General features: G+C 43.0%; 1 protein-coding gene across 2 annotated transcripts; it reads right to left on the bottom strand.

Moving 5' to 3' along the window:
• Positions 1–24,522: 24,522 nt before the first annotated feature.
• On the bottom strand, positions 24,523–83,742 carry mpp2a (MAGUK p55 scaffold protein 2a). Of its 2 annotated transcripts, XM_083930805.1 has the most exons (15): positions 83,643–83,742; positions 76,314–76,362; positions 75,638–75,738; positions 58,735–58,890; positions 56,735–56,902; positions 56,356–56,463; positions 47,504–47,650; positions 44,990–45,109; positions 43,322–43,453; positions 42,951–43,053; positions 42,226–42,294; positions 40,236–40,397; positions 39,808–40,010; positions 25,516–25,644; positions 24,523–25,263 (listed from the first exon to the last, which is right to left on the bottom strand). In XM_083930805.1, exons 2-15 carry the CDS (start codon positions 76,342–76,344, stop codon positions 25,087–25,089), a joined length of 1,806 nt encoding a protein of 601 aa, XP_083786931.1. In that variant the 5' UTR covers positions 76,345–76,362; positions 83,643–83,742; the 3' UTR covers positions 24,523–25,086. The 2 variants fall into 2 exon arrangements, with proteins under 2 accessions (XP_083786931.1, XP_083786932.1); XM_083930806.1 differs by lacking the exon at positions 76,314–76,362 and having other exon boundaries at positions 83,643–83,665.
• Positions 83,743–144,179: the final 60,437 nt, after the last annotated feature.

Genomic DNA, 144,179 nt, shown 5'->3' with positions numbered 1-144,179 from the left:
TATTCTGCTATATTAACTGCCATAACATATAAGTCGTATTCACATTACTATAGATATTATTATACTTACTGTTACTCTTTGGTTGCTTGCATCTCTGGAAGTGTGTCTGTCTCTCTGTCTTTGTGTCTGTCCTTGTCTCTCTCTGTCCATCTGTCCGTCTTTTCTCTCTTTCTCTCTCCCTTTCTTCCTCCCCAACCGGTCAAGACAGATGGCCATCCTCCACAGAGCTGGGTCTGTCCGACGTTCCTGCCTATTATAGGGAAGGTTTTCGTTGCCACCGTACTCTACGGGGGAATTGTTGGGTCTATGTAAATCATAAATAAGTCATAGAGTGTGGTCTTTACCTACTCTGATTTGGCACTATAAATAAAATTGAACTGAAATTGAATTGAAGTTTAAACCGTTCTCTGTGTACTTGTCTGCATTTGGGTCCGAATCACTGTGTTACTCCTTGTAATGGTCTGGCCATAACATGGACCCCGCAGACATGGAAGTTGACCCTCCGGCTTTTTCCGTTCATCAAGCGGTATCCTTTCAGGGTATTCTGCCCGGTCAGCATTCGCAGACGCTGCAAGGAATCCTTGGGAGTCTGAACCAGCTGTCCACCTGTATTTCTCGCATAAAGGGACAGGGGCCTCTCCTTGCTTCCTCTGCGAATGCTGAGTCACTCGCTACCACAGTGAGTACCCCTCTGCCCCGTGAGACTTATTTCCCTGCACCTGAGCGTTATAATGGGAAGTTGGTGGACTGCTTGCTAGTGTTCGGTCAGCAGCCCCTCACCTACGCTAGCGATAGCTCCAAGATAGCATATGTGCTAGATTTGTTCACCGGTAGGTGCCGAGTCTGGGGAGCAGCTTTTTGGAACAACCCTCTCACACAACATGCTTCCTTTCAGCAATTCTCTAACGAGATCCTTTCCCTGTTTGACCACCTGGTCTCTAATTGTGATACTAGTAACCGGTTACTCGACCTGCGTCAGGGCTCCGCCTGTGCGACGGATTATTCAGTTGAATTCCGTACCTTAGCAGCTGAATTAAGATGGGATGATAGGGCTCTACAGATCATATTTTTCAATGGGTGGAACGAGGAGGTAAAGGACTGCTTATTGGGGAGATCTGAGACCAGTAACCTACAGGAGCTCATCCGCCTTGCTATCAAAATTGACAACCGTCTCCGTGAAAGATGCCGTGAGAGGCGGTCATCACCCTCAGTAACGCCAGGCCCACTCACTGTTCCTCTCGACCCTGTTACTAGCGTTCCTGCTTAAAACCGTGGAAACCAGTCTTCCATTCCTGTCCAGGAAGAACCCATGCAGTTGGGCCGCAGCCTTCTGACTCCCGCCGAATGACAACGCCGTTTTCGAGAGACTTTGTATCTACTGTAGAGTTCCTAACCATGAGCTGGCTACCTGCCCGCATCGGTTAAACTCCCAGGCTCACCAGTCGCAGATGGGGTTCTGGTGAGTCGATCTGTTGTTCCTGCTATTCCCCGTAAGCACATACATTTGGACATTGTTTTGAGCTGTGAAGGCAGAGAATTCCCCCTTCAAGCTTTAATCGACTCAGGGGCGGATACTAACATTATCGACTCCAATAATGGTTTGTACTAGTCAGTTCCCGACTGTTCCTCTAGTTACTCCATTGGTGGTTAATTGTCTCAGTGGTGAGAAGCTAGCTCAGATCTCTGCCGAGACAATTCCCATGACCCTGTCGCTAGTAGGTAATCATACTGAGACCATAGCCTTTCACATTATGCTGTCCGCTAATGCTCCTGTTGTTCTTGGTCTCCCCTGGCTTATCACTCACAACCCTGTTATTAACCTGTCAGGAGTCCATGGAGACGTACATTAACGACTCACTTAAGTCCGGGATCATTTGTCCTTCTTCCTCCCCCCTGGGAGCTGTTTTTTTCTTCGTGGCTAAGAAAGACAAGTCATTACTACCCTGTATTGATTACCGCGGCCTTAACAACATTACTGTGAAGAATAAGTACCCTCTGCCATTGATTAATTCCATGTTTGAACTGCTGCATGGTGCCACTGTCTTCTCCAAACTAGATCTCTGCAACGCTTATCATCTGTCAGAATTAAGGAGGGGGACGAGTAAGTGAATGACGTTCTCCGCGATATGCTGAACCGCTCTGTGTTCGTCTACCTGGATGACATTTTTATTTTTTCTAAGGACTTTTCAAAGCACGTAAATCATCATCCATCATCATCTCCAGCGCCTACAGGAGAATCGGTTGTTTGTCAAGGCAGACAAATGTAAAATTCCACGTTTCATCAGTGACTTTTCTGGGATACATTGTGGAGAGCAGGCAGGTGAGGCCAGATCCAGCAAAAGTTAAAGCTGTGACGGAGAGGCCGACACCATCTTCCAGGAAGCACCTACAGCGTTTTCTGTGTTTTGCTAACTTCTACCGTCGGTTCATCCGTAACTACAGTCAAGTAGTGTCTCCTATGACCAAGCTAACCTCTCCCACTACTCCCTTTGTGTGGTCTTCTTCAGGTGAAAGTGCTTTCCAGGTCCTGAAGAAGCGCTGCTCATTCTTCCCTGTGATGGTTCAGCCGAATCCTTCTTGTCAGCTCAATGTGGAGATGGACACCTCGGATCTGGGAGTGGGTGTGGTTCTGTCACAACGTATCGCTACAGACAACAAGGTTCATCCGTGCGTGTTCTTTTCCAAGAAACTGTCCCCCGCGGAGAGGAACTATGACTTTGGGAACCACGAGTTACTGGCGGTCAAATAACAGTGGGGACACTGGTTGGAGGGGCAGAGACTCCATTTGTGGTTTGATCTGACCACAAGAACCTGTCGTACATCCAGACGGCTAAGAGACTGAATTCCCTGAAAGCCCGATGGGCATTGTTCTTTGGACGTTTCAATTTTTCTTTGCCTAATTCCAGGAAGCAAGAATGTGAAACCGGATGCCCTTTCTCGCCAGTTCAGACCTGCTGAGGAGGAGGAGACCATGTCGGACCACATCATTCCCGCATCTTGCGTTGTGGCCACTCTCACCTGGGAGATTGAGATGACGGTGAGACAAGCGCAACGTACTGACCCACACCGCGGTGGTGCTCGAGTGGGGACATTCCTCTCGTCTCGCCTGTCATCCCAGGATTACCAGGACTCTATCACTCCTGCACTGTCAGTTCTGGTGGAAAACCATGACCAAGGATACCCAGGAGTTTGTCCTGGCCTGCACCGCAAGTCCTCTCATCGTCCTCCAGCTTGTCTTCTCCGTCCTCTTCCTGTGCCCGGCCCGATTGACTGACCAGGCTGGGACAGTCCCAGGTAGCCTGTGACCACAAGCCCTCTTTGCCCGCTACCGTCACCCCACCACCCCCCCATGATCATGGATGGCCATCCGGCGTTCACGGTCAGCTCTATCGTGGACGTGCGACGCAGAGGGCGTGGCTTCCAGTACATGGTCGATTGGGAAGGATATGGCCCTGAGGAGAGAAGCTGGGTCTCTCGATCCCTGATCCTCGACCCTTCTCTCATCAGGTACCATGTTGTGCTCCCTTCCACTTGGACCGCCGTTGGTGTCCCTCGAACCACGGTGTCCCTCGAACCACGGTGTAAGGACCCTCTCTCCTCGGCTCGTGCCACTTTTCCAGAAGATCTCAGTGTACATCTGGTCCAACTGGTCTCAGGATCTCTGAGCTGGAGCCTGGTACCCTGTTCTCTCACAAATAGACTACACTATATACACCGTTAATGGCTCCATTCATCATGTGTAAGTTCACATGTTTTCCAAACTTCATTTGCAAGGGTTGAGAGGTTAAGGCTCAGCCTGTTAACATTCAGTGTTAAATATATGCTTCTATTAGGTTTCATGCACTAGCTTATTAGTATAGAAAGCAAAACAAAACAGATCCTGTTATTTTAACTTTGATCCATGAACTTATTCACCTTACCTCTGCATGTCTAAACACTCTTTTTTTATGCCTGTTGTATGATCTCCCTAGTTACTTTTGTGTACATGCTAATCTATTATCTAAACATATTTCATAAGATATCTTAATGCATACTAGATTTTTGAACCATTGGCATTAGAATTGACTTTTTAATTTACTAATTTTCCATTGTTTAAGGCCCCAATTCACATTATTTTGTTTTACTGTTATCATTCTCTCCCCCCTCGCTGATTTATCCTGTGCGAATCAGGAAGAATCATGGCTAACAATTACAATTCTTTCTCATTTACCTTCATCCCCCTCAGCTGCTAAGTGCTAGTGCTAAGTGATGCTAATGATGTCAAAAAAGCCAATTTTTCTTTCTTTTTTAAACATCATTTACTGTCATTACATGTGTCCTTTAATAACTGTAGGTGTAGGTAAACTGTGTACGTCTTTACATGTAAAACAAATAGGTATCCTGGATTCTTCAGCCGCAGAAATGCTTGATCAATTAAACACAAATCACTATTAAAATTAACTTTATTTACACTTGCAAACTTGAATCAGTTAAAATTTCAAATGTATCTGCCCGTGACACTGGCGATATTGAAGTATTACAGGGACTATTTATGTCAACCAATATTAGTGGTTCAAAAAAATTAAACTGCAGTGTAGTTTTGTAGCTTTTGGGATTTTGATTTTCTGGTTACCTTTCGATTTAAACATTCTGTTCCCAAACTGTTAACTTAAACATTTTCATCTCATCTCATCTCATCTTCAACCGCTTATCCCGGGTCGGGTCGCGGGGGCAGCAGCTTTAGCAGGGGACCCCAAACTTCCCTTTCCCGGGCTACATTAACCAGCTCTAACCTGGGGATCCCGAGGCGTTCCCAGGCCAGTGTGGAGATAAAATCTCTCCACCTAGTCCTGGGTCTTCCCCGAGGCCTCTTCCCAGCTGGACGTGCCTGGAACACCTCCCTAGGGAGGCGCCCAGGGGGCATCCTTACTAGATGCCCGAACCACCTCAACTGGACTCTTTCAACGCAAAGGAGCAGCAGCTCTACTCCGAGTTCCTCGCAGATGGCTGAACTTCTCCCCCTATCTCTAAGGGAGACTCCAGCCACCCTCCTGAGAAAACCCATTTCAGCCACTTGTACCCGCGACCTCCTTCTTTCGGTCATGACCCAGCTTTCATGACCATAGGTGAGGGTGGGAACGAAGATTGACCGGTAGATCGAGAGCTTTGCCTTCCCGCTCAGCTCTCTTTTCGTCACAACAGTGCGTTAGAGCGACTGCAACACCGCCCCCGCTGCTCCGATTCTCCGGCCAAACTCACACTCCATCATCCCCTCACTCTTGAACATGATCCCGAGGTACTTGAACTCCTTCACTTGGGGTAAGGACTCATTCCCTACCTGGAGTTAGCAATCCAGCGGTTTCCTGCTGAGAGCCATGGCCTCAGATTTAGAGGTGCTGATCCTCATCCCAGCCATTTCACACTCTGCTGCGAACCGATCCAGTGAGTGCTGAAGGCTATGACCAACGATGCCATCAGGACCATGTCATCTGCAAAAACCAGAGACGAGATCCTCAGCCCACCAAACTGCAACCCCTCCCCACCACGACTATGCCTCAATATCCTGTCCGTGAAAATCACAAACAGGATTGGTGACAAAGTGCACCCCTGGCAGAGGCCAACCACAACCGGGAAATAATCTGACTTACTGCAGAGCTCTCGCTTTGGGTGTACAGAGATTGGATGGCCCACAGAAGTGACCCCCTCACCCCATACTCCCGCAGCACCTCCTACAGTATCTCCAGAGGGACCTGGTCATATGCCTTCTCCAGATCCACAAAGCACATGTAGACTGCATTGGCCCCTTCCAGGATCCTTGCGAAAGTGAAGAGCTGGTCCGTTGTTCCACGTCCAGGACAGAAATCGCATTGTTCCTCTTCAATCTGAGGTTCGACTATAGGACGAAACCTCCTTTCCAGCACCTTGGAGTAGACTTTACCAGGGAGGCTGAGTAGTGTGATACCCCTGTAATTGGCACACACCCTCTGGTCCCCCTTTTCAAAAAGGGGAACCAGCACCCCGGTCTGCCACTCCCTTGGCAGTGTCCCAGAATTCAAAGCAATGTTGAAGAGACGTGTCAACCAAGACCGCCCCTCCAAACCCAAAGCTTTTAGCATTTCTGGATGAATCTCATCAATCCCTGGGGTTTGCCACCGTGGAGTTGTTTGACTACCTCAGGGACTTTCGCCAGAGATATTGACAATGATTCCACATCAGCCTCCAGCTCTGCCTCTACAAAAGAGGGCGTGTTAGTCGGATTAAGGAGTTCCTCAAAGTGCTCCTTCCACCGCCCGATTACCTCATGAGCTGAGGTCACCAGCGTCCCATCCTTACTATAAACAGCTTGGACGGTTCCCTGTTACCCCCCTGTTGAGATGTCAACAGATGTCAAGAGATGTTTTCCAGAAGCCCCTTTGGGCTTACCTGGTCCGTCCAGAATCTTCCCCCATCCTCTGAACCAACTCATCACCAGAGGGTGATCAGTTGACAGCTCTGCCCCTCTCTTCACTCGAGTGTCCAAAACCTCATCCGGCCTCAGATCAGATGATAGGATCACAAAATCGATCATCGACCTTTGGCCTAAGGTGCTGTAGTACCACGTACCCTTATGAGCATCCTTATGTTCAAACATGGTGTTAGTTTAGACAATCCTTAACTAGCACAGAAGTCTAATAACAGACGACCGCTCAGATTTAGGTCAGGGAGGCCGTTCCTCCCAATCACGCCTCTCCAGGTGTCTCCATCATTGCCCACTTGGGCGTTGAAGTCTCCCAGCAAAACTATGGAGTCCCCTACTGGAGCCCCATGCAGGGCTCCATTCAGGGTCTCCAAAAAGGCTGAATACTGAAACTGCTTTTCGGTGCATATGCACAAACAACAGTCAGAGTTTTCCCCCCTACCACCCGCAGGCGTAAGGAGGCGACCCTCTCGTCCATCGGGGTGAACTCCAACACCGCGGCACTCAGCCGGGGGTTTGTGAGTATCCCCACACCCACCTGGCCCCTCACACCCTGGGCAACTCCAGAGAAGAATAGGGTCGAACCCCTATCCAGGAGTACGGTTCCAGAACCGAGACTGTGTGTGGAGGTAAACCCCACCTGATTTAACTGGTAGCGCTCAACCTCCCGCACAAGCTCCTGCTCCTTCCCCGACAGAGAGGTGACATTCCACGTCCCCAGAGCCAGCCTCTGCTGCCCGTGTCTGGTCGATCAAGGCCCCTCCAGCAGTTCCTCCTGCGAGTGGTGGGCCCACTGGATGGAGAGGAGGGAGGTGCCACGTCACAGTTTTAGTGATTCTGTCCTGGTGTCTCACCTCCCCACTCCTGCTGTGGGGGTGAATGGGGGACCTTTTTCTCATGTTTTATCAGTCAGTTCTCTGAGCTGAAGTTGAGCAAGTTTCATTTGAATGTTTCATCCAGTCTGTTTTGTACTGAACCTGGCCATGCATCCACAATTGAGGTTCTGAACAAATTTATCAACAGTTAGCTATTTTCAGCTTCCTCTTCAGTTTCTTGTTTCACCATTTTCAGCTGACAGCTGATGTATAAGGCTGGATTTTCTGTGTCAATGAGGATTTCATCCTTCAATGTTTTAGGGTCAATTTTGACAGGGTACTCTTTTCTCAGGACTGCCCACAGGTTTCTTCTGTATGCATTGAATTCAGTTCCATTGGCCCTTGGATCTGCCATCCATGCACATCCATTGTCTCACAGAAGATTTTCCATTGCAGTTATGCCCAATTTCCTGCCAACACTGATTTAATGTTGCCTAGTGCAAGTAACTTTCCCACTCTTTCTTCCTCAAAGTGTTTTACCCAGCGGCTCGCTCCCTTGTGGATTTCAGGTAATCTGGGGATCAACGCCTCAAGGTTTTCCAAGGGGAGTAATGCCCCTGTGATCCCCATATCAGTGATGGATATTGACCAGGGTCAGTGCATCTCTCTGGGGGTGTGAATGTAATTGCATGTCATATCAACTGTCGCTGTTCTCCCACCTATCAGGGCATTTGCTAATCTATGCATTTCCTTTTCCATGCCCTTTTATTTGTTAGAATTCTCTTTATGTTTTCCCTGTAATTAATGCCTTCATATCTGAATAGTTTTAATGTTTCTAGTTCTTTCTGTCTTTTTCGCTGTCGTTTATTATTATGGCCAGGCTAAATCTAAACCCTTTGTTAGGTTTTCCATTTCTCAGATAGTTCCTTAATCTCCTTCTTGTTGTTGGGATGTTTAATTCTCATAATGATTGCTGGTGTTACATTCATTTTTATTGTGTCTTTCTTTTAAAACAAAACGAAGAGAAGATATTTCTCCTGTATTAGCCTCTTTGCACTGGCTACCTCTAAAATCTAGAATAGAATTTAAAATCCTTCTCCTTACCTACAAAGCTCTTATTGGTCAGGCTCCGTCGTATCTTTAAGAGCTCATAGTACCGTATTACCCGACTAGATCGCTGCGCTCTGAGAATGCAGGGCTACTTTTCGTTCCTAGAGTCTCCAAAAGTAGAATGGGAGGCAGAGCCTTCAGCTACCAAGCTCCTCTCCTGTGGAACCAACTCCCAAGTGTTATTCGGAATGCAGACACTGTCCACATATTTAGACTTAAAACTTAAAACATATTTAGACTTAAAACTTAAAACTTAAAACTTTCCTTTTTGATAAAGCTTACAGCTAGGGCTTACGAGCCCTTAGCAATGTTGTTATTTTTAAGCTGATTTTGTTCTGCTTAGTTATGCTGCTATAGGCCTAGTCTGCTGGGGAATAATCATTTTTCAGATACTCTAAACCCTCTCCTCTCTGTCTCATCAACGCATGTTACTAATCCACTTTTTCACTGGAGTTGTTGGTGCTTTGTATAAAAATAAAAAAGCTGAGTACAAACAAACGGCTGAAGAAGAAGTCAGCAGTTGGCACTATGGACACTGTGTCATGAATATTGGCCCAAGAGTGCACAAACCATTTGAAAAAAAAAAGATGACACAATGAAGGCCCAGTTGTCTTAACCTTGTTTTGAATATTGAACACAGTGGCTTTAAATAACACCATGTTGATTAAAATAAGCTTTAATAGACAACATTTAAAACTGTTACATGTCTAATGCGTTGGCCCAATTTATTAAATAACTATGAAATTAATCCCCTCATCAAGTATTATCAGAATTAAAATATTGAACTATAAAAACTAAGTGTCCCAGTCTTATCTTACAATGAAATATATGATAATGTGCATACTTTGGTTTTAATTTACCTGGCTCACCCCAGAAGCTATTGTTTCAATTGATTCAGCTGTGGTTTTTTTTTTGCTTTAGGGGCAATTCTTCTCTTGTACAACAACTTCGACACACCTCATGGATCCAATAGCAGTTCTGTGTGAAGATTTCTTTGCACTTATTAGTGAATGAGGCCCATGATGTAGCTCAGTCCATAGGTGACTTGGCTGGGAACCGGAGGGTCGTCGGTTTGAGTTCCTGTGTGGACCATGAATGGAGCTTGGACTGGTTGCTGCAGAGGTGCCAGTTCATCTCCTGGGCACTGCTGAGGTGCTGTTAAGCAAGGCACCGAACCCCCACCTGCTCGGGGCGCTGGTCACTGGCAGCCCCCTCGCTCTAACATCTCTCAATTAATTGCATGTATATAGGTCCTGTTTGTGCATGTATGTGTATTTCGGGCCTGTATTTGTGTAACATGAATAACAATAATAGAGTGAAAAGAAATCAAATTTCCCCACACCTAACTCCTAAATTTCAACTGCGCCACGGGTTCAAAATGGCAAATGATAGCACAACCACACCCACTTCTGATTCTCTTATGTGTCACTGTTTCAAAATGACGATTAGGTTTTATAGCCACACCCAACTCCTGAATTTCAACTGCGCCACAACTTCAAAATGACAACGCCCGCAAAACCCCAGTTGTTTGATTCACAGTATGTCTTTGCACTATCTTTACTCTGCTGTTTGTCCTCTGAAATTGGTCCACCCGAGCGACATGAACTTTTCTACTTTGGAAACATGTAAGCTGCTCAACATGCAGATAGCAGTTTGCCAAAGCACATATCTCAAAACTCTAGACCCTCTATGCCTGTCAAAACACACGTCTTACATACTCACACAGGCCTTCAACACTCACACTCCCACGCACTGTCAGTCAGTGAGAGACTGGGTCAATCAGTGATTAACCCGTTCAGTCAAAGATTTTCAAGACTTCAGTCTATAGACTTATATAGGTAGATTATAGACAGATTTTTACAGATTTATGTATAGATGACATTATTCTGTTATTATTTTGATACTCTTTCCTGTTTAGAAAATACTAAAACAATAACTTTCCTTTATTAATTGGTGCTTTACATATCATGCATGCAGTGGTTATATGAGTTTATATGTTTTTTGTGTGCGAGTTTTCATAAGCAGTGTGTTCCCCTTACCGGCTGAATTACTTTATTTGTGAGCCTTCCAATAGACCTTTTGAGACACTTTTTCTTTTTTCTGTGTGTGTGTGTTTGACTATCTGCTCAATTGCTAGTGAATTTCCTTTCACGTATGTACGTGTAAGTGATTTAGTTGACTCTGTAGCCTCACAGTGATCAGCCCGTGGCGGTAGCTGGTCACCATGTGCGTGTGACCTACATAGACAGACCCACCATATTTTAATTCCCAAACTCTTTGGAATTATTTTCTGAGGCCAATTCCACAATTCAGTCTGTTTTTTTTCTTGAACACTCATCCACTCCCTCTATTCCTCAATGACCGGATACACACAGACACAATTTCACACTCTTTCTCTCTGGCCAGTGTTCTTTTTTCCTTTTGTATCACAGCTGCTGACACAGTCCATTGTTTCAAATTCTTGTTATATATAGAAAATATTAAAGATTTACAGTAGCTTTCCTGCATGCAGGAACACAAGAATACTGTGCTGGATAAGGAAAAGAAATTTGCACCTTTTTTGGCGCCTTCTGCACAGCTCCGATGATGAAAACCAGGCGACCGCCCAAGCGAGCAGGTCCAAACCGATCATGTCAGGGGCACCCTGACATAATCAAACCACCTTTTGTTTTTACTACTTCACCTTTGTCTAACATGTAGGAAGCAAGCCAACAAGCAAGCACGCTTCTCTGATGCTCAACTGCTAAGTGGAGACATGGGACTTCTGCGGGACGATGAGCTCTTAAAGCATTAACAGACTTTGGCAGAACATTTAATTTTTTCAGTGTACGTTTTCTTATATTGCAGAACGATATATTATAAAAATGGAAAGATCTACAAATGAGTCAGCAGAGACCGTCTCAACCATCAAGGGGGAGTTTTATTAACACAAATTGACAGAAGCTCTCACTACACCTTCGTCAGACAAATCCCCAATTGTCTCCTTCCAGTCTCTCATTTTATACTGATGTTCGTGTGTTGACAAAGTTTACACGCCCCATGATTTCATATATACACTCCTATTACTGGCCATCACTTTCCAGGCTCTCCCAGTGTGTTTGTGTGTCCAGAACATTATCAAAACATCATAATTCACTTGGTAGGATGTGATCTTATTGGCCTCTATTTCCTGTTATCCATTGTTCTTGTTGCACACAACCTTTTTAATGATAAAACCTTACTTTCTACCACAGATGTCATCAGGATTATCTTGGTTTGAGTTTAGAGGAAAAAATGTATTGTGAGAAACTGAGGACGAGGAGTTTGAAAGAAATTTGCATTTATCAGGCAGGAGTTTTTTTTAATCATCTTTTTATTTCAGAAGAGTATACCAACATCAGCAATCAATGCTGCTGAGTTAAAATGTAGATTTCTGGGTTTTTGGAGCTTCACACATAATTAAAGTTGAGATATTTCTGCCTCAGCTGCTTCAATTCTGACCTTTCCTTTTTTAATTTTTTTTTAATCTGTCTCTACTGAGTTACCCAATTTTGTGGAAGTGCAATAATAAACCACTGGAGTGTTCCTTTAAGGTAACTTTAAAAAAAAAGTATTGAATGCTCTTGTCACACAACAGGGTAACATAGCAAGCTGCATATTTAGCACATGTATATATTTCATTATTCAACATAATTGTCGGTGAGAAGCTGAATAAAAATTGGCAGGGCTTAATGTTCTCAGGCACAATGCCTGACTTCAGCCATAGAGCAGGTTCAAATTCATACAATGCTTAATTCAATACAGTATACACATTTCCTGCTGGACAACTTTTCAGGCTCATAAATAGTTTTTTTAATTACTTTAGAGTTACGGTTGTACATTTAATGATGATGTCATAGAAAAGGACACAGTGAGGTTTTGGAATGTCCTAAAGAGAGCAACAAATGTTGTGTAGCTCAACACCAAACAGTCCATAGATCCCAATACGTCTGCTAGACAAACATCTGTTATTTTCAAGCCACTTTCTATTACTAGTGCATGCATATCAATGTAATTTTACAAAGGATGAGAGAACAGCTGTTTTCAGACATTTTTAGTCTGAGGGTCACTTTGTCAGTATTTGTATTAAACAAACACATATTTTTCTCATTTAGCACTAAACAACTATAAAAACTATTCGGTAGCTGCCACAATAAAAAAGCTGAGTATAAACAAGCTGCTGAAGAAGAAGTCAGCACCATGGACACTGTGTCAAGTATAGTGGCCCAAGAGTGCACAAACCATTTGAAAATGTAAAGAAAAAAAAATATGGCATAATGAAGGCCCGGTTGTCTTAACCTTGTTTTGAATATCGAGTACAGTGGCTTTAAATAACACCATGTTGATTAAAATAAGCTTTAACAGACAACATTTAAAACTGTTACATTTCTAATGCATTGGCCCAATTTATTAAATAACTATGAAATGAATCCACTCATCAAGTATTATCAGAATTAAAATATTGAACTATAAAAACTAAGTGTCCCAGTATTATCTTACAATGAAATATATGATAATGTGCATACTTTGGTTTTAATTTACCCGGCTCTCCCCAGAAGCTATTGTTTCAATTGATTCAGCTGCGAAATTCTTTTTTTTTTTTTTTTTTTGCTTTAGGGGCAATTCCTCTCTTGTACAACAACTTCGACACACCTCATGGATCCAATGGCAGTTTTGTGTGAAGATTTCTACGCACTTATTAGTGAACGAGGACCATGATGTTTCTACATGCTATCTAAAGCTGTTTACAACAGAGTTTACAACTGGAGTTCTGGGGCGCCTGGAGGCTCAGTGGCTGCCCCATAGACAGATTCTAAAAATCCTTGCTGCAGCGGCTAGGCTTCGACTCTGACCTGGAACCCTTTGCTGCCTGTTGCCCCCTCTCTCTCACTCCAGCTGTCCTATACAAATAAAGGCATTGAAGGCCCCCTGTGGGCCTCAGTGTTCATGATACATATGTGACTGGGACCCAATCTTTCATCTGACTGCTTTTGTGTTTAGGTATTCTGAGCCATGTAAGTTGCTAGCATCATGCTAACATCAGCATCAACTGTTCCACATCTGATGATAACCAAATGTGACTGACTGTTAAGGTGCGTTTACACGACAAAACACTTGAAACGCGAGTAATGTGTCGCATGATCATATTTATCATTATATGATCAAGCTACACGTTTGGAGCGACATGCAGTTAGCGAGTAGCCACCTTAAGCTCGGCCATGTTGTCCTAAATAAGTAGATATGCTAGTGCTAACCAGGTCTGAGTGCTAAAAGAACAGGAATGAGCTCTCATATGAAATGTGTGGCTCTTAAAAGAGCTGTTTTGTTTTAGTGAGAACAGACCGTCAATGATTTAACCTCTGAAGCCGTACAGGGTTCCGACCTGTCTCTTCAGGCGGAAGATCAGACCGGGATACGCTTCACTCTGTAGTGACGGCTCTCTTCTTCTGTATTTCTGGGAGACTAGATGCCTAAAGGCACGTTGCTGCCATCCACATTCAACAATGGCTGCTATGGTGATCCCCTGGATGTAACGGAGAACTTGATGATGCTTACCGCAATCTCAACACTGATTGGCTGTTGCGCTATAATGTCGTTTGACACGCCTGAAAAGTTCAATATTTTCAACTCGCCCGTTGAACGCGTTTGAAGCGACATCCCATCCATCTTGTGGCGAAAACGCGCCTAACTTGTTGTGCGTCTTGAAGTTGCGCCTGTAGGATTGACTTTGTATGTAATCCTGTCGTGTTTGTCGCGTCTGTCGCCTCCGGTGTTAACGCACCTTTACAGAACCAATAGAATAATAAGGTCATCGTTATCCCCAGAGGCTTCCTCAGTTAATATACGCATCTGACGAGGCTGGGACTGGTCCAACTATCTGGTGTGGAGATTCAGGTATTTAACCTTTCACAAGGCCGATGATGTCACTGGAACCCTTTGTGCTCCAAGTGCCAACGACCTCCGTTAGAGTGACAGTCGTTGGTGGGAGGCCTGAGGAGTTAGCTCTCCTGTGTTGGGCCATGTGATTATGCAGTGGTTGTTTTGTTTCTCCAATGTAGAGATCTTTGCATTCCTCGTTGCATTGGACAGCATAAACAAGATTGCTTTTGTGGGTGCTTGCATTCTTCCCCTTGGGCCTGTGAGCTGGTGTGTACGTTATCAGCAGGGTTCTGATAACTCAAAGCTTGTGTTCCAGGGGGTAAGAGGAGTAAAATAAGCTGTCTATGTAAAAGTAGAGAAACCATCACATATCAGAGGAAGAGGTCAAAGACACCACTTATCTCCAATTTACAATGCTTCCCTTTTATCCCTTCCCAGGAGATTCAAAAATCTAACCTCAAAGAACAACAGTTCACAAATGGCCCTGTGTCATTGTGACCCAATAGAGCACTAACAAAGTCGAAACCAACTTCTCACCAATGAAGTTCAAGCTAGAGCTGTTTATGGCTGAAAAGATTACCGTAAATTCCGGACTACAGAGCGCACCCGATTAAAAGCTGCATGCTCAAATTTTAGAAAGAAAATCAATTTTGTAATTATACAAGCAGCAACGGATTTTAAGCCGCAGGTTTAAACAGCCAAAAAAATGAACTACCGATAATTCACGTCCATTTCTTACACTTAAATAAATAAAGCACTGTGTTATTCTTCTTAAGCATTGTTCAGATATTTACATAGAAAGATATTACAGTGAAGATTTTTTAAAAACTTTTTTTATTTAATCTTCTTAGTAACATAAACAAATATATTACATACGGTACCTAAAACATGCTTCATAACTTAATAACTTAACTTCTTATAACTACCGTAATAACATATACCACAAACCCCATCCTACCAGAAAAAGTCACTCATCGCCTTCATTTTCCTCCTGCGCACTAAAGCCATCAAAGTCCTCTAACTCATCATCACTCGTTACAGTCTCCTCGTTTTCAATGTCAGATGAGTGCACGCCGTCTTCTTCATCGCGCAGCAGCCCAGCCTTTCGGAACCCGTTGGTGATGGTTGATGTTTTGACACGGCTCCACGCATTTAGGATCCACTGGCAGACTTGAGTTAAAGATGCTCTTCGCATGCGTCCTGTTTTGGTAAAAGATTTCTCACCGCTTGTCATCCAAGTCTCCCACTCTTCGTGCAGTGCCACTTTAAATGCCCGGTTCACGCTGATGTCCAGTGGCTGTAGATACTTAGTGGTACCCCCAGGAATCACAGCTGAAGTTGAGTTTGTGCACTTGATTGCAGCTTTCACTGAATCTGTTATATGCGCCCTCATGCTGTCCATAACGAGCAATGATTTTTTTCTGTGAAAAAAGCCCCCCGGTCCTTTGAGTAGCACTCTCTGAGCCAATCCTTCATTAGGCTCTCCGTCATCCAACCTTTCTCATTGACTTTCACCACGATTTCCTTTGGGAATTTTTCCTTTGGCATTGTCAGCAGCATAAAAATCACCATCGGTGGAAGCTTAATTCCCGATGCTGCACAGCTCAGTACACAGGTAAAATGTGTTCTCTCGTGGCCGCTTGTTTTCAGTGTGACGGAGGAGTCACCTTTTTTATTTACAGTCCGAGTGAGAGGCAGGTCAAACGTCAGAGGTACTTCATCCATATTTATGATTTCATCTGGCCCGATGGAATTCTCTGCTATCTTTGTTTGAGTGAATGTGCGGAATGAAGTAGTTGGGAGGGAGCTGCTGACACAAAGTTGTGCGTGCCCTAACAAACACCACGATGGCCCACCTTTAAAATCTTCTATTTTCATCTCGGTCGCGATTGCTTTAGCTTTCAGTCTGATTTGTACAGTGGAAACACCGCGGCCGCCTGCTCTCTGTGTGTTAACCCAGTCCTCCATAAAGTTTTCAAGCTCGGGCCATCTGCTATGGTTACCTCTGAAAGCTTTGGTCGTCTTTTTGCACTGGCTCAGTTCTTCTTGCTGGTGCCTCCACCTTCTCACCATTGATTCATTTATGCCAAGATTACGAGCGGCAGCTCGATTGCCTTCTTCAACTGCTAGAGTGATCGCTTTTAACTTAAAAGCCGCATCATATGCTTTTCTTCTAGTATTTTCAATGTTGCTGAGGGTTAGCACAAATGACTGATTTACAATCACGGAAGTTGTGATTACCGGTAATCATACAATTTCATTGGACCTCTGTGAACTACCGGTACTCATTCATTCTATTGGTCTACTTTTGCTGAGCAAAATGTTTTTCCCGCCACGAAAAAAAAATGAATAAGCCGCACCGTAGTATAAACCGCAGTGTTTAAAGTGTAGGAAAAAAGTAGCGGCTTGTAGTCTGGAATTTAGTCAAATAATCTTTGATATAATTCGTATTGAAATGGGTTCTTGGAGGCAAAACAATAGAGAAGGTTCTGGCTGCAGGCGCCGCTATCAAGACAGTTTGGATTGCATTCTGAAGAGAGCACTAATTTCGAAAGGAAATGCACACAAAAAATACAAAATAAAATCGTACTGATACTTACAGTGAAGCAATCCTTTTGCCAACGTTTCACATAATGTGGGTATACACACACTGACCCAGCCAAACAAGAATTGTTCATAAACTTAGGCCAGCTGATTCGTCCATTGTCCAATTGAATGGGCATCATCAGTTATCACTATGACAAATCACCTCAGTAGGCCGTCGCCATCTATTGTAATGGTAAACTGGATTAGCCATCAACATAGAATAGAATAGAATAGAATAGAATAGAATAGCCTTTATTGTCATTGCATTTGCATACAACGAAATTTGAGTGCTACTCCCCCTTGGTACATTTTTTGAAAAATAATATATGATAAAACAATAAGCAAAGTATAATATAAGCAATAAACACACAATATAGTATAAACAATATAATAATGTGAACGGTATAAACAGGTGGGAACAGTATAGACAGGTGGGGAATAGTATAAACAGAAACTATACTAAAATAAAATATGTATATTTAGGGTGGAACATGTTATTATTGCACAAGAGTTTTAAAGTGGCTTTTTTAGGTTTAAAGTGGCTTTGTTAAGTTATTTAGATTCTAAATTTTAATCTGATCAATGTGATCAATATATGTAACATTGAGGTAGTTTGTTTCGTTGTTTTATTTAGTTATTGACTGCAGTGATAGCTCTAGAGAAGAAGCTATCTCTGAGTCTGTTTGTCCGTGATTTTTGTGACCTGTAGCGTCGGCCTGAGGGTAACAGGTCAAACAGGTGGTTGCTGGGGTGAAAGGAGTCCTTAATAATGTTTTCAGCTCTGCTGAGGTAGCGAGAGCTGGCAATGTCCTCCAGGCTGGGCAGAGGGCACCCGGTGATTCTGTAGAACATCACCAGCAGCTTCTCCTCCAGGTTATTTCTCCTGAGCACCCTCAGGAAGTGGAGACGCTGCTGGGCTTTCTTAACCACCGCCGTGGTGTTTGCAGTCCAGGAGAGGTCATCGGCCATCTGCACACCCAGGAACCTGATGGAGTGGACCCTTTCCACACAGTCCCTGTGGATGTAAAGGGGGGCAGGGTCCACTCTGCCCTTCCTGAAGTCCAGTACCAGTTCTTTTGTTTTTGTGGTGTTCAGTTGGAGGTTGTTTACTGAACACCACGTCGTCAGTCTGTTTACTTCGTCCCTGTAGTCGGACTCGTCTCCCCCTGAGATGAGCCCAACCACTGTGGTGTCGTCGGCAAACTTGATGAAGGTGTTTGAGAGATGGGTCGGGGAGCAGTCGTGTGTGTATAGGGTGAATAGAAGGGGACTCAATACGCATCCCTGTGGAGAGCCTGTGCTGAGGGTGATCGCGGTGGAGATGTGAGGGCCAAGTCTGACAGACTGTGGTCGGTTTGTCAGGAAGTCTTTAATCCAGTGGCAGATGGAGGTGGAGAGGCCCAGGTGAGAGAGTTTCTGCACCAGGATCTCTGGAATGATGTGGTTGAATGCTGAGCTGAAGTCCAGGAAGAGCATCCTCACGTAGCTCCCCCTGTGCTCCAGGTGGCTCAGCGCGGTGTGGAGTGCTGTGGTGATGGCGTCCTCGGTGGATCTGTTTGCCCTGTAGGCAAACTGATGGGGATCCAGAGTGGGAGGCAGACAGGCCCTGATGTGCTGAGAGACCAGCCTTTCAAAGCACTTCATGACTACAGGCGTGAGTGCAATGGGTCTGTAGTCATTGGGGCTGTCCACTGCTGTCTTCTTGGGGACAGGGATGATTGTGGAGGCTTTGAGGCAGGGTGGTATGGTGGCCTGTGCCAGGGACTGGTTAAAAATCCTTGTGAAAACTCCAGTCAGTTGGTCAGCGCACGCTCTGAGCACCTTGCCAGGTACTCCGTCGGGGCCGGCCGCCTTCCTGGAATTCACTGTCCTCAGCACTCGTCCCACTTCATGTTCCTGAAATGACAGTGTGGCGGTGCTGGAGGGAGGTGGGAGTGGTGTGGCTGCTGAGGACCTGTCTGTCTTGAAGCGGGAAAAGAACAGATTGAGCTCCTCTGCCAGCGAGGCGTCAGTCCTAGCAGTCCCCTGGTTGTTGCTTCTGTAATTGGTTACGTGATTTATTCCCTGCCACATCTTTCTGGGGTCATTCACAGCGAAGTGATCTTCAATCTTCCTCTTAAAAGCCGCCTTGGCCTCCCTGATGCCTCTTTTCAGGTCTGACCTGGCCGCACTGTACAGGGCCCTGTCCCCTGACTTGAAGGCGGTGTTGCGGTTTTTTAGGAGGGACTGGACTTCACTGTTCATCCAGGGCTTCTGGTTCGGAAAGACCCTGACCCTTTTTTCGACGGCGACGTTGTCGACACAGTTTTTGATGTAGGAGAGCACAGTGTCAGTGTGCTCCTGGAGGTTATGGCTAAAGAATAAATCCCATACTGTCCTTGAGAAGCAGTCCTGCAGCTGAGAGAGGGCTCCCTCAGGCCACGTTTTTATTGTCTTTGTTAGTGGCTTTGTATTCCTCAGCAGGGTGGTGTAGGTGGGGGTGAGGGACAAGGTGGGGGAGGGGTGTCGCTCTGTAGGCATGTTTGATGTTGGAGTAAACATGGTCCAAAGTATTTTCCCCTCTGGTGGCAAAATTCACGTATTGTACGAATTTTGGGAGCACAGTCCTTTAACACGCTTGATTGAAGTCACCGGCAACGGTAAAGACCCCATACGGGTGGGCGAGCTGCTGTTTGTTTATGGTAGCAAGCAGGAGGCTGAGGGCCGTGCTAACGTTAGCATCCGGTGGGATGTAAACAGCTATCACAATGGCTACAGTGAACGCCCTCGGTAGATAAAAAGGTCTGCACGAGACTGACAGAACCTTTAGATCAGGAGAACAGTGTGTGTCAATGATTCTGCTGTCACAGCACCACTCGTTATGTACGTAAACGCAAAGCCCCCCTCCTCTGCTCTTACCCGAGTCTCCGTTTCTGTCCTGCCGGTGTAGCGCGCGGTCCGCTAGCTCAACTGCAGCGTCGGGAATCAGCGGGTGAAGCCACGTCTCCGTGATGACAATAACGCTGCAGTTTCGCACAAAACTGGTTGTTGCCAGCTGTAGCTCCAGTTCGTCCATTTTAATGGGTTATGGATCTGGCGTTTGAGATGAAGAGGCTTGGTAATGCTGGCCTGTGCGGTTGTTTACGTAGCCTAGCATCTGGGCCCGACCGGCATCCTCGCTTCTGCTTCCTCTCTCTCCGCCGCCTCCTGCGCTTCCTGGGCGGGATGAACATCCACGGAGATCCCGGTGGTCTCACGATGTCCTCCGGGAAGTTGTGTTTTTGCTGATAGTCGCCAGTTACAGACAGTGTGCCTTAGGCCCAGGTCGATTAGGTTCTGGCGACTATATGTGATGGCTGCAGTGCAAAAGAACAGTCCAACAGAACATACAAAAAAAGTAATAAAACAAAACACCAAGTTGGAGAGCTAAGAGCCGCTGCACCCGTGCGCGCCGCCATGCTTTACAAGCTGTTCCTTGTAAACCGCTTACAGTTTTTGCCGAATAATTATACACAATGCTGACTTTGGCTCACTGTGTCATAACTTAACACACAGGCCAAGTAAGACATAGCACATGGAGTTACACTCCGAACTTATACAGAAAAATGAAACTCTTGAAACAAAACCTAAAACTTCTATTTCAAAACTGTTGTTAGCAACAAAACGTTAAACACATGCGCCTTGGAATTACTCTTTCCTAGCTGCAACAACACACAGAAGTGCTTTATGCAATATAGAAAAGGTTTATCTTTGGTAACTGGACAGAGTCAGGTCAGAATCCAACCCGGACACTGCAGCACTCAAGTTCGTGCACGGATCATTTTGTGTGCTGCGTTCTACTACACCACTGGACAAAAGTGTCTGCTCTACTTGACTGTGTTGTTGTGGCGTCTGTACAACCACATGAGAAATACATTCAATCAACAACCTGGCTTCTCTCAGGGGGTTGAGCTTTATGAGGTTGAGTTTTATGGCCGTGCTCTCCCACAGGTCCAAAAAAATGGCGGCTCAAGCGACTCACATGGAAATTAGGGTGGTTTTGGTGAGATAGACAAGCTAACTTCCAGGTATTCGACCATAGTGGAAAAGCACCTACGGTGTGAGTGGGGGTCGATATGGGAACTTGTGACTTGCAGACCACTGTCATTATGTGAGTGGTTGGCGTCATGTGGGCATTGAGGTTGCCATGGTGGTTGGATCAGACACAGAACTTTCACATGGGAGACCAGCCAAGGGGTCCTACTGGTGACCATTATCATATGAATAGACCACGCCCCCACCACAGTGACTTCCTGGTTGATCCAATAAGGAAGGGCTGAGTGTCCACTAGGGGCAGGTTGCATAATAAAGCAGTTTCTCATTGACCCCCATGTTAAACAGACTGGTTTCACAGTATAATTAAACCTATTTATGGTCTGGTACAAAAAACATTCCAGTCTGTATGTTTGGGTCATATCTCCATGACAACACTGAGGTGGGTGACATTTTTTGTACCAGGCTAGTTCTCATTTTATGGAGGGTAAAGTTTATGAATAGACCAGAACTACGCCCAGGAGTGAAGAAGGTCTCCCTGGACATTTCGGCTCAGGGCCGGAATTAAACTCAACTCCCTGTGGTGGTTCTGTGTCCCGGGGTGACGGATCTCTAGCACAGGCTGCAGATATGATGTCTGTGTGCGAGTCCTGTCTCCTCACCCTCTCAAAACTGAGGCAGAGCGTCTCTGGCCTGAAGGCTGACCTCAAGGAGAGGGATAAAATCCTCCTGGATCTCTCCACCGTCGCCACAACCCAGGCGAAGCTTGTCGCCCATCTCAGTGCTTCAAGCACTGGTAACCAGACCTTGATGGCTGCCATGTCTCGGACTGGCTCCATCACCACCGGATCTCTGGAATCACCAGGGAGCCAAGCCCAAGTCATTGGCACCCTCCACCTCCTGCCTTTACCCCGGAGAGAGGCAGAGCTCCATCATGGAGGTCGGAGCAGTGGCTCCAGTTCTGGTGAGCTCAACTCCAATCAAGCCGAGTGAACCCTGGTCAGTGGTGACAAGGGGAACTGGGGCTCGCCCATCTCTCCCTCCACTGCTTCCGGATCTACCGCTGGATAAAAGGTAAGACATCCTAAGTAAGGTAAGCCTGCAGACTTTCCCTCCGCTGGGTGTGTGCTCCAGCTCGCCCCCGGGATCCGTCCATCCAGCTGGTCGTGGCTCTCGCCGGTCCAAGAGCCGGGGTCCGCTTGTCCAACAAGACGCACCTCCAGGCAGTCTGTGGAACAGCGCATTCCCTCCGTGCTGGTTGTCGGGACCTCGATAGCCAGGCAAGTGAGGGTACGCGGCGGCCAGACATTCTGCCACCCTAGAGCCCACGTCAGGGAGGTTGAGTCCTCCGCCCTCCAGCTGTTCACAGCCCAGCTCGGCCTCAAAGCTGGCCCTGCAGGCCAGTACCAACTACTTAAAGATTCGCCAGCTTCTCAAGCAGGACTTAAGGTCCATGGTGGACCGCCTGCTAGACACGGGGAAGAAACAAATTATTTCCGGCCTGCTTCCCCTGCCGCATTTGGGTGATGACCAGCCGCCTTCGCCAGCTGCACCTGTGGCTCAAAGGATACTGCCTGGGGAAAGGACAATATCCACACAATCAAAACCATCATTACACACAGACAAATGAAACCCATCACTGATTTTAGATCTGTGTTTTTAAAATACCACTTTGCTTTTGCTTTGCTGAATGTGCACTCTCTTTTAAACAAATATTTTATTATAAATTACATAATTTTAGATAATATCCTAGACAGAATTCTCCTTAAAGAGACATGGCTTGGCACTGATGCACCTGTTGTTCTCACTGAGGCTTTATTTTCAACAAGGGGGTGCTGACGAGGGGATGGAACTGCTTCAATTATAAAGAATACTATAAACATAAACAAAGTATTTTTAACAGCTACTCAGCATTTGAGTACCTTGCCTTTGTTTTTAGCAGCCTATCTATTCTTTGTATAACAGTCTACAGGCCGCCTGAGTATTCTACTTCTTTTATCAGTGAATTTTCATAAATTATTCATTCCACTATTAATAGAATTTTAATGACCGGTGATTTAAATCTACACGTGGACATCTCCTCAGACTCAATGCCCAGAGACTTTTTAAACCTTTTAAACTGCCTTGATTTTAAGCAACATGTCATGCAGCCGACCCACAGCAGAGGGTGCACCTTGGCCTGGTTATATCTTTTGGCCTGTCCATTGGTGTACCCTTTGTTGTGGACTTGGCTGTATCTGACCACTTTTGTGTGTTCTGTACAGTCACCAGTTTTAATCAGCGGGAGGCCCCTGTGAGAACAATGAGGAAATGCTACCTAACTTCTGAAGTGGCTGCAAATTTTATCCATATCTTACAGAGCACTCCTGCCGAAATTTGACCAGCAACCTGCGATTTTATCACTGACAACCTGAACAATAAAATAAAGACAACACTGGACTTTTATTAAAACAATTAAAACTATACCTACATGGGGAACTGAGGAAGTTAAAAAAACTCAAAAGGGAATGCAGGAGTGCTGAGGGGATGGAGGAAATCAAAGTTAACAGTACAGTATGAAATCTTACGTCAAAACCTCAAAATTTACAATAACACAGTCAAACAAGCAAGAATCTCCCACTTCCAAAAATATGAATGAAAATTACCATAAACATAACCCCAGATTCCTATTTTCCACAATTGCTCTTTTAACTAACACAAATTTAAAAAAAAATCCTCCAAAGGACCAGATAATACCCTTTGTGAGGACTTTGCAGACTACTTCAGAAGAAAAATCAATGACAACAGATCCACTTTTTTATCCAGCTTTTAACACCTGGATCATTGCTTTTACCGGAGGAAATACTGGAGAGTTTTGCCCTGGTTGATGGGAGGAGTTTGCTCCCCAGTAAAGCCCACAGCCTGCCTTTTAGATCCAATTCGTCATCAGGAGACACGGCATTAGCTTTCATAGTTATGCTGACGATACGCAACCATACATCTCCGTGTCTCCTGATGACACAGGGCCAATTGATGCTTTATTTTATGTAATGCACTTTGTGCTACTGTCATTATTGACCAAGATTTCAGTCTCTGCTCTCCTGGTTCTTGTTTGCCTGTTTCTGACTGCTCACCTGGTTATATGGTTCCTGCTACCTGCTCCTCATCGGATTGTCTGCCTGTGCTGCCATCTCCCTGGTACCGAACCAATGCCGGCCTTGACCAAGCCACCTGATGCTGAGTTGTTGTACTGTTTGCATGTCTGCCTGAGCTTCAATAAACTGTTGAACTTAGCTCCATTTATTGTGTGTTTTGTGCTACAATTGGGTCCATACATCACCTGTTACAAATGCGCCTTCTGAAGCAAACTATAAGGTGTAGCAGGAATATTTTAATCATTAACTATGGGGCTATGATAACTAGAGTGATAATACCCGAAGTGGGTGCTATGGACGAGATTCATGTGACTCTGTGTGATTTGACAGAATGAATAAAGAGCTATGAAATCTATATGTAGTACATGACTTAAGTGAATATACATATGTCTGCGTACGGAAAATCACTTCACCGGAAGTGGCAGTGCGATTTTTATTTTTTGTGTATTTCCTGTCTGAGACTGGCGCTGCCGTTAGAGGTGCCTGTAGCAAGACCGTTCTGAAACAAGGTGATTGGTCTCCTTAAAGTCATGATGGGCGTTTGTCATTATTTTTCAATATTTTAGGTCAAATATTTGGACAGTTAATCAAGTTAATTTTTAATATCCCTCAAAGCTTGGAGATTTAGTGTAACCATCAGTATCGCTCTCTCTGATCATGAAATATTAATGCTGCTGATGATCATCGGTAATGGCACAACTCATTTAAAAACATACAAAAGTATTTGCTCCAAAATCCATCCACACTTCATGTGTCCAGGTAAAATCTATAAAATTTCTGACATTCACAACTTTTTTTCACCTATTTTCTTCTCATTCTTAATTTCTCTCTCCTCCCTGCACAGAAAAACAATCTTGAAATGATGCAAGTCTTATTCCAAGTCATGTACACATCCTGTGATTTATCTGCAAAGCAACTATTTTAGCAAGAAAACAGGTTTCTGATGCAAAGCTACTGCTATTGTCTTTTTTTTTTTTTATTGCTGTTAACTTTAACGAATCTAAAAAAGAACTTAAATTATTTACACAGTGGCAGATTATCAGTGTCAGTTTTCCTCCTTAATGTTCCTTCCTCCTCTGCCCTGCACGGCCTCTTTCTAGAAAACCCAGGTGACAGGAACCCACTGGGGGTTTTTAGAAACTGTTTCCAGGGCGGCCTTGACAGCGCGGTAGGTCTCATCCAAGTTGTCATTGATGATGTTGAGGTCAAAGAAGTGACCGTAGGCTGCGTGGATTTTAGTGCTCTCATCACATGTCCTCTGTAGCTCTTCATCCTGAAACATAAAAACGTGACTTTGGTTGTTGTTTTGGACGTTTTGCATGTTGTTAATGGCTTATTGCAATCTTAAGTATAGTCATTTTTTCCATGTAATATCTCTTCTTTGAACCCTCTGACCATCTCTCTCTGTATCATTCATGTCTCACAGGTTTCTGCTATAACTACTTTTATTTGTTCTAATATTCAGTGCCATTTACAAAAAAAATACTATTCTTACGTGTATGTGCATACCACAAGTGGTTCTTACCGTAACTGTCTTAGTTACCACCCCTGCCTCGACAGCTGAGTGGTTCATCGCCTTGATCACCTCAAAGTCCGGGGACTGAAGGAACACCACATAGGGCAAGAATTCCGAGGTCCTTAGCACTTTGAGAGACTAGAGCACAACATGAACACACAAATTATTAGGAAGGGTGTCTAAGAGTTATGACAACCGGAGATTTGCATCTGGTGACACTGAATGACTAACTTTGTACTCTACTACAATGTATGTTGATGTAACATGTTCTTGAGCAGGCACATGACACGCTGACTGAATGGAGCCCCTCAGTGGTCATCAGGGCCTCTTATGTATTGGACTGACAGCACAAGGTGTTTTCTCTACCTTATTAACACAGCATGTCTTCTGTATCTACAACAATTCAAAATGATAATTTTCACAAAGTTTGCATATATTGCTTGTTACATTGGATTACAGGGGTTTCCATACTTTCTGGGACTCTTTTCTTAGTGTGGGAGAATTTAGTTTATAGAAAGTGCCATGTTAAATAGAAAAAAAACACCATTGATTTAAGTGATGAACCCACAACTGTCCAGTTCCTCTCAGCCATACCATGGTTTGTTTCTTGATTCAGTAATAGACGATAACTGACATTTGTACAGTAACAGACTTTATTGGACATAAACTATGCGTAAGTTAAATGAGATGACCCCCTCCAAAATCTATCATAAGAAAACAAACACAAACATATCAGACATAGTGTGACAATGATTTGTTGTCCTGTATGACTGTAAAGCATGCAACGCCATCCTATTAATTTATTTGGAAAGTATCTCAGTGGCTGACATTTGTTTGTCGTAAAAAATATTACTGCATTTATTGTTGATATAGCAGGGATTATTGTGTGCTTCCAGAAAAACAGGGAGACAGAATCGGCTCATGACAAAGTGTAACTGGTTGTTTGTTTTGACAGGATAGTGAGCACTGATTGTAACTGATAATGCAGTAATCTTTTAGTAATAACTGAAATCCGGGTTGATCATTGTTCAGAGATCTGCTAGTAATGCCTCGGGGCTCCAGTGGAGGAAACCACGCTCTGCTTCCTCAGACAAGTGAGTGCAAGAGATGGATCTCCTCATTCCTCTCTCACCACTATTTCTCAGTTTTAAGGTAATTGCTGTACATGAAGCATGATAAACTTGACAAAATATGTTAGGAATACCTTTCGCCATGTTACTGTCACGTTCTAAGAGTATGTTTTGTGCTGGTTTGTTGTATGAGTTTTTACTAACACAGACAGTGCATTTGCTGGCTCCAGGAGACTGCGTGGCTATATTGACTGTTCTCAGACTTGTCATTTAAACTAGTTATGTTATTAATGTCTGTGCGGTAAGATAAAATAATTACTCTGTTGTTGAAGAGAAACTAAAGAGAAATACTGTTTAGAAAATACTTCACAAGTCATTTCTCATGTTATTAACTATACGAATATGATTATATTCAGTACTTTTTAGAAGTGCACATAGTACCTGGCATTACTAAACCTTATATCTCATAACAGCTTATTTTGCCTCTGTCTTAAAGCTTGAAGGGGAATCCACACTGTCAGAGTGTGTGTGTGTGTGTGTGTGTGTGTGTGTGTGTGTGTGTGTGTACGTGTGTGTGTGTGTGTGTGTGTGTGTGTGTGTGTGGCAGGAAGGAGAAATCAGATAGCGTGACTGCTGATGAGTCATCAAAGAGCTATCTGTGCAAAAACAGAAACTGCTCATCGGTTTAAAGACAGAACATGCTGTTTCAAGGACGAGCAACATGTGCCCTTGAAGATAATGAGTTGTGTAAACGTGAAGAGTTGCAGCTGTGTGCTCCCTCACCCTTAGAGCTGTAACTCATATTGTAAGTAGGGACCACCTTAAGGAAATAAAGAGAGGGCTCGGCAGAGTGCGCTTCAGAGCGGTAGGAGATTGTAACTGAACGCATCTCTGTCCGTTCTCCTTGCAAGTAATACATCTAACCTTGTCTTTCTCCCCTTTGTATCATGTTTTGGATGTTGTAGGTTGTTTAAACTTAAATTTACTTGGTCCTTCGAGGCGGATACCAACACACCTTAAGGATTCCGGCGGGTGTGGGGGACTCAAGGAAAGACCGTGGCCACAGCAGACTCCATAGAGTGAGTCTTTTAAGATCCTTTTCCAGGACTGGAAATCAGCCCACCCGCTGGGATCCGACGGCTGACGGTAATCCGTAAAGGGCAAAGACAACAGTGGTGAGTGAAGTCTCACTTAAAGATGACGAATGCAAAGACAACGGGGCTCTGTGTAAAAGGACAAGTGGGGTAAAAGACGTCGTAAAAATTCAGAAGTAAAAAACGGTAAAATTGTGTGAATAAGTATGAGTGTGATTGGAGATCAAAATACCACTAGGTATTTTACCTCATGCAAAACAGTAGGACTACGAGTAGCGGACCTATTGTCGATGCAAAGGCAAGCATTCTCCCCTCGAAAGAGTTGAAGTGAGAGTTACCACAAAAGGTAGTTTAATCCCTACCCTACTGATTAAAACCAGTTTTTAGAACAACCTAGGTGTTAACAGGACTGGACGAAAATCTCAAAAATGGGAAAAGGGGGAAGCAAAATCGAACCAAAAGATGAACTGTTAAGTATAGATTGGAAGTTTATAGAAAAACAGGATCCTGATGAAATTAAACATCTCAATGAATGGATAAAAAAGTACAAATTTGAAGGCCGGCTGAACACACAAAAAAATAACTGCACTACAAGATGCAATAAAAACAAAGACCAAAAAGATGAAACGAGAAAGGTACCAGGATGCGGAGTATTGGATGAAGGTGGCGGAAAAAAAGAGAAGAGGGAGACAGAAAAAGTAAAAGAGAAATACGAGAAAGTGTAGAGAAAGCCAAAGCTAGAGAGGTGCTGTTTCATAGGAAGGAGGATGATGAGACAGGGCCAGTGACAAGAAGGCAGGAAATTTACTACCAAGGAGGTAGGGGGAGTGGAAAGTTCATGAGGGCATGGTCGAAACCGTATAGGACAGAGAAGAGGAGGTTTCAGACAAAACTCCTCGGGCTGTCGGTCATGTGGAAAGGAGGGGCACATAGCCAGAGACTGCCCAGAAAATAAACATTTTTCAGCATGACTAACACAGACACCAGCTGAGGCAGCTCCCCACAAAGCAAGCAAACCAGAGAGCAAAACAGACTGGTACGCAGGGGAAGTCCTGTTAAAATATCAGGACCTGCTCTCTGGATAGTATAAAATCAGAGTTCATTTTGTACGTGAACGGTAAACCCATTACCTTTTTATGTGACATAAATGCTACCTGCAGAGAACAAATACCAGGGTTTAAACCAAATCAAACAAGTGTCACTGTGAGATTTGCCAGTGGAAAGCTGACTCAGGTGCCAGAGACAGAACCCGTGTGGATAAGAGACAGAACCCGTGTGGATAAGAGACCCAGATCCATTTGGACTGTCTTGTCAGCTGTCCATTATAATGTTTCCAGAATGTCCAGTCAACCTTTTGGGCAGAGACGGCTTGGTGTTGTTAGGACTAGCACTAATACCTACACCTGAGGGACAGATTGTGGTAAAAAGAAAAGCAGAACTAAAGAATGGAGACTATTTTTTTTCTCCAAGGGACAGGACAGCCGCACTATTACACCCTCAAAGTGCCTAACAAACTTCCCCACCAAACAGCATCCACCTTGATGGCTAAAGGCAGAAATACAATTCCGAAACCACAAGATCAAATGACAGAAAGTGGTCTACACGTTACTCTCTGGTACAAATCCACACCTGGACCAGATAGAGAATACGAAGCTAAGCCAAAGAAAGCCACTCCTGCTAAAATCACTGTAACTTATTTGTATGGAGATACAGAAAGTACAGCGCTAGCGTGTGTAACCTTGTCTGATGAAACCTCCAAGCTGTATCGGATGTGGACCCCACCTCACATCCCTCTTTATAAAAGTAAAAATCAACAATGGAAAGATCTGGGTAAAATAGTGCAAATGGGGGAGAGGACTTGGTTGCCAGATCAGTGAACACGTGGTACAGCTCATGGAGCTCAGTGAAACATTATGTTAAAGGAAAATGAGGAAGAACTGCAAAGAAGTGTTCCAGATAAATTATGGTCTAAAGGACCAACTGATGTGGGATTAGTAAAAGGAGCATTACCAGTAAAAATAAGACCTAAAACTGAGTACAGACCATGTGTGAGACAATATCCATTAAAACAGCATGCACAAGAGGGGATAAAACCTGTAATTGAGGATTTAATTGCTGCAGGACTAATAATTAAATGCGAAGACTCCCCCTGCAACACCTATTTTTCCAGTAAAAAAGCAAGCACCATCGGAAGGATGGCGCATGGTGCAAGATTTACAAGCAGTAAATAATGCTGTAGTAAAAAGAGCTCCGTGTGTTCCTGACCCTCATATGCTACTTTAAGACTAGATGCAAAAGTGTTCACTGTAGTAGATATCAGTAACGCATTGTTTTCGGGGCAGTAGACAAAAATAGTCAGTTCTGGTTCGCCTTCACCTTTAGGGGGGGAAAGATACACATATACCAGACTGCCCCAAGGCTATTGTGAGAGTCCAACTATTTACTCTCAAGTGATGAGTGCAAGCATGGCTAAATTCCAACCTCCAGGGGGAAGCCAAGTGCTCCTGTATGTAGATGCTATTTTACTAGCATCCCCTGATATGGAGACATGTAAAAAAAGACACAATAGGACTTCTAAAATATTTAGCTGAAGATGGTCACAAAGCAAGTAAGAATAAACTTCAAATGTGCAAAGAACAGATAAAATATTTGGGGCACAATCTTAGTGCAGGAGGACGAACAATACTGGAAGATGGGAAAACTGCAATCCTCCAAGCTCCTAAACCAGTGACTAAAAAACAGATGATGAAGAACTCGGGTGCCTAACTATGCAGAAATAACAGCACCTTTGAGTAAATTAATGCATGAAGAAGATCTAATGACATCCCCATAATGCTGGAATGCAGAGGCTGAAGAAGCATTCTGTAACATAAAAAGTTTTGGTATCTAGTACAGCACTAGCATTACCAGCTTATAGTAAACCTTTTGTTCAAATAATAGATTGCAAAGGATATTTTATGACCTCTGTATTAGCAAAACAACATGGAGACAAATTGAAAACTATAGCATAGGTTTCATCTAGACAGTGTAGCATGTGCACTGCCTCACTGTGTAGGAGCAGTCATAGCAGCCTCTGCGGCTGTAGAAACAAGCGCTACAATAGTTTTGTTTCATCCACTGGTTTTGAAAGTACCACATGCTGTGTCTGTGCTACTACTACAAACAAATATGACATTCCTGTCACCAGCTAGACATCTGTCATGCATGTCTACTTTGCTGTCGCAACCCCATCTGACCATTGAAAGATGTACAACTCTGAATCCTGCTACGTTGTTACTCCTCCCAGAGAATGGTATACAACATGATTGCTAGGAACTAGCAGAACAGACAGCTAAAAGCAGAGCCGATCTGAGAGACCAAGCATTAAAAAAAGGAGAAGTGCTATTTGTAGATGGACTAGGTAAAACCCTGACAGGATATGCAGTTGTAACTCACACGACGGTGCTAAAAGCAGAACAACTGCCATCACATTATTCAGCACAGGCTGCTGAATTAATAGCACTAACTGAAGCATGTAAATTAATGAAAAACAAAGAAGTACCTATCTATACTGATAGTCAATATGCATATGCTAGAGTTCATACTTTTGCACAATATTGGAAGAACAGAGGCATGATAACCTCAACAGGGAAGCTAGTAACACATGTTGAACTTTAACAGATCTATTGCAAGCAGTGAAACTTCCAAAAGCATTAGTAATATGTAAATGTGCAGCACATACATCCGGAACAGATACTGTTTCTCTAGGAAATGCATTTGCAGACGAAACAGCAAAAGCAGCAGCAACAGGTCACACAACTGTGTTGACAGTGCAAGAGTGCACAACTCTAGATTAAACTAGCTTAAAAGAAATGCAAGAACAAAGTCCACAAACTGAAAGAGAAGTTTGGATAAAAAACAGAGCAAAATTACAAGACAACATATTCATATGACTAGACAACAAACCTATCCTACCAAGAAACCTGTATAAATGGGCGGCAATATTGAGCCATGGGTAAACACATGTCTCAGCAGGAGGGTTGATAGGACAGATACACCAATTTTATACTACCTATGGATTCAACTCTTCTTCAAAAAAATTCTGTAGAGCATGTCTGACATAAGCCAGGCACAATCCACAAGGTAATCTAAGACCGCGTAGAGAAAAGTTTCCTACACCTAAATATCCATTCTAAATAATCCACATGGATTTTATAGAAGAGTCATTTTCAAAATGGATTGAACTTTTTCCAATCAAACATCCAGATGCTTTGACGGTGGCAAAGGCACTCTGTAAAGACATTATTCCCAGGTACGGGATACCTGAGAAAACTATAGTGATAATGGAACTCATTTTGTGAATCAGATAGTAAAAGGAGTGGGATAATGTTTTATATTGATCTGAAGAATCATTGTGCTTACCACCCACAAAGTTCTGACCTAGTAGAAAGAATGAACGAAACTATTAAAAACAGACTTAAAAAGTGCATTGAAGAAACAGGAAGACCATGGATACAATGTAGAGATTTAGTAAAATTATACATAAACATTACCTGTACTTCTGGATTGACACCTTATGAAACGTTGTTTGGAAGACCATATAGACTGCCTCAATTAAAAAAATTATTGGGAAACAGATGATGAGGCTAATTTAGCTGATTATATGAGGTCCATGTTGGAAAAACAGAAACAAACTAACGAGAACCCTTCTGTCTCCCAGCAGGAACTCCAACTAGTGGAACCGAGAGACTGGGTGCTAATAAGAAGCCTAAAAAAGAAACATTGGTATTCACCTAAGTGGGAAGGGCCGTATCAGGTATTGCTGACAACTCCCACAGTAGTAAAGATAGCAGAAAGATCAATGTTGATCCATTTAACACACTGCAAAAGGGTCACTTCGGTTGAAGACTCCGCTAGGGGAGGTGGGCCAAAATCTGATAATAGGGTGGATTCAGACGTTTAGAGGCTGGATAGACCTGAAAGTCAGTGAAGTGTTTATAAGACACCAAACCAAGTAGAGGAGATACGTTTAGCCAAAATGACCCAAAGATGGTTAGGAGATGCCATCCATTGATGGGAGGCATCTATCTGCCTAATAATAATGATCCTGTTCATGTGGTACCTATGGGAACCTCTCATCTCATCTTCAACCACTTATACGGCGTCGGGTCGCGGGGGCAGCACCTTTAGCAGGGGACCCCAAACTTCCCTTTCCCGGGCCACATTAACCAGCTCTAACTGGGGGATCCCGAGCGACCCAGGCCAGTATGGAGATATAATCTCTCCACCTGGTCCTGGGTCTTGACTGAGGCCTCCTCCCAGCTGGACGTGCCTGGAATACCTTCCTAGGGAGGCGGCCAGGGGGCGCAAAGGAGCAGCGGCTCTAGAATAGAATGGAATAGAATTACTTTTGTACATAACATACATAGAATCCAATATATACATAGTGTATATAAACAGTGCACAGTGTGCTATAAACAATAAACAATAATAATATATACAACAAAATAAAATATGCAAAATATACTATAACAATAATAATATATACAACAAAACAGTAGAGAGACCAGAGTTCTCTGTCAGGCAGAGGTGAGAGAGTTATTATAAAAAGTGATTGATTGTGGCAGGAAAGATTTCCTGTATCTATTACTACGACAGCGAAGCTGAAGCTGCCTTTTGGAGAAGGTGCTCCGTTGCCTGACCAGTGTGAGTTGGAGAGGGTGGAGAGGATTATCCATGATGGATAACAGATATTTCAGTGGCCTCCAGAGTGTCCTGTTTGTAGCTAATCACAGAGCTAGCCTTCCTGATCAGTTTGTTGAGTCTGTTGGTGTCGCTGGCTCCAATGCTGCTTCCCTAACAAACCACAGCAAAGAAAAGTACACTGGCCACCACAGACTGATAAAAGATCTCCAACATCTTGCTCACCCAACAACAGCCAAGTCGTCAGAAAACTTTTGCAGGTGACTCGACCCGGTGTTGTACTGAAAGTCAGTGGTGTATAAGGTGAACAGGAAAGGAGACAGTACTGTCCCCTGTGGAGCTCCTGTATCACTAACCACCACATCAGACAGAACACTGCCCATACGGACAAACTGTGGCCTGCCTGTCAGTAATCCAGGACATCATTGTGTCGTACTCCCATCACCTGCAGCTTCTCCCCCAGTAGCAGCGGCTGAATGGTGTTAAAAGCACCAGAGAAATCAAAGAAATCACAATATCTCCTTCACCATCCAGGTGCAAATGGGCTTGTTGCATCAGGTAGATGACAGCGTCATCAATTCCCAAGTCGGGCTGGTGAGCAAATTGCAGAGGGTCTGGCAGGGCTCTCACCTGCGGCCTTAGGTTTGCCAAAACCAGTCTCTCGAGCGCTTTAATGACGTAAGATGTGAGGGCCACTGATCGATAGTCATTGAGGTCTGATGGTGTCGACTTCTTTGGAACAGGAACCAGGCAGGAAGTATTCAAAAGCACTGGTATTCCTTCCTGACCAAGGCTCAGGTTGTAGAGGTGTTGTAGGACAGGAGACAGCTGGCTGGCATATGTTTTCAGAATCCTGGGGCTGATACCGTCGGGGCCTGCAGCCTTCTGTTGGTGGAGTCTCTCCAGCTGTCTCCTAACCTAGCCTGCAGTCACAGTCATGCGGGGAAGGCTGCTGGTGTCTTAAGTGGAGGACAAGGAGGTGGAGGAGGAGGAAGAGGAGGAGGCAGAGGAGGAGATGGAGGAGGAAGAGGTGGAGGAGGAGGAGAGGTGCTGCACAGGAGAGCTCACAGCAGGGGATTGAGGGGGGAGGAGAGGAAGCATTTTGGGCAGTGAGGGTGTGTGTGGGTCTGAAGGTGTCATGGAGACGACAGAAGGCTGTGAGCTGAACCTATTGAAGAATCTGTTCAGCTCGTTTGCCCTCTCCAGGCTGCCTGATGACTGTCTGCCACTAACCTTACACCCAGTGATCTGCTTCATACCAGTCCACATGTCCCTCACATTGTTCTGCTGGAGTTTGGCCTCCAGCTTCCTCCTGTAGGCGTCTTTACAGGTCCTCAGCAGATTCATGCTGCACTCTCCTAAGTTCTTCCCTGTCTCCAGACCTGAACGACCTCTTCTTCTTGTTAAGAGGGGCTTTTAGGTCATTGGTGATCCACTGCTTATTATTAGGGAAGCAGCGTACAGTCCGGGTTGGCATGGTGGTGTATTCACAGAACCTGATGTATTCTGTGATGCAGTCGGTCATGCTGTCCAGATCCTCTCCATGTGGCTCATCAAGTGCATCACAGTCTGTCGACTCAAAGCAGTCCTGTAGTGCGTCAGGGGTCAGCAGAACCAGGTTGTGGTCAGATCTTTCAAGAAGAGGGAGGGCTGTGGGACTGTATGTATCCTTAGCATTTGCATACAACAGATCCAGTGTGTTACAGTCAACAAACAGGCGAAATGTTGGAAGGGTTTTTATCTGGTGAGACATGATTAAAATCCCCAGTGATGACAATAAATGCATTAGGATGCAGTGTCTGTATCTGAGTGAGTGAATGACGGCCAGCGCTGCATCAGCTGAAGTAGGAACGTACACACCGATAATGATGGCGTATGTGAATTCATGGGCAAATAATAAGGCCTCATCCCTTCAGTCAACAGTTCAATGTCCGAGGTACAGAGACGTTTCTTCACGTGAACATGTCCGGGATTACACCACCTCTAACTCACGTACAGTGCAATCCCTCCTCCTTTTTTCTTACTGCTGCCTGTCACTTCCCTGTCTGCCTGAACAGTCCTGACGCCAGGAATCGGCATGCTGTTGTCCGGGATGTGTGAGTGAAGCCATGTCTCCGTGAAACACAACACACTGCACTCACGATATTCCCTTTATCAGCGCTGCAAGCTCGTCCGTCTTGTTCACCAGAGACCTCACGTTTCCCATGACGATCGCCGGTACAGCCGGTCTGTGTCTCATCCTCTTCTTCACCCTCCGTTTCACTCCAGCTCTGCAGCCACGGCGTCTCCTCCGCAGCTCCTTCAGGACCTCAGGTCTGGCTCCGGACAGCAGTACAGGTTCAAACAGTGCAATCAGCTGGAAAAGCATGCGCTCAGTGATGCGCTCAGTGATGCGCTCCTGACCCTCCGTTGCTAGGGTAAGCAAAAACAGCGCAAAACATCACAAAAGTGCCGTAAAAGTAAAAAAAAAAGAAAAAAAAGAAAGGTGTTCGTCCTCTCCCAGTCTCCGGAGAAGAGCCCCCAAAAGTTCAGCGAAAACCAGAACACAACAAAAATTACGAAAAAAACTTAAAAACCCACGGGAGCTGCTTTTACAGGCTGCAACCTAGAACGGCGCCATAGCAACCTCAAGAGTGGCTGAACTCCTCACCCTATCTCTAAGGGAGACTCCAGCCACCCTCCTGAGAAAACCCATTTCTGCCGCTTGTACCAGCTACATCGTTCTTTCGGTCATGACACAGCTTTCATGACCATAGGTGAGGGTAGGAACGAAGATTGACCGGTAGATCGAGAGCTTTGCCTTCCGGCTCGGCTCTCTTTTCGTCACAACGGTGCGGTAGAGCGACTGCAACACCGTCCCCGCTGCTCAGATTCTCCAGCCAAACTCACGCTCCATCGTCCCCTCACTCGTGAACATGATACCGAGGTACTTGAACTCCTTCACTTGGGGTAAGGACTCATTCCCTACCTGGAGTAAGCAATCAACCGGTTTCCTGCTGAGAGCCATGGCCTCAGATTTAGAGGTGCTGATCCTCATCCCAGCCATTTCACACTCGGCTGCGAACCGATCCAGAGAGTGCTGAAGGTCACTGACCGACGATGCCAACAGGACCACATCATCTGCAAAAAGCAGAGACGAGATCCTCAGCCCACCGAACTGCAACCCCTCCCCACCACGACTACGCCTCGATATCCTGTCCATGAAAATCACGAACAGTATTGGTGACAAAGCGCACCCCTGGCAGAGGCCAACCCCCACCGGGAACGAATCTGACTTACTGCGGAGGATCCTGGCACAGCTCTCGCTTGGGGTGTACAGAGATTGGATGGCCCACAGAAGGGACCCCCTCACCCCATACTCCCGCAGCACCTCCCACAGTATCTCCTGAAGGACCCGGTCATTCTCCTCCAGATCCACAAAGCACATGTAGACCAGATGGGCATACTCCCAGGCCCCCTCCAGGATCCTTGTCAGAGTGAAGAGCTGGTCCGTTGTTCCACGTCCCGGACGGAATCCACATTGTTCCTTTTCAATCTGAGGTTCGACTTTAGGAAGAACCCTCCTTTCCAGCACCTTGGAGTAGACTTTACCAGGAAGGCTGAGTAGTGTGATACTCCTGTAATTGGCACACACCCTCTGGTCCCCCTTTTTAAATAGGGGAACCACCACCCCGGTCTGCCACTCCCTTGGCACTGTCCCAGACTTCCACGCAATGTTGAGGAGACGTGTCAACCAAGACAGCCCCACCAATCCCAAAGCTTTCGGCGTTTCTGGACGAATGTCATCAATCCCTGGGGCTTTGCCACTGTGGAGTTCTTTGACTACCTCAGTGACTTCTGCCAGAGATATTTACAATGATTCCCCATCAGCCTCTAGCTCTGCCTCTACAAAAGAGGACGTGTTAGTCGGATTAAGGAGTTCCTCAAAGTGCTCCTTCAACAGCCGGATTACCTCATCAGCTGAGGTCACCAGCATCCTGTCCTTACTGTAAACAGCTTGGACGGTTTCCCCCTCCTGAGATGTTAAATTGTTTCCAGATGCACTTTGGTGCCGCCCTTCTCCATGAATTCTCTGAACTCCTCCCAAACCCGCTGCTTTGCCTTTGACACAGCAGAGGCTGAGGCCCTTCTGGCCCGTCTGTGCCTTGCAACTGTCTCCGGAGTCTTCTGGGATAACATATCCCGGAAGGCCTCCTTCTTAAGTCAGACAGCTTCCCTGACCACCAGTGTCCACCCTGGTGTTCGAGGTTACCGCCCCTTGAGGCACCTAAGACCTTGAGGGCACAGCTCACCGCTGCAGCTTAAGCAATGGAAGCTTTGAACATTGCCCACTCCGGTTCAATGCCCCCAACCTCTACAGGGATGCCAGAAAAGCTCCGCTTCCTGGAGGTGTGAGTTGAAGATCTCTCGGACAACCACCTAGACTAGATAAAAAAATAAAAACCTCAGCTTTAGAGTGTCCTAAATGTGGAGTTCCAGATGAATATAAATTAGCTGACCAAATAACTGCGGGTTTTGAATCTATAGTTTGCTGGTGGTATACGATAAACAAAAACGTAGATTGAATCAATTACATCCACTACAACGTGCAAAAGTTAAGAAATTGGACACAAAGTGGTTTCGAAGCAGTTCACGATCAATTAACTGCAACGTGTGACGACCCTCCTTGCTCTCTCTCCCTCTGAGAGCCATCAGCAGGGTCAGCAGCAGCATTGGCATCACCTGGGCTGTGAGATTCTGGGTGCTCTTAACTCTCTCCTGGAGCTCAGTCAGTGTGGCTCTCCTCCCAGAGTCACCTTGTTCAGCTTTAGTTTGGCGTTTGTTTATGTACATCCTTCTTACATTACACGCACTCGCGCACGCACGCACGCACGCACACACACACCTTTACTTATGCTTCACCTACACTACTGATTCCACTGACTACACACACCATGATTAGTTTAGGTTACTTTTTAAGTTACTTTTTCTTAAATAAATAATTAGGTAATTGTCTCATATGTGCATCTCCTTGTTTTGTGTGGCCCTGTTTGTGTCTCATGGCATTCCAAAACCGCATAGCCCTGGACATGCTATTGGCCGAGAAAGGAGGGGTATGTGCAATGTTCATCCCTAACAACACTGCTGCTGATGGCAACCTCACTAAGGCCATAGAAGGGCTCCGTACTCTCAACGGTAAGACGAAAGAACACTCTGGAGTCGATACCACTATGTGGGACTCCTGGATGGATGCTTTTGGGAAGTATAGAACTTTGGTGTCCTCTGTCCTAGTCTCCAAAGAAGTTTTTGCTACAATTTTAACCTTGTGTGGATGCTGTTGTGTGCCCTGTTTGCGTGCTTTACTGAACAGTCTCAATACAGCTATTTCACCCATGGAGAACAAAATGGTGCAAATGTGTCCTTTGCTTTGCAGCAATCCCCAAAGTGATGATGAAAGCAATGACGACTACAAGGAAACTCCTTTTGATTTGCCGGAACTGTATCCTGATCCAACAGACTATGACTCTGACAAGTATTAAAAATTTTCAGTGTAAATGTATTTGTTCTCATGAAAATGATCTTACAGCGTTGATGTTGCTGACAAAGAGATATGAGAATTTGAGCAAATATGTGATAAACAGGAGGGAAATGTTTGAATAATTGTACATAAAGTAATCTCATATTTACTCCAATTGCCTTTACATATAAAGTAACCCTATTTGTGTGAGTACAGCTTATTTGTGCAGATTGTATTGCAGAAAGGAGAAATCAGATAGCTTGACTGCTGATGAGTCACCAAAGAGCTATCTGTGCAAAAACAGAAACTGCTCAACCGTTTAAAGACAGAACATGCTGTTTCAAGGACGAGCAACATGTGCCCTTGAAGATAATGAATTGTGTAAATGTGAAAGGTTGCAGCTGTGTGCTCCCTCTCCCTAAGATGTATAACTCATATTGTAACTAGGGACCACCTTAAGGAAATAAAAAGAAAGGGCTCGGCAGAGTGCACTTGAGAGCGGTAGGAGATTGTAACTGAACGCATCTCCTTGCAAGTACTACATATAACTCTTGTCTTTCTCTCCTTTGTTATGTCTTGGATGTTTTAGGTTGCTTAAACCTGACAACATGTAAGCCACAACTAGTTCAGTTTGCAGTTCCCCAGGGCAACATAAACTAATGTACAACATGCAAATGAAGTAGGCAGGATAAGGACAAAATCCTGAGTCCTGATTGGTTTATATATTTTTACTTTGAACTGAATAGTCAATAGGAAGCCTCAAATCCCTCTGTCCCCTCATTAGCGTTGCATCCACTCTGCTTTTACTAATTAACTAATACACATTTCAGGCCACACTAGTTAACTAGTAAAGTCCAGAAACAGCTCAATTAGTGAACTTGTGAGTTTTACTAAATAACTCATGGAAGGACCTGACATCTGATATCAAGGGAAAAAGCTAAAACGGCTTCCCATATACCTGAGGGTTGGCATCCAGTATGCAGACGCGTCCTGCATCCACCACCTCATGTATGGAGTCCATCTTGATTCCATACAGGTTGCCGTCATACTCTCCATGTTCAAGATACCGCCCGTTCTTGATCTCGGTCTCCATCTTGCTGCGGCTGGTGAAGGCGTACATTCGACTCTCGCGATCTTCCTTTTTGGGCTTTCTGGAGGTGTCTGGACAGGGGTCAGACACAAAAACCCACTCATGTATGCACAAACATGCATTTCCCCTCCCTTTTTGGTTCCCCTTAAGTAGCTTTTAGTTCGTTAAAATTATTTTCTGGCAGAATCACACATCTGTATCAGCTTGTTCCTGCTCTTAATTAAAGATATATGACATTTACACCGGAATCCTAATGTGCCTAGCAATAGCCGACTGTATTTTATCAAATTTTATACATGGAATGGTTGTGCCAAAGAGTAGTGGATCCCTGAGAAGAAGCTTGTTCTTCAGTCTCCGCCTTCCCACTCCCTGGGCACCAATCAAAATCAGAGTTTTCCTCTTGAAAGGCGGGACCTTGGCCACCTCCTCGTAGAGCAATATCTCATGTCTGTCAAACTCTGAGAGGGAAAGGAGAGGAAGAATTAGGTAGTGTCACTCACACACACACACACTAACACACAAAATGTTATTAGTAATGGCTATATGACAGCTATAAGGACATTTTTTGCAATTTATAATCAGGCATGAAAATGGGTCAGGGGTGAAAAAGGTTGTGAGGGGGAGGATGTTCCCCCTGAATATTGTTTAAAAGCATCAATCTGATGCATTTACTGCATGCATTAACTACATTATTTCTCCTGCTGTGTTAGCTAACGTGTCAATGACACGATGACTCTTTCAGCAAGCTTTAATTCTTCTAGTGATATACAGTGGTGATCAAAATTAGAGAACAACCCATAAATATTTGATTCATTCTGAAATATTACTATTTTTTTATTGTCCAGAGTTTGATACAATATATGCTGTGGCTATACCACTGCTGTACTAGCATGATTTTTTAAATAACCAAGACACTTCAACAAAAACCTTTATTTTGTGAAAAAAACTGATCTAAATTAGAGAACAGTAACCACTCTTCCAGAAGAGAAGATTTCAACAATGTTTTCTTCGGGCTATAGGATAAAAAAATGAACAGGAAGTGTAGAGGCCACTTTGAATGACTTCAGCACATCTGAAGACATCACTAGTTTCTCACACTGCTCTGGTTTGATCTTGGTCCATTCTTCTTCAGTCTCTTCCACAGTTCAGTAACTGTAGTGGGTTTCTCTCTGGACCAGTTCTACCAAGTCTAGCCTTTATATTCTTTCTGCTGATAAGAGGTTTGGTCATTGCAGAGTGGGTGGGCTTTTAGTCCAAAAAGTCTTAAACAATGAGACTCTGTGTGCAGAGACAGATCATTGCCCTGTTCACTTAACTGGCGGGCAACTCCAGCTGCAGTGTTGAACTGATTCCCCATTGAGAGTCTTCTCATAATCCTGTCCTCTCGTGCACTTGTTTTACGTGGACGACCAGCCTTTTGAGGGACTTAAATTAATCTGTGTCCCTCACAGACTGAACGCCCAACCTCTCTCTGATGGCTGAGAGGGTCATCCCTTCGGCCTTCATCTGGATAACCTGCTGTCTCAGGGTTTCAGTCACCTTAGAGCAGCTCTCATCTTGCAAAGTAACCAGGAGAGCTGCCAGATAAATAGGGTGTGTCCAACAATCAAGTCAATTGTCACCAGGTGTCCGATTAACAACAACAACTGGAAGGGATCTGAAAGTGTTTTTTTTTCTCATAAAAATAAAGGTTTTTGTTGAAGTGCCTTGGTTCTTTAAAAAATCATGCTAGTACAGCAGTGCTAGTCACAGCTGATATATCAAATTATGAACAATAAAAAAATACCAGTATTTCAGAATTAATCAAGTATTTTTGAGCTGTTCTCTAATTTTGATATACACTGTATTACCTGTGGCTTACATTAAGCCTGTCAACAGTTATTATTAAAATTATTGAAACCATCACTCACCAAATTCAGCCAGGTAACTAACATTAGCTATTCCCCTTTACAAATCAGCGAGGCATCTTCAGTTCAGCTTCTACTTTGGTCTGCATGAGCAAACTGCTTGTATAGTATTCCCTGACCTTCTCAGAGATAAAACTGGTGATTCAAGGCACTTAACACTAATATTTCCATGTTCTCACGCTTGCAGTGAATGTTTTTATTGAATTCAAGGCTCGTAGTTCACTGATAATCCCTGGTATACCCCCCCGATAAATATCTTCTCGGATCTACGCGATTCATGTAGGTCATCTATTTTGGTTACAAAACTGCAAATTTTGTAGAAAGGTGAGTGATTTTCATGCCTGCATTATACAACACTTTACAGCACAGACATTGTTACCTGCATTTTTGGTGGTTACATACATCATTTTCTTCTTCTTTTTCCCTCCAACACCAGTACAAAGATTCCCTGTCAGAGAGTTAGTTAACTGAAGTCAGACATTGTCGTCATTTCTACCACCCAATCACCAGCTCATTCATCTGGGATATGTGCTAAACTATTTATCTGTCAGTACAATTTGCACCCTACCAAGAAATAGTGTTATCAATCTTCACATCATCTAATTTCCTTTCAGGGATGATGGTTATTACTAGCAAGATGAATTGGAAAAACATGCCACTGGGCTTTGCTGACATCCCCGACAACCCTCTACCATCTTGATATTATTATAATAAGTCTACAGCTTCTTTGGACGTCTTATTACTTGTTTACAGTTCTCAGACTACACTCACTGTAGAGCAGGAGCATTTGGAGATTGGGAAATTTAGACATTTCTATAACTCTTCAGTTTATTAAAGCTCCTGTGATTGTTGTTACTTGAAATGTACATGACATTTGTATGTAGATATAGCATCTCACCACCAGATGGCACTGTAAAATTGCTAAGGACTGGAGATGGGAACAATTGCAAACGATGTACAGTAAAGAAGGTGTTACAGTGATAGAACGTACAGTTTCTAAATACACAGGCTATCCCATCGTTATATTCATTTTCATTTGAGTATTTTTCTTCATTCTTCATAGCTCTCTTTGATTTCTTCTCATTATTTTTTCTCTACAGTTACCTGCTGGAGCCAGTTCCACATCTCTCTTAACAAATGCTTTTCTCTTCTCCTCCAGCATCTGACTGGGGATCAGCCCCGCACTACCACCCTCCACATGACGGGCCTGTAGAACACACACACACACACACACACACACACACACACACACACACACACACACACACACACACACACACACACACACACACACACACACACACACACACACACACACACACACACACACACACACACACACACACACACACACACACACACACACACACACACACACACACACATATAGATATTTGAATCAGATTTGTTCTGCTGTAGAAGCAGAAATACACAATACAAGGTGAACATTTGTGCATGTCGTTTTTGTACTCCACCTGCCACCAGTTGACATCATCCTGATTGACTATCTGCAGGATGTCTCCTGTCTCAAAGCGTAAGCCCGCCTCCTTACAGGGAATCAGGTTGTCGTTGGCTGGGTCATAGTCATAGTGACACTTAAAGAACACCTAGAGAAACAGACACAGACCTATATGTCCTCACATGTGAATTTAACAATGCATGCTATTTCTATTCAATTCAATTCAATTTTATTTACAGCGCCAAATAATAACAAAAGTTATCTCAGGACACTTTACAGAGTAGGTATAGACCACACTATGACTTATTTATGATTTACATAGACCCAACAATTCCCCCGTTGAGTACGGTGGCAACGAAAAACCTTCCCTATAACAGGCAGGAACGTGTAACAGACCCAGCTCTAAGGAGGACAGCCATCTGTCCTGACCGGTTGTGGAGGAAGAAAAGAAGACAGAAAGAGAGATAAGACAGACAGATGGACAGAGAGAGAGACAAAGACAGACAGAGACACACTTCCAGAGATCCAAGAAACCATAAAAGTAACAGTAACTATAGTGATAGCTAAAATAATGTGAATATGACTTTTATATTATGGCATTTAATATAACAGAGTAGTACAGCCAAGGTGACAGAATATGGCAATGATAATAACAATTATGGTGGTAAATATGATTATTGATGAGTATAGGTAATAACAGCTGCGATACAATCAGACAAAGCACAAACAACTCCGGGGAAGAAGTTGAATTAGTAATATGCATTGATGAGACATGAATGATACAGACAGAGAGGAGAGAAGCTCAGAGTATCAAGAACAGGATTATCCCCTAGCAGACTAGGTCTATAGCAGCATAATTAAGCAGAACAAAATCACCTTAGGCCCTGTACATGCAGGCTGTAAGAGAAATTGAATGCCAATAACAACATAGCTAAGGGCTCATAAGCCATAGCTGAAAGCTTGTCAAAGTGGAACGTTTTAAGTTTACTCTGCCTCCTGAACAATACTCGGGAGTCGGTTCCAGAGGACAGGAGCGTGGTAGCTGAAGGCTCTGCCTCCCATTCTACTTTTGGAGACTCTAGGAACGACAAGTAGGCCTGCATTCTCAGAGCGCAGCGATCTAGTCTGGTAATAGGGTACTATGAGCTCTTTAAGATATGATGGAGCCTAACCAATAAGAGCTTTGTAGGTAAGGAGATGGATTTTAGCTGTAGCATTTTGGACCAACTGGAGACTCTTACAGGCTAATTGGAGCAGCCAATAAGGACTTGCAATAGTCCAGCCTAGAAGTAACAAATGCATGAACTAGATTTTCTGCATCTTTCTGAGACACAATGTTCCTAATTTTCGCAATATTATGCAGGTGAAAATATGCAGTCCTTGTTGTTAGTTTTATGTGAGAATCAAAGGACATATCATGATCAAAAATAACACTCAGATTCCTTACAGGGGGGCTGGAGGACAACACAACATCATACAGAGTAACAATATCTTTAGCTATTGAGTTTCGGAGGCCTTCTCGTCCAAGTACAATAACTTCAGTTTAACATCAGAAAATTGCAGGTTATCCAGCTTTTTTTCCCCTTTTTACGTGATGTTGTTTCTGGCCATTTCATAATTCACAGTCACCAGCAATAATAGTTATAGTAACATGAGCCGTGTGTGTAGTGTTTGTTTCCGTCACCTGTCTTGGCGGTATGGCTTCATGATAGCTAGGCAATATCTTGAGAACTACACTTCCACTAGCAGCTTGCAGCTCCTCCTGCAGCACCTTGGCATCCCGGCCCACCTCTCGTCCATTCACCTGTCAACACATTGGATAAAAGAACGTTTCTGAACTAACACATTTCTTTTTTTATATTTTATGTGTTGTAAGATTTTTAAGCCTGTTATGTCTTCATTTTTTAGTACAACAAGATTAACAGGAAATAGGGGAGAGAGAGAGAGAGCAAGAGAGAGAGAGCTGGGGGGGGGGGGTGGACGGACGACATGCACAACAGGTTGGAGTCAAACCTGGGCCGCTGCGGCTAGACTTCAGTCTCAGTATGTGGGGCTATTGGACGCCCCTAACTGACACATTTCTAACCACATTTGCAACACCTGTAATTGAAAATAAAGGTTACCAAGGAGTTCACAGTATCATAAGGTCTTGAGCCAAAAACTTCAGAATAGAGGACCCAGGACAAAGCTTTAAGTACTCCACCATTAAGCTCAGACAAGGACAAGCATCTATGTATTGTTTTATCTTTACATAAATGCAGAACCCTGTTTTCCCCAGTTTTACCCTGTTTACAGTGGTTTTACATCACGTTAGCTAAACCAGCTGCTGACGGTAGCTTCACAGTTTCTAGCCATTATACATTTCCAGATTTAAAGAATGGGAAAAGTGAATAAGCCACAGGGCTTGACATTAAACGTTTAATATGGAGAATGAGCAGAACATCGCCATCTAGTGTCTCAAGATCATAGTCACAACAAAAAAAAAAAAGTCAGGTTTCCATGTTAGTTGCCCAGTATCCTACAGGAGACCGGAGTCTGTTTGAGCCTGTTTGAACCCATCCCCTCCAGCAAATCGCACCATAAAAACAAGGATTAGAGGAGTTGACTGACGGTTAGCATTAGCCATTCCAGCTAAATAAAGATGAAAGTGATCTAAGCGTGTGTTTAATGCTGTTTAACTCCTTTATCTCAGTCCATGGAGTGAATGCTTGGCCTATATTTACTCTGGTTTTTGCCCGTCCCCAGTCACTCAGTTGAAGTAAAAAGAAAGAGAAAGAAAATCTAAATAAATTATGGACATCCCTCTACATGATGTGCGCTACTCTTTTAATCGAGGCCATGTCCACTTATGAGACAGGAAGTGTATATCATTTCATTCCATTGGTGCTGCCTGAAGTGTGGTACCTTTTGTATAGAGAATCTTTGACTTTATTACACTTGACTTAAACCTAGGCAGTGCATACTGATCCACGTCTGTGCTAACCTTTCACAATAAAAGCAAGAAACAGACTATGTATCTAACTGTTTTTTAGAGGAAACTTATTCAGAGCATTTCGTTGAAAGGAAATTCAATATAATAACTCACAGTAGCTAAGTGTTAGCTTTTCCTGCTTCAGCTTCCCCAACAGGAGGAGACCAATTTTTTCTGATTGGATCTCTAGAGCTAATTCAGATCACTCCACTCAGCAGCTGGGGAAACAAGACATGGGAGACCTCTGCTGGTCTTGAAGAGCTGCTACATTTATTTGTACTTATTGTGACAGCAAACTCTACTGTACATTCACTTGATATCTTAATAGACTTTATCTTTCCCCTGCTCTGATTTCTCTCTCTCTCTCACTCTCTCTATCTCTCTCTCTCTCGTCAACTCACAGCGCATTCCCAAACACTCTCCTTAAATATTCCATCGTATTGTTGAACAATTGTCGCAAATATGCATCACTGGTATGAATAACGTTAGTTTTGACTTAAAATCAATTTTTATTTTATAATAATTTTTTCACTCGGCCCCAACAATAACCGTTTTCAACGCGTCAAAATGTGGAGAAGTATTATTTTTCACATGCCCGGTCAGAAAACTGTGTGAGGCATTTTGCTTGCCTGAATATTTACTTGTTTACTTGTTCCAGGAAATCATCAATTTCTCCATCCTCCATCGTGCAGGGTCTGTTTAGACATGACTGTTAAAGGGCAGGTTTTCTTCGGCGCTGTGTGCTCAAGAGTGCTGAATTGATACTGTATATAATCACTATTATTATTATTATTAAAGATAGTATGACTTGTTGCTACTCATGGAGGAATTGTTGGTTTTCTGTAAGATAACTTTTCTCTGTGAGATAACTTTTGTTATGATTTGACACTATAAATAAAATTGAATTGAATTGAATGTATGTCATAAAGAAGTAATAGAGTCTGGTATTTCCCTACTCTATATATCAAGTGACTTGAGATGATGATTTGGCACTGTAAATAAAATTGAATTGAACTGAATTGACGCTATTGTTCTTGCCAATATTATTTCTCTTCCTACTAAGAAATCTATGTTCCCATGCATGAATGTGCCAAAATTTGCAAATAAGTCAAAACCTGTCCCGAATTTCTAGTGATGTCCAAATTAAGTTTCCTGAATCATTTTCATGGTCCTGTCCTTGGACCCAGGGGCGGATTGGGGCAAAAAAGTGGCCCGAGAATTTAGTACCTGACGGGGGGCGGATGATGGCGGCGGATCCTGGAGGTGAATGATGGAAGTGGATGATTGAGGTGGATGATGGAGGTGGATGATGGAGGTGGATGCTGGAGGCGGATGCTGGAAGCTGATGATGGAGGTGGATGATGGAGGTGGATGCTGGAGGTGGATGCTGGAGGTGGATGATGGGATGATAAATAAAATTGAATTGAATTAATTGCAGATCTCTCTACTTACAGTACTGGATGGAGGAAACTATCTGGTCAGTAACCCATTACATTAATAACCAGGGATGCTGGCTAGCTTATCCCTTTGTCAATTAACAGGTTATACCAAAACATAGAAACACATTCGGTTATGTTAAAACTACACACACACTTCAAATTAATTAGTATTCATCATAGTATACTCTTCCCAATACAATCAAACAGAAACTCCATACTCCAGCTGTTCTCTGAATTGACTTTAAGAAATTTGGACCTTTTAAGTATCCTGAAAGCCCCAAGACAAAAGGAGTCCATTTTAAAATTATGAGTGAGTAGTTATGATTTATCCATTTAACGAGCTGCTAAGAAAGAGGTTCAAGGTTATCTGAAGTATTCTTGTTCTCTGTTTGGTCAAAGGGCTTAACTGAAGCCTGATACTTATCATAGACGTCATCATGATGTAGAGAGGTGACCTGCATCAATACAGCATGTGTATTCTAACCCAGGGTGGACGGTGGGGTTTCAAACAGGCATTCTATTTATCTTATCTGATGTAGAAAAATACCCTCATGGCCTGCCTGACCTAAGGCGTCTTGGCGTCCTCTGCTGGCTGATTTAATTTAATTTATTTCACATGGTTTTTTTTATCTGTCTGGTCTGGAAGAATTTTTTTTTTAAAATTATACTATTCTCCCTCTTCTCTTGTGACTTAAAGGGCCAAACACTGTTAGTTCAGGGAGGAGACCACGGAAGGTCAGTTTAGCTGTTAGTTGCAAGCTGGAGAGCTCAGAAGGTGTTTTTTTCTATGGGAGTAGCCTTCAGATTGGTCACTATGTTATTGTCTCATTTTATGTTGTTTTGTTCTGTTTTATGTGTGTTTGGGCCTTTTTTTCGGTTTTGTTTTGTTTGTTCTGTTATACCTTCCTCCCCACTCTCTTCCTCCACTACTACAGAATGGCTAAAGACTCTTGGTCATCTTCAACGTTTTTCTGCCTTACATACTTTTTCATATATTCAACTTTTTTCCATATTTTTTTATAATGGAGATCAGCTAAAAACTATCTAAAACACGCCTCTATTTGAAATTCATCTAGTTTCAAATACTTCCACGTACAGACTTCATTCCAACTTAAGACGGTTCGCAAGACTTTGTCCCATACATAAAGTTTTTAAATGATCACTGTTTAAATTTGATGCTGTTTTCAGACTTTTTTTGAGTTTTCAATGGGTGTGTATTGGACGGAATGTTCAGAAAGAAAATCTCTCTTTAATTGCTATGATGTCAACATTTTTTACTCTTCCTACATCCTTTCAACCTGGGTGAAAAGAGCACTGACCATTGCTGTGGCAACATCTCACTGCTGACATGACATCATCACTGCAGTCTGACACTCCCTATTCCCTATCATTCACTGATGGGGTCTGTGTTTCTGTCTGTCTGTCTATCTCACTGTCTGTCTGTCTGCTGGACTGCCTGTCTGTCTTACTCTCTATGTCTGTCTATCTCACTGTCTGTCTGTCTGCCTGCCTGCCTGTCTTACTCTCTGTCTGTCTATCTGCCTGTCTGTCTGTCTTACTCTCTCTGTCTGTCTGTCTGTCTGTCTGACTAACTGCCAGTCCGTCTGTCTTACTGTTTGTCTTACTCTCCCTGTCTTTCTGTCTGTCTATCTCACTTTGCCAAATCAATTACATAAAATAATAAAACCTCACAAAACCATTCAATCTTAAAATATTAAGCTCGTAATGGACATTTCAGCTAATCTTGAGCTTTTATATTATTTTTAAATATTACGTTTTTTTCACATTTGGTTTCTTTCTTACTTTACAATAATAAACTATTTTTATTATAAAATTAATAAACAAGTTTATGTTATATTTATGTATATAAGTAATAAATATATATGTAGAGTTCTATTATTTTGCCAATGATAAACTTTTTTCATAAACTTATGTTAACACAGCTTTCAACTGTTTTTACGTACATATTTATCTAGTGATTTGTACTCAATTCAATCCTAAAAATATTCCACACATTTCCTACATTAGTGGTATTATTCATCTTTTAAATCCCATTCATACTAATTAGACCCTTTTCAACATTTCCACCATATTCATTCTCCATCAACTGCTTCTACATACACACCAGCAATGCAGTTTAGTGTCAACTTTTCAACAACACTTCAAATATTCAAAGGTTTATTTTAATATATTACAGGTATTATTCATTCTCTAAATGCTTAGCATACCAATTAAACCTGTTCTCACTCAACTGTTCCTACTTCACCTTTTCCTGAAACACTCAAGCCTGCAAAACTGTGTAGCTTTTTTAATATTCTTGTCCAATATAAGCTTTTGTAAAATTTGGCACATATTCAGCTTTTTTAACATTATTTTCAAATATTCAAGCCTGCAAAATGGTTTAGTGGCAGCAAACTTATTCCACAAATTTCAAAATTCTTTTCAAATATTCATCTTTTTTATACTTTTGCATATATTCAGCTTTTGAAATATTATTTTCAAATGTTCAGCTTTTTAATACTTTTGCACATATTCAGCTTTTTAAACTTTTGCACATATTCAGCTTTGTTAATATTCTTCTCAAATATTCAGCCTTTTCATACTTTTGCACATATTCACCTTATTGAATATTATTTTCAAATATTAAGATTTTTTATACTTTTGCAAACATTAAGCTTTTTTCAGTGTAGCTTCAGCATTAAAGCATTTCCACGCATTTTCCGCAGGAATTGCATTTTCTAGTTCTGCTTATTCTCCTTCTTCCGCCTAAAACTTTGATTCGATTCAAGTCCGAAAGCATTGCCAACACATGCGCAAAACATACACCAAAACCTGTGGAATGATCTGAAATGGTGTGCTATTATTTTTGTCAAAAATTTGCCAAGCCTTTTTCTCAAAAATCGCAAAAAACAGCGCCAAATTTCCACATACACAACAATGGGAAATCGTTGTGGACCAAGCTCAGAAACACCCCTCTTTGGGGCAACACCAATTTACCATACTTTAACACAGAAAACCGATTAAAAGTTTAAACTGGTTAGGAGATTTGCAACTTCTTTGGGATGGATGGGCATTTTGATATCAACCACGGTTTTCACATATGGTTTTTTGTGTATGTGGTGGAATGTTCAGTACTACAGTGCCTGACATTACAGATAGAGTGTGGAGGAGCTGTAAAATCTCATCTCATCTTATCTCAGCTTCAACCGCTTATCCGGGGTCCGGTCTCGGGGGCAGCAGCTTTAGCAGGGGACCCCAAACTTTCCTTTCCCGGGCCACATTAACCAGCTCTAACTTAGGGATCCTGAGGCGTTCCCAGGCCAATGTGGAGATATACCCTCTCAACCTGGTCCTTGGTCTTCCCTGAGGCCTCCTCCCAGCTGTAAAATATTCTGAAAAAAAATCTCAACAACCTGCTATATTCTCCCACAACTTTCACTCGTCTTACATCAATTTAAGTCAAAACATGGGAAAAGGTGTGCTGTTCGCAGATATGTTACTATGGGATTAAACAGGAGTACACATCGGACCCTATGAGCCTCCAAGGAACAGGAGTGCCAATCAGCTGTGCATTGTGCTGCAATACAAACTGACACAAGAAATGGTCTGGCTTACAGCAGAAACCTTTAACCTGCTCTGGTTCTCAAATATTTGACCACAGAATTTGACTGAACTCGAACAGTTCTGCAAGAAAGGATGGGGAAATATTTCCCAATCTAGGTGCACAAAGCTGGTAGAGATGTATCCAAACAAACTGATGGCTGTAATAAAAGCTGGACATGCCTGGAACACCTCCCTAGGGAGGCGCCCCGGGGGCATCCTTACTAGGTGCCTGAACCACCTCAACTGGCTCCTTTCAATGCACAGGAGGAGCGGCTCTACTCCGAGTTCCTCGCGGATGGCTGAACTTCTCACCCTATCTCTAAGGGAGACTCCAGCCACCCTCCTGAGAAAACCCATTTCTGCCGTTCTTTCGGTCTTTCATGACCATAGGTGAGGGTAGGAACGAAGATTGACCGGTAGATCGAGAGCTTTGCCTTCCGGCTCAGCTCTCTTTTTCACAACGGTGCGGTAGAGCTCTTGCAACACCACTCCCGCTGCTCCGATTCTCCTGCCAAACTCACGCTCCATCGTCCCCTCACTCGTGAACATGATGGCCATGGCTGAGAGCCATAGCCTCAGATTTAGAGGTGCTGATCCTCATCCCGGCCATTTCATACTCGGCTGCGAACCGATCCAGTGAGTGCTGAAGGTCACTGACCGACGATGCCATCAGGACAACATCATCTGCAAAAAGCAGAGACGAGATCCTCAGCCCACCGAACTGCAACCCCTCCCCACCACGACTACGCCTCGATATCCTGTCCATGAAAATCACGAACAGGATTGGTGACAAAGCGCAACCCTGGCAGAGTCCAAACTCTACCGGGAACGAATCCGACTTACTGCCGAGGATCCGGACACAGCTCTCGCTTTGGGTGTAGAGAGATTGGATGGCCCACAGAAGTGATCCCCTCACCCCAATACCCCTGCAGCACCTCCCACAGTATTTCCCGAGGGACCCGGTCATTTGCCTTCTCCAGATCCACAAACCATATTATTTTCACTATTATTTTTTTTCTATTTGCTTTTATCTTTTGTCTGACCTGAAATGAAGATGAAACTCAATATGTATAGGTCATGTTTTGGAGTTTAAGTTAAGTTAGCAACAGAAGTATTTTAGGCGTTAGATGTTGGTATCTTTGAGATGAGTTAGTGTGAGGAGTGAATTGTGTTCAATATAGGTTCATGTTGAGGGACAGGCAGTCATGTCCAGCAGCTGCTAGTGCCCAATCAACCATGAAAAGTGCCATCATATGGCGGCAATGCTCATTTGGGTAGAGAAAAATGCGTCCCCCACTGGAGTGTGAAGAGGGCGAAGAGACTGTGCACGGACCAGATAGCAGAAAAGACAGTATCTGGGTTGGCACCATTCACAACTCAAGGTTAGGCATTCCTTTTCAATCGTGTTTGCTGATGTCTTTGCTTGGTTTAAAATATTGCCTAACATTATGTGGTATAATGAATGGAATTAATTAACTTCATTTGTGTAGCACCTTTCATAACAGAGAGAAGAAGAGAGAGGAGAAATAAATTGCTAAAAGCAGCTAATAAAAAAAGAGAAGATATATGTCAGTAAATCAAGGTAATGATAAAATTATACCTGCAGCTGAAATCAAAAGACAAACACAGGGTACAAGCATCCCTGTCCTGGAAGACTTATGTGTCATGTGCTTTGATAAAGGATGTAACGAAACAATGAACTCACGATTTGATTTGATTTGATTTGATTTGATTCACAATACTCAGTTCACAATATGATTTTCCACCTTTTTAAAAAGAAAAAACACAAAATAAGATTGAAGACATAATATTGAAAGTGAAAAAGATCCCTTTATTATAATTAAAAAAATGTAATTTATCTTTAGGGCTGCCACTTACAACTATATATTGAAAAAAAGAGGAGCTAACACACTGAACAAGGTCTACTCCAACCATATGTCCCTGCTTTAAATCCTGCATATGCCCTACTCAGGAAAACTGCTCCTACCATAACAAAGACAATCACAACTTGGCCTGATGGTGCCTTTCAGCAGCTGCAGACTGCTACGACAGGACCACCTGGGATGAGTACAACAAGACCTGGAGGTATTCATAGACAGTGTACTATGTTAAAAACTGCATGGACAATGTCACAGTGGACAAACGCATCTGGGTCTACTGGCTGCTGGACCTGGAGGTCCAGTGGCTGTTCAAAGAGAGAAACACCCATTTTTAGGTCTGACAATAGGGCTGTATACAGCACGGCCCAAGCTTACCTGAAGAGAAGCATACGAGAGCCAAGTCAGACTACAGGAGGAGAGAGGACCACCTGGACAGTAACAACAGCAGGCAGGAGTGGCAGTAATCCACTTTATCACCAACTACAACACCAACCTTGGAGCTGCTGAATGGTGACGCCTCGTTTGCAGAGGAGCTGAACCTCTTCTTTGCTCGCTTTGAAGTGGAGCCACCAGAGGCAGCCACATCACACCATATGCTTCACAGCAGCCTTACCCTCAAAATAGAGGAGAGGGAGGTGAGGCGCATGCTGCGGGCCATCAATTCTGAGGAATGCAGCTGGACCTGACAGCGTCTCTAGATGCATGCTTAAGGACAGCACAGACCAGCTGGAGTCTTTGGGAGAATTATCAACCTGTCTCTGGCCCAGTCCACTGTCCCTCCCTGTCTGAAGCATAGTCCCCTTGCCCAAAAAGACCCACATTTCCTGCCCTGAAGCTTAGAACTCCACCAGTTTGCGTATAGAGCGGACAGATCCACAGAGGACGCTGCTCCCTAGCGTCTACAGTTATCAAGTGCAGCCCAGAATTACACCACGCGACGTAACAACCACAGAATGAAATGGGGTCAGTCAAACGAACTGAGAAACAACTGCAGGTTGAGAGAGGTGGACTTCAGCACGGCATGACTGCACGTGTAAGAGCACAGAAGGTGGTCCTTACGTCAATTTATATGCAACTATTTTTCATTTTTTTTAAAAGCAGTTGAACAAAACACACAAAAACTCTGAGGTCTACAGAACCCCTTTTTAAAAACGCAGTGACACATTGCTATGACGTCATTAAATGTGTGGGTCTTATTATGGCAAGATGACGTATAAGCAAGAAGCAATCATGCCGTTGCTTGGATCAGGAGGAATTTTGCTTAAGCGCAGCAGGGATCCGTCGGGCCAAATGTGAGTGCGCCCTTATATGGTGACAGCAACATCCCCCAACTCTGCAGACTGTGGATAGGAGCCCCCCCCCCCCGCCCCCCCATGCCCAGGTTGATAATTTTTTTTTAACATCCACGGTAGAGGCCACCTCAGCCCAAACTCTGTTAGTACGCATGCGCAAAAAGTGCATGGTGCCTGTTACTGCTCCAGTCTTGAGGGTTCGCTTTTTTAAAACTTTCTTAACTGCTATTCTCCTTTCTCCTTTCTTCACCCTAGAAACAGCGTGTCCCACCCGGACGCAGAGAACAGCTGATCGCGCTAATGCCGACGGGCATAGCGGCCAGGCCAACTAAGATTCCACCCGAACTCTGGAGAAAAACACACCGGGGACACAGAGGTGGGAAGCAACGTCTGGGAAATAGGGGAGGGTCGAGACGGGACGGGCTTATGGAGAGTAGAAGATTTAAGCCTTGTCTCCCCTCTGTTGTTATGGGAAATGTACGGTCTCTATATAACAAAATGAATGAACGGCGCTAGCCCGGAGCCACCCGGAGTATCGTGAGTACAGTCTGATGTGTTTCATGGAGACATGGCTGCACAGGGACATCACGGACCAGAACGTCTCCGTGGATGGCTCCCACACCATTCGGGCTGACCGGGATTGCACCAAGAACGGTAAGCGGAAAGCGGGGGTAGAGGGGCTTGCCGTTCTAGTAAACAGCAGATGGTGTAATCCTGCAATCCTGCTGGCTGTTGGACTCTGTCCATACCATCTGCCTACAGAGATCCCGCATGTCATCACTGTTGTTCTGTACATCCCTCTCTCCTCAAACCCGAAATCTTCCTGCAGCATCATATACACCACCATCTCCAGACTCAACACCCCAGTGCCCTCATCATCATCATCATCATCATCATGTCCGACCTTCCAACAGTACGTGAGCTGTCCTTCCAGAGAGTAGAGCACTCTGGACCTGATGTATGCTAAGATTAGGATGCATACATCACCGGGTGCTTAAAGCCTGTGAAAGCCTGCAGCTCAACGTGACTAAAACAAAGGAGCTCGTAGTGGATCTCAGGAGGGTAAAAACCCCGTGACCCCTGTCTCTATCCAGGGGGTCCCTGTGGACACTGTAGAGGAGTATAAGTACCTGGGGGTGTACTTCAATAATAAGTTGAACTGGACTAGAAACGCAGAGGATGTCTACAAAAAGGGCCAAAGTCAACTCTTATTCCTGAGGAGGCTGAGGTCCTTTAACATCTGCCGGACGATGCTGAGGATGATTTATGAGTCTGTTGTGGCCAGTGCAATTATTTTTCGCTGTCACATGCTGGGGTAGTGGGCTGAAGGTCGCAGACACCAACAGACTAAACAAACTGATCAGGAGGGCTGGTGATGTCGTGGGGGAGAATGCTGGACACCCTGACGACCGTGGCAGAGAGGAGAATGCTGTCCACGCTCCGGTCTATCCTTGACAATGTCTGCCACCCTCTCTACGACACACTGGCCCAGCAGAGGGGCACCTTTAGCAGAATACTCCTCGCACCCAGATGCATCACAGGAAATCTTTTCTGCCTGTGGTAATTAAATTATACACACCTCCTCTCTGTAATTCAGACTCCACCACAGACAATCTGTTATTTTGCACATTAGTGTGGTATTTTTGATCTTGTATATATTTCACTACTGTAAATATTAATTTCTGTAAATTTAAATTTGAGTTTTTCTAATATATGTTGTCTGTATAATATTTGTTTTGTTTGTATGTCTGGAGTTTTGTAACAAAAATAATTCCCCCCTGGGATTATTAAAGTAATTATGATTCTGATTCTAATTGGTTATGCTAGTAACAGCTAATAGTAATAATGGTAATAGTGTACTTTACCTCTTTGATGATATCTCCAATGTGCAGCAGTCCTTGCTGGTCTATCATCCCTCCATGGAGGATGCGGGCTATAATCAGCTCACCACCCTCCACCTTGAATGTCACACCCTGTAACAATAATAATGTACATTTAGTCTATATATGTCTGTCATCAATGATAATAATAGCAGCACCTGCAGTAGTGAGTAGACCCATGTATGACCTACTGTGTACCGTTTTACTAAAAACACAACATTTAGGGATGAGGAACTGGAGGTCAGAATTTTGTTATGTTAGTTATTGTAATATTTTCACTGAATCTTTGAATTACTGATGAAATGCGTTCATCATTCAAGTTTTGGAATGAGTTCAGCTGTGTTTATGCTTTAATGTTACCTACCAGGTGCTCGCCCGCCACTTTGCGTATGCCCACCATGCGGATTGCGTCAGGTGGCAGGTGAACATTGTGTGTATGGCTGTCCTGCTCAAGATCCACAAAATCACACGGGCTGGTGGGTGGGCTATCACATACCTGGGACGCCACTGAATCATGAGTTTCCAGTAGAGACTGACAAGCCAAAAAGGAAAAGGAAGAAGGACAAGACGGTAGAGAAGTAGATCAAGAACAGCCTTTATTCAGATTATGTCGGCATGTAAAGAAAATTAAAATAAAAAGTTTCCTGCTTCTGCCCACTCCCGTTGACTTTTACTCCCCTTCCCTCCCGATCATGGGATCAATGGTGAAAGTCACTCCCAAATCGGATAATTGTCAGCCTCAGCCCCAATATTCTCATTTGTCCAGGTCATCGTTATCCCCAAAGCAATTTCAGTCAAAAGCAACTGGACTTGGTTATTTGTCTAGGAATAAGTTTCACCTCTCATCCAAGAGGCTTTATCAGTTCATGTACAAATTTGACCAGGCTGGGACTGGTCCAACTAAATGGTGAGGAGATCCAGGTATTTAACCTCTCACAAGGCAGATGATGTCACTGGAACCCTTTGTGCTCCAAGTGCCTACGACCGTTGTTAGAGTGACAGTCGTTGGTTGGAAGTAGGTTTCAACTTCTTTAGTGCTCTATTGAGTCTTAACGACAGTCGTTGGGGTCACAGGAGGCCATTTGTGAACGGTTGTTCTTTGAGGTTAGATTGTTGAATCTCCTGGCAAGGGATGAAAGGGCTGCATTGTAAATTGGAGATAAGTGGTGTCTCAGACCTCCTCCTCTGTTTAGCGATGGTTTCTCTACTTATGCATAGATGGCTTCTTTTACTCCTCTTTCAAACAATCTGTCCTCTTTGTCCAGGATGTGGACATTGTTGTCATCAAAGGAGTGGGATTTCTCCTTGAAATGTAAGTGGACAGCGGAGTCCAGGCCTGAGGAGTTAGCTCTCCTGTGTTGGGCCATGCGTTAATGCAGTTGTTTTTTTTCCAATGTAGAGGTCTTTGCATTCCTCGTTGCATTGGACAGCATAAACCAGATTGTTTTTGTTTGTACTAGTCTACACAGGGATGCAGTGTTTGTTGAAGATCCTCCTGAGTTTCTCTGATACCCCAGCCACATACGGAATGACTATGTTGTTTCTCTTGTTCTCTTCTTTTCTGGAAGCAGCTGCCGTTTTCACAAAGGTCCAGCTTGGGTAGCCACAAGTTTCGAGGGCGCCTCTCGGGTGCTTGCGTTCTTCCCCTTGGGCCTGTGAGCTGGTGGGTACATTAGCAGCTCTATGTTGCAGTGTTCTGATAACTCCAAGCTTGTGTTCCAGGGTGGTGGGAGTCAAACAGTAGATACTGATCTGTGTGAGTGGGTTTTCTGTATACCCCAATGTGGAGGCTCCTGTCATTCTCCATATGGACGTCACAGTCTATGAAAGGTTTGAAATGGTTTGAATGAGGAGTAAAAGAAGCCCTCTATGCAAAAGTAGAGAAACCATCGCTAAACAGAGGAGGTCTGAGACACCAGTTATCTCCAATTTACAATGCTGCCTTTTCATCCCTTCCCAGTAGATTCAAACAGACCTCAAAGAACAACTGCTCACAAATGTGACTCCAGCGAAAACTACGGTCATTGGCACTTGGAGCACAAAGGGTTCCAGTGACATCATCTGCCTTGTGAGAGGTTAAATACCTGGATCTCCACACCAGTTAGTTGGACCAGTCCCAGCCCGGTCAGATGCGTACATGAACTGATGAAGCCTCTTGGATGAGAGGTGAAATGTCTTCCTAGACAAATAACCAAGGCCAGTTGCTTTTGACTGAAATTTCTTTGGGGATAACTCTTTTTGTTTGTTTTTTTTGTCTAGAGAATAGAAGAGTCAGATCATTCTTCCAGATATTTCCTGTGCGCAAAGGTTTCCAAAAACTCCCAACAAAATGTTTCGGTCTAAATGTTTCACTGTGTTCTAGACCTGGAAGTGAGGCTGAGTGAGAATGCGGGTGAGCTCAGCTGCAGTGTTGGACTGTTGAGTGAAGGGGTCCAGGTCACTGAGAATCTCCTGCAGAAGCTCCACATTGTTCTCCCTCACAGGCGATGGACGCGGCTCCCTCAGGCACTCCTCTTGCTCCTAACACACAAAGACATACATATACATTACTAGATGCTGCTTTGCAGGTGTATTCCTTCACCAACCAGTCAAGTTGCAGTTTACATCCAAACTGTCCAGACTTACATAATATACCCAGTGAAGAACACGAAAGGATTTAAAAAAAAAAAGGTCTTAAGTGCAGTTTTTGGCAAAATATGGATGCTTCACACATATCTTCAATGGGCAGCACAGAAGATGGAAAAAATCAGCACAGAGTAGCGTCACCAGTTCAATATCTGGCTTAAAGTGAAATATGGTCACAATGTCCCTTTCTACTCCTCCATTATAGCAGAGGTGTTTTTGCAGAACATTATTATCACATTGAATTGAATTGAACATTGACCATTGGGATGTAAAAGGTCATCACTTCATGATTTCCTTTGAGGAATTTGTGTGAAATGCAGTCATAATTCTTAGTTTGAGGAAGTTGTGGGTCAGCCAATATAAGTTGAATAAGACTGGCAAATCATTGTATTCTGTTTGTATTTATGTCTTAAACCCAATGTCCCAACCTTATCAGAATTAGGGTTGTAAAATGTTTTTTCTACTGGGTGGACTGAAATCTGTACTGTTTCTAAGTAAAATTACAATGTCTTATGTAATCAAAAGCCTTTAACATACAGTCTCATCTCATCTCATCTTCATCCCCTTATCTGGGGTCGGATCGCGGGGGCAGCAGCTTTAGCAGGGGACCCCAAACTTCCCTTTCCCGAGCCACATTAACCAGCTCTAACTCGGGGATCCCAAGGCGTTCCCAGGCCAGCGTGGCGATATAATCTCTCCACCTAGCCCTAGGTCTTCCCCGAGGCCTCCTCCCAGCTGGACGTGCCTGGAACACCTCCCTATGGAGGTGCCCAGGGGGATTCCTTGCTAGATGCCCGAACCACCTCAACTGGCTCCTTTCAACGCAAAGGAGCAGCTGCTCTACTCCGAGTTCCTCACGGATGGCTGAACTTCTCACCCTATCTCTAAGGGTGACTCCAGCCACCCTCCTGAGAAAACCCATTTTGGCCACTTGTACCCGCGACCTCGTTCTTTCGGTCATGACCCAGCTTTCATGACCATAGGTGAGGGTAGGGACGAAGATTGACCAGTAGATCGAGAGCTTTGCCTTCCGGCTTAGCTCTCTTTTCGTCACAACGGTGCGGTAGAGCGACTGCAACACCGCCCCCGCTGCTCCGATTCTCCGGCCAAACTCAAGCTCCATCGCCCCCTCAATCATGAACATGATCCCAAGGTACTTGAACTCCTTTACTTGGGGTAAGGACTCATTACCTACCTGAAGTAAGCAATCCACCGGTTTCCTGCTGAGAGCCATGGCCTCAGATTTAGAGGTGCTGATCCTCATCCCAGCCGTTTCACACTCGGCTGCGAACTGATCCAGTGAGTGCTGAAGGTCACTGACCGACGATGCCATCAGGACCACATCATCTGCAAAAAGCAGAGACGAGATCCTCAGCCCACTGAACTGCAACCCCTCCCCACCACGACTACGCCTCGATATCCTGTCCATGAAAATCACGAACAGGATTGGTGACAAAGCGCACTCCTGGCGGAGGCCAACCCCCACCGGGAACGAATCCGACTTACTGCCAAGGATTCGGACACAGCTCTCGCTTTGGGTGTACAGAAATTTCATGGCCCACAGAAGTGACCCCCTCACCCTATACTCCCGCAGCACCTCCCACAGTATCTCCCAAGGGACCCGGTCATATGCCTTCTCCAGATCCACAAAACACATGTAGACTGGATGGGCATACTCCCAGGCCCCCTCCAGGATCCTTGCGAGAATGAAGAGCTGGTCCGTTGTTCCACGTCCAGGACGGAATCCACATTGTTCCTTTTCAATCTGAGGTTCGACTATAGGACGAACCCTCCTTTCCAGCACCTTGGAGTAGACTTTACCAGGAAGGCTGAGTAGTGTGATACCCCTGTAATTGGCAAACACCCTCTGGTTTCCCTTTTTAGAGAGAAGAGAACAGATGAACCACCTGCCCAGTCTGCCACTCCCTTGGCACTGTCCCAGACTTCCACGCAATGTTGAAGAGACATGACAACCAAGACAGCCCCTCCAAACCCAAAGCTTTCAGCATTTCTGGACGAATCTCATCAATCCCTGGGGCTTTGCCACTGTTGAGTTGTTTGACTACCTCAATGACTTCCGCCAGGGATATTGACAATGATTCCCCATCAGCCTCCAGCTCTGCCTCTACAAAAGAGGGCGTGTTAGTCGGATTAAGGAGTTCCTCAAAGTGCTCCTTCCACTACCCGACTACCTCATCAGCTGAGGTCACCAGCGTCCCGTCCTTACTGTAAACAGCTTGGACGCTTCCCCGTTTCCCCCTCCTGAGATGTCGAATAGTTTTCCAGAAATGTATGTGTAACTGTATTTTTTTTTTTTAAATAGGTACGTCTCTTCACATGTTCTGGTAGTAATGAAATAAAATATAAGATGAGGGCGTGGAACTTATTTTTATCAATTAAAACACTTAAAGTCAAAATAAAAATACATTATTCAGAAGCTGCTGAGCTTCAGAGCTACTTAACATGTACAGTTCATAAAATAGGATAATCCTTTATTCATCACACAAAAGGGAAATTTGCACTTCACTTGATAAAGTTCCAACCCTGCAAACTACAATATAGTACAACACAAATGACTCAGACCAGGTGGAGTGACAAAAATGTACATGCTGTAATAATATTACCAAAACTGATTGATGTAAAATAGATCATTAATAACTGGTGTTGTTGATCATACTTGTGAACACCAGCTCATGTTTTGGTAAAATGAATGTCTCCAGTGTGAACTGTTTGCATACAGAGATGTGTGAACCACATCTGACAGTGAAACAATTAGCTTTACTGACTGCCTCAATCAGCTCTAATGGTGGATAAAGTTCACTTGTCACAAAAAAAACATTCGCTTGAGATAACGTTACATTCAGAGTTTATTTATGTTATCTATCTCTAACCTGCAGCTCTCTGTGGCCGTATTTACAAAACATCTTAAGGCTAAGAGTAGGTGACACATGTTACTTGCTGATTTAGGCAAGGCAAGGCAGCTTTATTTGTATAGCACTTTTCATACACAAGGCAGACTCAAAGTGCTTCACAGCACAACATGTCATGAATTCAAATGCATTACAGGAAGACAAAGAGAATAAAAACATAGACAATAATCAAAACAGTGCGGACGTTAAAAGTGCGAAGATTTAGCAGAAAGCTAAGGTGAACATAAAAGTTTTCAGTCTAGTTTTAAAAGTGGTCAGAGTGGGTGAAAGTCTCAAATCTTCAGGAAGTTTATTCCAGCTGTTTGTTGCATAATGACTGAAAGATGCTTTCCCTTGATTTGAGTTTACTCTGCGAACCACTAACAGATTGGTCTCAGAGGATCTTAGTGATCTAGAAGGCTTATGTAGTGGGAGCATATCAGTGATATACCTCTGCCCTAGACCATGTAGTGATTTATATGTGAGCAGGAGGATTTTGAAATCAATTCTCTGACGTACAGGAAGCCAGTGTAATGATTTAAGAATTGGTGTAATGTGCTCACATTTTCTGGTCTTTGTTAGAACTCTAGCAGCAGCGTTCTGAACAAGCTGTAGCTGCCTGACAGTTTTTTTGGGAAGACCTGCAAGGAGACCGTTACAGTAGTCTAGCCTACTGGTTATAAAGGCATGGACAAGTTTTTCTAAGTCTTGAGCTGACATGAGCCCTCTAAGTCTTGTTACATTTTTAAGGTGATAGTAGGCCGATTTTGTTACTGATTTGATGTGACTGACGAAATGTAAATCAGAATCCATAATAACCCCAAGATTTCTGGCTTTATTTGAGGTTTTCAGGGACAGTGATTGAAGGTGTTGGATGACTTTAGACCTTTCTTTCTTAGCACCAAAAACAATTATCTCAGTTTTATCCTCATTTAGTTGAAGGAAATTTTGGCACATCCAGTGTTTGACCTGCTCAATGCACTGGCACAGTAGATCTATGGGGCGATAGTCATTTGGTGATAGCGCTACATAGATTTGGGTGTCATCGGCATAGCAATGGTGGTCAATGTTATTATTTTGCATGATTTGTCCTAGTGGGAGCATATAGATGTTAAATAAAGTCGGCCCCAAGATTGAACCTTGGGGGACTCCACACGTTACGTTGGTTTGTTCTGATACAAAGTCGCCAATGGAAACACAATAGTTCCTATCTTGTAGATATGACTTGAACCAGTTTAGGACTGTGCCTGAGAGCCCCACCCAGTTTTCCAACCTGTCCAAAAGTATTGAGTGGTCGACAGTGTCAAATGCAGCACTGAGGTCCAATAGCATTAGTACTGAAGTTTTGCCAGAGTCTGTGTTAAGACGGATGTCATTTATAACTTTAATAAGGGCCGTCTCGGTGCTATGAAAAGGTCTAAATCCTGACTGGAGGTTGTTGTGGCAGCCAGTAGAAGCCAAGAAGTGAGTTAGTTGTTGGAGTACAACTTTCTCAATTATTTTACTTATGAATGGTAGATTTGAAATTGGTCTGTAGTTGTTGATAATAGAGGCATCTAGGCTCCGCTTTTTTAGAAGAGGTTTAATGACTGCAGTTTTGAAGGCCTTTGGGAAATTGCCCGATTGAATAGAGTTATTAACTATTTGCAATACGTCTGTTGATAGGCAGTCAAAAACATTCTTAAAGAAGTTGGTAGGTAAAGCATCGAGACAGCAGGTGGTTGGCTTTAGATCGGTCACTGTTTCCACTAGAGTTTTAGAGTCTATGGCATTAAAGCTTGCCATCATTGCTGTGTTATTTTGGCCTAAACGGGGTGGTGATCCAACTTTTTTGTTTGAGATATTGATGGCACGTCTGATGCCTTCAATTTTATCAGTATAAAAGAATGCAAACTCATTGCATTTCTGTGTGGAATGGAGTTCGGCTGGTATTTGTGTTGGGGGGTTGATCAGTCTGTCGACAGTTGCAAATAGGGTTTTGGCCTTATTAGTGTTGCTGTTTATGATATTGGAGAAGAATGTTTCTCTAGCACTTTTTAAGACTAAATTGTAGGCCTGGAGCCTCTCTTTATAGATGTCATGGTGAATATGTTTTGTATTTCGCCAGAGTCGTTCAGCCTTCCTGCACTCTCTTCTCTGGGCTGTTACAACAGCAGCTTTTCTCCAGGGTGCCTTTTGCTTACCAGAAATTGTTTTAACTGTAACCGGTGCAATGACATCTATGATATTCACAATTTTGGAATTAAAGTTGTTTACAAGATCATCAGCATGGCATGGGTTTAGAGGTGGTAGCGAGGAGATGGCATTTTTAAAGAGTACATTAGCATGTTCATTGATGCAGCGCTTTTTGACATTCTTTGATTCTGTTTGTGTCTCCGGAATTAAAGAAATATTAAAGAAAACACAGAAGTGATCAGACAATGAAAGATCAGTCACAAGAACATCAGAAACATTGAGACCTTTTGTGATAATCAGGTCCAGGGTGTGTCCTTTACAATGAGTAGCCTCTTTCACATGTTGAGACAGGTCAAATGTATCTAAAATAGTAAAAAGTTCCTTTGCACCCTTGCCATTCGAATCGTCAATATGAAAATTAAAGTCACCAGTTATAACTAGGCAGTCAAAGTCAGTGGAGATACTAGACAATAATTCGGTAAAATCCTCGTGCCACTGAGATGACGCTGTGGGGGGGATCGCTGAGGTCGGTCAAGGGGAGTAAAAATAGGAGTAGGGCGGGGAGTGGCCGGGGGTAGCTCCCGGAACTCCAAAGGGGATAAGGGGGGGGAAAGGCTTACTTGAGGAAGGGAGAAGGATGGAGACCTGGATTTAGTCTTGGGGGGTGTGGGGGGGGAGGGATCTTCACGCCCATTTGAAATGAAAGGGGAGGTAGAGGGGGATGGACACGTCTCCTCTTTGCTCCGGTGTCTCTCATGGTCAGCGCTCTCCTTTTGCAATGGCGGTCCTCCTTCGACGTTCATGATAAGCTGTGTTGTGTCTGTCTTTTCCGTTGGTTCCTCTTGTCTGTTGTCCTTGGCAGTGATGATAGATGGATGACGCAGGAAGTAAGACATGTTGGTCATGAAAAGCTTTACTCCCAGCTTATTTAGACAAAGTCCGTCTGCCTTAAAAAGATGCCTGCGGTCCCAGAAAAAGCTAAAATTGTCGAACGAGCAAGAAAAACGCTGGAGAGCCACTCATTCAGCGAGTAAAGTCGACTGAATCTCTCAGCTCCTCTCCTGATCAGGGGTAGAGGACCACTGATAAACACCTCAGCATTCACAGCGCTGACTGTTTCAAAGAGTTTATTGAAGTGCTCTCTCAGCTCACTTGATTGTTGTTTTTCAATGTCATTAAAACCAATGTGCAGAATGATATTTTTCACATTTGGGTGTGCAGCCACAATATCCAGGATTCTTTTTTCCAAGTCAGACACCGTATCCTTCGGAAAGCAGAGTACTTTGGTGTTATTATTGCTTTTCATATCTTTTACAGAAAAGTCACCCACAATCAGATTTTCAGGCCCACTTGTTAGCTTTCTCTGTGGTTTTAAGTTAGCAGGTCTTACCCTTCTGCGTGGTGATGGTGGGTTATTCAGGCAGTCAGAGGGGGATCCATTGTCCGACAACAGTGGAGCAAACCTGTTCTTTAGTTGAACACTTGCTTGCTGGGGAAGTTTCTTGGTACTTTTCCTCTTCTCAGCTGTCCGCTGCTGTGTCCTCCGTGGCAGGGGAGTTGATGAAGGGCTATGCCTGGATAGAGATGGTAGCGCAGGCCAACCGGTCAGATCAGAGATATCGGGGCGCTGGGTCCTCCCGGTTATCCGTTCTCCCTTGTCGCAGGGAGGTGGTCTTCTCTTTGGCTTTGCCCCAAGTGTGTTCCAGGGAGGATTATCGCTGGTAGATTTATTACCCTGTACAGGGACCTCCCGTTTCCTCGTAGCTTCATCGTTGCTAGTTTGCTGGGTTCTGGCATGCCCCTGTCCACTTTTTTCAGTCAGTGCTAGGGTGGTATTGTTGTCACAATATCCATTCACTTCTATAAATACTTCTAACCGATTTATTTTTGTTTCCAGCAGCAAAATCTTCTGTAGTAGTTTGTGGTAATCTTCCATAGAGAAGGGAGGCATCTTCTGATGATTACCTTTAGCACTGTAGCACAGGCTCAGGCTTATCTTGAATGGTAGGCCTCCCTGCCAAGCGTTGAGGAAGTCGTAAAAATATTGAAAAATGCCTCTGTTATCTAAAAGAAATATAATCCCACTGGTTTTGTAAGTATCCAGGAGCTGTTGCTCTTTGTTTCTTATTGAGGAGAAGCAAATAGTAGCAGATAGTAGCAAAAAATGCAAGCAAAGGCGAGAGCAAGCAGAAAAGCGTCCGCACTGTAGCAAAGCAGGAAGCAAATCAGGAGTAACTCTTAAAATATGGGGCGTTTCATTCCTAATTTTAGGACTCCTAACTTTTTAAGATAAGTTTAAGTCACTAGGAGTAACTGAGGAAGGACCTAACATGGCTGCTGCAATCAACATTTTGAAGAGATTAAATGATAGTAAGCTTTTACAAAGGTATCGCCTTAATGGAGATGGCATTAAGGCGGTAGGTCAGGGGCTGTATTCACAAAACATTTGATTTTAGCGCATTCTCATTTTAGAGTTCTCCTAAAGAGCACTTAAAGTTCTTAGTACAAAGTAATTTCTTTTTCTTTTTTTCAACTTTTTTATTGGCTTTTTCAGACAATAACACAGAAACAGGTATAGCACATGTACAGTATGTCTGCTTTAAGGTGAAAAAAGAAAAAAACACAGACAAAAACAGAAAAATCCCAACATGAATCCCGTTATCCCTCCAAACAACCCACTTCATATTCGAAAAACAAGTAACCGAATAACATGTAACATAAGTAGATAAAATAAGTTAAAGTAAAATAAAAAAAGAAAAAACACACTAAAAACTAAAAGCAAAAATAATTAACATAATTTAAGAAAGAGAAAGCCAACAAAAAAAAAAGAAATAAAGGGGGCGGGGGGTATCTCTCTCCTTCCAGCACTAGGAAGTGTACTCAGCATCGTCAGGAATTAAAGTAATACTATTGCTAATAAAAGCCAGCAGTGGGTTCCAAGTTTTGTGGAATGCTGTCAAAGATCCCCTCTGTGAAAACCTTAGCCTCTCCGACCGGAGACATCGCTAAATTTCACGTATCCAACTATTATGAGTCGGTGGAGAAACATGTTTCCATTTAAGGAGAATGTTAGGTCTGGCAAGCAGGGTGGTAAAGGACACGACACGTTGTGTAGTAATGGGCAGATTTTTAGACGGGGGAGCCCAAAAAGAGCAGTCAGAGGATTTGGTTCCAAATTTGTGTTAAGAGCCTGTTTGAGGGTTTGAAATATATCGGACCAAAATTCAGCAAGCTTCGAGCACGTCCAGAATATGTGTGCGTGATTGGCTGACGACTGCTTACAGCGGTAACAAGCGTCACTGTGACTAGGGTATATCTTGGCCAATTTGGTGTTGGTGAAATGGGCTCTATGAAGCACCTTCCACTGTAATAGGCCGTGCCTGGCACAAATCGAAGATGAGTGGACCAGTTTCAGAATGTCCCTCCACTAGTCATCAATAATGTCTACCCCTAAATCCTCTTCCTATGCCTTTTTAGGTGAGGCAGTGGGGACTGGACTCAGAAGAGCAATCTTATTTGTATTGTATGTTGAGAGCCAGGAATTGGTCTATCTCAGCTTCAGGGGGGTGGTTCGGAAAATGTGGGAATTGCTTTTGGATAAAATGTCTCATTTGAAGGTATTTGTCCAACATAGATGCAAAGGACACAAAAACTCCTTCGTCATACAGGTCCTTTGGGTTTGAGGCCCTTATCTGACCATATGTGGAATGCAGGGTCGGTGCAGGAAGGGAGAAACACATGGTTATTCAAAACTGGGGCAAGAACCAAAGCCCTTTGCAAGCCGTACTGCTTCCTGAACTGGATCCAAATTTTAATGGCATTAACGACAACCGGATTAGATGAGACCTTGTGGGCAGTTATGGGGAGCTGTGAGCAAATCGTAGAGTGTTAAGAGCAGGAGGAAGATCTTATTTCAGTATGAGCCCATGGCAGGCAGGCATCTATTACTTCACTGCGGAGCCAATATAAAAGCTTATTTATGTTGTAGGCCCAGAAGTAGTGGCGGAAATTAGGGAGTGCTAGTCCCCCTTCAGGTTTAGGGAGTTGAAGAATACGTTTTTTGATACGGGCAGGTTTATTTTGCTAGATAAAGACGTTAAGTTGTTGGTCTAGGTTAGTGAAGAACGATTTGTTAAGACAGATTGGGAGGTGTTGAAAAAGGTACAGAAACTTTGGTAAAATCACCATCTTAATAAGATTAACCCGGCCTGCAAGGGACAGAGGGAGGACTGCCCAACTAGACAAGTCTGATTTGCATTTATCTAATTACGGCTGGAAGTTCTTTTGAAAAAGGTCCCTGAAGGAGCTGGTGACAAACACCCCCAAACACTTGAACCCCTTGTCAGCTGTTTTAAAGGGGAATATGGATTGTGGGAGTGATCTCCCCAAGTTGTTGACAAAAGACAACTCACTTTTCTGAATATTCAATTTATACCCCGATAGGTGTCCAAACTGATTCAGGATTGATACAACTGGGGGGAGGGAGGTTGTGGGGTTTGAAATAAATAAGAGAAGGTCATCGTCATATGAGGAGAGTTTGTGGACCAGGCCAAAACGAGTGATGCCTTCAAGCTCATTCGGGGTTCTAAGCCAGATGGCTAACGGCTCGATGGCTATGTTGAAGAACAAGGGTGAGATCGGGCAGCCCTGCCGGGTTCCAAGCCTGAGAGGGAAACATGCTGAACGGATGCCGTTAGTGTTTACAGATGCAGAGGTGGTTACATACAGAACCTTAACCCAAGAAATTAAATTAGAATCAAAGCCAAATTTCTCCAAAATATCAAATAGGAAGCTCCACTCTACCCGGTTGAAGGCTGTCTCCCCATCTAGCGCCACTACGACCTCAGGAGTGTCCGATCCATGTGAGAATATGATGTTGTGCAGCCATCTGGTGTTGAAGAATGGATGTCTCCCTAATATGAAGCTGAAATTACCGATGACATCACACTTTGGAGGCGGAGGGTGAGGACCTTAGCAAGGATCTTAAAATCTATGTTGAAAAGTGAGACCGGTCTGTAGCTTCCACATGAAGTAGGGTCCCTGTCTTTCTTCAGGAGCAATGAAATAGATGCCTCATACAAGGTCGCCCTCAGTAAAGAAGTCATTGAACATTCTCACAAAGATGGGAGCTAATGGTGTCGAGTACGCCTTAAAGAACTCGACTGTAACGGAGATTTCCTGTCCTGCATAGACTTGATCGCTTCATGCACCTCCAACAGAGAGATGGGTCTACCGACGTCCCTAGTGATATTTATATCAATCTGAGGGTACGTTAAGGAGTCTAAGGGGTCGGGTGTCGCTGCAGTAATTGGGTTGCATTCAGAAGTATATAATGTGGTGTAAAAATCAGAAAAAGGCTTGTTGATCATCACAGGGTCAGAAGTGTGACTACCGTCTGGTAGTTGAATTTTAGAGATTAGTCTGGAAGCACTAGCTGCGCGGGCCTGCTGCGCCAAGAGTGTCCCTGCCTTATTTCTGTGCTCAAAAAAGTTTTGTTTGGATTGGTGCAGCTGTCTCTCCACTATGCGTGTTATTAAGAGGCTGTGTTCCAAATGTAGTAGTAGCGTTTTTTTATGTAGAGGGGGGATGGAGAGGGGGTGTAGGTTCCATCTAGTTTTACCAGTTCCTCCGCAATTTCCACCAGCCTAGCCCGTTCAGACCTTCTCATTTGAGAAATAAAAAACTATCCGACATTAAGTGTGAGCTGAACCTCCATATTGAACGTGGAATTGTATTTCGTGGAGAACTACTGTCAACAGTGGTAGGAGCATGGCCAAAAGTGACTATTTGGTGATATTCACATGCATTCACGCAGTCGAGGAGGTTGTTATCGAGTAAGAAGAAATCAATTCGGGAGAATGTGTGGTGTACATGGGAAAAAGAGAAAGATTTCCCATGGGGGTTTCTAAATCTACAGGGATCAGAAATTCCGTGTGCTGATTTGGATAGCGTAACCTGTGTAGGAAATTCTGTCAAGAGTCATATCCTGCACTATGTTGAAGTCTCCGCCTATGATAATGCGATGATGATGTCAGTGTTTAGGATTTTGGCAAATAGCCTTGTAAAAAACTGTTCATCGTCCCAGGAACCGAAACTAAGACCACTGGTGTGTTCTGGAGTGTGCCCAAAACTATGATATAGCGGCCCCTCTAACTCTATCTGTAAATTCTGAGTGGAATAGGTTGCTCATCCACGCCCTCTTAATACTTGAGGTGTCGGCTGTTTTGAGATGTTTCCTGCCGAAACATCACATCCCCCTGAAGGTGCTGCAACTGTGTCAGGACCTTACCGATTTAATCGTTGTTCATTCCCTTAGGGCGCACTCACACTGTCCGTCCGTTCCGTGCCCCGTGCTTTAGGGTACTTGTTCCCCCCTCCCTCTCCCCCCGCGGGCCAGGTCCGTTTGTACTCTTACTGCCTGGGCCTCGTGAAAATGCTTCTTGCTGCCTATACATCATCACACCGTAACACGTCACACGCATTAATGACATCATCAATGATGTCACATGAGAATAATAGTAAAGAATAAAACATAAAAATATTATTCAAAATTATTCCAGAACAGACATTAAATTAAATAGTGAGCATGAGGGTATTTTTCTACCTGAGCTTAGATGAATAGGTTACCTCTGCACATCAGACTATAAAAAGTGTCAGGCTTCAGTAAAGCTCTTTGAGCAAACAGAGAACAAGAATACTTCAGATAACACTGTGTCGGTGGGTGATAAAAAGTTTATGAGCAGCTCTGCGAAGAAGGCTGTGGGCCGCAAACCTTCAACAGATTCTGGCAATCCAATAATTTTGATGTTATTTTGCCAGCTCCAAGACTCCAGGTCGCTGACTTTAGCCAGCAGCTTAGCGTTGCTCTCTGTTAGCGCTGCACAGGAGGCCTCCAGCCTTAGCAGACGCTCGTCCTGTAAATTTGCATTTACCTCGAGGGAGCCAATCTTCTGAGCGTGGTCAGACATTGTGGGGTGGACGTGGTCCAGCTTTGCTTCAGGGTTTGAAATGGAGGCTTTGACCTCGGCAGAGAGGGCTTTGATCACGGCGGTAAGGGCTGCATGGTGTTGCTCCAAGAGGTTAGTAATGGCCGCCATGCTAATCTCGCCACCTGCCTCCTCTGCGGGGCTAGCATTCGCTCCCTGGTCTTTTACAGTCTGTCTGGTCGAATATGTCAGCATATTAAGGTGGTGTATTCGTTAAACAAGACGAATATTACTATTGTTGTGACTTCCTGAAACGTAAAAATTATCAAAAGTTGCGGAAACAAGACTCGACCCATGTCTACTCCATCTCAGCCAAACCAGAAGTCCCCAGAGTAATTTATTAAAAGCTATTCCCAAAGCTATGGATGACATCCTGTTCATACCATCTATGCCCACAGTGATTGGCTGAGGGAATGAGTCCCTTAGAGTAAATTTATGATAGAAACACTTTAGGAAAAAGCCTGCTATGTGCATAGAAAAATTGATAATTAAAAATGTATTGTGTGATTTAATATGAAACCGAGAATATACTTATTTGTCAAGTGTGTTCAGCTTATTGTCTGCAAGGTGGGCTTACTGACAAGTCTGGCAGCTCATTAGACAATCAGTGGATATGTTGGCCTATATAGACATTTTAATTCTAGGGCTAGAATAACCATGGCTGGTGTGGAGACATCTGCTCCGCCAAAACAGAAGAGAAAACCAAACCGAACCAATGACCAACTTTTATTTCTCGCTCATCTTGTGGAAGAAAGGAAAGATGTCATCAAAGGAAAGTTTGGAGTTGGGATCTCAAGCATGGCAGAACAGTTTGAATCCATGTTAATGCTGTCTTCCCTCTCCTGCCGAGAACCACAGAAGAATATGAAAAGCACTGGTAATGTCTGCATTCTCAGGCGAGGGCAGAGATAGCAGACTTCAAGAGTCAAACATCAAACAGCCACCACATTTTTTTTCCATCACTTTTTCCGATGTATAAACCCATACAGAGTACAAAATGTCTTATACATGAATGAACAATTCTGTATATTTCATCACAGGTAATCTATAATTCAAAATATTCATTGCATTTATCACAGATTTTTTTTCACGGATTGTCTATAACTAACACCATGTTCAAACACAAGGATGCTCATAAGTGTACGTAGTACCAGAGCACCAAAGGTCGATGATCGATTTTGTGATCGTATCATCTGATCTGAGGCCGTATGTTCTGGACACTCGTGTGAAGAGAGGGGCAGAGCTGTCAACTGATCACCATCTGGTGATGAGTTGGGTCAGACGATGGGGGAAGATTCTGGAAAGACCAGGTAAGCCCAAACGAGTAGTGCGGGTGAACTGGGAACGTCTGGAGGAGGCCCCTGTCCAAAAGATCTTCAACTCACACCTCCGGCTGAGCTATTCTGGCAAACCTGGGGAGGTTGGGGGTATTGAACCAGAGTGGGCAATGTTCAAATCTTCCACTGCTGAAGATGCAGCGGTGAGCTGTGGCCTCAAGGTCTTAGGTGCCTCAAGGGGCGGTAACCCTCGAACACCGTGGTGAACACCGGTGGTCAGGGAAGCTGTCCGACTGAAGAAGGAGGCCTTCCAGGATATGTTATCCCAGAAGACTCTGGAGGCCGTTGCAAAGTACCGACGGGCCAGAAGGGCTGAAGCCTCTGCTGTTTCAGAGGCAAAGCAGCGGGTGTGGGAGGAGTTCGGGGAAGTCATGGAGAAGGACTTTCGGGCGGCACCAAGGTGCTTCTGGAAAACCATTTGGCATCTCAGGAGGGGGAAAAGGGGAACCGTCCAAGCTGTTTACAGTAAGGACAGGACGCTGGCCACCTCAGCTGATGAGGTAATCAGGCTATTTAAAAAGGGCGACCAGAGGGTGTGTGCCAATTACAGGGGTGTCACACTACTCAGCCTCCCTGGTAAAGTCCTCGCCAAGGTGCTGGAAAGGAGGGTTCCTCCTATAGTCGAACCTCAGATTGAAGAGGAACAATGTGGATTCCGTCCTGGACGTGGAACAACGGACCAGCTCTTCACTCTCGCAAGGATCTTGGATCGGGCCTGGGAGTATGCCCATCCAGTCTACATGTGCTTTGTGGAGAAGGCATATGACCGGGTCCCTCGGGAGATACTGTGGGAGGTGCTACGGGAGTATTTGGGTGAGGGGTTCACTTCTGTGGGCCATCCAATCTCTGTACCCCCAAAGTAAGAGCTGTGTCCTGATCCTCAGCAGTAAGTCGGATTCGTTCCCGGTGGGGGTTGGCCTCCGCCAGGGGTGCTCTTTGTCACCAGTTCTGTTCGTGATTTTCATGGACAGGATATCAAGGCGTAGTCGTGGTGGGGAGGGGTTGCAGTTCGGTGGGCTGAGGATCTTGTTTCTGCTTTTTGCAGATGATGTGGTCCCGATGGCATCGTCAGTCAGTGACCTTCAGCACTCACTGAATCGGTTCGCAGTGTGAAATGGCTGAGATGAGGATCAGCACCTCTAAATCTGAGGCCATGGCTCTCAGCAGGAAACCGGTGGATTGCTTACTCCAGGTAGGGAATGAGACCTTACCCCAAGTAAAGGTGTTCAAGTACCTCGAGATCATGTTCACGATTGAGGGGACGATGGAGCGTGAGTTTGGCTGGAGAATCAGAGCAGAGGGGGCGATGTTGCAGTCGCTCTACCACACCGTTGTGACGAAAAGAGAGCTGAGCCGGAAGGGACAGCTCTCGATCTACCGGTCAATCTTCATTCCTACCCTCACCTATGGTCATGAAAGCTGGGTCATGACCGAAAGAACAAGGTTGCGGGTACAAGCGGCCAAAATGGGTTTTCTCAGGAGGGTGGCTGAAGTCATCCTTAGAGATAGGGTGAGAAGTTCAGCCATCCGTGAGGAACTCGGAGTAGAGCCGCTGCTCCTTTGCGTTGAAAGGAGCCAGTTGAGGTGGTTCAGGCATCTAGTAAGGATGCCCCCTGGGCGCCTCCCTAGGGAGGTGTTCAAGGCACGTCCAGCTGGGAGGAGGCCTCGGGGAAGACCCAGGACTAGGTGGAGAGATTATATCTCCACACTGGCCTGGGAACGCCTCGGGATCCCCCAGTTAGAGCTGGTTAATGTGGCCCGGGAAAGGGAAGTTTGGGGTCCCCTGCTAAAGCTGCTGCCCCTGCGACCCGACCCCGGATAAGCGGTTGAAGATGAGATGAGATAAGATGAGATATGATGGCTTGCCTGACCAACTCTACCACGTTCATGCCATCTCCATTAAGGCAATACCTTTTCAAAAGATCATTGCATCTCTCCAAAATATTGACTGCAGCAGCTGTGGGATGTTGCTCCTGATTTACTCTTAGTGAATTTTCATAAATTTAGGAGTTACTTTTAGCGCTAAAATGGTCTGTAAATTACACTTATCTAAGTTAGGAGTCCTACAATTAGGAGTAAAATGCCCCCTATTCTTAAGAGTTACTTCTGAATCAACAAGTTAGGACCTACTCTTAGCTGTAAGATGTTTTGTGAATACAGCCTGGGATGCCGTCACATCACCAACTAATAAAAAAACATCCAATATCACCGGAGATTAAAGTTGTTACAACTCTCCACTATTTGGCCATGGGAAAAATGCAGCTGTGCAGTCAGTAGGATTTTGCACCAGAGGATAAATGCCCTATCAAACCTCGAGGTAGTGCCGCGGTTCATTCACTTCCTTATCAAAGTGTTTCTATCCTATATTCCCTCTCAGCCAATCACTGTGGGCATAGTATTAAGTGTAAAAGTTGGCTTTATGAGTAGGTTTTTTAGGAAATTACTGTTAACTAAGAACGTTTAGTGCTCCTCAGGAGTACTCTTAGCGCTAAGATAAAATGTTTTGTGAATACGGCCCCTGGACTCTTTGAACAAGTCTGCATCTCTGTCAGCTCAATGTTTCTCCAGGTTGGTCTGTATTGATTTAAAGACGCGTTTACAGACAGGCTGTGGAGAGTCGGTTACGTTTTCACTCCGTACGTCTTCTTATAAATGAGCCTAGAATGGTCAGCAGGAGCACTCAAGCCACTTTTAGCCATGTCTGTCTCCCTCTGTGACTGTCTGTCACTATGAAACCATGCCGACTCTGGCTGCAGGCAGTGATGAAGCAGAAATCAACTGCACACAGACACGCTGCCCAAGTGTCACACAAAGTTCATAAAGTACAGATACTAATAAAACGTGAAATAGTATTGTTTCTACCCGCTGAGTACAGCGTTACCTTTCTAGTATCAGTTTACCATGCAACACTAATACCATGTACTATGCTCCTGAAATAAAAAAAGTGAAAAAGTGACCAGCAACATTTGAGTACAGTACCCGCAAGGATCACACACAGCAACCACAAACCAATGTAGGTAACCATCCTAGTCTTCTTAGGTCCTTCCATCCCCAAATGAAACAACATCATGTCCATTAAATGAAAAACAATAAATAAATAAAAGACCAAAAACCCAGCTCCCTCCATCCCCCCTAGCCACCCTAAGAGCCAGAACATGCACTCACGATTGAACCCTCTATTGTGACAGTAAGTCTATTTTGGAATTAATGATACGTGTGTGTGCGTGTACCACACCAGAGGACTCTCCATGATGCCTTTGAGGTAGATGAGGTCCAGGTCATTGGCCGTGGTGGAGCTGGTGGTGCTGTCACTCATCATGTCGAACACTTTGGGCACTGAAACACACATACACACACAGAAGTGGGACAGATGGACAATAAAAGGAAGAAATAAGGAAAATGAGAAAGCGTTTTGCTGGCTGAACTGTGGGACTGCTTTAAATGAATGCTGGCATCTTTGGCTTTATATATACTTTCTGATGGAAACTGTTTGACCTCTCTGAAACCTTTAAGTAAAAGCCACTGTCTGTACAATATGACCACAGCATTTCACCAATAGTCCGATGGCCGGTGTTTTCATTTGTAGAAAACTAAAACAATCCAGGTGTAAAATTTCTATGTGTTGGTTTCAGCCCTTTGTTCGCAATGTTCTAATGTGGAATTTGTAGGGGTCTTTTTTGATGCTCCCGCTGGGAAGTTCTAAAGTCAGAAATGTTCATATTGCTACAAGGTGATGTAATGAAATAAGTTATTCCTCAATAATCTTCAAAGAGCTTCAGCTACTATGACATGGGTAGCTCTCAACAGAAAACCATACTTAGTTCAGTATCATGTCAGAAAACAGGTATGATCAAAGAAAACACAGTCAAATGGCTATAGAAGCTAATGAGGAGGAAGGTGTCTAGTCTCACCAGGCTCTGTTCTTGTGGAGGCCACAGGCATTGTAGAGCTTCAGTCAATCTGAGAGAGAGATATAATTATATATGAGACAGAGAGTCACCTGTTGGATGTTAAATGTCATCACTTTATGTTGTAATAACTAGCGTTGTCATAAATGTTGTCATAACTAGCGTAAAAATTAGTGAGTTATACACTCAAAATGTGTTATGTGAGGTCACAGACACCTTGACCTTTGAACTCCAAAATCTGATATGAACACATTTCAACAAAATACCTCCTGGGGTTCCGGAGATATCGTATCCACAAGAATGGGACGGACAAATATGAGGTTGTAGTGCGGGATACTTCAGCCATTTGCTTTAAGCTTTGTATCGTTAGAAACCAAGTCATATTTGTGATTGGTCCTGCATCATTCCCCTGAGAAGGGAGAGAGCCGTATCTATTTCTCACACTTCAGAATGACAATGACAATGCAAAAATCGTCTTTATGCGACTTCGTCAATCTGAAGTTTGAGAGAGATCTGATGCTCGAATCAGATGTTCGTGGCGACCTATAGGAGACGCAAATTACAGAGAATCGGCTGCAGCTGATGGAGGAACAGATGGCGCCTGCTGCAGATGCTACAGAGGCAGCGGAGTTCCCCGTGCCTGCTTGAGCCGGGGAGCACTGAATGGTGCCTGTCCGCTCACTGTGATATGGATACAGAGTTAGAATCGGTCTGCTGCAAAGAATTTCGAAGATGCAAATTTCTTCTGGACGAAATCTCTCAGACGAGGACACAGTATGTGTTGTTGAGCATCCTAGTTACGCCCCACATATGGACAGCAGTGCTCTGGATACATATTTCAGAATCCCTACGGTGAAATGGAAACGTCAGCCAAGGCCAGCAGCACAAACGGACGTCTGACTGTAAAGTGAGTATCTTTATTTAATTGTTTGTTTATTTTTAGTCCAGGGGGAGTTTTTCTTTTTTTTGTACCAGTGGGAGTTCCATAACCTGACTATCGTCAGATGACTTTCGTTTCACCTTGACTCCGCCTAGCTCCACTAATCCATCTGGGATTGATCCATAGCAGAGGGATTTCAGGGTCCGCAAAAGTGGTCGAGCCAATCAAGACCGCCGGGCGGGGTTTTATAAATGTGACTTAGCTGAGAAGAGACTTATTCAGACAATGGCGGCTCACATCGAGGAAGCCGACGTCAACCTAGATGATGCTATTTCATCCTTGTTGTCAAATCTAGTAAATATTTTGAGCGCCAGAAAGTCACTTTCTGCCTTACATTTCTGGGTGACCGATGGAACAGTGGTTAGACCAGTCGCCCCATGTAAAGAGGCTGAATGTCCTCAAGGCAGAGGCTGCAGGTTCCATCCGACCTGCGGCCCTTTGCTGCATGTCTCCCCCCCTCTCTCTCACCCCATTTCCTGTCTGTCCTATATAATAAAGTCTTGAAAACTGCCAAACATTAATCTTAAAAAAAAAGAAAAGAAATGTATGTTACATTTCAAATACAAATACGGCCCACTTTCAATACATACTAATATTTCCACCGGTGAAGTATTCCTTTAAAGTGTAATTCCGGCGCAAAATCCTCCTATGGTCTTTTTTGGCACTTACACACATCAAATAAGCCATCGAGACAGTTTTATTATTAATAATGCTCAAAAAAACACCAAACCTCTGCAGTAGCATGACAAGAGTCCCTACCTACACATAAAGCGAAAGTGGGACCAGCTCACATCCAACAAGATCTTGTCACACCCTTTGTGTTCCTGAGATATTGTGTTCAGGAGAATGGGACGGACAGGAAGTTACCGTAATTTCCGGACTATAAAGCGCACCTGACTATAAGCCTCACCAGCTAAATTTAGGGGAAAATACAGATTGCTCCATATATTAGCCGCACCCGACTATAAACCGCAGGCGTTTTGATGTGTAATTACCGTAGTATATAGGGGTTCCTGCTACCACGGAGGGGATTGTCGGGACAGAGATGACTGTTTGGGAACGCAAAGCGTCCCATTTATTAACAATAAATCTTTCAATCATTCAATCAAACTTTCACATCTTTGACATGGCGAACAGCATTCGTGCAGAGTACAAATAATACAACGGTGCAAAGTAATACAAAGTGCTCGCCTGTAACACGGCAGTAAAAGTGCAGTCCCGCGGCCGTTTACGTTATCAAAATAACCAGCCATTCATTGATGTCAAGGGTACGTGCAGCAGCTCTATTTCCTTCTTTGACAGCCAGATCGATTGCCTTTAACTTAAAAGCAGCATCATATGCACTTCTCCGTTTGTTTTCCATGTTGAGGGTGTTTGCATGAACACTTCCTTCGCGCAAACTGTCGCTGAAGCTCTCCTACTCTTTGTTTTGCTCTCGTTACCTGGTGCCAGATGTCTGCCTCGGTCTCGCGCATCCTCGGTAGTGCGCGCCCCTGGTTACCGTAAGCCGTAGAAAAGCCGCACCGTTGTATAAGCCTCAGGGACCAGAACGAGGGAAAAAAGTAGCGGCTTATAGTCCGGAAATTACGGTACAGTAATCTTGACCTTTGACCTCCAAAATCTGATCACTTCATCCTTCAATCCAAGTGGACATTTGTGCCAAATTTGAATAAAAATCCCTCTGGCGATTCTTGAGATATCGAGTTCACAATATCGGGATGGATGGATGGGCGAACAACCTGTAAACCTTGTAAGGGATGGCTGTGGGTCAAGGATGAAAAAGGTGACAGCCTAACCCCCCCCCCCTCCCCTTTTCATGGCAAGACAACGTTTCATGCACCCAAACTCTTTTTGATTGCTGTTTTTTTCATCACTATCTGACTTCGATGGTTAAATTATATCATACATTTTAACCATATACTGTATAGTAAATAAAATATACCTTTAAAATAAAAAACATTAATAAAATAATCTGTCACAATAATCTGTTGTTGCCTAGCAATGGGAAATAGCTTCCTTGCGCACTCTTTGATGACGTATACCTGCGCTGCACTTTGCCTCTGCACCCCATCAAGTGGTGGTCATTGAGCCAATTTCTTATCATGTGTAGGCAGCTTAACACCATTCAAGGATAAACACCGTTACATGATTCAAAGAAATCTGAGCAACAACTACGGTCTACATCAACTGTTTGATTGTTGTTAAAATAAAATCCACCCTTCTAGATCTTGAGTTGCAGTCTCTCTGTGCTCCCTCGAAAGCAGTCATCCAACCAGTATCATATAAAAACAGTGTCCCCCCTGCCCCTATTAAAATGAATGAAGGAAGGACGTAACAGGACGATTGAAGGACGATTAATCATTGTATCTTGACAACCTGTTTGCCATTGTATAACACAACAGAAGCAACATATAAACAAATTTAAATTTTAAAATTTAAATTATTTAAAATGCAAAAGGTTCAAACTAGCAACATGATCAAAAATAAACAGGCTAAAATAACAAAAAGAGGGCAAAACCCGACCCATTCCACCACCACACCAAATTCTCTTGTCAAATACTTACAATATATAGTTACTTTTCGAAAGCCACAGCACTTATTTATAAAAGTATGTTACTTTTAAAGCTACTTCCTGTTATCAAATTCTTCTAAAACAATCTTTAGGCACTCTTGTGATTCACTACTGAGCCTGTTTACCAGTACAACAACGATATGTTCACTTCATCTGTCTCTCCTCTGCTCTACCCTCTCTGTGTAGTGTAATGCCCTCACGGAGCATGGCGGCTTCTTTAGTCGACACAGCAGCTGTTGATTCAAATGGGAGCTTAGCTAACTGTCTCGCAATGCATCATTACATCCCTAATTTATTATTATTATAGACAATGTGACAGATAGTTAGTGGGATACTTTGTTGCACAGAAGATCAACACAACATTCATGTGGTGCAGAAAATGTGAAGCTACAGCCAGCAGCTAGGAGCAGTGTGTGTGCATGTGTGTGTATATTATGGCCGAAAAGCAGTGTTTTATGCAAACTCCTCCTCTCCCCACCACAACAGCAATTGTTCTGGAATGAAGAGAGCAAGAGAGAGACAGCTGGAGAGGAGGAGGGGAATGTGGGCGTATCTACTCTACACATTTCCAATACAAGAGACACAATACAATGGCAATTTCAGAAGAGAGGAGAACAAAGAGGCACACACCATTAAGATGAGAAAGCTCTTCTTATTTTACAGCTGTTACATTCCATCCATCCTCTATCCATCTATCTATCTATCTATCTGGCAAAGCTGCTGCTACAGCTTGTGGCTGCCATGGAAACCTGCCCTCCTCATTTTTGCCTTCACACACCCTGTCTCATATGAAGAAGAATCAGTTTCTCTTCATTGAATAAAACAGATTTAAAAATTCTAAAATCGTTATCACGGTAAAATTTGAAGCATAGAAAGTAACAGTATTATATCACGGTTTATTTATTTATCTTTCAATTTAAATATAAATGCTTCTGGAATACTGTACAATTGTACTGAAGTACAAGATTGAGGCTCTTGTTTTTTATCGTTTATTTAGTGGAAATATTCTTCTTTTTAGTCCACTACATTTATCTGCAAAGCAATTTCAGTCAAAAGAAACTGGACTTGGTTATTTGTCTAGGAAGACGTTTCACCTCTCATCCAAGAGGCTTCAACAGTTCATGTATGTATGACCAGGCTGGGACTAAACTCACTAACTAACTAAGTAACTAAGTAGCTAACTAACTAACTTACTAACTTACAGACACTTTCTCAATCCATTTATCTGTTTCTTTTAAAAACACCCATGACCTTGGTATTTTTGTTTCAAATGCGTTCATACTTCACATGTTCTATTGTCTTCTCTTCACTTATTCAGTTTGTACTTATTTTATTTCAATCTGCTGCTAAACTGCACAGTGCGTATTGTTGTATATTGTATATACCTACGCTTAACCACAATGTCTGTAGCACTCTGTCACACTTAGTTATTGTTTGATTTACTTGATGTTAGCTTTATTTGATTTGATTATGTTAGCTTATTGTCACTCTGATCCTTTCCCACCTTTGTATTGAAACTGTAACTGCACAATAATTTCCCTCGGGATAAATAAAGCTTCTTGAATCTTGAATCTTTTGTTCAAGTTTTCAATGTTGTTGGTGACACAGAGGATTTAAAAATGATCACACACACACACACACACACACACGCACACACGCACGCACGCACGCACGCACGCACGCACGCACGCACGCACGCACGCACGCACGCACGCACGCACGCACGCACGCACGCACGCACGCACGCACGCACGCACGCACGCACACACACACACACTTCTCTTTCTTGTAAGAAATGGATGAAACTGAGTATTTTCTCATTGTACACAATGAATTTTAGCGCAAAATATAAACTCAAAATATTTCACATCAGAATTTCTGAAAAATCTGACTTAGTATGCCTGTGAATGTTCTCATTCGTCCAGGTCATCATTATCCTCAAAGCAATTTCAGTCAAAAGCAACTGGACTGGTTATTTGTCTAGGAAGACGTTTCACCTCTCATCTATGAGGCTTCATCAGTTCATGTACGAAACTGACCAGGCTGGGATCTGACTTAGTATGTTTGTTATCAACTTAGGCAACGTAATTCTGTATCACGATATTTCAATGATTTCAAACCAAAACGATGTGATTATGGCCCAGCCTGCTTTACAGAGTAGTTAAGTAAAAAGCTTCTCAGTCAAATAAGCAATCTAAAGGCGGTTAAATACTAAATTCTGTTTAATATGTGAAAGGCAATAGAAACCTTATATCACTCAGTCCTCATAACAGGCACTTTAAAACAATGAAATGGAATTTACAACTGTAACTCAGAGCAAAGGGTGATGTTGGCACTCCAGAAGGGAAGCAGTCTTCCTAAGCACCTGCTTGTTATAGGTCTGTAAACCGGCTTAACTCCTCCCTGAAATCTTACTCGCGAATTTGATGATGCCAAGCCTGTTTTTGCCAAAGTCAAGTTCCCATACCAAGCAACAATATAGAGCATTTAAACTAGCTCAATTTAACTTAATAAAGTCATAATCCTGAATGAGATATTGAAAGAACACATGCTCCTGTTGGTGAACCTTTTTCACTGTGGAAGCAGAATGGTATTCACATCACACTTTGTGGTCATGCAGAGGGCTAGGACAAGTCTTTTGTTTATCACACATTAAATTGGATGATTTATTGATAAAATGTCCTTAATTTGGAGATACAATGCTATTCTTTCCCCCAAGACGTCAAAACATTTTTAATTTAATTTATTTTTGTTTGTTTGTTTGTTTGTGTTGTGGGTAGGGGATGTCAAGTGTGTGCTCTACATAGCAGCACTGTATGTGGCTGTATTTCATAGACTTTTCTCTTCATTAAATCTTTTTAAATCTCAACTTTTGTATTGTTGGCATTAGCCATCTCATGCTGTATCAGATCCCTCACCTAATAAACATACAATACGGTAAGAACACACCCATCAGAACTGTCTGCTAATTAGTCTCAAGGATCACATATTCAATTCTATTCAATTATATTTACAGTGCCAATTCATAACAAAAGTTATCTCAGGACACTTTACATATGGAGCAGGTAAAGACCACACTCATTGACTTATTTATGGTTTACATGATAGACCCAACAACTCCCCCATGAGCAGCTATCTTGTGCACGGTGACAACGAAAACCTTCCCTATACATATAACAAAGCATTACACACACACACACACACACACACACACACACACACACACACACACGTACACACACACACACACACACACACACACACACACACACACACACACACACACACACACACACACACACACACACTTCTCTTTCTTGTAAGAAATGGATGAAACTGAGTATTTTCTCATTGTACACAATGAATTTTAGCGCAAAATATAAACTCAAAATATTTCACATCAGAATTTCTGAAAAATCTGACTTAGTATGCCTGTGAATGTTCTCATTCGTCCAGGTCATCGTTATCCTCAAAGCAATTTCAGTCAAAAGCAACTGGACTGGTTATTTGTCTAGGAAGACGTTTCACCTCTCATCTATGAGGCTTCATCAGTTCATGTACGAAACTGACCAGGCATGCAAATACAACACAATTTAGCTTTCTGAAATGCTTAAGTGATATGAACGATCTATCACTAAACATTGACGCGCGTAAACGCACGCACGCATCATTGTCAAGCCAGTCCAGTGTAACAATAGCTGCTCTGTACCGAGCCTCAGCCGAAGAAGAAGAAGAAGCACACGGTGCTAAGCAGTAACTGTAATAGATGTGAATAAAGCCGCCATGTCTGTGGCGAATATTGAAATAGCCGTTCACCCACCTTTAACACAAGACAGGCTTCCCGCTGTCGTTGATGTCTGGTGTGCTTTTGTTGTAGTCTGGCTTCTGTTCGAGACGCCTGTTGTCAATTCATGTCAATGGCAGCAGGAAAACGCACATGACTTCCGAGAAAATTTCAGAATAAAACGGTGGTCATGACACAAACTGTAATGTACATTTAAAAGGTAGGCTGTGCATTTTCCTAAAAAAAAAAAAATCAATAAAGACTCATTAACCAAACAAACTTCCCAGGAACAACTTCTCTGAAATGATCTGTGATTGTCACGTATCGAAGCAGACACTTGTTCCTTATTTACTAGCATAACACACTTTTTTCCAAACTTTATTTCATGTCACAGTTTTTTTTTTTTTACATTTCAATTTCGAATACAATACAAAAACAATTTACAGAAACTAGTTTGAGGAAACATTTGCTTGCATTTGAAACAGTACAAGCTTACAACTCATTAACAAGATTAAATAAAATAAAATCAAACTATCACAGGGGTTGACAATTCAACAAAGGTGCTTCAAACGTATCAAAATGATACTGGATTGTAACTTAAAGAGCAAGAGACTTTGACATTGTTTCATATAATTCATAAATAGACTGCTTTTCTTTATTAATTTGAACTGAATTTCTTTAACCTTGGGTGAAATTGGCCATTTAAGATAGCTACATGCATTATCTGTTATCTTTATATTGTTGACTTTTGATATCATGGAAAAGATTTTCTTTAAACACACTTCCAAGTACTTTATGGTTAAATTTTCTTTCACAAAATTTCAATTCACCAATTTTTTACTCAGGTAGTTTAACAGTCACACTTGGGTTTGTAAGGATGTTTTTAATCATGTATTTTAAGGCAAGTGGAACAGAGCATTTTAAATTAAACTTTTCTACAAATTAATTAAATTGCAATAAGATGCAATGTACATCCATCAACTCAGTAACATATAAAAGCTTTTTATCAAACCATTCTTCTTTAAATAAAGTCTTCCTGTTAATTGATATCGTTCTGTTATTCCACAAAGTGGAGCTATGCAGTGTAAAGTTGTGAGTGAACATAATTTTCCAGTGGAGCAGTATTTGTTTAAGGAAGTCATACAATTTGATTAGTAGTTTAGTTATTTCAAAGGGACACCTTAACAAAAATTATAATCCTGCAACGTTTTGGAAAATATATTTTGGTATGTGGACCCATATGGAATCAGGTTGTGCCAAATAAGCTTTTATCCAGTTGAACTTTAATACACCTATCATGGATTCAAAATCAACAGCTTTTAACCCACCATGTTTATAGTTTTTAATAATCACAGCGTCTTTAAGTTAGTGTGTCTTGTTTTTCCATATGAAATTAAAAATGATGGAATTTACCTTTTTAATTAACATAAAGACAAGGGTATTCTAATTTTGATAAACCTTCTGCTTTTGTTAATAAGATTCTGCGAAGAATAGAGAGATCTCTCATAAGCCAATGGTTGAGAGATTTTTTCATACAATCTATTTTCTCTTCAGTGTTTAGTTGTTCTCTCTTATTTCCATCGTTAGACATTATTAAACCTAAGTATTTTAATCCAGTTTTGACAGGAATGGGACTTATATTTGTCTCAGCACACAGATGAAGGGTCAGTTTTTCACATTTTTTCAAGTTTAGACATAGTCCTGAAGCTCTAGAAAAGATTGATATTATAATACTCACTTGGAGGCAAAAAACTGACACACCAGGGGCCCGTTTCACAAAGCAGGTTTAGTGAAAACTCTGAGTCTGTTAACCCTGAAATGAAGGAAACTCTGAGGGCCTGCTCACACTGTCCTCCCGGACCGAGACCCGGACTTTAGGGTACTTGTCCCCCCTCCCTTTCCCCCCGCGCCCCAGCCCCGTTTGTACTCACACTGCCTGGGCCTCGGCCAATGCTTCTTGCTGTCCATATGCCATCACGCCGTAACACGTCACACGCATTGATCGCGTGTGTGGCTTTGTTTACAAATCTTTCCATAGACCTCTGAGTTTTTGTGCGTCTTGTCGACTGTTTTTGAATATTTTCATCCGACCAAATCTGCAGTAAACACTCCACCTCCGCACCACACCAACGTGAACCTTTCACCGCCATTGTTGTTGTTGTTAAATGTCCGCGCATGGTCCGTCCTTCTATTTACATGTCTGACCAGGCGGACATAACGCAACTGCCGTAGGGCTCGTGCTCGTGCTCGCACACGTGCGCACGCTCGTGCTCGTACATGTGCAAACGGCTCCGCTAAAGCCCACCTCTTTCAAGCGGGCCGTGGACGGTCCGCTGGCCGCAGTTGAGCGCGGAGCGGGTGCACTCACATGGCTTAAAGGTACTAGGCTTTAGCTGAAAAACCGGTTTTGGCCGCGGCCAAAGGGACAGTGTGATCACGCTCTGAGTTTTCCGTTTCACAAAGGGAGGTAACTCAAACCAGAGAAAGAGGGGTAACTCTAGCCTGTTTCACAGAGAGAGGTAACTTAACCTCTCGGTCAGTTACCATGGTAACATGCTCTCTGAAACTAACCTGGTCGGGACCAGGTTTTTCTCAGCAAACCTTGAGTTTCTCTCTGTCTCTGCCCTCTTTCAGCCACACACGGTGTTTGATTTCCTCATTCATTCAGTCAGCGGGCGAGTTTTGCAGTAGTATGGTTCTGTCGTCTGTTTTTTCAGAAAATCATTGCAAAAATCAGTCAGAAGGCCTACATTAGAAGTTATATTAGGTGGTGGCTATCTCACTACCATGGCATGTCCTTTTGATAACGATCCCGTGGATGAAGGTGCAGCATTACTGCACAGAGAATTCAATATTCGTCGGGAGATGATTATCAGACCGCGCATAGACGTCCTTAATATACTGCAGCCATAATTACAAAATGAATGAAATTGATCTTTTGAACAAGTTGAATGTATTTGACTCAGCTTTTCCTAAATATAATCCCAGCTTTTCTTGCAATTCATAGGTTCAAAAGTGTGTGCTTTTAATTGGGTTACCGGTATATAAACTACTCCTATATAGCCTTCTGGTCCAGAATATCATCTATAATGCGAGGGGGTGCATTTCATAGCAGGGGTGCTGAATACGGCACAACACCGTTTCATGTCACAGTCCATCATTTACATACACAGCCTCATCCGTCCTTACATTTCCAACATTAACAACCAAAGTCATGCTCTCACATCCCAGCAGAAATTGTGTGTTGCGATGCGTTTTTTTGCAAATGGGTGTTTGTTATACAACATATAAAACAGCCACAACCACTACGTTTAAACTTACGCACTGACCCGAGCAGCAATGTCCTCTCGCACCGTCTCCCTCTCTTTGGCTGCTGCAGCGGTGTTACACTTTCGGCGAAAACCTGCTAAAACTCTCCGTATGAGCGCATTAATATTTCCAATTCCAGTGGTTGCGTAGCGCTCCGCTTCCCCGTTGCCATGGTGACATCGTCGAATCAGGGCTCCATTGATGCTGTCTTTTTTTACTGGTGGTGCACGCGCTTAACTCCAGGTCAGGAGTTGATCAACCTAACGCAAATCTGCTGTTCTGGAACTGAAAACTCAGAGTTTCCTATCTCAGAGTAGATCAACTCAGAGTTCAGGGTTAGACTCAGAGTTTTTTTAACCTGCTTTGTGAAACGGACCCCAGCACAGAAAGAAACACAAAACAGATGGGTTAAGAATTTGTCAGACAGAGATCTTACCCACCCAGAGAAGGAGGTCTTAGCCAAGGACTTGAACTTTGCCATGACACCAAAAGAGGTACCCGTTGTGGAGTTCATTACGGCTACAGAATCGGCTTTAAAGAAAAACAACCTTAATGGAACTGAGGCTGAACAGCTAAGGTTGAAAGTGTCAGCAGCGTTGTCCCAGGCTAAGGTCCCCCCATCCAACCTCACCATTGAGGAGAGAAAGGCAGTAACGGCACTGAGCAAAGACCACATCATCACAATCCTTCCAGCAGACAAGGGTAGATGCACGGTTGTTCTCAATACAACTGATTATCAGGCAAAGATCTCTGCATTACTCAGTGACTCTAACACTTATGAAACTCTGAAACGAGACCCTACCAGCGGTAACAAAAATAAGGTTATAGAGTGTCTACAGCATCTACAAAAATAAGGAGTCATTAGCAAACCACAGTATTACAGGCTTTACCCCCAGGACTCAACCCCCTGCTTATATGGACTCCCAAAAATCCATAAAGAAGGGGCCCCGTTCAGGCCCATTGTCAGCAGCATAAACTCGGTCACGTAAAACATTGCCAAGCATGTTGCCAATATTCTAGCACCACTGGTGGGCAACACCCCACGCCACATCCAAAACTCCATAGACTTTGTGAACAAGGTCCGAGACCTAAAAATGGATCCAGATGAAACCATGGTGTCCTACGACGTGACTTCCTTGTTCACCTGTATTCCAACCATGGAGGCCTTGGCCACAGTAAGAGAGCGGCTCACACAGGACAACTCCTTACACAACCGAACAAATCTCAGACCACATTTGCCAACTTCTGGATTTGTGCCTGAATACCACATATTTCCAGTTTAATGGCATTTTTTACAGACAGAAACACGGCTGTGCCATGGGTTCACCAGTATCCCCTATTGTGGCAAATCTGTACATGGAGGAGGTAGAGGACAAGGCTTTGAACTCTTTCAAAGGAGTAACCCCAAGTCATTGGTTCAGATATGTGGACGACACATGGGTTAAGATCAAATCCAAAGAGGAGCAAACTTTTACTAAACATATAAACTCTGTGGACAGAAACATCAAGTTCACCAGAGAAGAAGTCAAGGACAATAGTTTGCCTTTCTTAGACTGTGACATCCATATGGAGAATGACAGGAGCCTCCACATTGGGGTATACAGAAAACCCACTCACGCAGATCAATATCTACTGTTTGACTCTCACCACCCTTTGGAACACAAGCTTGGCATAATCAGAACACTGCAGCATAGAGCTGATAACGTACTCACCAGCTCACAGGCCCAAGGGGAAGAACGCAAGCACCTGAGAGGCGCCCTCACAACTTGTGGCTACCCCAGCTGGACCTTTGTGGGAACGGCAGCTGCTTCCAGAAAGAAAACCAAAGTGGTTGAGAAAGAAAAAGAAAACAAGAGAAACAACATAGTCATCCCGTATGTGGCTGGTGTATCAGAGAAACTCAGGAGGATCTTCAAAAAACACTGCATCCCTGTGTATTTCAAACCCGGTAACACACTCAGACAGAGACTAGTACATCCCAAGGATAGAACAACACACACCCACAAAAGCAATCTGGTTCATGCTGTCAAATGCAACGAGGAATGCGAAGATCTTTACATTGGAGAAACAAAACAACCACTACATAAACGCATGGCCCAACGCGGGAGAGCTAACTCCTCAGGCCTGGACTCCGCTGTCCACTTACACCTCAAGGAGAAAGGCCACTCCTTTGATGACAAAAATGTCCAAATCTTGGAAAGAGAGGACAGATGGTTTGAAAGAGGAGTAAAAGAAGCCATCTATGTAAAAGTAGAGAAACCATCGCTAAACCAACACAGTCTCACTCCCAACGCGTCAAAAACTGACGATCGTTCAGGGCCTTTGGCGTTAGTTACGGACTAAAAAGGTCTCCTTAAACGTACAAACCCGACGCAGAGGGCTTTCAACTCATTCCAATGTAAGCCCGTCCGAGGCGATATTTGAAGCTTAGGGCTATCCTTAAACGTCCATATTTGAAGTTTTGGGCTCTCCTTAAACGTCTATATTTGAAGCTCAGGGAAGTCCTTGAATGAGTTGAAAGCCCCCTGCGTCGGGTTTGTACGTAGGCAGGACGTATGCCTCTTTTCGCATGTCCATGGTGCATTGTGGGTCTATTTGATTACATCTTTATTCATCGCTTGACACATGGACTATTAAAGGTAATTAGCTAGTAATAAATAGTGCTAAAAACGATTTGAGAACGATCAAATGTGTAAATCATTGCATTCTATGTCCTGTCGCCGTCTATTAATGTAATAGAAACTAGATTATTATCGGCTGTATAATGTTTTAGGAGCTCAGTTAACATTCATTTAACTAAGCAAGCTAGTCAGCTAGCGCGGACAACCGCTAACGTGATATTTAACTTGCTCATCGTTATTGTTTTAGGTGTTTAACGTTATATGCGTTTACACGCTCCCAATTAGTCTTACGTTACATGAAATGGTAAGCTAAAATTATGTGTATTTTATATTTAATCTTTTCTTTTAATCAGGCTGTCTAGTTGAGATTAAAATAAATATTTTTAGACACCCTAGATTACGTAAAGACACGTACAGGTGCAAAGCCAGGAATACATAAGACACGGTAGAGGACAGACAAAACAGTTGTACCGTCAAATATGTGACCCATTTACTATGTTTGTGACTATTTGTGCATGTTTTAAGGAAGAATGCATTTGTTAATATACCACCTAACGTATTTTGTTTTCAATAGACCTTTTCAACGGAATTCCATTGCTAGGCAACAGCCTTGTTCCTTGTTTGCTTCCTGACAGCTGGTGTCATTCACATACACTGCAACAGGAAATAAACTAGGACTGTTTTGGAATGTTAAAGTTTACATCTTTGAAAAGGTCTATAGGTATTTCTTAATTCATAACAAGCATTTATTGTTACCTTCTAGAGCCCTCAAGAAACTATCACATATACAGTTTTTATAAATTGACTTGGAAAAAAAACTAATTTGGGGACACAGGTCCTGAGTAGTATTATGCTGTAACAGTTTTCTTTGAAGGCCAACATGTAAGAGCACTGTATTTATTGTGTTAATTTATTATTCACTGGTAACACAGCATGCAGTGTTCTCATTTCTTATTTCTGTTTCTGTCTCCAGATGCCTACTCAAAAACAATGCATCACATGCAAGGAAACGATTAGTGTGGCCAGCAAAATGTGTAAGCAGTGCGGGGCCAAGCAGCCTTACAAAAAAAAATTTGAAAATCAAAAGAAGAAATTTGGCCATGATTGGAAACACACAAAAAAAAAACTGCAGCATCAACAAAATGTATGATGCAACAAATTTACTGGTAGGTTATTTTTTTTCTTTCAGACAGTTGTCATAAATAATAAGTAATTAATTGCTGATCTTTACATTTACATTGCTATATTTCTCTTACATTATTTGCTTTTGCAGCAATTTAACACTCATCTTTGTTTTATTGTGCAAGACAATCCTGAATTCTCGATTTACTGTACCACTCCCAATTGTCTTGTCTTGTTGTCTTGTTTTCCCTCTACCTAAGGGCGCACTCACACTGTCCTTCCGCACCGGGCCAAAACTGGTTTTTCGGCTAAAGCCTAGTGCGTTTGACAAGTGTGAGTGCACCCGCTCCGGGTATAACTGCGGCCAGTGTGCCGTCCACAGCTCGCCTGAGAGAGGTGGGCTTTTGGAGAGCCCGTTTGCACATGTACGAGCCAAGCACAATGCCTACGGCGGTTCTGACGTCATTTATGTACGCCTGTTTGGACGTACTAAATAGAAGGACGGACCATGCGCGGACATTTAACAACAACAACAATGGCGGCAAAAGGTTCAAGGTGGTGTGATGCGGAGGTGGAGGGTTTACTGCAGATTTGGTCGATGAAAATATTCAAAAACAGTCGGACAAGACGCACAAAAACTCTGAGGTCTATGGAAAGATTTGTAAAGAAAGAGACGCATGGCGATGACGTCAATCAATGCATGTGACATGTGAAGCATTTGCGCGAGGCCCAGGCAGTGTGAGTACAAACGGGCCTGGGGCGCGGGGGGAGAGGGAGGGGGGACAAGTACCCTAAAGCCCAAGGCGGGGTGCGGAAGGACAGTGTGAGTGCGCCCTAAGTCACTGGTGAACAGGGTTATGTACTACTAGATCAGAGCCTGCTGTTATTGCGTATATATAAACACATTGCTATCAATCTTGGATAAAATATCCTGAAAATAAACATTTACATTGCAGGATTAGAATTCGGAAGTTGTTCCTTAACGCATATCTGACGGTATTTGATATCTCATAGTGTGGTTTTGACCTGCTCTTTATGAAAAGTGTCCTGAGACTACTTCTGTTATGATTAGATACCATGAATAAAATTTTATTGGATAGTTTGTAGCGTTAGCTGTGTTTTTAGATATTGAAGCATGTGATGCTTCCCTTGTCTCACACTGAATTGGAATAGCTGTCTTTTTTACCAAGGTTTTTTGTTTTTTACATTGCTACTAAAACAGTTTATAGTGACCTCACTCTGAGTCTCAATGTATAGCTTATATGTATAGGTATCAAAGCATAAAATATATTTTTTTATGTATTATGACCCTCCATTCATGTATCCAATTTTCTCTCTTGTGATTTTGTGCCAATTTTGTTTCAGCTCCACAATCGACATCCCATCCTCCTTGCCAGTAGAACTCCAGATGGGTTTACAGTCGAGTGTGTCTGTCCATGGGAAATTGACACAGAAGATGCCAGGAATGCCCTTATTACAATTAAGAGGATTTATGAAAGTCTTCTTAGCGGTAATGTACACAGTGCATGCTATTTTTTCAAGACTCCTTTGAAATACTGCCTTTGCAACATATTTCTGCATATAGCAAAGCAAGGTCTTTTTTTCTTTGTTAACATGTGAACAACATGGCTTAGGAGGAAAATGCAGACCTGGTTACCCATCAGTCTTTAACTGTGTCCTTCCATAATTGGATGCGGAATAATGAATCTTGATTGATTCCATAGTGGTATTATGTCTCTTTCATTTGGTACTGACATGTTCAGTTTGTACAGCAAACTGTTTTGTGCTCTAATCAAGTGTCACACACTTATTGTTCCTTATATCTTTCTTTCTTTTTTAAGGACCGTGCCGAGGTGTTGGTGCAGTAGCTGCCTTGCTCTGGATGATGTGTATGTTCTTAAGTTTATTTTACTGTAGATGAGGAAAATCCACTAATAAAAATAGTAAAATGTCTTCAACTTTAACTGCAGTTTAATAAGGGACAGCAAAGTCTGAGGGTCAAGCAAGTCACATAGCAGTCAAATGTTTTGGGCAGTATTGTGCATTGGACTTGAAATAAATTCACAGTATATAACATAATCAAGAAACCCCCTGTGCAATATCACTATAATGTGAAATTATTCAAAATTGTATCACCTTATAAAAATGAACGCCACAATTTTCCCAGTTTTGGCCTGGTGTCTATATGCAATCTAAGAAAAAAACATTCCTCATAAAACGGCACAAAACTGCAAGATTTAACTTGGCCAAAAACATGAAGAAAAAAAGATTCATACTGGCAATACATTCTTTAGTCAAATTAAACCTAAATTTACAATTTTTTTTCCCCCATACAAATTTCCCATTTACACAGACTTCGACTCTGTGCTGTTGTGTCTCTGTGACTACCTCCAATGCCAGCTCAGAGGTGTAACAGTTCTGTTGCCCCCATTCCTTCTCCATACCTTTCACACAGACTTTGGGGAGTTTTGTTATACACTGTCTAAATATGATATTGAAAAGCTCATTTTCAAAAAAGAATGCATGCATACCTGTATAATCCATATCTCATTGTAAATAGTACAGTGTCAGTTATATTCTCAAAAATTATGAACAATTTGACAGTATTACTTCTTGCTGTGTTTCTGTCTTACAGTGGGGACAAATGGAAAAACTCCTGGGAGCCGAAAGAAAATGTTTTGCAAAAATAAATGTTTTTAAATCACATATGTTCCTTCATATACACTTGATTTCTATGATCGTTCAGAACCTTTCAAGAGAGAATTGTAGTAGTTGCAGTTTCCCCCCCAAAAAAAACATTTTGTGTTATTTTTACTGTTGGCAAATTTAGTGTTCAGTCACCATCTTAAAAACAGGAGAAATAGAATGATTTACTGAAAAAAGGTGGATGTAAAAACAATTATTTTTTGGCTTATTCCCTCACCTTTTCTTAAAGCAGAAATATTTTTCCATCCCCTGGGTTTCTTTCTATGTATTATGTATTTGTACGCTGAAGACAATACCCAGACAAAGGGAAGAGTACATCCTGTTCACACAGCTAAAAATAAACTTTTAAATGTATTCACAATCACCATGATCTACAGGCACCTTATCGATTCATCTGAAATGCTCATTCTTGGCTGGTGTAATAACACCCATAAGGATAAGGTAAGAAGATGCCAGAGAGGGATAACGTTTTAATCGTAGAATCACTTAGCTTAGACTCATAATTGTTGTCCTTTACTAAGTAAATAATTGGGCTTTTGTTTTTGAATACATTTATGACTTGACATGGGTTTTAAATCATCCTGCAGTCCCATTGGAGAACCGAAGACCCGCCTCCCGGAAGTATTTTTTTCAACAAATCTCCTGATAAAGAGTCCTTAATAACTTCACAATACGATGGGTTAATGCAATGGCCATCGATTATAATTATTTCTTTCGGACCTGAGAAATATAGTTTTATTTTGTCAGTTTTGGATAACGGAAGGCTACGTTTTTACCCCCAGCCACCGTTGCGCTTGTTTGGCTTGTGTTGCAGGCGGAAGTGGTGTGTTCGAATACTATTATGAGCTGTCCGCCGTGGATGGGCTGCATTCCAACTCAAATTGCCACCGTTCAGCGTGGTGTGTTTGAATACTATTTTGAACTGTCCGCCGTGGATGGGCTGCATTCCAACTCAAATTGCCGCTGGTCAGCGTCACTAGCTCTGTTGATGAGACATTTTATAGCCAGTGATTGTAAAATATGAAGTGGCTCATTAATATAATTTAATATTATATTTTTAAGAATATATGGCTGATTATATTTAAAATAAAATCGTATTTCGTATGTGTCTTACTCAATTAATATTGAACCACATACGAATCAGAATGGGTTTTTATTATATTGTCATATTAAAAGGAAAAAGACCAAAAAATAAATAAAAGGTAAATACTAAATAATAGATAACAGGCTAAAGACATTTGAATGTAATTCCCGTGCTAGGCAACAGCCTTGGTCCTTGTTACAGTTTTTCTCAATTGCTAAAACACTAAACCCTGTTGTCTGAAGCAATTTATCTGTTGCCTGAACCCACTGATTGAATCACTCACTCTTTTGGCAAAACCATGAGCACTTTTCACCTGTTTAGACACAACTTACCAACAAATTTTCATTGTGATGCACATGTGCTGCATAATGGTAAGCACAGGTGGCAAAAGTCAAACACAATTAAAGCACGGTTGTCCCTACTTGAACACAACAACTCAAAATTGATAACACTTGTGGCTAATGATGTGAGGGAATATATAAAGCCAGTTCAGAGAGCACTGATTTGTGAGGCACTACAATGGATAGAAATCTGAGAGGAAGAGTTTGTGTGAGAGGAGGTCGAGGTGGTCAAGGTGGTCAGCGAAGACAAAGAACAGTAATATCTGACGAAATCAGAGCTACTGTGATTGACCATGTTCTTGTCCATGGCATGAGGATGAGGGAGGCCGGACAAAGTGTACAACCAAACATCGCTAGATTCACTGTGTCCACCATAATCTGAAGATTTAGAGAAGAGAACAGGTAATTATCTTTTTTGACATTATAGTAAAGTATGTAAATGTTGAGAGCAGATTACTGTCTGACATATTACAGTATATACTGTACCACAGTATATACTGTAAGTAAATATATGTTTCAGTACATCACTGTGCCAATGTACTGTAGTGTTGTAATGGAGGGTTAGTCTAACTGTCTGTAGTATTCCATGTATATTTTTTGTAACTGCATGTTCTCATTTTGTAGAATTGAAAGACTGTCACATAAGGGTGTGAGGACAGGTATGTTCTGCCCACACCAAGAGACCCTAATTGTTGATATGGTCCGTGAGGACAATGCCGAACTGTACACAAGTGGCAAATGCATACGGTTTCTGTTTGTTTTGAACAAATAATATGTGTACTGTAAATGCAAAAGATCTTTGTTTTTTGTACTGTACAAGTGCTACATGTTAATGCACAAGATTTCTGTTTTTTGTCTTTGTGTAAAATGCTAAATGCAAGTTTTTTTGTTTTGCAACATGCATACAGCTTCATGTCCTGAGCATTGTGTTTTCTATTTTTCTATGTAGTGTTTAGTGGCTGCTCAGTAGTGTCTTTAATTTTGATTGACGTGATTTGACAACAAAGTTCAGTTTTGGGCACAGATTGAACTGTTTTGAGGTGAAAGTTTGGTTTTGCAAGAAGAGTCTGAGGTTTTGTGAACGTAGCTTGAAAATTGGGGTTTGTGTTCAAAGTTTAGAGAAAAGGAGAGAAGCATTCAAGAAATGTGTCTTAGCAATCGAGAAAAACTGTAACTTCCCCAAATTTCAGTCCTGGAGGGCCACTGTCCTGCATGTTTAAGTTTCTCCCTGGTCCAACACACCTGATTCTAATGATGTGCTCGTTATCAAGCAGCTGAAGCTTGTCACAGGTTTGAAAATCATATAATCTATATATGTAATAATATGTTGCTGAGGATATTTGATCTACATCATCAAATAAAGCACTGTGTGTGTGTGTGTGTGTGTGTGTGTGTGTGTGTGTGTGTGTGTGTGTGTGTGTGTGTGTGTGTGTGTGAGTGAGTGAGTGAGTCATTGAGTGAGTCTGTGTGTGTGTGTGTGTGCGTGCACGCGCGCGCGTATGGCATTTGTGCGTCATACATAAAACATCATTCTTAATGCTTGCATTGGCTAATAATAACATATACACAGTGAATATTGTGATATATGAAGGTGACTCATGTCAGTCAACAAAGAAACAAACAAAGAATGAAAGAAACAAACAAACAAACAAACTTTTATGTGTAGAGCCTTCAAAGTGCTGTCTGGATGTAGGGTTTGGATGACCTGAGTCCATGACATGAAAAAATGCAAACTTTGCTGTAGAGCTAAACCAAATACATCATTGGAAAGGTCTCTACCTGTGGAGTAATAATATGTTAGTATTAATATTCTACATGGCTCCTGTTTTCAAATAATGAACTTTGAACCTTGACCTCAGGGCCTGTTTGAGGGCTTATAATTCTGCAATAAAAAGAAATACAGAAATGGGACCAACTGTTATAGAGAGCTCTTGACCCCAGCTATAACATGAGTACAATCAACAATTTGGGGTTTTGTCAATTATGGGTCAAATTAATTTTCACCTATGGAATAATTTGATTTTAAAAATCTGATTACATCAATGTGTTAACTTTGCCCTTAAACTCCTCAATGTATTCTCATTTCAACATTTACAACTTCCAACTTCCAATTCTATGAAAAATACAACCTTAATTAAAGAACTACAACTCCAACGAGCCGCGCTATAACGCTAAGTACTACTATCTGCCATAGTTGTAGTTCTCTGTAGTTCTTCCGGTTTGTAAATAAATGGGTTCACCAAAAAAAAAAAAAATATATATATATATATATATATATATATATATATATATTTATATATATATATATATATATATATATAAATATATATATATATATATATATATATATATATATAAATATATATAATATATATATATATATATATATATATATATATATATATATATATATATATATATATTACATATATCATACATCTAGAACAGCTGGATTAGTATTTAGATTACATAAAGATGATCTATGTCAACAAAAAGTAAAGATGTATTCTTGAAATAGGTATGCAGTTTTCTGGTTTGCAAAAAGGGTAGTAAATAATGTGCCGTATACTTTAAATATTGAATATAGCCTAACTCCTGTTTTCTCTTCATATATATGGTCTTTATGTTAAGAAACAGTTCAGATGCTAGGTGTTTGAACAATATTTATTAGTTTTAAGTAAATAAGGGTTTGCATGCAGCGGACTGGCTCCGTCTCTATAGCCACTTCCGGCTTCCGCAGCGTGCGTGGCAACCACCATAGCAACAATAGAAAACGATGCATCTGTGCATTCCAACTATTTGTTCGCTTTGTAATAACTCATAAATAATATATCATAAACATTCATTAGACAAAGCTGTAGATTAGACATTTATTTGTGAGGCTTAATTCTTAATTTCTACGTTGTTATTACATACAAAATACAATATTTTTAAAGATTATCTCCAGACATGTTAGATATATGAAAATAGCTCGTTTGTAATAACAGTAATGTTTGAATGAGCCACCGGTATACTGGATGAACCAGAACACCATGGCACAACAATTTGTGACACGAATAATGTTACATTTCAAAACGCTATGTTTTTATATTCTAGGTACTCACATTAGAATATGCCACTCTCATGCAAAATAAAACACATCCCACTGTGATATACTGTAAAACTTACAGAATCTTTAAAATATTTAAACAAATAATTGGACACTCTGTCCAGCACTAGGCACTATATAAATGCAGCCATTTACTGAACTTCCACGAGTAACAAGTACAGCAATCTGCCCAAACTGAGCACAACTTTCGTCACCTGTTATGTTAACTTTATACAACAGTTAGTTTCCAGCTTACACAAAGTATCAAGCTATTGCACAGACAAATGGTTATGTGTTGCTTAGCCACAGTCCAGTTCCAGTCTGGTGCTTTGTAGAAAGGATGTATAAAAGCAATATCACACGAGAGGGATCGATGTTGTGCTGATCATCATCACAGCTGTGAATATGTAAAAGGCACACGGCCTGCGGCCTTATGTCCACAACTGAATCACAGCCTCAAAGGCTTTACATTTCTTCCTCAGAAATATCTAGAGTGCTGTTGTCCTCCTGGTCACTGTCCTCTTCAACGTCCTCATTGTCTTCCTCCAACATGAAAAAGGAGGGTTCAGTGTCAAAATGGGTGTAAGTGCTGGTGACTGCGCTCAGTTTCTGCTGCAGAATGTGCAGCTTGTGCAGCAGACAACAGAGCAGCCCCCTGTATCCCTCTTCTCTCAGCTCTCTGGGAGGTGCTAAAATAAAATGTAAAAAAAATAAATAATAATAATCAGATAGAAAATAAGGCAACTCTTTATGAACATTAAAATGCAGATTGTCTGCCCAGCTCTGAGACTGTACTACTACATACCATACTATGTTTCGTGATATTCTCTTGAGTGTGACGAAGGAGGCTGTATACTTTGTCCAAGGCCTTTCTCAGGTACTGGCAATGCTGGGTCATCTCCTTCACAATTATAACTTTTTCCTCTTCCATAGGCCTGACCAGCATAACCTGGTCAAAAAGTCGCCTCTTCAGGCGAAGACTCACCACTGTTTTGGAAAAGAGAACAGATGGGACAAAAGTAAAACACTTAAGCCCCTTTCACATATACACTGCAAACATAAAATGATCTAGACAATCAGTATGTAAAAACACAAATATTTGATCCAGTCAGACTGTACATCAAGTGGAATTTACCTAGCCAGCTCCCAAGTACTACTACTATGAGCTACATGAAAAACAGAAACAAGCAAAATTGACCATAAAAAAATAGTATTGTAAAACATACAGCGAAATGTATGGCAAGACTACCAAATCTATACACCCGTGACCATAACACATACCAGTGGCTGCCCACTGCTGGACGTCACACACCCATTCCTCCGTGTCCTCCAGAGAGATGTTGAGCTCCTTCTTGAGACTCTCAAGATTAGCTCCTTCGATTTCTGCTCTCTGTTTAGTCCATTTAGAATGTTTAAAAAAAAAAAAAACATAGATAAGTCATGGTGTGATCCGTAAAAAGGTATGTTAACATAGGGCATAAGAGATAAGAGAATAAAGATGTTTTCACATTTGAACCCAGAATAATGTCAGAGAATCAGGTAAACTGCATTTGATGCCCAGTCCGACTGAATCCGATATTTGTCTACACACACAGCTGTACCAGGAAATGTTCAGATAGTTTGCAGTGCATGTGTGACAGGGGCTTAAGATGTAGCACAACAATCTATCGGAATTGAATACACCAAAAGTATTTCATAGTATCAGACAAAATATGTTATTTTTAAAAAAAGGGGACAATATCAGTGAGTGTATCTCTAATCATGATTGAAAAACCTAAATGACAACATGCAAAACATTCAAGCACAAATTGATATTCTTGAGGATATTCTTAAAGGTATGTCCTCAAAAGAGACTATGTGCCTCATGAAACAATTATTTCCTTGTTATAACAAAGGCTATTTTATGGTGAAAGAATGCAATACGTATATAAGAATGCTAATTGGATAGAAAGGACATTGAGTTGTTTGCTGCAGTCATTTGATGTCAAAAACACTTAATGGTGATTTTTGTGAGTTGTCATGATGACAACACACGCCAGTGGGGCCGTCAAGTGTGCCACAGCTAGTTGGGAGGATGTTCTTCAGAGGAAGGTGTGAGGAGAAGGGACTGTTAAACTCAGTAGCAGTGAGTCAGTGGACCATAAGCCCATTGTTCTGCTCATTTTTTGTAGCCAATGCAGCACAAAAACACAGCGATCCAGCAAGCCAGCAGCCAACCAGCATATGGCTCTGCCATGCCTCCACACCACACCAGTCACAGGACATGAGCTGAACAAAGTTGTCACTCCTTTAACCTGTGATGCCAGTATTCAAGCCCACAGAAAGTAACCATGAAATGACAAATGTTAACTTGCAGTAAAGACTTCTTACTTTGAAAAATCTTTTTGCCAGGGTCTTGTGCAGACTCTCTTTCTTCCTGTTGTTCCATCCCATGGCAAACACAGTTATCATCTCTGCTCTGCCTGTAAAAAAAATATCCACACACACAAAACCCCCCAGAAAATATCAAAATTCAGAAAAGCCTACCCTCAGTCAAGCCTACCCTTTTCTGACTACACACCAACCAGCATCAGCTGTTTTACATTGCTGACAGCAATGTGGAGTTACAGTCTCTGCGCCCAATTTCGAATTCAAGAGCTCTGGCATTGCAGCTCTGAATTCTTTTTCAGACATTAACTGTTTTCTTGTCCATGCTGACATTGTGGGTGTCTCCTCCACTTTAGTCTCTGAAGATGTTGATCTAAAATAATAAAACACAAAAATTGATGTAAAGGACAGTGAATTTAAAGACAGAAAAGTCATTTCCATAATGGCTTTGTTACTGCATGTGCATAAAAAAAATCACGTCCACTACTTAAGTCAGTTGCCTAAATTTCACATTTTTAAATGGAAACATAAAGGTCGTCTTTAAGCTATTTAAGCTATCAGATTTCAATATGTGTACCAAGTCTTAGGACATCTTGAGGAATGTCATCTGTCAGCAACTCCTCCACTTCTGGGGGCTTCCTAGCGCCACACGGTTTAACTATGTTAAACTAGTTTTTATTCGTTTTATCTTATTTTACTGTTTTGACTCTATACCTTTAGATGTAAGCACAAGTGATAGTACTTGCTGGGCATTTCAGCCTGCCGCACCTCCGACGGTGCCATGGTGCCGGCTGCAGGGTCATCAGCCGGGAGCCACCCTTCGCAGATGTTTCGCTCCTTTAATCCCGGAACATCTCTGGGTGGAGGAGCAGCGAACAGGGACGTCTCCCTGACGCCCCCTGCAGCCAGCGGAAAGAACCTTGTTCACCCCACACTCTGTCCCCTATGTTATTGCTGTTGTGGTTATGGAATGAAACCCAAGGGACTATGCATGGCAGGGACGTCCATCTCCCTGAGTCAGACGTGGGCTGACCGCATACCACAGCATCTCAGGGTGATGGAATGTAGCAGCAGGAAAGCTTCCCTACTGCCCCCTGTCTAAGCTCCCTGTTTTCCCCACGCCTTATCATTCCTCCTGAGCCACAACCAGAAACTCCCTTGTTCTGCCTCCTCTGCCAGGACTTTGAGGGCAGTCTTCAGCTTGGAGCCTTTGATCCCAAGGGACTTTAGTAGCCGCTGGGTGGATGCTCCAGTGTAGCCTCTACATCCGACTTCCACTGGGTATGTGAAGGCTCTCCACCCTGCTTGTGAGCACTCACTTGCCAGCTCAGAGTATTTGTCCCTCTTTCTCTCAAAGGCAGCCTCCATTCCCTCCTCCCAAGGAACCGTCAGCTCTACCATGATGACTGTCTTGGTAGAGATGGACCACAGCACAATGTCTGGACGTAGAGAGGTTGTGGTGATCTCTTGCGGGAACTTCAACTGCCGGTCCAGATCAGCTCTCATGTTCCACTCGCTTCCAGCCGACAGGAGGGACTGTGGGCTCTTAGTGATGCTCTGTGGCTTGCCCCCTTGCTTGACAAACTGGATCGACCGCTCTGCTGTTCTTGAGCTGGCGCCATTCGCTTCCATTCTGCGTACTTCCAGGATTTCTGCTAGTTTCCGCAGAACGCGGTCGTGGCGCCATCCATATCGTCCCTGTGTCAAAGCCACTTTACAGCCAGAAAGAATGTGCTGCAAACTTGCGTTCTGGGAGTCACAGAGGTTGCAGGTCGCCTCTGACCCGTACCACACATGCAGATTCCAGGGACTCGGAAGGGTGTCATATGTGGCCCTGATGAGGAAACTCAGCCTCGCTTGGGGCATTCTCCACATATCTGCCCATGTAATGACCCTGTTGACTACGGCCTCCCAATTGTTCCATCTCCCTTGTTGCTGTTGGGCCACAGCCTTGATCACATATGTCTCCTCTTCCATCTTCACCACTTCTGAGACCACAAGGTCTTTCCTCTCCTTCTTTGAGGCTTTAGACCACACTGTGGGTGCTGTTCCCCATCCAAAACCAGCCCTGCCAGACTGCACTTGTCCTACCATCTCCTGATGTTTCAGTCGGATGATGGCTTGGTCTACTGTCTGACAAGCGTTCCATTTACGTCCTGTACGAACTTGGGCCTTGGTGTTACGGACTGATGGATCAGGTGAGTCTCTCAGCTCGAACACAAGCCTCACCTTCTCCTGTTTGTAGCCCAAGCTAATGGATTTCAGTGGCAGCTTCAGGGTGGTTCTTCCAAACACAGCTGTGTTGGAAAGACATCTGGGAAGGCCCAGCCATTTACGGATGTAATTGTTGGCTTTTGAATCCATCTTGAGGACAGTTGTGGAGGTGATATCACACAATTTCAGGGGCCACATCAGACGATGGAATAGGGTGAACTGGTAACACCAGACCTTGAATTTCCCTGGGAGATAGCTTTGGTCGATTTTGTTCAGGCCATCCAAGAGCTGAGATGTGACTGAGCCAGCCATGTGCTTGTCAGACAGGTCGGCAGTGTAAAGTCTTCCAAGGCTCCGCACGGGTTCATCCACCACGCGTGGGATTTCCTCACCATCCACTGAGAATGAGATGTTGTCATTCCTGACCCCTTTCCGGATGGAAAGACTGCTTGACTTGGTAGACTTTATTTTCATCCGGGCCCATGTTAGAAGCTCCCCGAGTCTTTTCAAGAGTCTGGAGGTACACGCTGCTGTCTGGACGAGGGTGGTGACGTCATCCATGTAGCTTCGTAGGGCCGGGAGTCGCTGACCTGTTTGGGATCGGACTCCTCTGACCATCTGTCTTCCACCTATCAGGATGATTCAATTCAATTCAATTCAATTTTATTTATAGTGTCAAATCATAACAAAAGTTATCTCAGGACACTTTACAGAGTAGGTAAAGACCACACTCAATGACTTATTTATGATTTACATAGACCCAACAATTCCTCTGTAGAGTACAGTGGCAACGAAAACCTTCCCTATAACAGGCAGGAACGTCAGACAGACCCAGCTCTGTGGAGGACGGCCATCTGTCTTGACCGGTTGGGGAGGAAGAAAAGGAGAGAGAAAGAGAGAAAAGACACACAGATGGACAGGGAGAGACAGACAGACACACTTCCAGAGATGCAAGCAAAGCCTAACAGTAACTATAATATTTATAGTAATGTGAATATGACTTATATGTTAAGGCAGTTAATACAACAGAATAGTAGAAACAAGCACAGCTAAGGTGACAGAATATGAAAATGATAATAATTATGGTGGCAAACACGATCAATGATGAGTAGTGGCAATAGCAGCTACGATACAGCTACAAATTTTATAGTTTATTAAACTAGTGATAGTATATATGAGTAACAGTGACAATAGCAGCAGGAAGCGTCATGTAGGACCACGGCAGCAAGCACCACCACGATCAGCAGAGACCTGCAAGACGACAAAGCACAAACAGCTCCGGGGAAGAAGCTGAATCAGTAACATGCATTGATGGGACATGAATGATTCAGACAGAGAGGAGAGAAGCTCAGAGTATCAGGAAAAGTATTATCCCCCGGCAGACTAGGCCTATAGCAGCATCATTAAGCAGAATAAAGTCTTATCGTAAGCCCTAGCTGTAAGCTTTATCAAAAAGGAAAGTTTTAAGTTTACTTTTAAATAAGGGGACAGTGTCTGCCTCCCGAATAACATTTGGGAGTTTGTTCCACAGGAGAGGAGCTTGGTAGCTGAAGGCTCTGCCTCCCATTCTACTTTTGGAGACTCTAGGAACGACGAGTAGCCCTGCATTCTCAGAGCGCAGAGATCTAGTTGGGTGATACGGTACTATGAGCTCTTTAAGATACGACGGAGCCTGACCAATAAGAGCTTTGTACGTAAGGAGAAGGATTTTAAATTGTATTCTAGATTTTACAGGTAGCCAGTTCAGAGAAGCTAATACAGGAGAAATATGTTCTCTTCTATTTGTTTTAGTTAGTACACGAGCTGCAGCATTTTGGACCAACTGGAGACTCTTAACAGACTTTTTGGAGCAGCCTGATAATAAGGAATTGCAATAGTCCAGCCTAGAAGTAACAAATGCATGAACAAGTTTCTCTGCATCTTTCTGAGACACAATGTTCCTAATTTTTGCACTATTACGCAGGTGAAAATATGCAGTCCTTGTTGTTAGTTTTATGTGAGAATCGAAGGACATATCCTGATCAAAAATAACACCCAGATTCCTTACTGTGGTGCAACACTACATCATCCAGAGTAACAATATCTTTAGCTATTGAATTTCGGAGGCCTTTGGGGCCAAGTACAATAATTTCAGTTTTGTCTGAGTTTAACATCAGGAAATTGCAGGTCATCCAGCTTTTTATTTCCTTAATGCACATTTGAAGTTTATCTAACTGATGGGTTTCTTCTGGTTTGATCGACAAATATAATTGTGTATCATCAGCATAACAATGAAAATTTATGGAGTGCTTCCTTATAATAATTCCTAAGGGAAGCATATATAAGGTGAAAAGAATCGGTCCAAGGACAGAACCCTGTGGGACTCCGTGACTAACTTTAGTGTGCATGGAGGATTTGTCATTAACATGTACAAACTGAGATCTATCTGATAAATATGACTTAAACCAGCTCAGTGCGGTTCCTTTAATGCCGATCAGATGCTCTAGTCTGTGTAGCAGGATGTGATGGTCAATAGTGTCGAAGGCAGCACTAAGATCTAGTAAGACAAGTACAGAGACAAATCCTTTGTCTGAAGCTATTAGAAGGTCGTTAGTAATTTTCACCAGTGCTGTCTCAGTGCTATGATTTGCTCTAAATCCTGACTGGAAATCCTCAAATATCTCATTATTATGTAAAAAGTCACACAACTGATTGGCAACTAATTTCTCGAGGATCTTAGAGAGAAAAGGAAGGTTAGATATAGGTCTATAGTTGGCTAGTACCTCAGGATCAAGACTGGGCTTTTTAAGAAGAGGTTTAATTACAGCTACTTTAAAAGACTGTGGTACATAACCTGCTGACAAAGACATGTTAATCATATCTAATACAGGAGTGCTAATCAGGGCAGTTGCTAGGAATTCTGGGCCCCCTGAAAGAATATCGGTGTGGGCCCTACCCTATTCCTTGCCACCTTCAATTGTATTGTTTTTGAGTGTTCTTGACGGTGCCTGGTGTAATACACCCAATTTGTTTCCTTTTTTAAGATTAACAACTTAACAAGTCAGAGTATTATTATGTAAATTATGTATTATTAGTTGTCTTATTCTCATTTTATTGATTTGAAACATGTTATTACACTTCTGATTGCAAATATATTTTCAATTAACCACTCAACAAATAGGTAGTGGGTATTTTATTGTATTCAACAATCAAGCACTGATATGCTTATGAAATAATTTGATATAAAAGGAAAAACAGTGTCCTGGCTCAAGGTAGTCCACAGGTAAATATGTAACAATTAACTTAAATGTGCAAGTAAAACAACGAGAACATAGAATACGTTGTAAAACAAATATCAAAAACAACAACAATCCTCATCTAATCCCACTGAAAGTTTAAATTGTAGTAAATAATAGTTTGTTCGCTGTAAGTCTCATCAGAAAGCCCAACGCCGGGCCTTTTTGTTGGCAGATTCGCTGATGAGGTCTTTAAAGTCCAATTGTCCACCATTATTGCCCACCATTATTGTATACATTAATGGTGGGCGTCAGTAGCTCAGTCCGTTGGGACTTGGCTTGGGAACCAGAAGGTGACTGGTTCAAGTCCTGATATGGATAAAATATTTTTAAACCATTCAAAAGTCAGTGTAAACTGTCCAAAATTCTAAATAGTCTTTTTTTTACTTTGTTGTTGTCAAAAAAACAGAACAACAACGACAAATCTTTGAACAATTAACTTTTTTTGTATTTAGACTATTCAAATGTCCCACTAATGACACATTTTACAAGACCACATTGAACACATCATGAAAACGTAACTGACCTTCGTCAGATGCTCATAATTACTGAGTAGAAATTGAATGGGTCATAATACAATTGAATGCAGCCTCTGAATGGGCGCTTACTGGAGCACTGTCCGACAGTGTTATGTGCGAAACACACAGTCACGGTGGTAGCCCCTAAATTAGTAACGTTCAGTTATAGCTACTCTAGGAACCGTCGCTCTACAATGACCTGGCGATTTTTTTTTAATGAACTGGCGACCTGTCCAGAGCGGGGCCCGATGACAGCTAGCGTAGGCTCCAGCCTGCGCCCCGTCAAAGGTAATATTACAGACATTAAATGAATGAACAAGCAGGCTAATTGTTTAAGCCGCCCTCGGTAGTTTACTCTCACCATTCTTAAAAAAAAAGGTTTTGATGTCTTGGGCCCCTGCTCTGCTGTTCCTACACCTGACCTCTTTCTCAACTTTTTTCTTGTGTCCAGACTTGTGTTTTTTGGGGGGCATACTGACTCTGCTGCAGTTAGCTTCTCTACCGGCTAGCACTTAATTCCGATGAGGAAGAACCCCGGGAAGAAAGAGCCGCGGTGTGGACCAAACCATTTTCTAAGAAGGGGCCAGGGGGGTTATTGAATAGAATAAACATATATATAGAGTATTGTACAACTTGTGGCTTTGTTTTAATTCGGATTCATTCGTATGAATATATATTAGTTCAGTGCATAATCATTTTGTCATAGAGGCTACTGGAGCAGTGTGTGGGCCCTGGCTGGCTGTGGGCCCTTAGAATTGTCATCACCTTTCCCCCCTATACGACGGCGCTGGTGCTAATTAAAGGTAACACTTCTTTAAGTAACCTAGTTGGAATAGAGTCTAGAAGACAAGTAGAAGGTTTTGATGCTGAAATAGTAGAGTTTAATTTGTTAAGGTCGACTGTAGAAAAGCAGTCCAAGAATATTTCAGGTCGTACAGTTTGTAAGGTTCCTGGGTTTGATGAACAAATAGTGCCAAGCGAGTTGATTTTGTCTCTAATAGTTATAATTTTGTCATTAAAGAAGGTCATGAAGTCGTTACTACTGAGGGTTATAGGAATACATGGCTCAATAGAGCTGTGGCTCTCTGTCAGCCTGGCTACAGTGCTAAAAAGAAATCTAGGATTGTTCTTATTCTCCTCTATTAAAGATGAGTAATAGGCTGCTCTGGCATTACGGAGGTCCTTCCTATAGGTTTTAAGACTTTCTTGCCAAACTAAGTGAGATTCCTCCAGTTTAGTGGAGCGCCATTTACTTTCCAACTTTCGCGATATTTGTTTTAATTCACGGGTTTGTGAGTTATACCACGGAGCTAACTTCCTCTGTTTTATTATCTTCTTTTTTAAAGGAGCAACAGAGTCAAGTGTTGTTCTTAGAGAGCCTGCAACACTTTCAACAAGGTGATCAATTTCAGAGAAACTAACGTCAGTGCAGGAGTCTTGAATATTAGGATGAGGCATTAAAGTAAATGCAGATGGAATCGCTTCCTTAAATTTAGTTATAGCACTATCAGATAAACATCTGGTGTAGACACTTTTACCCAGTGGTGAGTAGTCCTGTAATATGAATTCAAAAGTTATTAAATAATGGTCTGATAAAATAGGATTCTGTGGAAAGACTATTAAGTCATCAATTTCCACACCATAAACCAAAACAAGGTCGAGGGTGTGATTAAAACAGTGAGTAGGTCTATGTATACTCTGACTAAAACCAATCGAATCTAATAGAGAGATAAACGCGATACTGAGACTATTATTATCGCTGTCCACATGAATATTAAAATCACCTACAATTATTACTTTGTCGGATTTAAGGACTAAATTTGACAGAAACTCTGAGAATTCGGACAGAAAGTCAGAGTAGGGACCGGGAGCACGGTACACTATAACAAATATAATTGACTGCACAGTTTTCCAGGTTGAATGTGAAAGACTAAGAACAAGACTTTCAAATGAATTATAATTTAGTTTAGGTTTAGGGTTTATTAATAGGCCTGAATTATAAATAGCTGCAACGCCTCCTCCTCGACCACTGTCTCGAGAAATATGAGTATTAATATGACTGGGAGGAGTGGATTCATTTAGGCTAACATATTCTTCGGGACGCAGCCAGGTTTCGGTCAGACAGAGTAAATCAATATGGTTGTCTGATATCAGATCGTTTACTAATACAGCTTTAGATGAGAGAGATCTAATGTTTAAAAGTCCACATTTTATTTTCTGATATTGTTGCATTGTCGCAGATTTTGCGTTGATTTGTATCAAGTTTTTCTTTATAGCTCCTCTTCTGTTCATTTTTTATCTGTTTAATTTAAATGATCGTGGGGCAGACAGTGTTTGTATACTAAACTGAGCTGATCTCAAAGGCTATTGTGAAGAGGATTGGAGAAATTGAGCAACCCATTGCTATCCCCTTCTCTAGCTGGTGCCAACCAGTAGAGACCTCTTGAGTTGTGTAGCAGACTTGAAAGTTGTTAAAATAGTTCACTACAAGGCTCTGGATGCAGGGTGGGATATGAAAAAAGTTGAGTGCGAAGCTGATAAGTTGGTGGGGAACCGATCCATAGGCATTTGCCAGATCCAACCAAACAACGTGTAGATCTGCTTTGTTGCGCTTGGCTGTCTGGATATGCTCCCAGATCATAGCCGAGTGCTCCACACAGCCAGGGAAACCTGGGACACCTGCCTTCTGACAACTGATGTCGATGTAATGGTTTGCCAGAAGGTAGTTGGACATGCGCTTTGCCACCACAGTGAAGAAAATCTTACCTTCCACGTTGAGCAGGGCTATGCCTCTGAACTGGTTGATCTTATGAGAGTCTTTTTCCTTTGGGATAAAGGTTGTGATTGCCCGGCTCCATGCTGATGGCATGGCTTGGCTTTTCCAGGCAAAACCCATCAGCTTCCATAACAGCTTCAGGAGTCCAGGACAGCTTTTGAACACCCTGTATGGTACTCCATTTGGGCCGGGTGCTGATGCAGCTCTCGCTCGCTCAACCACCTGCTTGACCTCGGCCCATTTCGGGGGAGTAGTGTCAAACTGTGAGGAAGGCTCAGGTGGCTGAGGTACATGGCCTGGCGATCCGAGGGGGTTGTTCTTTTGGCTGTCACTGAGCTGAACTGTGATGTATTCCTCCAACTCCTGCTCACTGGTCTGCAGTGTCCCATTCTTCTTTTCCTCCAGCAAGCCTCGGGCATACTTAAAGGGGTCCCGGAAGAAACTTGTCCTTGCTTTCTCCTTGCGGCTTCTGCGCTTCCTGATCCTTTCAGTTCTCCTCAGGTGTGCGAGTCTTACTTTGATCTGGTTCCACAGATTCTTCAAGCCGTCCTTATCCTGGTCGTGGGCTTTTCTCCATTGTTTCCGCAAGAGGCGTCGTTCCTTTACGAGCTGGAGGATTTCCCTCTCCCGTCTTCCGATCTGTTTGGGAATAATCCTCCTCTGAGGCATTTCTCCAAATCGCTCTTTGCTCTTTATCTTATTTGACTGTTTTAGCCCCTTGGTTTTCCAGTGTTTCCTCCAGGGGTCCGACCACACCAGGAATTGCCTCTGGTCCACCGATGCGGGTGCTGTCCCATGGACGGCCCTGGCCCGGGTGGCTTGAGCTTTACACCGTGGTGTGGAGCCTCCTGTCTGCCTGGGCTGGGTGGTCCCTGTGGCGGAGCCACCTGCAGCCATGGACCTAGATTCCTCTCGTTGTGCGCAGCCCCCAAAGATAGATTCTTCCTTTCCTCATATCTCGGTGCCTAGCCATGTCTCCTCGGCAACCGCTAGTTAATGTGTGTGGGTGGGTATATTTTTGGGGGTGGGAGGATTGGGTTTTCATGATGTTTCTCTGTTGTTTATGTTTTGTTTTGCTTTTATTTCCTGTAAGGCACTTTGTGCTACTGTCAAAGTATGAAAAGTGTCACATAAATAAAGATTGTTTTGATTTGATTTGAAGATGATGATTTTTTTTTTACACTTGCAATCAGAAATAGCATTTGGTGAACTAGCTTCTACTCTAGGAAGTCTACCATATAGGCCTAATGTTAGTGGGAAGGAGAAAAATGGCAGTGTTTTGCATGTTTTAACAAATTACCTTTAATAACTGCCAAAAACTGTAACTCTAATAAATAACAGACAACAAATTAATATAAAAAATTAAATTAAACCTGCTGAGAACATTTTGATATTTTTTTGTCAAACTTACAGTACTTTTTTAATACAATATCCAAATTCTTTAAAAATGGATAGGTTGGACATTTTCGTGTTGCATTTACTAATATTTGACATCTAAATTTGCTACAAATAAAATGCAAACAACAAATAGATATACCCCAAAGCAACAAATAGATAATTGGGTTCCCCCCCAGCCATTTACAAGTCTCCATACCATCTTTCAAAGAACCAGGCAGCTCAGATGAAAACATGTGTCCTGTCCTTTGAAAAATTATCATCAGCAATTAAAGCATATACTACAGTGTATTTAATGGTCGTACAGCGCAAAACTAACATGTTTATGTTTTACACAAAAGAAAAGGGTAATATTTCTGAATCTGCCTTTGATTAAGTGTGATACGTATATGACACTCATTTTTGTATTATTGATTTGTAATTTGTATCATTTTATCTTGTAATGTACCATTTGTACCATAATCCCTTCACGTTGCAGTCTCACTTGCTTTTTTGTTATTTAATTTAATTTTTATAGAAGGAGGCAGAAGGAGGGGGAAAAAAGAAAAAGCGTTATGGAAATTTTAACCGAAAAAAGAAAAAAACACAATCCTCTTTTCACAAGCAAGAAGAGAAAGAGGGATGAGACTCTCTCATTAGACACAGATGAGAATGGAGGAGCTGTTTGTCAGAAAATATATGATGAGCTGAGGGTGAAACAAATTCCAATGCAAAACAAGCAACATCATTTGAGAGAAGAATTGGAACATTAGAAACAAAAGTAATACATTGTGAAATAAGTACTGAAAGAAAACATGTTGTTGTTGTGTTGTTGTTTACATCATAGGTACATCTAATAAATTGTCCTTTGTTGATATTAATGGTGGCAAACTTGACATTACAAGACAATCTGGATCAGCTCCTGAAACAGTTTGCTCAAAGTGACTATAATGTATTTGTTTTTATTTGCAAAAAATAATTTCAAACACAAAGGTAAGTTTTTTGGTCAATGTAGTTTTTCTCTAAGTTTTTATTAGAATCGTCATTAGCTACTACAATAAAAGACAGGATGGGTCCACATGAAATCCCTGGAGGAAACCAGTACAGCAGCAGACAAAAGCAGGCCCAAGCCTTTACGGAAAAAAGGATGGGAAGGTACTTTGAGATATATAAAAGATAACTTTTTTTTTTATGATTTGGCACTATAAATACAATTGAATTGAATTCCTCACTCCTGAATTGATGAACAAATCAGTAGAGTGTGCATGTGAGCTCTCCTGTTTTAGTCCTTAGGGATGGCATAAATACTAGTTTCTGTTTGCCAATTTGACCACAAAAGGAGAGATTTTAAAATATTAGTGACATTATGTTTATACTATCTTGGCTCAAAAATTCTTATGGCTAATGTTTTAGCGATACATATATAGCAGAAACCAAACAAAATTTTAATTAGCTTTTCTAATCCTCTAACAAATGTATGCCCATTACTTGTATTTAAGCTCTCAGTGCACCTATCAACCTTTTGAAAAACGTTTAGGACATTAAGCTCTTAATGCATAAAAACAATTCTTAATTTTATGCTTAAAATGCTGATTACTTTATTGTCTCACAAGTATTAAGTTGACATTAATCACTGTGAAAACATTATTTTTTTTAGATCTACATTGTCAGAGACTTGTGGCTGCGTGAGGTGTGAAAGAAGATCCAAACAACCACCAAAGACTCCCTCATTATTTAGGAGATGGCTGTTGCCATCTCGGGCACAGCAGCATTGAGGCGTAGAAGTGTGTCAGAGAAGGAGTGCCCGACAAAGATCACTGAGCCAAAGCCTCCCATGACACCAGTCAAAATACAGACCCTCAAAGGTATGCTGCACATCAACAAAGTCAAAACTGAATTCAGCAGCTGGTAAAAAAAGATTGAAATTGAAACTTTCCTTTTAAATTGAAAAAGAGATTGGTTGATGAGATGTCTGTTCTGTAATGTCAATAATAATAATAATAATAATAATAATAATAATAATAATAATGATGATGATGATGACAATAATAATAAATAATAATAATAATGATCATTATACAATAATAATAATAAAACAATAATGATAATTAGGGCTGGGACTTAAACGGATCGATTGTATTCCTAATGTCTTCTTAAACTTTAACTTTCAAAATGGGACTTTAACACTTTAATTATCTCATCTCATCTCATCTCATCTTCAACCGCTTATCCGGGTCTGGTTGCAGGGGCAGCAGCTCTAGCAGGGGACCCCAAACTTCCCTTTCCCGGGCCACATTAACCAGCTCTAACTGGGGGATCCCGAGGCGTTCCCAGGCCAGTGTGGAGCTTTTATCTCTCCACCTAGTCCTGGGTTTTCCCCGAGGCCTCCTTCTAGCTGGACGTGTCTGGAACACCTCCCTAGGGAGGCACTCAGGGGGCATCCTTACTAGATGCCCGAACCACCTCAACTGGCTCCTTTCAACCCAAAGGAGCAGCGGCTCTACTCCGAGTTCCTCACCGAACTGGTGCTTTCAGCATTTCTGGACGAATCTCATCAATCCCTGGGGCTTAGCCACTGTGGAACTGTTTGACTACCTCAGGGACTTCCGCCAGAGATATTGACAATGATTCCCCATCAGCCTCCAGCTCTGCCTCTACAAAAGAGGGCGTGTTATTCGGATTAAGGAGTTCCTCAAAGTGCTCCTTCCACCGCCCGATTACCTCATCAGCTGAGGTCACCAGCGTCCCGTCCTTACTGTAAACAGCTTGGACGGTTCCCCGTTTCCCCTTCCAGAGGTGTCGAATGGTTTTCCAGAAGCACCTTGGTGCCGCCCGAAAAGTCCTTCTCCATTACTTCTCCGAACTTCTCCCACACCCTCCAGAGTCTTATGGGATAACATATCCGGGAAGGACTCTTTCTTCAGTCCGACAGCTTCCCTGACTACCGGTGTCCACCACAGTGTTTGAGGGTTACCGCCCCTTGAGGCACCAAAGACCTTGAGGCCACAGCTCACCGCTGCATCTTCAGCAATGGAAGATTTGAACATTGCCCACTCCGGTTCAATGCCCCCAACCTCCACAGGGATGTCAGAAAAGCTCCGCCGGAGGTGTGAGTTGAAGATCTCTCGGACAGGGGCTTCCTTCAGACGTTCCCAGTTCACCCGCACTACTCGTTTGGGCTTACCTGGTCTGTCCAGAATCTTCCCCCATCCTCTGACCCAACTCATCACCAGATGGTGATCAGTTGACAGCTCTGCCCCTCTCTTCACTCGAGTTTCCAAAACATACGGCCTCAGATCAGATGATATGATCACAAAATCGATCATCAACCTTGGCCTAGGGTGCTCTGGTACCACGTACACTTATGAACATCCTTATGTTTGAACATGGTGTTAGTTATAGACAATCCGTGACTAGCACAGAAGTCTAATAACAGATGACGACATCAGCTGGTTAGATTTGCAATGAGACGGTTGAGACGGACACCGCCGCAACTTTCACCTGCAATGTTCGAAAACAGTTGCGCTACAAATCTTTGGTCTGAACTGGGCTTAAGAAACGACCAAGTCGAAACATGGACAAGAGCACAGCTGTGTAAAAGTTCACTTCCCAACAGAGCTCCTCAGCCTTCGCTCCACCCCAATGCTGAACATGCGCCAGCTAACGTTAGCACAGACAACACTCCTAGGAGGGACTGTCATTAGTTGATGGATCATTTTTGTTTCTGTGTTTTTAAAAAAAAGGTAGAAAACAGTGGCACACCGGGAGCACTACAGCTGGGCCTTCACCTCTGCCCTCATTGCTCAGAAAAGAAATCATTGTGGAAAAAAAGACACAGTACAATGAATTGAAAGTGTTTAATAAGTGCAATCCTTTAATCACTGACAAGGATGTAAACAAATAGACCATAACACTAATCATATTCTCCGCAACAAGAACAATTCTCAACATTAACTTTATAAAACTGGGGACCATTTAGGCTACATTAAATAAACATGCCAAATCTGGAAATATAAAATGAGGTCACCCAGAATGTTACTCAGTGACACTGCTGACACCAAGGCTCATTTTGTCACCATGGACAGTGCTATGAAATCACAGCGCACAACAAACCATACACACAATGACAAATACATTTATTAACATCCTCAAACTATAATACAATTGCAAATGCAAAAAAATACGCCAGAAGTTAAAAGAATCTGGTAATGTAAAGACAATTTTTTTTAAATTGCAACGAAGTGCAAATACCTCTCCATGCGCAATTAAGCATAGCGTAATGAATACTGATGTCAAATAAAAGTCACAATTTTCATAGGCCTGTGAATGTTCTCATTTGTCCAGGTCATCGTTATCCCCAAAGCAATTTCAGTCAAAAGTAACTGGACTCGGTTATTTGTCTAGGAAGACAGCTCTCATCCAAGAGGCTTCATCAGTCCATGTACGCATCTGACCAGGCTGGGACTGGTACAACTTTCTGGTGTGGAGATCCAGATATTTAACCTTCACATTATATAACTAACTTATATGTCACTGGAACCATTTGTGCTCCAAGTGCCACGACCAACGTCGTTGCTGGGAATTAGATTTCAAATTTGTTAGTGCTCTACTGGGTTAAAACAACAAGTCGATGGAGTCACAGGAAGCCATTTGTCAATAGTTGTTCTTTGAGGTTGGATTGTTGATTCTCCTGGGAAGAAATGAAAGGGCAGCATTGTAAATTGGAGATAAGTAGTGCCTCAGACCTCCTCCTCCTCTGTTTAGCAATGTTTTTTCTACTTTTACATAGATGGCTTCTTTTACTCCTCTTTCAAACGATCTGTCCTCTCTGTCCAGGATGTGGACATTGTTGTCCTCAAAGGAGTGGGCTTTTCCCTTGAGATGTAAATGGACAGCAGAGTCCAGGCCTGAGGAGTTAGCTCTCCTGTTTTGGGCCATGTGTTTAGGCAGTGGCTGTTTTGTTCTGTCCTTGGGATGTACTAGTCTCTGTCTAAGTGTGTTACTGGGTTTGAAATACACAGGGATGCAGTGTTGGTTGAATATCCTCCTGAGTTCCTCTGATACCCCAGCCACATACGGTATAACTATGTTGTTTCTCTTGTTTTCTTTTTCTTTTTCAACCACTTTGGTTTTCTTTCTGAATGCAGCTGTCGTTTTAACAAAAGGTCCAGCTTATTAAAATGGAGGCTCTGCCTTTATTTTTTAATGTTTTGTGTTTTCATCTGGCTATATTGCAAATAAGGTTGCTCCTCAATATATTCCTGAGTTTAAATAAAGGGTTATAAATACAAATAAATAAATTATCAAATTTACCTGTTGCCATGGTGAACTGTAGTATCACAGTTCCATTGATTATGTTTTTATGTTTATGCTCAACCTACTCAGAGTTGATTGAAGTAACTCTGCTCAACTCAGCTGGCAAGCTTACATTACCCAAGCTAGTATAACGTTAGCTACTAACGGGTGCTGTTACAAACAGTAGTGAGTAGATTGGTTAAACTAAACAGCTAAGAAATAAATAGTTGGTTTTCAACATGGCGAAACATTTGAAAAGTGAAACGTACCAGGTTCTGTAACATTTGTTGGTCTGCAGCAGCGTATCATTCCCTGTCGCCTGGTGCCAAGCTGCAGGACAGATTTCAGCCTCTGACCTCCTACCACCCACCTAGAGGCCCAGATAATGACCTCCATAGCCATTGTGAAAGAGATGGTGCATCCTGCCATTATTCCTATTTCCAGTCGTTGCCATGCTGTGGTATACTTGCCAGTTGTTACGCTTAGCTGTAGGTCTTTGAAGTAGGTTCTCACAAGACGGGTGATTGGTTCTAGAATGCGGAAATAGTTGAATGATTTCCATAGGAAATTGTGCGGAACTGACCCGAAGGCATTCGTGAGGTCCAGGAACATAACTTAGAGATCTGTTCCATCTTCTCTGGCTTGGATCTGATTACATATCATCTTTGTGTGCTCCAAGCAACCAGAGAAGCCTGGAATCCCAGCTTTCTGAACCGTGGTATCAATGTTGTGGTTCTTTTCCAAATAGACTGCCAGCCTGTGAGCCACTTCACTGAAGAGGCTGATTTGGCGAAACTGGCTGATGTCCATGCAGTTGGAATTGCTTGTTTCTGCCACACCACCTTCATCAACCTCCAAAGAAAGTGTAACACCTCTGGTGTGTTCATATAAAGCCGATATGGGACTCCACTGGGCCCAGGATCTGGTGTTTAAATAATTTTCTGGGGACTGTATTGGTGGCAAATCAGGTAGAAGAGTTGTCAGTCTGCAGTTTCAGTGCGGTTCCGTTTGAGTTTCAGTGCGGTTCCGTTTTGTCCTCTGTGGAAAAGGCTTTTTGAAAACTTGAAGGGGTCTTTGAAGAAGTTTGATCTTGTTTTCTCCTTCCTTTTACGCCTCTTTCTCAGATTCTCAGGTCTCCTCAAGGTCGACAGTCGGTTCTTGATTTCTGCCTGTAGCAGGTTCATTTTCTCCTTCTCCTCCTCTGTAGCTTTTCTCCATTGTTTTTCAGCTGCCTTCTTTGCTTGACTAACCTTTCAGTCTCCTGCTGTCTCCTGGACTTCAACAGGGTGGATGATTGTAAATCAGGTCTCCCATTCTCTCCAGCTTCTTGACGGCAGTTCCCTCAGTTGTTCCAGGAGTTTGCTGATGTCTGTGTCAATCGTCTCCCACTCACAGGATTTTGGCCACCTGATTTGTGGTTTTTGCCCTTGGGTCTTGTTCTTGGTTGCAGGCTGTGGTAGGTTGGGATTGTGAGGCACCGCCATGCTTGGCTCCTCCTCTTCTTCTCGAACAGGGGGGATTGATGTTCTGCAGACTTTGGTTTTGGTCCTGCTGCTCAATTTCACTTTACTTACTCGACCCGCTATGTAAGAAGTAGTGGTCAATGTGAATCCCCTGTTGCTCTGACATCAAGCACTTTTTCAAGCCTTGGTGTCTTCTCAGGATGTTATTTTAGTCCAGCCACGTCCACAACTCCTGGAGTAGGTGTTGTCAACTCAGGTATCTTGTTGATTATCATTCTCATTGTATGTGTTGTTCCTGGGTCAGTAGCCATCTGTTGGTGAGTCATCATCCTACCCCATTCTCTCGCTGACTCTGGGTGTTTTCTTTCTTGAATTTTTCATAGCCAGAGATGGGTGGGACTTGTACACTCATAGTGCCAGGTCTCACCTGCCACAGGGAGCTAGCCTGAAGGAAATCTGTTGGGGTCTTTCCCTCCTGTCAGCTGTCTTTCCATGCGGTCATCAGGTCTTTCCCTGGTTGCCAGCTGTTCTCTTCACAGCAGTCACTGGGTGGATCCAGAAGATAAGTTAGGTTTTAAGAGTAGATGAAACAATCCCGTGAGACACGAGTGGTGAAGATACATCCATCAAGCGGTTTCAGCACTGTGATGGTGACGGGTCTGATTGAGTTAGATGGGGTGGTTGGCAGCATCATTGGGGTCATCAGGTGGGCACCCTCCTGGTAGATTAAACTTTGCTGCTGAGTTTAAAAGGTGTATTATAAAAACAACACCAAACAATCTTCAACCTGGCCAGGGGCCTCTCCAGGGTCAGAAATTGCAGTCATCCTGGATCTCAGCCAAGCTGTTGGTGCAACCCCCGAGCCTGAAAGAGCACCGAGCCCCTCCTTCACAAAGAATTTATAGCGCAGTCATCTAAGAGATTATATCTCCACACTGGCCTGGGAACGTATTGGGATCCCCCAGTTCGAGCTGGTTAATGTGGCCTGGGAAAGGGCAATTTGGAGTACCCTGCTAGAGCTGCTGCCCCCGTGACCCGACCCCGAATAAGCGGTTAAAGATGAGATGAGATGAGATTCATCCCCTTGACAAAGAAAGAAACACACACACACACACATACTCCCTAGATACACTGCAGATCTTGCTTTAAAACTACCCCATTCCCATTGCAAATAAACATTTCCCACCCTCTTTCACAATTAAGAGAATATGAGAGCCTAAACAGAGACAGATCATGAAATACCGTAATTTCCGGACTATAAGCCGCTACTATTTTCCCTCGTTCTGGTCCCTTAGGCTTATACAACGGTGCAGCTTACGGTAACCAGGGGCGCGCACTACCGAGGATGCGCGAGACCGAGGCAGACATCTGGCGCCAGGTAACGAGAGCAAAACAAAGAGTAGGAGAGCTTCAGCGACAGTTTGCGCGAAGGAAGTGTTCATGCAAACACCCTCAACATGGAAAACAAACGGAGAAGTGCATATGATGCTGCTTTTAAGTTAAAGGCAATCGATCTGGCTGTCAAAGAAGGAAATAGAGCTGCTGCACGTACCCTTGACATCAATGAATGGCTGGTTATTTTGATAACGTAAACGGCCGCGGGACTGCACTTTTACTGCCGTGTTACAGGCGAGCACTTTGTATTACTTTGCACCGTTGTATTATTTGTACTCTGCACGAATGCTGTTCGCCATGTCAAAGATGTGAAAGTTTGATTGAATGATTGAAAGATTTATTGTTAATAAATGGGACGCTTTGCGTTCCCAAACAGTCATCTCTGTCCCGACAATCCCTTCCGTGGTAGCAGGAACCCCTATATACTACGGTAATTACACATCAAAACGCCTGCGGTTTATAGTCGGGTGCGGCTTATATATGGAGCAATCTGTATTTTCCCTTAAATTTAGCTGGTGAGGCTTATAGTCAGGTGCGCTTTATAGTCCGGAAATTAAGGTAGTTTGTCAGAATTCAGGCTCTATAATCCAGGCCGTAAACAGGAGGATTATTATAACGCCTTCTTGCAAAACAGCAACACTGGCGTTAAGTGTACTTATGTTCTCTTCTTGTAAAATAATACATTTTCGTTTTTATTATAACTTGATTCTGGTTCCAAACTGGTCCTTGTGTCACAAGTTTTTCTAACAAATTAGTCCTTCAAGTCGGATCAGAGGACGTGCTGACGTGTTACGGTGACGTATTATGTAATTTCCGGTGCTTGTGTGTGTTAGTCACTCGTTGTTTCACTGTTGTTTGCTGCTCTCACTAAATTCAGCTGTTTTTGCTATAATATACACCATAGCGGCTAACTACGGCTTAACATTTAGACATCCACTAGTTCTACTCAAGCACTCACAGCTCTCCTTCTTTCAGCTGTTACACGCTGTTAGCCACTTTAGCTTAGCATTTAGCTTCACAGCTGGTGATGGCTTCCCCTGCTCTCTCTTGCTCGGAGTGTCTTTTGTTTAGCTACTCCTCTGCCTCCTTTAGTGATAATTGTAAATGTAATAAGTGTAGAGTATTTGTAGCACTGGAGGCACGGCTTGGCACCATGGAAGCTCAGTCTTGTGCTACGGTAGCTAGCCGGCCACCAATAACTTTAGCCGGTGCAAAGCCACATAGTGTAGCGTAAGCTTCTGCTAGCCCTACCCCGGCAATCCCTGAGCAGCTAGGGTCCTCCTGGGTGACTGTGAGAGGAAAGCATAGTTCTAAATCGAAGGCCATGATTAACCATCCGGCCGTTCACGTTTCAAACAAGTTTTCTCCACTCAGTGACACACCTGCTGAGGAAACAACACTGGTTATTGGCAGCTCCATTCTGAGAAACGTGAACTTAGCGACACCAGGGACCAGGGGCTAGAGCGAGCGACACTGAGTCCTATTCGAAACTGCTGGCTAAGGATAGAAATATGGTAAGATTGTTATTCGCGTCAGCGGTAATGACAACCGATTACGTCAATTGGAGGTTACTAAAATTAATGTGGAGTGGGTGTGTGCATATGCAAAAACTATGTCGGACTCCGTAATTTTCTCTGGTCCCCTGCCTAACTTGACTTGCGATGACATGTATAGCCGCATGTCATCATTCGGTCGCTGGCTGTCTGGATGGTGCCCAGTAATTAATGTGGGCTTTGTAGATAATTGGCAGTCTTTCTGGGGAAAACCTGGTCTTATTAGGAGAGATGGTATTCATCCTACTTTGGAGGGTGCCGCTCTCATACCTAAGAATTTTGACGCAGTTGTTAGCAGTCGAAAACCATGACAACCCAGTGTTGGGATCAGGATGCAGAGTCGCAGTTTAATACACCTCTCTGCGCTGCCCTTATCACAGATCCACAGGAAGCAGATTTGCAGTCTTACACAACTCTCTGCGCTCCCTGTGGAGCATTTTACAACTCAGTCTGCTATACAAACACTGTCTGTCCCATGATCATTTAAATTAATTAAATCAAAAATTAACAGAAGAGGAGCTGCACAGAAAAACTTGATCCAAATCAACACGAAATCTGCGATAATGCAACAAAATCCTAAAATAAAATGTGGACATTTAAACATCAGATCTCTGTCATCTAAAGCTGTGTTAGTAAATGATCTGATCTCAGATAACCATATTGATTTACTCTGACTGAAACCTGGCTGTGTCATAAAATGTTAGCCTAAATTAATCGAATCCTCCCAGTCATATTAATACTCATATTCTTCAAGGCAGTGGCCGAGGAGGAGGCGTTGCAGTATTTATGACTCAGGCCTATTAATCAACCCTAAACCTAAACTAAATTATAATTCATTTGAAAGTCTTGGTCTTTGTCTTTCACATTCAACCTGTGCAGCCAATTATCCTCCTGGTCGGAACTCTGAATTTCTATCTGAATTCTCAGAGTTTCTGTCAAATTTAGTCCTTAAATCTGATAAAGTAATCATTGTAGGAGATTTTAATATTCACATGGATGTTGATAATAATAGCCTTAGTATTGCGTTTATCTCTCTTTTAGATTCGATTGGTTTTAGTCAGAGTGTACATAAACCTACTCACTGTTTTAATCACACCCTCAACCTTGTTTTGGCTTATGGTGTGGAAATCAATGACTTAATCGTCTTTCCACTGAATTCTATTTTATCAGACCATTATTTAATAACTTATATTACAGGAGTACTCACCTCTGGGCAAAAGTTTCTACACTAGATGTTTTTCATATAGTGCTTTGACTGAATTCAAGGAAGTGATTCCATCTGCATTTCTTTTTAATGCCTTATCCTAATATTCAAGATTCCTGTACTAATGTCAGTCTCTCTGAAATTGATCACCTTGTTGACAGTGTTGCAGGTTCACTACGAACAACACTCGACTCGGTTGCTCCTTTAAAAAAGAAGATAATGAAACCCGTGAATTAAAACAAATATCGCTAAACATATAGGAAGGCCCTCCGTAATGCCAGAGCAGCCTATAATTATATTATAGATTATTATACAGTACTCGCAGCGTTTCGAAAAAGTTGCGAAAAAGTATTCACAGCGTTTCACTTTTTCCATATTTTATTACGTTACAGCCTTATTCCAAATTGTATTAAATTAATCTCTGTCCTCAAAATTTGACACATAATGCCCCATTATGACCAGGTGAAAAAAGTTCTTGAGAGTTTTGAAATTTTTTTATTAAAATTAAAAAACAAAGAAATCATATTTACATAAGTATTCACAGCCTTTGCTTAATACTTTGTAGAACCACCTTTGGCAGCCTCTACAGCCTCACGTCTTTTTGAATATGATGCCACAAGCTTGGCACACCTCTCTTTAGGCAGTTTTGCCCATTCTTCTTTGCAGTACCTCTCAAGCTCTATCAGGTTGGATGGGGGGCGTCTGTGCACAGCCATTTTCAGATCTCTCCAGAGATGTTCAATCGGATTCAAGTCTGGGCTCTGGCTGGGCCACTCCAGGACATTCAGTCGTTGTCCTGCTGAAAAATGAACCATCGCCCTAGTCTGAGGTCATGAGCACTCTGGAGCAGGTTTTCATCCAGGATGTCTCTGTACATTGCTGCATTCATCTTTCCCTCTATCCTTACTAGTCTGCCAGTTCCTGCTGCAGAAAAACATCCCCATAGCATGATGCTGCCACCACCATGCTTGACTGTAGGGATGGTATTGGCCTTGTGATGAGCAGTGCCTGGTTTCCTCCAAACATAACGCCTGGCATTCACACCAAAGAGTTCAATCTTTGTCTCATCAGACCAGATAATTTTGTTTCTCACGGTCTGAGAGTCCTTCAGGTGCATTTGGCAAATTCCAGACGGGCTGCCTTGCACCTTTTACTAAAGAGTGGCTTTCGCCTGGCCACTCTGCCATACAGGCCTGATTGGTGGATTGCTGCAGAGATGGTTGTCCTTCTGTAAGGTTCTCCTCTCTCCACGGAGGAACGCTGGAGCTCTGACAGAGTGACAATCGGGTTCTTGGTCAGTTCCCTGACCAACGCCCTTCTCCCCCGATTGCTCAATTTAGACGGCCGGCCAGCTCTAGGAAGAGTCCTGGTGGTTCCAAACTTCTTCCATTTACGAATGATGGAGGCCACTGTGCTCATTGGGACATTCAAAGCAGCAGACATTTTTCTGTATCCTTCCCCAGATTTGTACCTCGAGACAATTTTGTCTCTGAGGTCTACATAAATTCCTTAGACTTCATGCTTGGTGTTTGCGCTCTGACATGCAGTCAACTGTGGGATCTTATATAGACAGGTGTGTGCCTTTCCAAATCATGTCCAATCAACTGGATTTACCACAGGTGGACTCCAGATTTGTAAACAAAGCCACACACACGCGATCAATGCGTGTGACGTGTTAAGGCGTGATGACATATGGACAGCAAGAAGCATTGGTCGAGGCCCAGGCAGTGTGAGTACAAACGGGGCTGGGGCGCGGGGGGAGAGGGAGGGGGGACAAGTACCCTAAAGCCAGGGTCGCGGTGCGGGAGGACAGTGTGAGTGCGCCCTAAGACCCATCTTTTTAACCAGGCTTTAAGTTAATTGATTTCTGTTAGGCAGTGCTAATCAGAGCACCTTTTATCCTTTTTTACTGTTTTAATCTCTGTGTTTTAGCCTTCATGCTTTTATTTATTTTTATGGCCTCATGTCTTATGCTTTTATTTTCTATTTCATGTTTTAGCCTCTATGCTTTTATGCTTTTATTTTTTAGTCCCTCATTTTTAGCCTCCATTTTTGAACCCTTTACTGTTTTAGGCAACAGTTTTTAATCTCCAGTGTTTCCTCAGGGGGCCTGCCAGTTTGGGAGTTGTCTCTGATCTGGCCGCGGGGGGTGCTGTCCCGTGGACAGTTCCGGCCCGGGCGGCTAGAGGGCTCTGCACCTTGGTGCGGGGGCTCCTGTCTGCTCGGGTTGGGGTGGTCTCTGTGGCGGTGCTCCCTGTGACCTTCGACTGGGATCTCTCCCGGTGTGGTTGGCCCCCCAAAAGGTAGCTTCCTTTTAACTTTCTTCTCCTGATTTTATTTGATGTTTCTCTTTTTCTGTACATCTCTGTAAGGCACTTTGCGATACTTTTCTGTATGAAAAGCGCCATATAAATAAAGGTTGATTTGATTTCATTTGAATTGTTGGGTCTATGTAAATCATAAATAAGTCATTGAGTGTGGTCTTTACCTACACTGTAAAGTGTCCTGAGATAACTTTTGTCATGATTCGACACTATAAATAAAATTGAATTGAATTAAATTAGTGTAACATTCTTGCAACTTATTATATCCCATATATTTCTCTCATTTAACACGGTGGTGGCCCACTAGCTTGGCCGGCTACACCATTAGCAGCTATACTGCCCATATGGCAGGCTACCTGGCTAGCATAGCGGAGCTAAACGCGATTAGCATTAACGCGGCTGTTACCGATCTTTTTTAAGGTAGTTTCTCCCACATAACACAATGATACAATACCAAAGTGGATAAAACAGTGGATAATAACTCCGACTGGTTTTAATAAAGTGTTTCAGTAAGCAATATCTTCACATGAGCTAATAAAAGGCTAACACCGAGGCTCAGTATTTGAGCACCATAGCATGTAGCTCTTAGCTTACCGGAGTCCGAACAAAGGGCTTAACATGGTCAAAGGGGCTCCTCTCTCTCTCTTTCACAACATTCCCAGACTCTCTCCTGATAAACGAAAGGTTTATCAATACATTGTGCGAAGATTAATTGTGAATTCATGCGTTATCCATCTCTTTTCATACCTAGGTCTGGCAGCTCACTAGCTGGTGTGTTTCTCTGTTAGTGTATGTGTGATAAGCTCTAACCATGTTCTTATGGATAGACCAGCATGTGTGAAATAGTCTGAGTCAACAATAAACCCATTAAAAATGAAAAGCACATCCGTTTTAAGTGAATCAATAGACAACATGGGGAACAAAACAGGAAAACTCAAGTCAGTATCTGATCCTCTTACGGGTCCTTCTGAATTGATGGCAGAGAAATGGGGTCAAAGTGTTGTTGAAGATGTTCCACTGTGGCACCATTTGACTGAAGAAGTTTTTCCTATAATATCACCTAAATCACCTAAAGCTGACTATGCCCTAAAGGGTACTGAAGGGGAGAAGGAGGAGAAACCAGAGCTGTACCCTGATCTGTCAACTCTTTCAACACCAATGAGTGACAACAAACATACTGTAATTTGCGAATCAACTAGTTAACACTGCTTCTCCCAGAAATGTCTCTTCTTCATTAGCACCTTCTTTCGATTACTGGCTCAGGGGTCACAGAGATAGAGGAAACGTGCACCAGATGTCTATGCTGATGTTACCAAATCCACAGCCACGGTCAACAGGTGAAGAGGCACAGGCCTGGGATCCAGAAGTGTTGGTTTACAGGCCATGGCAGCCAGATGAGCTGAAGGAGATTGCAGGAGAACTGCTAGATCTTCAAAAGACTGGAGGTGAGAAATGGGAAACGGCAATGCAACAGCTGTTAACCATGTATAATCCAACTCTGCAGGAGGTAGAAGTTGTGTGTCGGAGGTGTTTTAAGCTCAAATGGGCAAACATTTAACCGGCCAACTGGTCAACATCCCCAGCTGTTGGATCAATGAGTTTCAATGACATGATGACCAGACTGGCTGAAGCTGTCCGTGCTGTTTTCCCCTTGAGAGTGTGTTGGCCTGAGATCCACAACACAGAACAAAAGGAGGGTGAGTTAGCAGCTGACTATCGCACTTGCAATCTGTTTTCGCAGCTCACTCCGGCATCGACGCAGACAATGAGGCATTCAATGATTTGCTGAAAACAGCTTTGAATAATGGACTCCATCCTAGCCTCAAGGATCGTGTCATGACTACATGTGTCGGATGGGAAACTGGGACCATAGTGAATGTTTGGACACATGTTCTGCACGCCGAACGAAATAAAGTAGACTCTAAACAGACACAAGAACTTCAGACTGCTCAACGGATGTATTACCAGCAGGGTGGGGCACAGAATCCGGAAAAGAAATGGAAGCCTCACCAACCGAACACCAGAGGGCGACGTAGACGGGGTCTACGCCAGAACTTCCAGGGGCAAGCCAACAGCCAAGACAAATATAAGATGCGGAGCTACAATTATCATGGCTCAACGCACCACCGAGAGATCTCTGTGCAGTCTCTGGGGCTACAGGTAGCGCAACCATGGGAGACAGTGGAGGCAGGTCAGAGCATACAACACATAGACACATACACACAAGTAGACACTATTGAGGATGGTTACAAACCAGTTGTCACATATCAACAATATGTACACTTAACACAAGACTCTAAAACACCCCCTACGTTGGTTCTAAACGTACAAGGTATTAATTCCTTTTAGATTCGGGAGCACAGGTCTCTGTAATCCAATCCAAATTACTCCCTGAGGCACCCAAAAAAAGTAAATTCCTAAAGACAATAGGAGCTTCAGGGGTTCCAGGCTTTGAGCCATTGTCTGAGCCACTGACTGTATGTTTTGTAGATTACAGAGGTGAGCATCAATTCCTTCTCTCTGATGTATGTCCTGTTAATTTGTTAGCATGTGACCGTATGTGTGCTCTAGGCATTGATGTACATTGTGATTCTACAGGAATCAAAGTAACATGTGCCACAGCTGGTCTATATCCTGTCTGTATTCCTGGGAGTAATTATCAATATTTTTGGGACCTTCTAAATTTAAGTGATATATACAACTGTTGTCCATGATACCACAGAATACAGAGACACCTAAGTATCTGCAGTATGTGTCACATTTCTCACAAAAAACTAAAGATTACACCTGTGAAGATACCTGGAGTGTGGGAGGGGATATTGATGCAGTAGGTATAGATACAGTTTTTGTGGGTTAAGAGTTTGCAGCTGTGTCACTAAATCTGTCTGAATCTCAGTTGACCTTGTTTTCAATACCTGGGTCTGTCCCTCACATTCCACTGAAACAGAAAAAAAAATCAGATGCATGGACTAAAATGGGACCCTAGGTTAAGGCAGCTTTACAGGCGTCAGACTGGTAAAATAGACCAAATGGTAGTTGTTACTCCCCTCAATGAAAATCTAATCTTATCCTGTAAACATGAGAGCGGCAGTCAATCAAAAGATTCATTCATACACACATGAGGTGACACTAATGACATTAACTACTGACTAAGAGGAAGCATTGGTTTCAACAGTACCTGACGAATTGTGGGCTCACAGTAAATTAGACTTTGGAAATATAAAAGGTGAAATTCCTGTGTCCCTAATGTCTAATGTCACAGGTTCCATCAGATTCTTGTTGGTTTTCTGTAATATACTTAGCATATGCATATTTCAGTATCCCTGTCCATCCCGATTCACGGTTCTGGTTTGCTTTCACTCTCAATGGTATTTGAATTCTTTTTTAATTTTATGGTGCAGTTTCTGGAAAACCTGTTGAAAAACTATCATAGTGATGGTGAAGTTTTCAAAATATGAGTCTTGTTTTTGCAAATTGAAGCATTAGATATAATAATAATAATAATAATAATAATAATAATAATAATAATAGCAATAATAATAATAATAAGTGGGTCCTGAATGCATCCAGAGAAACTGGATGGGTTGTTTTTTTTTTTTTAATGAAAAATTTTATCGCCACTTATGGATTATTTTATGTTTTGGTGGAGATCTCCTAAACCTTATACAAAGAAACTTGGCCAATAACTGACTTTATAGACTGTGACTGCTGAGGCAAACAGCCTCAACCGACTTAAACTGCCCTACCTGAGTCTGTTAACCCTGAAATGAGGGAAACTCTGAGTTTTCCATTTCACAAAGGGAGGTAACTCAAACCAGAGAAAGAGGGGTAACTCTCGCCTGTTTCACAGAGAGAGGTAACTTAACCTCTCGGTCAGTTACTATGGTAACAAGCTCTCTGAACCTAACCTGGTCGGGACCAGGTTTTTCTTAGCAACCCTTGAGTTTCTCTCTGTCTCTGCCCTCTTTCAGCCACACACGGTATTTGATTTCCTCATTCATTCAGTCAGCAGGCGAGTTTTGGCGTAATATAGTTCTGTCTGTTTTTTCAGAAAATAATTGCAAAAATCAGTCATTATAAGTTATATTAGGAGGCGACTATTTCCACTACCATGGCATGTCCTTTTGATAATGATCCCGTAGATGAAGGTGCAGCATTGCTGCGCAGAGAGTTAAATATTCATCAGGAGATGATTATCAGATAGATGTTCTTGCATTTCCAGACATTTATCTTTTTAAGCGGTACCGTTTCACATCACAGTCCATCATTTACATACACAACCTAATCCGTCCTTACATTTCCAACATTAACAACCAAAGCCATGCTCTCATATCCAAGCAGATATTGTGTGTTAAGCTGTGTTTTTTTTTTGCAAATGGGAGTTTTTTTTATACAACGTATAAAACAGCCACTTCTGGTAATATTTACTTTACAATGTAAAACATGCTCAAAATGAGGTATCACCATGAGATTGTGCCGAGGTCTTACCTGTTTGAATAATGTTTTTATGTTTCATCTTAAGTTGCTGACAAGTGCCTTTCTCCCCTGTGGGAGTGCACCTAAATGAAATAAATTACTAGGATACCACTCAAGCAGTCCCCCCTATGATATTATTGTGATTGCAAAGTACTCCTTTTAAACGTACGCATTGACCCGTCTCCCTGTCTTTTGCTGCTGTGTTACACTTTCATCTAAAAACGCGCTCAAACTCACTGTATGAGCGCATTCATATTTCCAATTCCAGTGGTAGCGTAGCCCTCCTCTTCCCCGTTGCCATGGTGACTAGTCAAATCAGGGCTCCATTGATGCTGTCTTTTTTTACTTGTGGTGCACGCTCTTAACTCAAGGTGAAACTACTCCAAGTTGATCATACTAACTCAAATCAGCTGTTCTGGAACCGAAAAACTCAAAGTTTCCTATCTCAGAGTAGATCAACTCAGAGTTCAGGGTTAGACTCAGAGTTTGTTGAACCTGCTTTGTGAAATGGACCCCTGATCGAGCTCTGACTGTTTCAACGTGAACTAATCTTTTTAAATTTGTGCACGATAGTTGTATGTCAGCAGTTGTCGATACTAACAAATTTACAGCTGACACTATTGTATTTTCGAAGTGTGCGCGTCCTGCATGGTACTCATGGTCACACTTATGTTTTATGCCAGCCTGAAGCGCTGTACTGTCTTAATTTTTGAGCTTTTGATCCTACAGCTGAAGATGGAGAACCATTCTTGGTTGAAAATGTTTAACGATGGATCAAAACCATGGGATGCATTGTTTGATACATAGTGTCTAACGATGATTATTTTTTATCTTTATAGATGGTTCTGCGAGGAATCCATCTGACTGCTCTTTCTGAGTTTTCTCTATGAACTAAACTGCCAAATAACTTGTCTGCTAAGGCGACAGAGTTATTTGTATTAATCTGGGGTTTTCATTCTTAGAGCAACAGATGATACACCCTCCCCTGGACACCCCCCCCCCCCCCCCCCTGGACACCATCACCCCCCTCCACCCCAGACACCCTCCCTGAACACCTCACCCCCTGGACACCCCTCCCTTCACCCCTCCTCCTCCCCTCTCCAGACACCCTCCCTGGACACCATCACCATCACCCCCCCTTCCCACCCCTGACACCTTCCCTGGACACCCTCACCCCCTGGACACCACCACCCCCCCTGGACACTTACCGGACACGTGAACTGGCTATCTACCTCCACTCCTGTCCTCAAAGCTGTGAATTACTGGTTTGATGCACAATTCCACTTATTCTGTTCTCTCTGTTTATAATGTTACTGGTCTGTTGCACTACGCCACTTATTTATTCTGTTTATAATGTTACTCCGGTCTGTTGCACTACTCCACTTATTTATTCTGTTTAAATGTTACTCCGGTCTGTTGCACTACTCCGCTTACTTATTTATTCTGTTATTATGTTCACACCGACTTATTCTGTTACTATGTTCTTACTGGTCTACTTGATTCTGTTAGTTATTTTAATTTATGGTATTAATGCACTACTCCACTTTATTCTATCAGGTCCTATATTGTATCAATCACAGCACTATGGTCACTTTATTTTTCAGTATTCATCTGTTACACAGAGCTAGCATATACTTAGACTGCTGTTTTTCCTGCCATGCACCACTATCACTTTATTATTTAGCTTATAGTTATATATTATATTTATACTCTATTACTGCACTATAGTTCTGTTTACGTCTGCTCATTACACACATGTATCATGTCTGACCCCATCTGAATCCGATCACAGTCCACTTATATCTTTTCTGCACTACAGTTCTGTTCATACCTGTTTATCTTATCTTATACACCCGTTCATATTTCTGCTTACATCTGATACACACATGTCTTTCTACATCTCACGCCGACGATGTTCTCCGTATCTAACCTGTACTAACACACTAACATCCTGACACTTATTCTACCTGTACTAACACACCAACATCCTGACACTTACTCTTCTCTTACATTTTATTCTTGTGTTAGGTTAAAATGTTTTTGTATAGTTGCACTGTCGTTATTTGCTGCTCTGTGTGCCCTGAATTGCCCCCCGGGGACAAATAAAGTTTTTTGAATTGAATTGAATTGAATACAATGTCATTGAGTCACAATATGCTTTAAGAGTCTCCATAACTTTCACACTCTGTGGGAAAAAAACTGTGGCATTCACACTTTTACAGGAAAACCTGTTGTTCCCAGACCACTCATCTCCAACACTTTTACCTGTTTACAAAGTTCACACTGACTGTAACAACTCAGGGGTAAAGACTCGTTTTCCGACCGTGTGTCATGTGCTGGTAACCTCCGACACCAGAAGAACATAGAGTAGAGAAGAAAATGGCATCAAATGAGGCAAAATAAAGCAAGGAAACCTATATAGTGACGAAGATGTAGTATAAATAGATTTGGTTTGTATTAATGTTTTATTTCTTGTTGTTGTGGGTTTTTCTTGTTACTTATCCTTGTTATATTCTTTTAACCAACTGTGAGGTCATGAGAGGTTTTTCTTTGCAGCAGGCGGGGTGTAGGGCAGACAACAGCCAAACGTGGTTGCAAGCAGCAGAGGGTTTTTATTTTCGAGCACTCTTTCCAAAAACAGCTCAATGAAAAATAGTAGTTTAAACTCAAAAAGCTTAACAAGCAAGCAAACAAAAGTGCCTTCTTAAGGCCTTGACAACTTAGCTTTTGAATCTCAGTCTCCCTTCACAAACACGCTTCCTCGCTCTCTGTCTCTGCTGCACCCTTTGTTCCCTTAATGCTTGAGCACCTGCCTTAATCAAGGGACTGAGGCATTTGCACCTGTCCGCGCGATGCATTCTGGGACATGTAGTTCGGGCGGCGGCCATCTTGTCGTCTGATAGCCCCTTCTGTAGAGGAATATAGCGCCCCTCTACCACACGTCCCCTTGTGATGCCACATATCCCTCCCCCCGGGCCTGACGTCCTCGGCAGGCCGAATGAGGACCAAAAGGCATCACGGCGGGACAGGGCATCTGCATTCCCATGGCGTCGTCCTGGTCTGTAAACAACAGAGAAGTTAAACGGTTGGAGCCCTAAAAACCACCTGGTCACCCTACTGTTCGTCTCTTTGTTTTTAGCCATCCATTGTAACGGTGAATGATCTGTAACCAGAGTAAACCTTCTTCCCAATAAGTAGTATCTGAGTGTTGCCAGGGCCCACTTTATTGCTAAGCACTCTTTCTCAACTGTGGCATAGTTCTTCCCTCTTGGCAACAATTTCCAACTCAAGTAAAGAACTGGGTGTTCCTTACCTGCATGGACCTGGGATAGGACAGCACCTAGGCCTACCTCCGAGGCATCTACCTGAACCACAAATTCCCTACTAAAGTCGGGGGCCACGAGGACCGGTTTTGAGCACAATGCCCTCTTCAGGTTCTCAAAGGCGTCGTCCGCCGCCGGCGTCCATTTCACCATCCGGGAGTGTTTCTTTGTCGTCAGATCTGTGAGAGGAGCGGCTATTATAGCAAAGTTAGGGATGAACCGTCTGTAGTAGTTTGCAAGGCCTAAAAATGATCTCACCTGCCTCTTTGTCAAAGGCTTTGGCCACTCCTGTATGGCAGCAAGCTTCGCCTCCTGAGGTTTGACCAGGCCCCGGCCGATGGTATACCCTAGGTAGTTCGTTTCATTGTATGCCAGCTTGCATTTCTTGGGGTTCGCCGTCAAGCCTGCTTGTCGGAGGGAATCCAGGACCATCTGTACCCGAGGCAAGTGGCTTTCCCAGCTGGGGCTCTGGATCACCACATCATCTAAATAGGCAGATGCATATTCTTTGTGAGATTTTAATACCTGGTCCATTAAACGTTGGAAAGTGGCGGGGGCCCCACATAACCCAAATGGCATCCTCCTGTACTGCCACAGGCCTCCTGGAGTGGCAAAGGCTGTCTTCTCCTTCGAGTCCGCTGCCACAGGAACCTGCCAGTAACCTTTTGTAAGATCCAGAGTAGTTATGAATCGGGCATTACCAAGACTCTCAATGAGCTCGTCAACCCGCGGCATGGGGTAGGCATCGAACTTAGACACAGCATTTACTTTCCTAAAGTCATTACAGAAACGTACAGTGTTGTCAGGTTTGTCTGCCAGGACTATAGGACTGGACCAAGCACTTTTGGACTCTTCAATTACCTTCAACTCCAACATTTTCTTCACCTCCTCCTCAATCAGCTTCTGGCGTGCCTCCGGTACCCGATATGGTCTTTGGTTCACCACTTCTCCGGGTTGTGTGTGTATTTCATGTTCCACTAGATGTGTGCAACCTGGGAGGGATGAAAAAACATCCTCGTTGCTGTCCACCAGCTCCCGTGCTTGCTGTAGTTGGTGAGGGGAAAGATCAGGACCAAACTGCACTGCATCTCGAGCAACTTCACTCGTCTTCCTGGGGGAACAAACAGTGAACAGCGCCTCTCTATCATGCCATTTCTTTAAGAGGTTAACATGGTATATTTGCTCACCTTTCCGCTTTCCAGGTGGTCTCACTCTGTAATTGACTTCGCCCACTCTTTCAACGACCTCAAACGGTCCCTGCCAAGTAGCCAAGAATTTGCATTCCACCGTGGGTACCAACACTAAAACTCTGTCCCCAGGTCTGAATTCTCTAGGTTGAGCTGCTCGGTTATAGGCTGCACTCTGATCCCGTTGTGCCTTTTCCATGTGCTCTTTCACAATTGGATATATGGTGTTCATTCGTTCACGCATTGCCCCCACATGTTCAATCATGGTTCTATGGGGACAGGGTTGCTCCTCCCAGGTTTCTTTGGCAATGTCTAGCAGTCCCCTTGGTTTGTAAGAATACAGCAAGTCAAAGGGTGAGAAGCCTGTGGAGGACTATGGGACCTCTCTTACTGCAAATAAGAGGTAGGGGAGAAGCTGGTCCCAGTTTCTTCCATCTTCCCTAATGGCCTTTCTCAGCATTGCCTTGAGAGTTTGATTGAACCTTTCCACTAACCCATCAGTTTGTGGATGGTACACTGAGGTTCAGATTTGTTTCACTTGCAGCAGAGCACACAATTGCTGAGTAACTCTGGACATAAAAGGACTTCCTTGATCAGTAAGAATTTCTTTTGGCAGCCCTACTCTACTGCTGAAAATGAATAATTCTTTAGCGATTTGTTTAGCATTAGCTTTTCTTAGGGAGATGGCTTCTGGAAACCTGGTAGCGTAGTCCACCAGAACGAGGATGTATTGATGGCCCCTAGCACTCTTGGGGAGGGGGCCCACAATATCCAGCCCCACCCTCTCAAAAGGGGTTTCTATAATGGGCAAGGGAATGAGAGGATTCCTGTACATCGGCTTTGGAGCTGTGACCTGGCACTCTGGGCAACTGCGACAATAATTCTCTACTTCCCTGTGAACTCCTGGCCAAAAGAACCGCTGCAATATTCGTTCCTTGGTTTTCTCCACCCCCAAGTGAGCCCCTAATAAGTGAGTGTGAGCTAACTGCAGAACTGTGGGGCGGTGAGGTTTGGGAACAAGGAGTTGCTCGACCACTTTGTCATTATTTTTAGTTACCTGATACAACAGACCATTCTTAACAGCAAAGTGTGGGTAGGAAGGGGTTGACCTGGCGCCTACCAAAGCTCCCTCTAAGACCTGAACATTTTTTAGGGCATTACTCAGGGTGGGATCTTGTATTTGAGCTGTTCCAAACTGACCTTTAAGGGGTGGTGTCACTCCAACATCCACAGTCTCATTTTCACTGGGCACGGGCTGCGGTTCTGAGTCGGCAGTCTCCCCGGGTTCTGACTCCCCGCCACTAAAGTCCACTGCAAAAACTTGAGCTACAGTGGGTGGGGCAGAACATGGCTTGGCGAGGTTAACCCAGACTTTACTCATTCGACTAACTTGAGACTTACGTTTTCGAGGTTTCCGGTTGTGCTTCTTTTGGGCTTCCCCCCACAGCATGGAGAAGGCTGGACAGTCTCGACCAATCAAAACAGGGACAAGAAGTGTCTTGACTACACCCACTTCAACATTGAATGACCCCTTAGTTGTCTTCAGTCTCACCACGGCAGTTGGGTACTCACGGGTGTCCCCATGGACACAAACAACAGGAACCGATTCACCTTGAGCAAAGTGCGATGCCTCCAACACAGCCTCTTGGACAAGGGTCCGAGCACTTCCCGAATCAAGCAAGGCTTCCACATCACATTGGTTGACTGTTACTGGGCAGGTCGGTCTCTGGTCTCCCATCTCCCCAAAGAGGGCAGCAAAGTGCACTTGAGGGTTGCTTGAAGACCCCGCTGTGGGCATCGGCTCATCTGACTTTTCACACTGCCACGAGATATGGCCCAACTCACCACAGCGATAGCACTGTCGAGATTCAGGGTTCGGGAATCTATTGGACTGAACAGGTTGACTAAACCCTCTTCTCTGTGAGCTAGAAGGCGAACTATCGGGCTTGGTCTCTTTTTGGTGGACCCAGCTGGGCCGAACAGGGATGGAGGCTGAGGGTTCTTTACGGGGAAGTCGGAGCATATCAGAGGCTGCCTGATACTGCTCAACCGCTTCTACTAACTGCATAGCTGTTGTTAGTTTCTGCTGACTGATTATCCTTTTTGCTTCATATGGCAGAGCTCTCAGGTAACGGTCCATCACAAGGGTTTCCACAATGGCTACAGAGCTGTTCTTTTCAGGTTCTAGCCACCTCTTGGTCACTCGAATTAATTCATGCATTTGAGCACGGGGTGTCCCCCCCCTTATAACTCCAATTATGGAAACGCTGTGCTAAGCTAAACTTGGTAAGGCCATGACGGCTGAAAATCTCTTCCTTTGGCTTGTCATAGTCTTGGCCAATGCTAGCCTCCACATCTTGAAATGCCTTAAGAGCCTCACCTGAGAGAAATGGGGCCAAGAGCCCTGCCCATTGTGCCTTCGGCCATCCCTCTCGAGTAGCAGTAGTCTCGAATGCATGGAGGTAAGCTTCCACATCATCAGTGTCTCCCAACTTTGGAATGAAATTCCCTGCTTTGGGTTTTGGCTTAGTTTGTCGAAGCTCCAGTTCCTTGAGTTGATTTGCCTTTACTTGCTGTTGCAGCAAGGCCGCATTGGTTTCTTGCTGAGCCCTTTGGACCTCCACCATCATCTGCAGTAGCTGCTCCATGTGGGCTTGGGAGTCCCTTGTGTGAAGTCCTGAAAAAATTCCGCCAAGTCTTCAATATCTTCTTTTCGTTTTAATCATCCGTCTCTATGCACCTACTGCCCGCATCCTCCACCATATGTGAGGTCATGAGAGGTTTTTCTTTGCAGCAGGCGGGGTCTAGGGCAGACAACAGCCAAACGTGGTTGCAAGCAGCAGAGGGTTTTTATTTTCGAGCACTCTTTCCAAAAACAGCTCAATGAAAAATAGTAGTTTAAACTCAAAAAGCTTAACAAGCAAGCAAACAAAAGTGCCTTCTTAAGGCCTTGACAACTTAGCTTTTGAATCTCAGTCTCTCTTCACAAACACGCTTCCTCGCTCTCTGTCTCTGCTGCACCCTTTGTTCCCTTAATGCTTGAGCACCTGCCTTAATCAAGGGACTGAGGCATTTGCACCTGTCCGCGCGATGCATTCTGGGACATGTAGTTCGGGCGGCGGCCATCTTGTCGTCTGATAGCCCCTTCTGTAGAGGAATATAGCGCCCCTCTACCACACGTCCCCTTGTGATGCCACACAACATTCTTACAAGTCCCAATGTTGATAGATAAGAGTCATCAGATGAGACCAGGTTGATTTCTTAAAAATGATGGTTGACAAACGAAAAGGGATGAATGTGAGAAATCACCAGGTTTTTCCTTCTCTCTTTGTAAGTGTTCTTAGTCTATTATGTAAATCCTTGGTTTCTGTATGTTGATTAACAAAACAGTCGAGCTGTGAATGAGTGCTAGGGGGATTTTGGAGAGGAGTCACATGGGGGTTGCAAATGGTGACATTTGGTGGTCGTAAAACATAGATAACATCTATCTGTAGATATGCTGAAACTATCTGGAGATAGGGAGAGAACTTTCTGACCCCGTTGTGGTAGCGTCTCTCCTGTAATGCATGCAGCTTAGTAAAGATATGATTTGAGAAACACAGTGGTGTAATGGTTACATGTTCTCCCCCTGTCTGCGTCGGTTTTCTCTGGGTTCGCCGGTTTCATCCCACAGTCCAAAGATATGCTCGTGTAGGTGTGAATGGTTATCTCTCTCTGTTTGTCTCTATGTGCCCTGCGAATCATCTTAAGACAAGACACCTGCTTTAATAATCTTACTCCCTAAGGTTGAGGTCACTACTAGCAGACCAACCAACTGAGCCTGACCACCTTGGTCAGTGGGAATTGGCCCAGGTTTAATCCAAGGAATTTTAACCCTCACAATAACAATCAGCATGACAAATATAAACCACAGTCAAGGAGTTTGAGGCCAGTAAAGGATTTAGGTTAGGAGCATGCTTCACACAATAGCTGGTATGAGTGGGTTTGGTATACAGCTCGAGAAATGACATCAAGTGAGTCTGTGGTTTTTGCAGAAGCCCCTAATACTCTTCCAACAGAGAAGTATATCTTTCAGGAGTGTGCCAAGGCACAACCTAGAATTTTCAGGATGCCTATATAAGGCATCCAATGTAGATAAACCTATGGATCATAACATATACATACAATTGTTAAAACCATATTTTTTAGGTTTCGAGAAGCATACAATTAATTTCAATTCAATTTTATTTATAGTGCCGAACGATAACAAAAGCTATCTCAGGACACTTTACAGAGTAGGTAAAGACCACACTCTATGACTTATTTAGGATTTACACACACCCATCAGTTCCCCCGTAGAGTACAGTGGCAACAAAAACCCTCCCTATAACAGGCAAGAACGTCGGACAGACCCAGCTCTGTGGAGGACGGCCCTCTGTCTTGACCGGTAGGGGAGGAAGAAAAGGAGAAAAAAAAGACAGACAGATGGACAGAGAGAGAAAAGGACAGACATGAAGACAAAGAGACGGACACACTTCCAGAGATGCAAGCAACCAAAGAGTAACAATAATAGTATCTATAGTAATGTGAATATGACTTGTTATAATATGTTATGGCAGTTAATATAGCAGAATAGTAGAAGAAAGCACAGCTAAGGTGATACAATATGACAATGATAATAATTGTGGTGGCAAACATGATCAATGATGAGTAGAGGCAATAGCAGCTACGATACAGCAAGACATACCACTGATGGTGTTTTTATGGTTACAAATTTTATAGTTTATTAGACTAGTGATAGTATATATGACTAATAGTTATAGTAGTAGCAGGAAGAGTCATGCAGGACTACGGCGGCAGGCACCACCATGATCAGCAGAGACCTGCGAGACGACAAAGCACAAATAACTCCGGGGAAGAAGTTAAATTACTAACATGCATTGATGAGACATGAATGATACAGACAGAGAGGAGAGAAGCTCAGAGTATCAAGAAAAGTATTATCCCCCGGCAGACTAGGCATATAGCAGCATCATTAAGCAGAACAAAATCAGCTTAAAAATAACAACATTGCTAGGGCTCGTAAGCCCTAGTTGTAAGCTTTATCAAAGAGGAAAGTTTTAAGTTGACGTTTGGTAGCTGAAGGCTCTGCCTCCCATTGTACTATTGGAGACACTAGGAACGACAAGTTGCCCTGTATTCTCAGAGCGCAGCGATCTAGTCGTGTAATACGGTACAATGAGCTCTTTAAGTTGCGACGGAGCCTGAACAATAAGAGCTTTGTAGGTAAGGAGAAGGATTTTAAATTCTATTCTAGATTTTATAGGTAGCCAGTGCAAATGCATGGACTAGTTTTTCTGCATCTTTCTGAGACACAATGTTCCTAATGTTTGCAATATTACACAGGTGAAAATATGCAGTCCTTGTCATTAGTTTCATGTGAGAATTGAGATGTGAGGACATATCCTTATCAAAAATAACACCCAGATTCCTTACTGTGGTGCTGGAGGACAACACAACATCATCCAGAGTAACAATATCTTTAGCTATTGAGTTTCGGAGGCCAAGTACAATAACTTCAGTTTTATTTGAGTTTAACATCAGAAAATTGCAGGTCATCCAGCTTTTTATTTCCTTAATGCACATTTGAAGTTTAGCTAACTGATCGTTTTTTTTCTGGTTTGATCGACAAATACAACTGTGTATCATCAGCATAACAATGAAAATTTATGGAGTGCTTCCTTATAATATTTCCTAAGGGAAGCATATATAAGGTGAATTGAATCGGTCCAAGGACAGAACCCTGTGGGTCTCTGTGACTGACTTTAGTGTGCATGGAGGATTTGACGTTAACATGTACAAACTGAGCTCTTTCTAATAAATATGACTTAAACCAGCTTAATGCGGTTCCCTTAATGCCAATTAGATGCTCCAATCTCTGGAGCAGGAAGCGATGGTCAATAGTGTCGAAGGCCGCACTAAGATCTAGTAAAACAAGTACAGAGACATGTCCTTTGTCTGAAGCTATTAGAAGGTCGTTAGTCATTTTTACCAGTGCTGTCTCAGTGCTATGATTGGCTCTAAATCCTGACTTGAAGTCCTCAAATATCTCATTATAATGTAAAAAGTCACACAGCTGATTGGCGACTAATTTCTTGAGGATCTTAGAGTGAAAAGGAAGGTTAGATATCGGTCTATAGTTGGCTAGTACCTCAGGATCAAGACTGGGCTTTTTAAAAAGAGGTTGAATTACAGCTACTTTAAAAGACTGTGGTACATAACCTGCTGATAAAGACATGTTAATCATATCTAATACAGGAGTGCTAACTAAAGTTAACACTTCTTTAAGTAACCTCGTTGGAAAAGAGTCAAGAATACAATAATATCCTATTAAAGTATTGATATGAACTGTAAGTCTCTAGACCATTTTCATCAATCAATTTTAATATCGTAGGTCTCCGGAAGAGGTGTTTGTGGCAGCTATGACAAAGCACATGTCAAAAGCAGGTGAGTCGGCCACATAGTACAAACTACAAACCACATAGTACAAACTCACTATAGGCAAAGTAGTGATACGATCATATTTTCTGTTGTAGGGCGTAAGGACATGTTAACACTCAGAAGATGGACAACTTCGGGCGGCTGTGGCTTGGTGGAAGAGTGGGTCGTCCTCTGTTTGAGAGATTGGTGGTTCGATCCCCATCTCCCCCCGGTCCACATGTCGAAGTGTCCTTGGGCAAGACACTGAACCCCGAATTGCTCCCCGTGCTGCGCATGGGTGTGTAAATTTGGTGTGAATGGTTAGATCAGATTAGATGGTATGTAGATGTCCACTGCCATCTGTGTGAATGGGTGAATCTGACAGACACTGTGAAGCGCCTTGAGTAGTCAGATGACTAGAAAGGCGCTATATAAGTACAAGTCCATTTACCAACTTGGCCACCCACCTATCCCGCAGATATTCAAAAGTAATTACATTTTTTTAAAAGCATTTATGATTCTTTGGTAGTTATAGTTCAATTATGGGCTTGATTTTTACTTAATTATTCAAATGATTCTGATTGTTTGTAGACCACAAAAGCTTTTTAATTGAAGACAAAGGAAGTGGAGTTGATGAGGGAGGAGTTGGCAGCGACTGATGGGCAATTTGATGGGATGTGAAGGATTGGTCTGGATTGGTAGGAAATTATTACTGTTGTTTTTTTTCAGCAGACTTTATGACCGACTTTAATGTCATCAATCTGTTAGTTTTTTCATAGTCTCAGAATTAGTGATTACTCTGTCTAATAACATTCTTCACTAACTAGTATCCATAGAGCTTTCTGGATATATTCTGATACTTAACACTGGAGTTATAGCTAATTTTGGATTAATAGCAAAATATGTTTTATGTTGGGTTTCATTTCAAAAAGTCATACAACACTAAGGTTTTCAGTTCATTGCCTGAATATAATGGTATTAGACAATTTACAAGAAAATGACATTAAATCACACTAATATATAAGTTGGTCAAAGTGTAACACACACTTTTCTTATCTAAAGCAGAAACCAACAAGTCAACAGAAGCTGCTACCTTGGCCAGTAAGATAGAGATGCTGGTTGTGAGTGTAAAGAGACGCTCCCTGCGAGCTTACAAAGACAACAACTGCAACAAAGGTCGCGCAAGGATCTGCCGGAAGATCAGGGAGGAGATAGGAATCTTGACTGCAGTTGTGGATCAGTAGGACAGAATGGTTCCAAGCACAGAAACTTTGTGCCTGGAAACCATTCTGTCTGGAGAGACAGCTTGGCCATGGCAGCTACCTGACAATGGTAGGGGCAACAGCTGATTAATACGGCCATCAAATGTGACACACTTTTAATGGCTTCAATTAGATTTATTTTGATCTTTCATACATGAATGAAATTCTTGTCATAGATGCTTCACAGACTCTGTCGACCTCAGGAGGAAGAGGAGAGTTTTTCACAGTGTCATGGTGGAAAGGAGACTTCAGAAAGAAAAAGCTATCCTTTTGTCCGAGATGAACTGCGATTGGAGGTCCTTAACAGTTCATGGGGATTCCTTAAAAGAGCTGTCTTCTCTCATTACTAGGACAACAATGCAAGGTATGTTTTTTAGATTTGACATCAGATGAATGATGATAAAGTCATCAATGACTGATGATAAAGTCACTAATACTCACTTTTTGATGTTGAAGATTTACCGTGGACTTTGACTGAAGATGGGATGAAAGGTCTGCAGAGCATCGCCAAACAGAAGCTGCATCGTTTCAGGAAAAATATGGCTTATGCAAGACTATGCTACCTTCAGATTTTGACTGGAGCAGAGAACTTTCTACAAAGCTTTCCAGAGGACTATTCTGACAGTGACTCTGACTCTGACCTTGAGGATCTGGAATGAACGATGCAGGGAAAAGGATACAGCTGGGTGAAACCACGCCGACCAGCTCCAGACAGACAAAACACCAAGAAGGAAGACACATGCAGGGAACAACAGACAGAGGGAGACAAACACAAGCACAAAAGGAAAGGGAGAGGCTGGCAGAACAGGGATCCTGACAGTACCCCCCCCCCAACGAGCTCTTCCAGGCACTCCACCAGCTTTTTCCTTGTTTCAGTCTGTTTTCCCCCAGTCACTAGTGTTGTGAAAACTGACAGATCAGATGTAGGTCCAGTCTCCCCTCCCCCTCATTGTCAGAGTCCTTCTGGGCTGTTGGAACATGCATAGGGGCTTGATGGAGGGGCTGCATGGCCTGGAGACAGCATGGAGGAGGCCCTGTCTTTTATAGTTACTTTCCTGTTCCTCATTCTTTCATTCACCTACTTCTTCTCTTTCTGTCACACATACTTATTTCTTTAACTTCTTGTCTTCCTATAACTGAGTTTGCTTTCTCCGTCCTTCTCTTTTCATTCTTTATCCCTACTTTTTGTCCCTTTCTTTCTCACATGACTTTATCCTCTTAACTATATATGTACCTAATATGTGCCTAATAAAAGACAGGAAAAAACTCCCTTAGTCTAGTCAAAAATGGAACTTTCTCAACCACAATTTACCCATTTATCTGCTATAAATCTAGCAGGACCTGTAATAACTTTTAACTTGCCTGTTTTGTTTCCCATTTTTCTATTGACTCACTGGGATGTGCTTTTACTTTCATTGGTTTATTGTTCACTCAGACTATTTCACACATGCTGATCTTGTCATAAGAACATGGTTAGATCTTATCACACATACACTAACTTCGGATAACCTTTCAGCCCAGTAGTTTGTACGACACCTTCGTTCCGAGCAACGCACCCTTTAATATCCAAACCGAATATTTAGACACTGAAATGAGTCACCATAAAGTTTATTTTCCTTACCACATTCATACACCCATTTTATTGTAGTTGGGAATCTCTACACTCATTCAAATTCTATTTGCATTTCAAAAATTTCTACTTCTCTAAATGGTTAATTCAGAAATCATTCATATTCTCCCCAAATGCTTATGTATTTAACTTAATACCTCTTTCATTTTTTAGGTTGCACCAACCTCTCACAACACATTATATTAATTTCTGTCTAGTTTAAGACATCACTTATATACCTTTAAGTGCATATTTTTAAAATGAAGCTAGTCTTTAAAATTACACAGGAAATATGAAGACGGTCACGAAATCTACAAAGGAATCATCAGACCTCGATATTCAAAACACAAAGGAATTATTAAATATCTTGACAGCAGACCACACAGGTATCTCAAACTGTCTACCTAGGTTACGCACCTTCTTCAGAGCTTCAAAACCACACGAATAAATGAAGCTTGTCTTCAAAACCACAGAGGAAATATGAAGACGGTCCCAACACACACAAAGGAATCATCGGACCCTGATATTGAAACCACTAAGGAATTATAGAATATCTTGACAGCAGATCCACACAGGTATCTCGAACTGTCTACCTAGGTTTCACACCTTCTTCTAAGCTTCAAAACCACATAGGTAAAGGAAGCTTTTCTTCACAATTACACAAGATATGATCTAAAAAACACCATACTCAGGTTTAAAATGGATGGAGCATCCACTGTCCAGCACCCGTTCCTGACATCAGGCAGAATCCTGTCCTCCTGGTTGGAGCGTAACTTTCCTTACCGGTTTAACCTTCAGTCAGGACTCAGGCGTGGCCAGCAGATTGTCACATCCCATCCTCGTCGCCAAATTGTGAAAGAAATGATCTGGAGTCCTCAGTGTTTCTCAAATCATGTCTTTACTAAGCTGCATGCATACAGGAGAGATGCTTCCACAACGGGGTCAGAAAGTTCTCTGCCTATCTCCAGATAGTCTCAGCATATATACAGTCACATCGAAGCACCGTTCAAACACAATGACATCAAAGTAACAATAACCACAAACACACTGACCAATGTTTATGACCCCAGTAGATGTTATAAATGTTTTACGACCACCAAATGTCACCATTTGCAACCCCCATGTGACTCCTCTCTGCAATACCCCCAGCACTCATTCACAGCTCGACTGTTATGTTAATCAAAATACAGAAACCAAGGATTTACATTGTAGACTAAGAACACTTACAAAGAGAGAAGGAAAAACCTGGTGATTTCTCACAAGTCACAGGCTGGTGTGGTGGTTCCCCTGTTCAAAAAGGGGCAGTGTGTGCCAACTACAGGGGTATCACACTACTCAGCTTTCCCGGTAAAGTCTACTTACGTCTAAGGATGCACTCACACTGTCCATCCGTACCGTGCCCAGTGCTTTAGGGTACTTGCCCCCCCTCCGCCGGTTTGTACTTTCCTGCCTATACATCATCACCCGGTAATACGTCACACGCATTGATTGACGTCATCGCGATGCGTCACTTTGTTTACAAGTCTTTACATAGACCTCTGAGTTTTTGTGCGTCTTGTCCAACTGACAAATCTTCAGTAAACACTCCACCTCCACATCACACCAACGTGAACCTTTCGCCGCCATTGTTTTAAATGTCCCCTCATGGTCCGTCCTTCTATTTTTCCATGTCTGAACAGGCGCACATCAAATGACGTCAGAACCGCCGTAGGCCTCGTGCTCGTGTATTGTGAAAACATGCTTTACAAAAGCCACCTCTCCCAAACGGGCCATGGACAGCAAGCAGACGGTTGCACTCACACTGGTAAAACAAACTAGACTTTAGCCGTGAAATGTCCCTGGGCACGGTAAGGATGGACAGTGTGAGTGCGCCCTAATCGTCAGTCTGTGACCTTCAGTACTTACTGGATCAGTTCTCAGCCGAGTGTGAAACGCTGGGATGAGGATCAGCACCTCTAAATCGGAGGCCATGGCTCTCAGCAGGAAACCGTTGGATGCCTACTTTGGGTAGGGAATGAGTCCTTACCCCGAATGAAGGACTTCAAGTACCTCGGGATCTTCATGGGATGTTCACCAGTGAGGGGACGATGGAGGGTGAGTTTGGCCGGAGAATCGGATCAGTTGTGGCGGAATTGCAAGCACTTTACCGGGAAAAGATCTACTGGTCAATTTTCGTTCCTACCCTCACCTATGTTGAAAAGCCGGGTCATTACAGAAAGAACGAGGTC

The sequence above is a fragment of the Echiichthys vipera genome (assembly GCF_963691815.1).
Source record: "Echiichthys vipera genome assembly, chromosome: 17".
In the NCBI taxonomy this organism is placed as follows: Eukaryota; Metazoa; Chordata; class Actinopteri; order Perciformes; family Trachinidae; genus Echiichthys; species Echiichthys vipera.
This window is presented reverse-complemented; position numbering and strand designations above follow the sequence as displayed.

Coding starts and splice junctions, on each gene's coding strand:
- mpp2a (XM_083930805.1), bottom strand. CDS start 76,344: ATGCCTGTGGCCTCCACAAGAACAGAGCCTG. Junction 40,398..42,225: donor TGTAACCACCAAAAATGCAG/GTAACAATGTCT, acceptor TTTCCCTCTCAG/AGTTTGACAGACATGAGATA. Junction 40,011..40,235: donor CTTTGGCACAACCATTCCAT/GTATAAAATTTG, acceptor ACCCCTGTCCAG/ACACCTCCAGAAAGCCCAAA.